At 47.0% G+C, this 127,115-nt stretch overlaps 1 protein-coding gene across 6 annotated transcripts; it reads right to left on the bottom strand.

Moving 5' to 3' along the window:
• Positions 1-7,985: 7,985 nt before the first annotated feature.
• mical2 (microtubule associated monooxygenase, calponin and LIM domain containing 2) lies at positions 7,986-118,995 on the bottom strand. Of its 6 annotated transcripts, none has more exons than XM_031900402.1 (27): positions 118,866-118,995; positions 91,793-92,140; positions 70,912-71,119; positions 65,744-65,860; positions 62,473-62,574; positions 59,366-59,521; positions 55,944-56,044; positions 55,189-55,446; positions 54,637-54,752; positions 54,067-54,193; positions 50,168-50,258; positions 49,915-50,062; positions 48,096-48,295; positions 46,059-46,162; positions 40,556-40,624; positions 34,274-34,423; positions 33,193-33,324; positions 32,681-32,899; positions 31,183-31,284; positions 29,203-29,331; positions 21,758-21,859; positions 20,865-20,912; positions 20,178-20,364; positions 19,224-19,306; positions 17,757-18,062; positions 12,569-12,626; positions 7,986-8,198 (listed from the first exon to the last, which is right to left on the bottom strand). In XM_031900402.1, the coding sequence occupies exons 2-26, from the start codon at positions 92,054-92,056 to the stop codon at positions 12,603-12,605; spliced, it is 3,543 nt and encodes a 1,180-aa protein (XP_031756262.1). In that variant the 5' UTR covers positions 92,057-92,140; positions 118,866-118,995; the 3' UTR covers positions 7,986-8,198; positions 12,569-12,602. The 6 variants fall into 6 exon arrangements, 5 of the variants coding, with proteins under 5 accessions (XP_031756262.1, XP_031756263.1, XP_031756264.1 ...); XM_031900403.1 differs by having other exon boundaries at positions 17,963-18,062; positions 118,866-118,994; XR_004222192.1 differs by having other exon boundaries at positions 12,569-18,062.
• Positions 118,996-127,115: the final 8,120 nt, after the last annotated feature.

Below are 127,115 nucleotides of genomic sequence, written 5' to 3'. Positions count from 1 at the left end.
CCACCCCCAAGGAGCCATCTCTCAGTATAACTGGGAAATATGAACTTTTGCAAACTGAACCTATTCTTATACATTAGCAGTGAATATAAGCACCGCCCCCAAGGAGCCATCTCTCAGTATAACTGGGAAATATGAACTTTTGTAAACTTTACCTATTCTTATACATTAGCAGTGAATATAAGCACCGCCCCCAAGGAGCCATCTCTCAGTATAACTGGGAAATATGAACTTTTGTAAACTTTACCTATTCTTATACATTAGCAGTGAATATAAGCACCACCCCCAAGGAGCCATCTCTCAGTATAACTGGGAAATATGAACTTTTGTAAACTTTACCTATTCTTATACATTAGCAGTGAATATAAGCACCACCCCCAAGGAGCCATCTCCCAGTATAACTAGGAAATCTATGTTACTGCTGTTAGGCTTATGGATATCTCCAACCCATACAGTATAGGCAGGTTAGCTCCTGGTCAAAATGACCCTACTGTGTATGACTGTTATAGGGCCCTTAGATTGTAAGCTCCTGGGGCTGGAAATGATGCCTGTGCAATAAAAAGCATAGTAATAATAATCATTTTGCACGGAGAGTGCTCGAGTGAGGTGGATATTAGATAAGAAATAAATCAAACGATTGTACATAGGCCAAAGCCCAGTGTCAGCAAGTCCAGCTAATATTTCCTAGAGGTTATGAGAGGACCTCAATGAGAGGAAGGTGCTAATCCTGAGGTGCCATTTACTAATCCCCTTATAGCTAAACCATTAGCGGAGGGTACAGCTCATTCCCTCCCTGTGTCTCGCGGCAGCCAAAAAACAAAAATAATTTCGGACTATCTGTTCCTCGGGGGAGGGGTGGTTTGTGGAAGTCGGTTCTTGAAATCGATTTCTATGGGGGGCCCTAATGTATATATTATATATATTGTTTTGCCCAGACCATGAACCCTGTATGGGTGACTCCTGACAAATAAGCCAGTGGGTACAGCCTACGGCTACAGCCAATAAATACAACTTCCTGTCAAGAGTGACATCACCACACACAGGAAGTGACATCATCATAAACAGGATGTGATATCATGAGAGAGGAAGAGGAAGGTGAAGAATCCTGTTGTGACTCATGAACCCATCCCCACATCTGCCTTTTATACCCACAACCAATACCCCTATTTTTTAGCCCCTTAGGGCTCTTAAATGCCCCCTAGACTGTTCCTATTTGGCTGCTAGTGAATGGGACATTGTTAAGTGCAGTTCCTAGTACTGTATCTCTCAATATATACCTATATATACACACACTTCCATGTAATGGCCATGCTTAAACTCTTCTATAAATACAGGCATCCCAAGAGCATTACCCCCCCCCCCCCGGATCTGTATAAATAAAACACAGCTGGAAGGGGCCCTGGACCATTGGGCCCACTGGGATTATAATGCTAAGAGATACAGTATTGGTAAAAAAAAACATTAAAGGGGTTGTTAACTTGAAAAGTTGTTACTATGTTACTAGTACCTGTACTTGATCCCAACTAAGATATAATTACCCCTTATTGGGGGCAGAACAGCCCTATTGGGTTTATTTAATGGTTAAATGATTCCCTTTTCTCTGTAATAATAAAACAGTACCTGTACTTGATCCCAACTAAGATATAATTACCCCTTATTGGGGCAGAACAGCCCTATTGGGTTTATTTAATGGTTAAATGATTCCCTTTTCTCTGTAATAATAAAACAGTACCTGTACTTGATCCCAACTAAGATATAATTACCCCTTATTGGGGGCAGAACAGTCCTATTGGGTTTATTTCATGGTTAAATGATTCCCTTTTCTCTGTAATAATAAAACAGTACCTGCACTTGATCCCAACACATATATATATACAGGTATAAAATAAATTGCACTTATATATTATATATAAATGTATTGGTGCAAAACCCTGTATAGCCACCAGTGTGTAGCCAGATCAGCACTATATTAAATGCAATTTGCTTTATACATTTGATTTTATTGGCCCATATTATAGGAAGGCACCCCTCTTTGTTCTATGCCACCAAGGATAGATTGTAAGCTCTGCAGGTCAGGGATGGACAGTTGCTGGGAAATTCCCACATACCCCAGTGTGTATAATTAGTAATGCTGTATAAAATAAGGATTAACTACCAGGTTTCACACTCTCCCTCCTCCCCCAGTTATATTTCCATCGCCCATAAAGCTGCTCCTCCTTGGATTAGATCCATATGTTGCACTGAGCTGTAGCCGGATCCGGTTTATGGGAGAGATCTTTCATTCTCGCACTATAAAGCCTAAAGGTCAGATGCTTATTTCAGACCTGGAAGGCTCAAGGCACGACGGTGTTTTGTGTAACCTGACATGTTGGATTCTCTAATAAATTATTTTCCATAGGGGACATGGTGGCATCCAGTCATTCTGGAGGAAAGGAGATTTCACTATCAGCATAGGAAGGAAAGCATAGGCTGTCAAGTTATGGGATTCTCTACATAGGGACACAGGCAACTCTTTGGTGGGGTTAAATAATGAATCAGTTGCCTCTCTATATATTTGTAAAATATAAAAAATGAAATTAATGACTTACACAGTAATTTATAAAGATAGAATCTCAGCCATAAAGCAGGGCAGGACTGCTGCTTACAATGGGGGGATCAGATAGGATCTGTGCCACTGTGACAGAATGCTCTGTTATACAGATAGCTAGAATCTCAGCCATAAAGCAGGGCAGGGCTGCTGCTTACAATGGGGATCAGATAGGATCTGTGCCACTGTGACAGAATGCTCTGTTATACAGATAGCTAGAATCTCAGGGGGGCCCATGTTAAAGCAGAGCAGGGCAGGACTGCTGCTTACAATGGGGGGATCAGATAGGATCTGTGCCACTGTGACAGAATGCTCTGTTATACAGATAGCTAGAATCTCAGCCATAAAGCAGGGCAGGACTGCTGCTTACAATGGGGGGGCGATAGGATCTGTGCCACGTGACAGGAATGCCTCTTATACAGATAGCTAGAATCTCAGCCATAAAGCAGGGCAGGACTGCTGCTTACAATGGGGGATCAGATAGGATCTGTGCCACTGTGACAGAATGCTCTGTTATACAGATAGCTAGAATCTCAGCCATAAAGCAGGGCAGGACTGCTGCTTACAATGGGGGGGATCAGATAGGATCTGTGCCACTGTGACAGAATGCTCTGTTATACAGATAGCTAGAATCTCAGCCATAAAGCAGGGCAGGACTGCTGCTTACAATGGGGGGATCAGATAGGATCTGTGCCACTGTGACAGAATGCTCTGTTATACAGATAGCTAGAATCTCAGCCATAAAGCAGGGCAGGACTGCTGCTTACAATGGGGGGGATCAGATAGGATCTGTGCCACTGTGACAGAATGCTCTGTTATACAGATAGCTAGAATCTCAGCCATAAAGCAGGGCAGGACTGCTGCTTACAATGGGGGGATCAGATAGGATCTGTGCCACTGTGACAGAATGCTCTGTTATACAGATAGCTAGAATCTCAGCCATAAAGCAGGGCAGGACTGCTGCTTACAATGGGGGGATCAGATAGGATCTGTGCCACTGTGACAGAATGCTCTGTTATACAGATAGCTAGAATCTCAGCCATAAAGCAGGGCAGGACTGCTGCTTACAATGGGGGGGGGATCAGATAGGATCTGTGCCACTGTGACAGAATGCTCTGTTATACAGATAGCTAGAATCTCAGCCATAAAGCAGGGCAGGACTGCTGCTTACAATGGGGGGATCAGATCGGATCTGTGCCGTTCATACTTTGGCTGTAGGTGGAGACACTGTTCACATTTCTGATAAAGTAATAAGAAATCCTGAGAAGGGAAATATTCTGTCATCAGATTTTAATTTCCTGCCCTCCCCTAATTGGCGCAATGTTTGGAGCCCGGCCACACTGGTACCGTCGGACCCGGAATCCCTCGTTTCAACAAATCTGCAATAAATGAATCATTCGGACATTCCGAGTACAAACGTTAATCTGAATCGCTACGGAACAAAGCTGCCATTCTGCGGCGTAATTATAATTTAATTGCATTCTGTTACCCAATCCGGGCAGAATATTAGAAAATAAATATATATATTACTTACCTCGTGGCCCTGGAAACGGCACAGAAATACTTACGGCAAAGGCAGACAAGGTTCAACAAGGAAAGCAAAGCAGAGAAGCTGATAGAGAAGAAGACGAAAGGGATGAGGCCCAATGGGTCAACAGACAGACAGACAGAGAACAACATTGGGTCGGACGATACGGAGCAATTTGTGTGGGTCTGGTATCAAAGGGGCTCAGTTCTATACAGACAGACATCAAAGCACAATAGCAAACACGTATAAAGAACATGGAACATTATCTCCAGAGTATCTTCAAGCTTGTAATTGGCTGAAAGCAAATACTCACCTGCGGGTGGAATGCCACACGCAATATGGCGGCCCCGGTTGATGGAAAAACCAAACAACCCCAGCAAAAGCTTGGTCACGTGGACAGATTTTGATGTTCTTCACTGTGATCTTGTCTACGGTTTCAGCCACTAGGGGGCTCTAGACTAGATTCCAAGACCGATGCTCATTGCATTCCCATTTTCGTCATTGGGTAACACAATTAGTCTTATGTAGATTGTTATATTCTGATCTGAGGCTTGACTGGGACTTGAAACCCCTTGGGACCCATCCATAATTGGGAGTCATCATTACTAAAGGTGACTAATAGTACAGTTAGTAGGAAGTTAGTAGGAAGACTGGTTCCAAGACCAGATTTTGATGTCCTTCATCGTGATCTTGTCTATGGTTTCAGCCACTAGGGGGCTCTAGACTAGATTCCAAGACCAATGCATTTTAAGCTCATTGCATTCCCATTTTCGTCATTGGGTAACACAATTAGTCTTATGTCAATTGTTATTTTCTAATCTGAGTCTTGACTGGGACTTGAAACCCCTTTGGACCCATCCATAATTGGGAGTCATCATTACTAAAGGTGACTTAATAGTACAGTTAGTAGGATGTTAGTAGGAAGACTGGTTCCAAGATTAGATTTTGATGTTCTTCATCATGATCATGTCTATGGTTTCAGCCACTAGGGGGCTCTAGACTAGAGTCCAAGACCGATGCATTTTAAGCTCAATGCATTCCCATTTTTGTCATTGGGTAACACAATTAGGCTTATGTTGATTGTTATTTTGTGATCTGAGGCTTGACTGGGACTTGAACCCCTTGGGACCCATCCATAATTGGGAGTCATCATTGCTAAAGGTGACTTATTGTGCACTAATAGTATAGTTAGTAGGAAGAGACATATTTAGGGGGGCTTATAGAGCTCAGACTTGGCTCCAGATGACATAATGAGTGTAATGCAGGCGAGGCTTGGCCCCTGTGTGTTTATTAATAGTGTAGCAACGTTTCGGGGGGCGTACCCCTTCATCAGTTTACTAATGGAGGAGGCACGGGGGGGGGGCTGATGGAACTTCTAATTTATGATTTTTGGGGCTCCTGATGACCCAAACCAGACAGGATCTCATTCTATTCTGTGATGTTTGGGTTGAAGGCTTAGTATTGTGTGGCTTAAGGCACTGCTGACATTATCACTGATCTGTTCCCCTTTACTTCAAGGTTCCTAAGGGTTCTGGGTAGTCAAGTAGTTGTAGACCACCTCCCCCACCCCAAGATGAGTAATACTATAGAGTACTGGTTGACCCAAGAGGGCACGGTTCCTCCTGTGGGTGGGGTGGGAGACAGGGCCGCGCCGGTCAAGCTAAAGGGAAAGATAAAACGAGGGGATGACTATGGAACGTTCCAGCTGCTGCACTTTAAACCCAGCGGGATCGGTGATTCATGGTGTTGTTTTAGCGCAACAAGAGCCGCCGTCTGAATCCCAAACTCCAAAGGGGCCTTTGTGCTTGGAAAGAGCTTCATAAATATCTTTTATCCCTACGTTATTTTTACTCCCTCCTGGGGTGAAAAGCAAAAAGAAAAGAGAGAGAAGTGGGCAGCGAGGAGTGGGGGATTTGCCCACTGCAGCCCCTTTGTGCGAGGAGATCTAACGTAGTGGGACGTATTGTGTTATTCAGGCCTCGGGGGTCAGTCTGATCCCTGCGGTGTAACGGCCATTAAATCAGTTCAAGTTCCCCCAGCCGCCAACTGTGTGATAGCAGGTGTGTCTAGTATTAAATGTTACAGGAGATATTGTACCCCCTACTGTAAATGATAAGGATATTAGCAGTCACTGAGGGGTTCTGTGCCCCCCATATAAAGGCACAAGGCTGCAGGCTGAGTTATACAGGGAACTCTGAGTATCACTCATGTATTATAAGGGATAATGTACCCCCTACTGTAAATGATAAGGATATTAGCAGTCACTGAGGGGTTCTGTGCCCCCCATATAAAGGCACAAGGCTGCAGGCTGAGTTATACAGGGAACTCTGAGTATCACTCATGTATTATAAGGGATAATGTACCCCCTACTGTAAATGATAAGGATATTAGCAGTCACTGAGGGGTTCTGTGCCCATATAAAGGCACAAGGCTGCAGGCTGAGTTATACAGGGAACTCTGAGTATCACTCATGTATTATAAGGGATAATGTACCCCCTACTGTAAATGATAAGGATATTAGCAGTCACTGAGGGGTTCTGTGCCCCCCATATAAAGGCACAAGGCTGCAGGCTGAGTTATACAGGGAACTCTGAGTATCACTCATGTATTATAAGGGATAATGTACCCCCTACTGTAAATGATAAGGATATTAGCAGTCACTGAGGGGTTCTGTGCCCATATAAAGGCACAAGGCTGCAGGCTGAGTTATACAGGGAACTCTGAGTATCACTCATGTATTATAAGGGATAATGTACCCCCTACTGTAAATGATAAGGATATTAGCAGTCACTGAGGGGTTCTGTGTCCCCCATATAAAGGCACAAGGCTGCAGGCTGAGTTATACAGGGAACTCTGTGTATCACTCATGTATTATAAGGGATAATGTACCCCCTACTGTAAATGATAAGGATATTAGCAGTCACTGAGGGGTTCTGTGCCCATATAAAGGCACAAGGCTGCAGGCTGAGTTATACAGGGAACTCTGAGTATCACTCATGTATTATAAGGGATAATGTACCCCCTACTGTAAATGATAAGGATATTAGCAGTCACTGAGGGGTTCTGTGCCCCCCATATAAAGGCACAAGGCTGCAGGCTGAGTTATACAGGGAACTCTGAGTATCACTCATGTATTATAAGGGATAATGACCCCCTACTGTAAATGATAAGGATATTAGCAGTCACTGAGGGGTTCTGTGCCCCCCATATAAAGGCACAAGGCTGCAGGCTGAGTTATACAGGGAACTCTGAGTATCACTCATGTATTATAAGGGATAATGTACCCCTACTGTAAATGATAAGGATATGAGCAGTCACTGAGGGGTTCTGTGCCCCCCATATAAAGGCACAAGGCTGCAGGCTGAGTTATACAGGGAACTCTGAGTATCACTCATGTATTATAAGGGATAATGTACCCCTACTGTAAATGATAAGGATATGAGCAGTCACTGAGGGGTTCTGTGCCCATATAAAGGCACAAGGCTGCAGGCTGAGTTATACAGGGAACTCTGAGTATCACTCGTGTATTATAAGGGATAATGTACCCCCTACTGTAAATGATAAGGATATTAGCAGTCACTGAGGGGTTCTGTGCCCATATAAAGGCACAAGGCTGCAGGCTGAGTTATACAGGGAACTCTGAGTATCACTCATGTATTATAAGGGATAATATACCCCCTACTGTAAATGATAAGGATATTAGAAGTATTAGAGTATCACTCATGTAGGATTAACATAAGGCAAAGTGTATATGTTGATATCGGATCATATTGAGACGTATTGGAAACGGGTTGGAAATAAGAATAACGACAGGAATATAATTATTTTAGGTACAAATTGATTCCAATGACAAAGGAAGAGAGGAAACACACAGGGGTTACAAACTAACATATTTATTTGTTTACAGATCAGTTTGTCACGGAGTTGAACAGAATCCTGCGCGCGCCGTACATTTCCCATCAGAATCACAGGATTAAAAAAAAATATTCACTTCATTTGATAAACCGTGAATTAAGATGGTAAAGAAAGGACTTTCCCCCAAATCCCAGAGAGAGAGGAAAAAACAGTCCGAACGGGGAACAGAGTCTGTGACAGAGGAGACAAAATAGACAGAGACATGTAGAGCGGTCTGAAATGAGAGCGTTTCCCTCAGTCGCGAGTAGAAATCATGCAGCCGCAAGCGAGAGTCACGGATAGGCTAGAGAATAGAACGGCTGCTCTGATTGGCAGCTTCATATACGATTCATCCAATCATAACACATAAGGATTTCTTTTTCCATTTTAATCACAGATGAAACACATTAAAGGCGTTGTTCACCTTTAATTAACTCTTAGGGGCCGATTTACTAATCCACGAACGGATCGAAAGCGGCCGAATGCGTTTTTTTCATAATGATCGGTATTTTGCGATTTTTTTTTCGGCTCCGTCGCGACTTCTTTGGAAATTGTCGCGACTTTTTCGTAGCCGTTACGACTAGTGCGAATTGTCACGACTTTTTCGTAGCCGTCGCAAAAAAAATCGGAAAGGTTTGCCCGACCGTTTACTAGCGCTCGACAACTCGCGCAAGTCGTCACGGCTACGGAAAAGTCGCGACAATTCGTGCCAGTCGTAACGGCTACGAAAAAGTCGCAACAATTCACGAAAAAGTTGCGACGGTGACGAAAAAAAACGCCAAAAATACGAAAAAGTCACAAAATGTTCGTTTCCAATCCGATTTTTTCCCATTCGTGGGTTAGTAAATCAGCCCCTTAGTATGTTGTTCTGAAACAAATTGCAATTGGTCTTCATTTTTTATTATTTGTGGTTTTTTGAATGATTTAGCTTTCTCCGGCATGGCATTTTAGCTGCTATACGGTTGCTGGGGTCCAAATGACCCTAGCAACCAGGCAGTGGTTTGAATGAGAGGGAGAATAGAAGGGTCTGAATAGAAAGATATAGTAATAAAAAGTAACAATAGCAATGAAATTGCAATAGTTTTTAGGCTGCCGGGGTCAGTGACCCCCATTTGAAAGATGGAAATAGTCAGAAGAGAAAGGCAAATTATTAAAAAAATGATTAAAAATGAAGACCAATTGAATAGTTGCTATTTTATAACATAGTAAAAGTTAACTTAAAGGTGAACCAACCCTTTAATGTAAAACGGCTCCACTCAGCACTTTTGCAATTTTCCTGACTATTTAGTTTAATGACATTAGCAGTTTTACGCCGCTAATATCATAAATGTGTATAAGGAGCGCTTCCTGCACTTCAGTCCTTGCAGTGGCCAGACAGAATGACAAACGCACAAGTTACTGAAGCTAGAAGCGCCCCCTGATGATTCTCTGCTCAGTTTTATCTCTCCTCCCCTTTACAACTTGCGATTTCCCTGTGATTTGTGGCAAATAATTCATTTTTGATCACCTTACCCCCCCCCCCCCCCACTATCTTTCTTAAACCTTGAATTTTTTAAGGACAAATATGATTTGCAAAAGTGCACCCTGAGCTGTTTTACATTACATTGTGTGAGTTGTTATAGGTTCCCCCCCCCCCCCTGGGGAATGGGTTCTTCCATGTTACTGAAATGGAGGCGGTGCTTGGGGGTGGGGGCGGGGCCTCAGCCCTGGATGTGTGTATGTTTTTGCATTAAGTATTTCTTCAAAGGATCAGCCTTTATGGGGAGTTTGTGGGTATCTCCCTGATACAGGGTGTGTCTGTAATGTTATTTCTAACCCCGGGAACAATACTGTTTGTTTAGCTTTGCTTTCTAATTCTCTGTATAAAGGTTTCTTTTACCCGCAGGGTTCGGCGCATATCTGCCAACACACCGTCAATGGGATTGGACTAAAGGATCTTTACGAGCAGGTAATGTAAACACTGCGGATAATGAGCCTCTTCTGCGCCCCCACTTGAACGCTAAGGAGATACTGACAGCCCCATAGTAACATTCCTGATGGTTCTACAATAGCTCTTAGGGGATTCTCAGCTTAGATGGGATCGGGGTAGCGAAGGATTGCATTTTGGGGAATGCTGGGTAAAAATACTCAGACTGGACTAGTGGGACACTGGGAAAAACCCAATGGGCCTTGGCCCTTATGGGCCCCGCTGACCCAATCCCAATGGGCCTTTACCCTTAAGGTGGACATACACAGGCTGATTCTAGCTGCCAATATCGGTCCCATAGACCGACTTGGCAGCTTATCGGCCCGTGCATGGATACTAACGAGGGGCCTGCCCGACCGATATCTGGCCTGAAATCGGGCAGATATCAATCGGGCAGATATCAATCGGGCAGATATCAATCGGGCAGATATCAATCGGGCAGGTTAAAAGAAAAAAGTAAATTGTGGCGACTAATCTTGGCAATTTTCTTGCCATTGGGTGCTGTGTCTGTTGCTGCATTTTGGGGAATGTTGGGTAAAAATACTCAGACTGGGCTAGTGGGACATTGGGAAAAACCCGATGGGCCTCGGCCCTTATGGGCCCCACCGACCCAATCCCAGTGGGCCTTGGACACCTAGATCAACTCTGGTGCCACAGGATAAGCAATATTCATGTGTAAGGGTGAAGACACACAGAGCTACTAGTAGCAGCTACTTGTCACGGCTACAGAAACAGACAATGTTGATCATTTACTGATAATTGTCTCTACGTGTGTTTTAGCAGAGGCAATTCTCAGTATTGTCTATGGAAGGGGATTTTCTGGGGTTTAGTAGCTGTGACAAGTAGCTGCTACTAAGTAGCTCCGTGTGTCTTCGCCCTTAAGGTGGCCATACACGGGCTGATTCTAGCTGCAAATATCGGTCCCATAGACAGACTCGGCAGCTTATCGGCCCGTATATGGATACTAACGAGGGGCCTGCCCGACCGATATCTGGCCTGAAATCGGGCAGATATCAATCGGGCAAGTTAAAAGATTTAGTCGGATCGGGGACTGCATCGGCTTGTTGACCGACTGCACCTATACCCGTTTTAATGCGATCGTTTGGTCCCAGGGCCAAACGACCGAATTGGCCTGAAATAGCCCGATATTGCCCACCCGTAGGTGGGGATATCGGGAGAAGATCCGATTGCTTGGCAACCTCCCCAAACGAGCGGATCTTTACGTGTATGGGCACCTTTATACAGGAGGAGGGAGATACCTTATGGCCTGTTCTGGAGCTATTTGGGTAGGGGCATTATCTGCTTATCCCCAACACAGGCCTAAATGACACCTATTAAGGCAAAGACACATGGGGCGAATAGTCGCCGCAACTTTTTAAAAAGTCAATTGTGGCGACTTTCTCGCCATAGGCCGCTACTAATAATCACGTGCGGTTTAGCGCTGCACATTGAATCACTGCAACTTTTAAACAAGTTGCAGCGACTAATTTCCGTGTGTGTCTTCGCCCTTAACTTTAGCACTATATACATTTAATTGTCGCTGAACTGGGCCCTTGAGGTTCTATGGTGGGCCCCGAGCCCAAGGAGGTCCGACATTGGCTAAAGGGAAATTGATATATTTATAGTTAAGGATACAGCCATTCTGCCTGTTGAGAAGATACAGAATCCATAGAGGACAGGCCAAATAGATTCCCTGTCAGTATGGCTGCACCCTAACTTGGCCAAAGAACCCCAAAACTAACCCAGTGATGATGCACTCGGAGCCTCCATTGGAGTAGACAGGTGGGAATCTAGTCAAAGGCCCTACTATGGCAGTAATAGGTCTAGATAGATGTTTGTGGATTTGCAGTCTGAAAGGGGCAGGGCTAGCAAATGAATGGGCGGGGTTTGGGCAGGCCATGGGTGTAACAGGGTGTGGCCTGGATAACTTAGCTGGTGTTACTCAGGGGCTTATACTGTTTATATAACATTTAGTAATATGGATGATGTTTTTGGATTTGCAGGCTGAAAGGGGCAGGACTTGCACATGAATAGGCGGGGCTTGGACAGAAAGTGGGTGTAACAGGGTGTGGCCTGGATAACTTAGATGGCTCTGCTCAGGGGATTATACTGTTTATATAAAACTTTAGTAATATGGATGAGGGTAATAAAGACGCCCTATCTGCTTTGTGATTGGTTTAGATTCTGCCTGCAAGGGAAGTGCTTATAGGGAGAGAGCAGAATGCTGAAAGAACCCCACATGCAATTGGAGATACTATAAGGATAATGTTACAAAGTTCTCTCTTGTATTAAATGAAATGCAAAAGTCCCTGGGGGAAACTACCGGCGTATATTGAAGTATTTCACTGGCAGCTTAATGTAAACCAAATCCGTTAGTAGCAAATGATGGTAAATACAGACAATAAACCGTTAGCTGTGTCATTAATTAGTGACAACATGCAAATGCGCAATTCCTCAAGCTTTGGTTCGTTATTGGCTCCTTACACACCAGACAGACACAAATTGCTCCAATGAGGTTAAGGTAAAACGTGTTAGCGACGCCCATTAGGGGGAGGGATTAGTTACAAATCACGAGACTGGCGAGCAATCAAATCACCTGATAGTGACAACGCTTCAGCCAATGAGAGGATCTAGTACTGGAATGTTGAAAGGAACTAAAGGCAGTGGAGGGAAATAAAGAGAGAGAGAGAGAGAGGATTTGAGAGAGATCAGAAGCTGAAGGGTTAAAAAAAAGAGATAAAATCAAGAAAATGGCAGTGGTTTAGATACAGACAGAGGGAAAATAGCAGGAAACATAGGAAATGCCCTCTTTCCCCCCAATATTCCCCATTGCGGAGATGGGACACAACAGGCACATGATACAGTACATGGATACATAGCTGGCCTATTGAGTGCAGCCAGGACTCATATTCTCATTTTGCAATAATAGTTCGTATGCCCTTGAAATGTACAGTAAATCAGTAACGTGGACGTTACAGGCAGCTGATTCTCATGTTACAGCATTGGAGATTGAGGGGGCACAGAATTCCTAAAGAAATATATTGTATCCCCAGGGCAGGTTTTGGTTATTCAGTGATATCAGTACCAGGGTCGAAGTGGTGTGTGCGGGGCCCATTGGCATTGCCACCCCAGCGGCCCCCAGCAAGCACCCACCCCCCCAAGTGTACATATCTGACACTTACTTATGCACCTTGGAGGGGGGGAGGAAGGTCAGTGAGGGACCAATGCATCCTGGGGGGGGGATTGGGTCTGGGTCAGTGAGGGACCAATGCGTCCTGGGGGGATTGGGTCTGGGTCAGTGAGGGACCAATGTGTCCTGGGGGGGGATTGGGTCTGTGAGACCAATGCGTCCTGGGGGGGGGATTGGGTCTGGGTCAGTGAGGGACCAATGCGTCCTGGGGGGGATTGGGTCTGGGTCAGTGAGGGACCAATGTGTCCTGGGGGGGGATTGGGTCTGGGTCAGTGAGGGACCAATGCATCCTGGGGGGGATTGGGTCTGGGTCAGTGAGGGACCAATGCGTCCTGGGGGGGATCGGGTCTGGGTCAGTGAGGGACCAATGCGTCCTGGGGGGAGTGGGTATGGGTCAGTGAGGGACCAATGCGTCCTGGGGGGGGCTTGGGTCTGGGTCAGTGAGGGACCAATGCGTCCTGGGGGGGATTGGGTCTGGGTCAGTGAGGGACCAATGCGTCTTGGGGGGGATTGGGTCTGGGTCAGTGAGGGACCAATGCGTCCTGGGGGGGAGTGGGTATGGGTCAGTGAGGGACCAATGCGTCCTGGGGGGATCGGGTCTGGGTCAGTGAGGGACCAATGCGTCCTGGGGGGGGCTTGGGTCAGGGTCAGTGAGGGACCAATGCGTCCTGGGGGGGCTTGGGTCTGGGTCAGTGAGGGACCAATGCGTCCTGGGGGGGATTGGGTCTGGGTCAGTGAGGGACCAATGCGTCTTGGGGGGGATTGGGTCTGGGTCAGTGAGGGACCAATGCGTCCTGGGGGGGAGTGGGTATGGGTCAGTGAGGGACCAATGCGTCCTGGGGGGATCGGGTCTGGGTCAGTGAGGGACCAATGCGTCCTGGGGGGAGTGGGTATGGGTCAGTGAGGGACCAATGCGTCCTGGGGGGGATTGGGTCTGGGTCAGTGAGGGACCAATGCGTCTTGGGGGGGATTGGGTCTGGGTCAGTGAGGGACCAATGCGTCCTGGGGGGGGATTGGGTGCCAAATGTAGGGCTGTGATTGGTCATTTGGTAGCCCACCATGAATGCCAGACTGCAGGACAGTGGCCAAACTAGCTATACAGCAGACCCTGCGGCCGTGGGGGGGCCACAGGGGGACCTGGACAGCGGGGTCTGCCATATTACAGTCCCTCCTCCCCCACCGGGCCCCTTTAGAAGATCTGTTTGCAGGGTGGCAACCAAGTTACCCCACTGCTGAAGGAGTCTGGCAGTTGGTCTTTCTGCCCCCAGAACTTAAATTAGAAATGTGCCCCTGCTTTAATGTCACTCAATGGGGGTAGTAAACAACATGTTACTGGTTGGGGGTCACTGCTATCTAACAAGTTGTTTAGACTCTCTTTCTGCCAGTCTGTGGGCAGCTATAATTATTATTATTAACATTTATTTATAAAGCACCAATATATTCCGCAGCTATTGGAAGTTCTCTCTACCAAAGGATTCTGGGAGCATTTCCCCAGCCGCCCCCCCTGACGTAAGTTTACAGTAAGGATTTGAGGCTGGGAATACAATATATCTCTTTAAGAAATAATAAAGAACATATTTATCCATTAGCCCAATGGCACTGGGAACAATTTCCAGCCCAGGACCCGTAAAATCTGCCCCCTTTATACTCGCCATTGCCTGCAAGCAGGGGGGGCAATCGCTTGTCACATGACTGTCACTTGGAAACGCAGACTGACTGCCACCTTTCCAACCGACAGTCACCTGATTATCAGCTGCAACTGCCCTTGCAGGTACAGTAACTGCCCCAGGAGTCAATGGAGGCAAGTTTGGGCAATATGCCCCCACCAATCACCAAGCTGGAAATTACCCCTTTGTACAATTCCCCCCTCTCCAAACTGCAAGAAACACATTTAAACATTCTGAATATTCTAGAAATGTCAAAATTACATAATAACATAAAAAATTACAAAATCATAGCGTGGAAATATCCGTCTGTGCAAATGAATTAGGAAGCAAGTGATTAACGGCTGTAGGTAGAAATGCAATGAAATGTATGGAGGTCTCGGGGGGGGGGGGGCGGGGGATACCCATAATAACAAGCAGGGTAGCTCCGCCCCATTTTAAAGGGCATATTTCCCCCTAAGAAGGAGCCTGCAGTCTATGAGACAAGCTCGGAGGTATCGTACGGTTCGGAAGTGAGAAATGCTGAGACCACAAAGACCATTAATTGCCCTTAACCTGTGATATGGGGCATTGGGCCTGGGGCGGCGGGGGGGGGGGGGGGTGAAGCAGGGCCTGAAGGCTCAGAACCAGACCCGTTACCTTTTACACAATATCATATAGCAGAGTCTTTGCCATTCCATTGTTCCATGTCCCTAATTTAGATTTAATTGTAATTAAAGGGCAACTTCGCCTAAATTAGACAAAGAACAATTTGCAGAAAGAAAGAAAATCTTATTCTTGGGCGAAGTTATCCTTTAGTCTCTGATTTAAAATATACAAAAACTTGATTAACTGGATAATCGTCCAATCACCCTCAAGGGCAGTGAGGGCCACTCGAGGCTCTTCTATAAACATATGGCACAAAATAGGGCCTGGGTGAAATATGAGCATGGTAGGGGGGATCAATCCAGGAGAAGACCTGAGCTTTATGAAATGTCATTGGACAGTCGGTTTCAGAAATGACCTCCTAGACAAGTGACGTCCAACTGTTTCCATAGGTTGGATCAGTATTTGCCTATACTGGACCTCCAGCTAGACAGCCCTGTCCTACATCATGACATCCAGGCCATGGATCTCCAGCTAGACAGCCCTGTCCTAGACCATCACATCCAGGCCATGGATCTCCAGCTAGACAGCCCTGTCCTAGACCATCACATCCAGGCCATGGATCTCCAGCTAGACAGCCCTGTCCTAGATCATGACATCCAGGCCATGGATCTCTAGCTAGACAGCCCTGTCCTAGACCATCACATCCAGGCCATGGACCTCCAGCTAGACAGCCCTGTCCTAGACCATCACATCCAGGCCATGGATCTCCAGCTAGACAGCCCTGTCCTAGACTATCACATCCAGGCCATGGATCTCCAGCTAGACAGCCCTGTCCTAGATCATGACATCCAGGCCATGGATCTCTAGCTAGACAGCCCTGTCCTAGACCATCACATCCAGGCCATGGACCTCCAGCTAGACAGCCCTGTCCTAGACCATCACATCCAGGCCATGGATCTCCAGCTAGACAGACCTGTTCTAGATCATGACATACAGGCCATGGATCTCCAGCTAGACAGCCCTGTCCTAGACCATCACATCCAGGCCATGGATCTCCAGCTAGACAGCCCTGTCCTAGATCATGACATCCAGGCCATGGATCTCTAGCTAGACAGCCCTGTCCTAGACCATCACATCCAGGCCATGGACCTCCAGCTAGACAGCCCTGTCCTAGACCATCGCATCCAGGCCATGGATCTCCAGCTAGACAGACCTGTTCTAGATCATGACATTCAGGCCATGGATCTCCAGCTAGACAGCCCTGTCCTAGACCATCACATCCAGGCCATGGATCTTCAGCTAGACAGACCTGTTCTAGATCATGACATCCAGGCCATGGATCTCCAGCTAGACAGCCCTGTCCTAGACCATCACATCCAGGCCATGGACCTCCAGCTAGACAGCCCTGTCCTAGATCATGACATCCAGGCCATGGACCTCCAGCTAGACAGCCCTGTCCTAGACCATCACATCCAGGCCATGGAATCTCCAGCTAGACAGACCTGTTCTAGATCATGACATACAGGCCATGGATCTTCATCTAGACAGACCTGTCCTAGATAATGACATCCAGGCCATGGACCTCTAGCTAGACAGCCTTGTCCTAGATCATGGCATCCAGGCCATGGACCTCCAGCTAGACAGCCCTGTCCTAGATCATGACATCCAGGCCACGGACCTCCAGCTAGACCATCATCTTCTCTCTAGCAATGAGTATTTATACTGCAACAATGCATCAAACCAGATATTTGAATGTTCTGGCCACCTATTTGAGGAGTTATCAGAGGACCTTTTTTACTTCCTTGGCTTCCTTGAGCCACAACATTCCTACACGGTGCTTTGGCTTCCAACTGAACTGCATTCAAAGGAGTAAAGCAGGGCTTTTGTGGTTCATTACAGTTTAGAGTCCGTTATACAGAAAGAGTGGCCTCTTAGTGATCTTGAGTCGATTCAGTGAATGTGAAAGCAAAGGTAAGAACTAGACAAAAAAAACACTGTTTTTGGTCAACCAAACTGGAAACCATTTGGTAGCAACCGGACATCCGAATGTGGCTGCTCCGTACACCAGGTTGGGGACCTCCCTGTAAACCACGACAAGATGGTGCATATGGCAAAGTGCAAACCTAGAGCTTCCTTCCCCCTTAGCATCTGGCCAATGTGTCCAGAAACCTTCCCAAGGCCACCGTCACCAGAAATGTAAAGGAAAAAGCCATAGTGCAGCGGAAAAGGCAGGAAAGGCCCCTCTAGGAAGGTTAAGTGTTTTTGGACCACAGAGCGCTCTGCACTTGTTGCACCAGATCCAGAAAGGAGGGGCCTGCCTCGTGGTACATAAGGGTTAGTACCTCTAGCAGAGCGTACATTAGCGGCACCCCCACGCTCAGCAGTTCGTACAGGTAGGCATAGCTCTGCTCGTTGTTCCTGACATGGCGGTTGGCACCTTGGAACGCACCGTGCATCCAGTTAGACAAGCGGCCCGGAATGGCAAGCAGATCCCGCGTCACCATAAGCGGCCAGCTTAGCGTTTTCCTACATAAGGAGGGAACGATACCTGGGGAGCTGTCGCCGGAACTGCTGCAGGCGCTGTAGGCGCTGTCCGTGGCCACTTCCGCAGCTTCTGCCTCGCCGCTTCTCCACGTCTTGTCCTCCTCCTGGGAAGCAGAAGAGTCTCAGTTGGGCCGTTCCCAAGGGGCGTTGGCGCAGTAACGCCATGTTCTTTGCCCACTTTGGGCACATATTGTCATTTTAGTGGTCTAAAGGTCTAAAGGTTCCCCCTACCGAGAAGCTAAGACTCCTGTCAAACTCTCTGGTCTAGCGGGTACTATACACAGGGCCCCATACTACTAAAGGTCCCCATACATGGGCCGATTCTAGCTGCCAATATGGGTCCCTTAGACCGATTCGGCAGCTTACTGGCCCATGTATGGGCACTACCAATGGGCCTGCCCAACCGATATCTGGCCTGAAATCAGGCAGATCTCGATCAGGCAGGTTAGAAAATCTAGTCGGATCGGGGACTGCATTGGCTCGTTGATGTGGTCCCCGGACCGACTTTTCCTATACCCGCCATTATAATTTGATTGTTTGGCCCCAGGGCCAAATGATTGAATTAGCCTGGATATTGGGGATATTGGGAGAAGATCTGCTCGCTTGGCGACATCGCCCCGTGTATGGGAACCTTAAGTCAAGTTGGCCAATTATTATCCCACTGGTCCCCGGTGCCCCCTGGGTAAGTAGGACAGTGCTCCAATGAAATACAATACAATCATGCCTCTGAGCCACTCCCATTATGCCCAAACCCCACCCATGATCCAACCAAACCCAGCCTACTCCTGAACAAGCCCCACCCCCTTTGTAACCTTTAAACTGCCCCTTGGGGCCTCCTCTGCCACCGGGCCCCCATTCAAAGTTCCCAGCCCGGCACAAAATAAAACTTTGCCGGCATTTAAGTAGAATAATAAATTTGGACAAAAACAACCGAAAATAGAACAAGCGGCCGTATATCCAGGGAAACAGGAGAAAGTTGCTTATCCCAAAAGGAAGAATCTGGGAGGAGGGGGCGGAGCTATAAATAAAGTGCTATTTTGGGAAAGTGCATGGAACTATAAAAAGCAAAAGATCAGCCAATCGGGTCACCGGGGCAGGATTTGATTGCGTGGGATCTTCAAGCTAAAAATAAAGAAACCATAGCCCAGTATTCTGCATTCTACCCTTCCCAGCCGTGATGAAAGGGATAAAGTAATTGGTCAATTGCTGGTGGTTGCTATGGGTTACTAGACCTACATTAAACCTAAACTCCGCTCCCGTCTCACCTGCGCCTTTGACTCCGTCCTGCGTTTCCGATGTTTATTTTTGGTGACAGAATGCATGAAGTGCGGTTGGCAATAAAAATTACCTGTAAGACATAAAAAAAAAAGCCTTTGCCATTGGTATTTGCTTTGATTTTGCTTAACTACAATACCCAGAATCCTCAGCATGTCAGACATTGATGTTATCAGTCAGGTGATACATTACTGATGGCCAGGGCTGCCATAAAATTTGCAGTTGGTCTTCATTCTTTATTACTTGTGTTTTTTAAGTAATTTTACTTTGTGTTCAGCAGCTGGAGTTTCGGCAGCTATCTGGTTGCTAGGGTCCAAATTACCTTAGCAACCGGGGAGTGGTTTGAATGAGAGGCTGCTATATGAATAGGGGAGGGGCTGAATAGAAAGATAAGGAATAAAAAGTAACAATAACAATAAAACTGGAGCCTCACAGAGCAATAGGGTTTGGCTGCCGGGGTCAGTGACCCCCATTTGAAAGCAAGAATAGTTCAAAAACTATAAGAAATAATGAAGACCAACTGAAAAGTTGCTTACAATTGCCCATAGATATAACATTTAACATAATACAGTAGAAGGTGACCCACCACAGTTATTAAACTATTGGCCACCTGGGCTCCTGAGTTTAAAAAAAATATGCCCTGTTTATACAGGTTAATGCCCCCGATACACACCAGCCAAGCACCATTACGCCAAAAACCCTGCCCATGAGTGGCCCAAACTCCTCCCACTAATGCTGCAAGCCCCACCCCCCCACTACAGGATCTGCGAGTGGTCAAATCTACAGAGTTGGAAATAGAGGCAGCAGCACAGGTGCAATCCTCTTATAGCCCTTCCAGTTGCTGCACTCCATAGGCCAGTTCTGTGCAGGTTGCCCTTGGAACATAATGGCAAGTCCCCAGTGCTGCGAGTTACCCCCGGGGTATTATACACCCACCAACCTACCATCTTCTACGTTGAAGACGTAATTCCCCAGGCGGATGCTGGTGGAACAGAAGGCGCACTTGAAACATTCCCGGTGGAAGAAGTGCCCCTCGGCGCTGAGTCGCTCCACCACGTAGACCCGCCTCTTGCAGAAATAGCAGGTGTCGCTCCCTCCGATATTGGCCGGGAACTCCTTCCGTAGCGACCCCTGCGAATACACACGATGTACATTACTCCCAGGGGCCCCCAGGGACACAAACAGGGGGGGCTCATACCTTCATGCACCAAAGCCAGACCCCCCCCCCTTTATATCTTATTACCGATCTTTTGTTTCCCATCACAATCCAGTTTCTTATTTATACCGCTGCCCGGTTGCTGGGGTAATCTGAACCCTAGCAACCAGAAAGCTGCTGAAATGCCAAACTGGAGAGTTGCTAAACAAAAAAAACTACATAATTCAAAAAGCACAAAAGTGAAGACCAATTGCAAACTGTCTCAGGATATCTAGCTCATCATACTAAAAGCTAATGAATTTAATAGGTTGAAGCCCCAATGGTGTCGCATAGGGAACATAACAAACAGTAACTCCCATCATGCCCCGTTGTGTTACGGTAGTTGTAGTTCAACTGGGTTAATTGCAAATACTGGTGTATGCAGCACTCTATTAACACTCAGGCAACGCGTGAGAGATTCTCCTTACGGCTGTACCTTGGGGGCACAGGGAGGCTCCGCAGTCGAGGTCCCGTCCTCAGGCTCCTGAATTCAACATAAAGTCACTGTGGTTATCCTGATCCTGGGGGGTATCAGCCCCTTCCTACCTACACACCCTACTCCCAGCTACCTACACGCCCTACTCCCAGCTACCTACACGCCCTACTCCCAGCTACCTACACGCCCTACTCCCAGCTACCTACACGCCCTACTCCCAGCTACCTACACGCCCTACTCCCAGCTACCTACACGCCCTACTCCCAGCTACCTACACGCCCTACTCCCAGCTACCTACACGCCCTACTCCCAGCTACCTACACGCCCTACTCCCAGCTACCTACACGCCCTACTCCCAGCTACCTACACGCCCTACTCCCAGCTACCTACACGCCCTACTCCCAGCTACCTACACGCCCTACTCCCAGCTACCTACACGCCCTACTCCCAGCTACCTACACGCCCTACTCCCAGCTACCTACACGCCCTACTCCCAGCTACCTACACGCCCTACTCCCAGCTACCTACACGCCCTACTCCCAGCTACCTACACGCCCTACTCCCAGCTACCTACACGCCCTACTCCCAGCTACCTACACGCCCTACTCCCAGCTACCTACACGCCCTACTCCCAGCTACCTACACACCCTACTCCCAGCTACCTACACGCCCTACTCCCAGCTACCTACACGCCGCTTATGAGCGGGAAGTGCACCCCAGGGGGCAGTGTTGTTTATGTGCCTGCATAGAGCTGCTATATATGTTGCAATGTAAAACAGCTTCATGCATGATTGTTAAACCACGGATAATGCGTGGGCTTCCACTATATCCTTTAATACAGACAGACTGCTGCTCGGGGGCTAGCAATCTAGCCTCCCCCGTCTGCCTCTTACCAAATGAGAAGACTTAGGTTTGGGTTTGTGATCGCACATATACAGATTGACTAGAACTTCAGCCACAGCGCCGATCCCACTGGAAACCTTTCCTACGGTCATCTACCCGGCAACGAGGAAAAGGATGGGAAGAAAAGACACAGGAAATAATGAAAAGACAGGAAGTAAAGAAATAAATAGGGGGTCAAAATGTCGGGGGGGGGGTCAGACATAGAAGTAAAGAAAAGAAAGGAAGCCGAGCAGCAAAAGATATTGGTACTTTCCCAGTGCCAGGGGCACAATTATTGGGGTGTATAGCCGATAGGCCCTGGTCTGGGGGTCTCACAGTGCTACAGTGCAAACATACCCCCCCATCCCTCTCCTACTGGGGGGCAACCAGACTTCCGGTCATTAATACTAGAGTATTTTGGACAGTGGGAAGGTACCAAACACATGTGGTTATAGGGGTGAGACTTTATCCATCGACAGGAATTCCCATATGAAATCAAGTGAGTGTTAGCAGTGTGGCTAAATAAAAACATAGAAACACTATTTACCCTTTAAATGAGCAATGGGAAACATGCAGCAAGCCTTAGCGACAGTAGCTTTCTACTGGGTTCCTGATTGTCTACGGAACATCCGTGGGGTCTAGATAAATTCTCTGCCCCATTGCTCCAGTCACAGTTTCAATATAACATTTATAGAGGTAATGTACCCCCTACTGTAAATGATAAGGATATTAGCAGTCACTGAGGGGTTCTGTGCCCATATAAAGGCACAAGGCTGCAGGCTGAGTTATACAGGGAACTCTGAGTATCACTCATGTATTATAAGGGATAATGTACCCCCTACTGTAAATGATAAGGATATTAGCAGTCACTGAGGGGTTCTGTGCCCCCCATATAAAGGCACAAGGCTGCAGGCTGAGTTATACAGGGAACTCTGAGTATCACTCATGTATTATAAGGGATAATGTACCCCCTACTGTAAATGATAAGGATATTAGCAGTCACTGAGGGGTTCTGTGCCCCCCATATAAAGGCACAAGGCTGCAGGCTGAGTTATACAGGGAACTCTGAGTATCACTCATGTATTATAAGGGATAATGTACCCCCTACTGTAAATGATAAGGATATTAGCAGTCACTGAGGGGTTCTGTGCCCCCCATATAAAGGCACAAGGCTGCAGGCTGAGTTATACAGGGAACTCTGAGTATCACTCATGTATTATAAGGGATAATGTACCCCCTACTGTAAATGATAAGGATATTAGCAGTCACTGAGGGGTTCTGTGCCCATATAAAGGCACAAGGCTGCAGGCTGAGTTATACAGGGAACTCTGAGTATCACTCATGTATTATAAGGGATAATGTACCCCCTACTGTAAATGATAAGGATATTAGCAGTCACTGAGGGGTTCTGTGCCCCCCATATAAAGGCACAAGGCTGCAGGTTGAGTTATACAGGGAACTCTGAGTATCACTCATGTATTATAAGGGATAATGTACCCCCTACTGTAAATGATAAGGATATTAGCAGTCACTGAGGGGTTCTGTGCCCATATAAAGGCACAAGGCTGCAGGCTGAGTTATACAGGGAACTCTGAGTATCACTCATGTATTATAAGGGATAATGTACCCCCTACTGTAAATGATAAGGATATTAGCAGTCACTGAGGGGTTCTGTGCCCATATAAAGGCACAAGGCTGCAGGCTGAGTATTACGCTTAAAGCTACCATGGCCACGATCTGCACAGAGTTTGTGTCAGTCAGTTTATTTGGCTTCAGATGAAATAGACCCTAATGTATTAATGTTTAAGGGACCATCAACTGTAAGTTTGACTAAGATTGGGACTGAAGTGAATAAGAAAGTACATCTGTATGGAATCTGTTATTTAAATAAAGTATTATAATAATTATATTGCAAGTGAATGACTGCTGCATTTTAATAGCCATGACCACTAGGTGGTGCTCTGTGTTTGCGACAAATACCTTTCTGTTGACTGGAGCATTCAGTATGGCAGCTCCTAATTATGTTTATAAAAACAAATATACAGAGAAGGAATGTTCTGGGCACACAATAAGCTGTACCCCCATACTGTACTGTCTAAGGGAAACACTATGGCACCCCCTACCCATATGTATAAATACAAATATACAGAGAGGGAATGTTCTGGGCACACAATAAGCTGTACCCCCATACTGTACTGTCTAAGGGAAACACTATGGCAACCCCTACCCATATGTATAAATACAAAAATACAGAGAAGGAATGTTCTGGGCACACAATAAGCTGTACCCCCATACTGTACTGTCTAAGGGAAACACTATGGCACCCCCTACCCATATGTATAAATACAAATATACAGAGAGGGAATGTTCTGGGCACACAATAAGCTGTACCCCCATACTGTACTGTCTAAGGGAAACACTATGGCAACCCCTACCCATATGTATAAATACAAATATACAGAGAAGGAATGTTCTGGGCACACAATAAGCTGTACCCCCATACTGTACTGTCTAAGGGAAACACTATGGCACCCCCTACCCATATGTATAAATACAAAAATACAGAGAAGGAATGTTCTGGGCACACAATAAGCTGTACCCCCATACTGTACTGTCTAAGGGAAACACTATGGCACCCCCTACCCATATGTATAAATACAAATATACAGAGAAGGAATGTTCTGGGCACACAATAAGCTGTACCCCCATACTGTACTGTCTAAGGGAAACACTATGGCACCTCCTACCCATATGTATAAATACATTAATCAGGATAATACTGATACTATAATATATATATATATAAGACACTGCAGTAGACATGATACTGAGTTAAGGCCCAGGCTCCCAGCTGTTATATAGCGTGTAACATGGCTTGTGTTTTAGTCGCTGGATGTTGGAATATTCCGTAATTACTGTTACCAGGATCCAAACATTCAGAGAATGTTTTGAGAAGAATGTTGATCCCTTCCAAGACATGCCGCTCATTGTAGCATATTTTGGCAAAGGAAGTAAATGAGAAGCTGAAAGTGAATCAGACGGGAAGTGAAATCAGGAAAAATTGGGATTTCAGCCTATTGTGTTATTGCAGCACATTGTTTTAAAGGGAAATATTCTCCTTATAAACCAGTTTCTCTTATATACAGTACAGTATGGGGGTACAGCTTATAGTGTGCCCAGAACATTCCTTCTCTGTATATTTGTATTTATACATATGGGTAGGGGGTGCCATAGTGTTTCCCTTAGACAGTACAGTATGGGGGTACAGATTATTGTGTGCCCAGAACATTCCTTCTCTGTATATTTGTATTTATACATATGGGTAGGGGGTGCCATAGTGTTTCCCTTAGACAGTACAGTATGGGGGTACAGCTTATTGTGTGCCCAGAACATTCCTTCTCTGTATATATGTATTTATACATATGGGTAGGGGGTGCCATAGTGTTTCCCTTAGACAGTACAGTATGGGGGTACAGCTTATTGTGTGCCCAGAACATTCCTTCTCTGTATATTTGTATTTATACATATGGGTAGGGGGTGCCATAGTGTTTCCCTTAGACAGTACAGTATGGGGTACAGCTTATTGTGTGCCCAGAACATTCCTTCTCTGTGTATTTGTATTTATACATATGGGTAGGGGGTGCCATAGTGTTTCCCTTAGACAGTACAGTATGGGGGTACAGCTTATTGTGTGCCCAGAACATTCCTTCTGTGTATATTTGTATTTATACATATGGGTAGGGGGTGCCATAGTGTTTCCCTTAGACAGTACAGTATGGGGGTACAGCTTATTGTATGCCCAGAACATTCCTTCTCTGTATATTTGTATTTATACATATGGGTAGGAGGTGCCATAGTGTTTCCCTTAGACAGTACAGTATGGGGGTACAGCTTATTGTGTGCCCAGAACATTCCTTCTCTGTATATTTGTATTTATACATATGGGAGGGAGGTGCCATAGTGTTTCCCTTAGACAGTACAGTATGGGGGTACAGCTTATTGTGTGCCCAGAACATTCCCTCTCTGTGTATTTGTATTTATACATATACTAATAAGACTGGAGTAACTATCAGTTGAGACTCCTGTTACCTGCTGAGGATTTCCCATGATCCCTAAGCCTATAGTAAATGCTTCCTATCCCTTATTGGGCAGAGACAGCCGGGGGTTAGAGGTCAGAGACTCACCTTGCCCCACAGGAATTGCTGCCTGATTTACAACAGGACAGGAATGTTCTCCCTTTGAGATAAGGTTTATTGCCTTTTGAGGGGCAACAACTCCCACAAAGATTAAAGAGACAGTGACCCTTAAAGTGGAACAGCCATGTTCATTATGGTATCCCTATAGGGGGGGGTTCCCTAGTATCTATAAAGCAGCTTTGTTTATAACAAATAGGGATTATTGTCCCAGGGAAGCAACTGCCCCAGCGCTGATCCCTGTATCAGATAAGCTCAGTGTGAGTGCACAGGAAGGGCAACGCTGGGATTGGCTGGGTGGGAGCGACCAAACTGCTTATCACAGGCTGGATGGTGTAGGAAGATCATTATTAGCAGCGGCCGCCTCCCAGGGTGCAGAACAGGTTTCCAGAGCGGCCCTGACAGACTGAATCCTGGGAATGTGGGAAGGTCTGTGCTGGGATATAAATGGGTTTAGCTGGGGTTAAAGGGGAAATATCCCTCAGCAGCCTGAGAGCAAAAATGCTGAGCCCAATGGGAATTAATAATGTTTATCTTGTGTGTCTCTTATACAATGGCCCTAAACAACTTTTCAATTGGTCGTCAGTATTTATTTTGTAGTTTTTAAATGAATTGCCTTCTTCTTCTGACTCTTTGTAGCTTTCAAATGGGGGTCACTGACCCCGGCAGCCAAAACCTATTGCTCTGTGAGGCTCCAGTTTTATTGTTATTGTTACTTTTTATTCCTTATTTTTCTATCCAGGCCCCTCTCCTATGTATAGACCAATCTCTCATTTCAACCGCTCCCTGGTTACTAAGGCAATTTGAACCCTAGCAACCAGAAAGCTGCTGAAACTCCAAACTGGAGAGCCGCTGAACAAAAGGTAAATAATTGAAAAAACTACAAATAATAAAAAATGAAGACCAATTGCAAATTGTCCCGGAATATGACTCTCTACATCATAGTAAAGGTTAACAGAAAGGTTTAACCCCGGAGGGGCCACTGGAGCTCTGGTAAGCTGCACTGAGGGGTCCACCACTCAGGGGCTGGTTTTAAGAGAAGGGCAAAAGCTTGGGGCTCCCACATTCTAAGGTGAAGGGGGGGGGGGGGGTTGATGGGAGTTGAAGCTCAATAGGAAAAGAAACCTGGGCAATAAATGGTTAAGTTTCCCTTTAATCCTCATCCTATTTATAAAAGCAAAGTGGTTCAGGGAGTTGTGCCCCTACCCCCAAGCCCCTGCCCGATGCCAACCGGCACCTGTTGGGCGCTCACACTCCCATCTAAGCTCTAACCTTACCCCCAGGCCCCATAAAGGGCAAGTAAACATGTAAGTGCATCACATAACTGTGTAATGCCAAGGGTTAAAATAGCATTGGCTTCTGTTTAACCCTTCCAGTGTTAGGTCTGGCCGCCTTTCTATTGGGTGTTGGGAAAGGATGATGGGAAATGTGGCGCTGGTATAGTCTGTGTGGGTTTGGTGCTTCTCTTATTATTAAGGTAATTACATGTGTTACTGACGATCCTACGGTTTCCTAACAAAATCCAAGTCATGTAAAGCCTATCCTCCGAGCTGTGCAGGCTACTTATAGGGGCCTATGTATTATAGCATCACCGGTGATATTGCCCATAGCAACCAATAAGCAATTTGATTTTAACGGTCACCTACAAGTTAGAAAACAAAGGCAAAGATCTGATTGGTTGCTATGGGCATCATTACTATAATAAATAGGCCCCATTCCAGGCTGCATTCATGGGTCACATCAAGGGTCAGGGTCGGCCCGGCGTTCCCCTGGCCGACCGTTCCTCCCCTGAAACGTCGGGTGGGGGACCCTGCGGGGGGTTAGGGAGACTCAGCGGGGGCCCCTGTGGGGTGTAAGGGAGACTCAGCAGGGGCCCCTGCGGGGTGTAAGGGAGACTCAGCGGGGGCCCCTGCAGGGTGTAAGGGAGGCTCAGCGGGGGCCCCTGTGGGGTGTAAGGGAGACTCAGCGGGGGCCCCTGCAGGGTGTAAGGGAGGCTCAGCGGGGGCCCCTGTGGGGTGTAAGGGAGACTCAGCGGGGGCCCCTGCGGGGTGTAAGGGAGACTCAGCGGGGGCCCCTGTGGGGTGTAAGGGAGACTCAGCGGGGGCCCCTGCAGGGTGTAAGGGAGGCTCAGCGGGGGCCCCTGTGGGGTGTAAGGGAGGCTCAGCGGGGGCTCCTGCAGGGTGTAAGGGAGGCTCAGCGGGGGCCCCTGTGGGGTGTAAGGGAGGCTCAGCGGGGGCCCCTGTGGGGTGTAAGGGAGGCTCAGCGGGGGCCCCTGTGGGGTGTAAGGGAGACTCAGCGGGGGCCCCTGCAGGGTGTAAGGGAGGCTCAGCGGGGGCCCCTGTGGGGTGTAAGGGAGGCTCAGCGGGGGCTCCTGCAGGGTGTAAGGGAGACTCAGCGGGGGCCCCTGCGGGGTGTAAGGGAGACTCAGCGGGGGCCCCTGCAGGGGGTTGTTGGGTGTGGGGGATGCGGCTGGTGGGGACACCTGCAGGGCCCCTGGGGCAGCCCCCCTAACCCCCCACAGGGTCCCCCAATCAATGTCCTCCCCTGAGCGCTTTAACACATCAGGGGAGGAGCAGTCGGGTAGGGGGAGCGCTGGCAAGGGTTGGGTCTGGGCCGCCGTGGCCCACCGGGATTTTCCCCGGTGTCCCGGCGGCCCAGTCCGACCCTGCCTGCACCCCCCAGTCCGACCCTGCCTGCACCCCCCAGTCCGACCCTGCCTGCACCCCCCAGTCCGACCCTGCCTGCACCCCCCAGTCCGACCCTGCCTGCACCCCCCAGTCTGACCCTGCCTGCACCCCCCACTCCGACCCTGCCTGCACCCCCCACTCCGACCCTGCCTGCACCCCCGAGTCTGACCCTGCCAAGGGTTGGCACCAGGGGGTATTCTATGGTTACTTCTCTTATCTGCTACCTGCCCCCACCCTAAGGTTACGTCAACCCAAAAATAATAATAATAGCAATTATATATACAAATACGTCAACGACCATTGTAAATTTGTAATGAATGTATATTGCAAAGTTGCTTAGAATTATGTTTTCTTTTATTATATTTTGGGTTTACTTGTCCTTTAATCCTCATATGCTCATGTGTGTTGCTCTTATAATTTTAATTATAAAAAAATAAGAAAGTGAGTCTGCACAGCACTGCGGATACGCTTTACAGCATTAGTCATTTAATAAAGGAAGACATGATGAATATGGGTTAGTGATGGCGTTTGGGGAAGGGAATCCATGGAAGGAAGAGAAACCCAAGGCACAGATACCTTTCTAGAGGGTGCAGAAGAGGGGGATGAGTCGGATGAAGATGAAGGAGGAGGCGGATCAGGAGTTCGGGAGCTGCTGTAAGGGATTTGGGGGGAGTGATGGGAGAAGCCGAGGGAGGGAAGTTTATTCTGTTCGGAGCAGAAGGAGAGGAAATATTAGATGACGGGGTCACAAGGATTTCCCCAGACACAAAGGAGCAAGCGACATGCGAAATACACTGAGATTATATTCCTCCTCCGACTTCCCAGTATTATATCCATTTATCCATAGACCCTCATTGCCCGCCTGTTACTGACTCGCCAACATGGCAGCTTCAAAGCCTAAATACGATCATTAGCCATTATGTAAATATCTGTAATATCAACAGACATAAATTAAAGGGTAAGTGTGACCAAGGTACATGGGCCGCGTTATGGTACTATGATGTAGCCAATCACTGGGCCCTTTAGTGCACCCCCATATTGGCGTCATCAGAGCAAAGGGCACCCCCCTGTGCTTCAGATTCATTTTTCAGTAACCCACTCAATGTTCTGTAAGTATCAAAGGGGTTGTTTACCTGTGAGTTAACTTTTAGTATGATGTAGATAATAATAATAATATTCTGAGACAACTTGCAATTGGTCTTCATTTTTTTATTTGTATTTCATTTTCAGTTCAGGAGCTCTCCAGTTTGGAGTTTCAGCAGCTCTCTGGTTGCTAGGGTCCAAGTTACCTTAGCCACCAGGGAGTGGTTTGGATGAGAGACTGGTACAGGTATAGGATCCCTTATCTGAAAACCCACGATCCAGAAAGCTCCGAATTACGGAAAGCTCGTCTCCCATAGACTCCATTTTAATCAAATAATTCAGAATTTTAAAAATGATTCCCTTTTCTCTGTAATAATAAAACAGTACCTGTACTTGATCCCAACTAAGATATAATTACCCCTTATTGGGGCAGAACAGCCCTATTGGGTTTATTTCATGGTTAAATGATTCCCTTTTCTCTGTAATAATAAAACAGTACCTGTACTTGATCTCAACTAAGATATAATTACCCCTTATTGGGGCAGAACAGCCCTATTGGGTTTATTTCATGGTTAAATGATTCCCTTTTCTCTGTAATAATAAAACAGTACCTGTACTTGATCCCAACTAAGATATAATTACCCCTTATTGGGGGCAGAACAGCCCTATTGGGTTTATTTAATGGTTAAATGATTCCCTTTTCTCTGTAATAATAAAACAGTACCTGTACTTGATCCCAACTAAGATATAATTACCCCTTATTGGGGCAGAACAGCCCTATTGGGTTTATTGATTTTTTTGTTGACTTAAGGTATTGAGATCCAGATGATGGAAAAACCTCTAATCCGGAATACCCTTGGTCCCGAGCATTCTGGATAACGGGTCCTATACCTGTATATGAATAGGGGGGGGGCTAAATAGAAAAGAAAGTTACAAAAAGTAACAATAACAATAAAACTGGAGCCTCACAGATCAATAGTTTTTTGGCTGCCGGGGTCAGTGACCCCCATAGAATAAGGCAAATAAATGAAGAACTACAACAAATAAATAATGAAGACCAATTGAAAAGTTGCTTAGAACTGGCCATTCTATAACATACTACAACTTAACTCAAAGGTAAACCTCCCGTGGTGCTGAAATGCGTTGGTGGTACAGTGAGGCTAAATAATTCTCCTGCTTCCTGGGTTCCAGCATCTGTTTCTACTGTAAACGCCCAACTTGATTGGTAGTTGCCCCCCCCCCTTTGCTGAAAATAATTGAAGAATTCAGAGACTGATCTCGGTTATCGTGACCCAACCAGCAATTTACAAAGTTCACTTGTCCAGAGATTAACACCGACCTCCTCAGGGGTCAACGCGTTTCGCATCAGTATCAGGAATTCTCCACATTCCTCACTAAAGGGTAAGTAAACCTTTCTTTTGGGATGCATTTCTGGCATAGCAAAGCGATAGGGGTTGGTTGTGGGATATTCACCTTGGGCAAATCCACGGAGCCGAACAAGGAGGCCAGGTGAGCCGCCTTCTCCTTTATGTTCTTTTTGTGAAAGTCTCTGTTTGCTAAATTCTGAGCCCGTTTCTGTAGCGACAGAGAGAAAGGAAGGAAGGAAAAGAGAAGGGGATTGGAGCACAGGAACTGGGAATAAAGATCAAAGCAACGGGAACTGTCATGGGAAGGGATGGGAGGCCGAGACTTTCCCTGGGAAACATGGAAAAACTGCCAAATACATTATAAATGTGACCATTGGGGATGCTAAACTCTCTGCCTTCTGCTGCCTGGAACTACAACTCCCAGCATCCAAAGTGAGATTTCTTTTGTAGTACTGATGCTAATGTGGGAGATCAGATTCATGTATTAGCCTGTACAGAGAGATACCATAAAACTATGGCACATAGGGATTCCCCTGTACTAAGCACAATTCAGCAGGAACAGCCCCCTAAGTTTGCTCATAGCCTGTACAGAGAGATACCATAAAACTATGGCAGCATAGGGATTCCCCTGTACTAAGCACAATTCAGCAGGAACAGCCCCCTAAGTTTGCTCATAGCCTGTACAGAGAGACACCATAAAACTATGGCACATAGGGATTCCCCTGTACTAAGCACAATTCAGCAGGAACAGCCCCCTAAGTTTGCCCATAGCCTGTACAGAGAGATACCATAAAACTATGGCACATAGGGATTCCCCTGTACTAAGCACAATTCAGCAGGAACAGCCCCCTAAGTTTGCTCATAGCCTGTACAGAGAGATACCATAAAACTATGGCACATAGGGATTCCCCTGTACTAAGCACAATTCAGCAGGAACAGCCTCCTAAGTTTGCTCATAGCCTGTACAGAGAGATACCATAAAACTATGGCACATAGGGATTTCCCTGTACTAAGCACAATTCAGCAGGAACAGTATTTTACTGATTACTGTAATAACCAATAAGGATGCTGGGAGCTGTAGTTCATTAACAGCTATATAGATATAAGCCCTAGACCTCTGCCCATCTAACCCCAACTCACCCTGATTATCTTACTGCTGAGCCCCCAGGGAATCAGATATTGGGGCTACTAATATGGGGATATACAGTGTATGTAGGTGAATAAATGACTTGTAGATTGTAAGCTCTTCTGGGCAGGGCTCTCTTCCCCTCCTGTATCGGTTACTGATTGCTTTATATGTTACTCCTTGTAGAGTGTAAGCTCTTTTGGGCAGGGCTCTCTTCCCCTCTTGTATCGGTTACTGATTGCTTTATATGTTACTCCTTGTAGAGTGTAAGCTCTTTTGGGCAGGGCTCCCTTCCCCTCTTGTATCGGTTACTGATTGCTTTATATGTTACTCTGTATGTCCAATGTATGTAACCCACTTATTGTACAGCGCTGCGGGATATGTTGGCGCTTTATAAATAAATGTTAATAATAATAATGGGGCAGAATTAGGAGACAAAGCAATGAATGAGGCCAGAGGGAGTCGGGGGGCCAATCACCTGCTGAGCTTTCTCTTCGAGATCCTGGAGGCGTTCAAGTATGTTAGAGAGCACGAGAGCAGAGGGACAGGCGGAAGAGAGAGACTCGCTCCTTCCCAGGTCGTCGGGGTGGGACTGCGCTCTCTCTACCACCCTCAGCTCGCGGGTCGGTTTGGCCGGCCCAGGCCTGGGCTGTACGGGTGGTCTGACCACCGGCTGCGTCCTACTAACCGCCTGGAACTGGGGGAGAAACTGCACGTGAATAAAAGGGACTGCGCCGGCCTTGGGGGGTCACAAACGCAGCGCCAATATCCGCATAAGTGCGTTATAGGGGGGCAACTGACCCCCCCCGGGGGCTGTAAGTCAGGGGTCAATTGTTGATTGGACGGGTTTGCTGATGCACCATTGGCCAGCGTTCATCCCCACCTTTATATATATAAGCGCTATATAGGACCCCAAAGGTTTCTACTGACACCCCAAACCATGCCAGGGTGGCCCACTTGCCCTCCATTAGAAAGTGGCCCAAGTCGTACCTGCCTTTTAGTCTCGGCCTGTGGCGGGCTGGGGGTTGGCTCCTGAGGTTTAGCAAAGCGAGGGTTAACAGGAGGAGGATCAGTAAGGGGTGCAGTCACTGCCTGATCTGCTTCGGAAAGGGTTAAAGACTCCTTCAGGGACAGTAAGGCAGAGAAACAGAAGATTAGCAAGACCAGCGATGGTTAACTGGCAAGCCTTCCAGTATTACAAGTCCCGCCAAGGATGCTGGGAGTTGTAGTCGGTAGCAGCAGCCAGTTGACCAAGAGAGAACATCAGAGATATTAGTAATCAGTCCTGTGAATACAGAAAAGCATTGGAAAGCGACAGAATAAAGGGCAAGTTCTACCGTCTGTCATGTTGCATTAGGGGTTAAACACGTACAAGTTATATAAGTCCATATACTATACATATAATTTCCTCTAATTGCAATTAGCTTGTATTGGACAAATGTTATTATAATGATGAAAAAGCCAAAACTGGTTTGGTTGCTATGAACGGCATAACAACCAATCAGCAGTTAGGTCTAGGGCACTAAAAAGAATGAAAAACAAGTCAACATCTGGTTGCTATGGGTTGCATAGTAACCAATCAGCAGTTAGTTTTTTTTTTTGTTCTAGTGCAGGCGAAAAAATGAAAGCGAATAAAAGGTTGCTATGGGTTATATTATGCATAGCAACAGGATGGTAGTTAGAATAATGGAAGCTAATGATTGGTTGCTATAGGCAAAATAACTCATTTTTATTGCGCATTAAGAAGAATAAAAGGGGGAATCTGATTCGTTGGTATAAACGGGGGTTACTCCCCATTCAAAATGGATTTTGTTCATGGGAATCGCTGAAAGGGAAAGGGTTAACTGAAACAAGTCCTAAAAACAATAACAGAAGTCCTGTTTAAGCTCCAATTAGATTGCTAGCTCTATGGAACACAGGGAAAGGGTTAACTGAAACAAGTCCGAAAAAAAGTAACAGAAGTGTTTAAGCTCCAACTAGATTGTGAGCTCTATGGAACACAGGTCAAATATACCTATAAAGAAACATAAAAGCAACACAACTGGGCTGGAGAAGATCTCCCATCGCTTACCTGTCGCCGTAGCGACGTATTTGGGGCGTTTTCCTCAAACTTTGCGAGTAGCTGCGTCGCCATGGACTTCACCTTGTTCTGATTGATGACTTCTTTGGTGTCGTTGCACTCGTTCCCCGAATTCACGTTTCTGCTCGGGACATTGGCCGGCTGCAAAACATAAAGGAGGGGTTACGCTTAATGGGCGTGTCTTTTGTCATCCTCAGCTGCTAGGATTCTGTACTGTTTTATTATTACTGAGAAAAGGGAATCATTTAACCATTAAATAAACCCAATAGGGCTGTTCTGCCCCAATAAGGGGTAATTATATCTTAGTTGGGATCAAGTACAGGTACTGTTTTATTATTACAGAGAAAAGGGAATCATTTAACCATTAAATAAACCCAATAGGACTGTTCTGCCCCAATAAGGGGTAATTATATCTTAGTTGGGATCAAGTACAGGTACTGTTTTATTATTACAGAGAAAAGGGAATCATTTAACCATTAAATAAACCCAATAGGGCTGTTCTGCCCCAATAAGGGGTAATTATATCTTAGTTGGGATCAAGTACAGGTACTGTTTTATTATTACAGAGAAAAGGGAATCATTTAACCATGAAATAAACCCAATAGGGCTGTTCTGCCCCAATAAGGGGTAATTATATCTTAGTTGGGATCAAGTACAGGTACTGTTTTATTATTACAGAGAAAAGGGAATCATTTAACCATTAAATAAACCCAATAGGGCTGTTCTGCCCCAATAAGGGGTAATTATATCTTAGTTGGGATCAAGTACAGGTACTGTTTTATTATTACAGAGAAAAGGGAATCATTTAACCATTAAATAAACCCAATAGGGCTGTTCTGCCCCAATAAGGGGTAATTATATCTTAGTTGGGATCAAGTACAGGTACTGTTTTATTATTACTGAGAAAAGGGAATCATTTTTGAAAACGTGAATTATTTGATTAATATGGAGTCTATGGGAGACGGCCTTTCTGTAATTCAGAACTTTCTGGATAATGGGTTTCCAGATAAGGGGCCCAATACCTGTACTAATCTTCAGTGGGATTGGAGGAAGCAGATCAGCGGGGGACCGCCAGGCCTGGGTCCTGTTGCCCCACTGGCCTAGTCCCACCCCGAACTGACGATATATTATATTACTTCGCCCCTGTGCTCTCAAATTAAGATTTGGATTTGTTTCGCTATTCGGCCAAATCTTGCAGGAAAGATTCAGGGTTCAGCCGATCCCCAAAGTCCAGGATTCAGTTTGGGATTCGGCCAAGATTTGGGCTTTTTCAGCAGGATTCAGGGTCAGACTGGGGGGTAAAGGGCCCGCTGGGGCTCCCGCCCCAGGGGCCCTGCAGGTGCCCCTCCAGCCACGTCCCCTAACCCGCCCCTCGCTGGGGCCCCCCTAACCCCCCTGGCAGGGCCCCCCACCAAATGTCCTCCCCCAAGCGCGTAAATTTGACGCATCAGGGGAGGAGCGGTCGGGCAGGGGGAGTGCCAGCAAGGGTCGGACCGGGCCGCCCACTAAAGCTGGGGCCCACTGGGATTTTTCCCGGTGTCCCGGCGTCCCAGTCCGACCCTGGCAGGATTCGGATTCGGCCGAATCCACGTTCCTGGCCGAACCTAATCCAAATTCTTAAAATCATGTGGGGGGTTAGGGGACGCGGCCGGCAGGAGCCCCGGTGGGCCCTTTACCCCCCCAGTCCAACCCTGAATCCTGCTGAAAAAGCCCAAATCTTGGCGGAATCCCGAACTGAATCCTGGACTTTGGGTTTCGCCTGAACCCTGAATCTTTCCTGCAAGATTTGGCCAAATAGCGAAAGTTGAACATTTTTCGCCGTTTTGGTTCTTTTTAACCCTTCAGCATAGGCAAATTATGAATCGGATTTGGTTCAGCATTCGCCTGAATTTTGTGGGCAGTGCTGGGCCAAGCTGGCCAGGCGCCCTGGGCAACCTGGTCGGCTTGGCCCGCCCACTGCCAAAACCCCACCCCCCCTTCCCTGCGCACTGGCGCATAAGCAGACAGGGCAGCGGGGGGGGGTTACAGGGACCACTGCACAGTCGGGGAAAGGGTCTGGAACCGGTCGTAGGTGAAAGAGGTACCTGCCTAGCGCCCCCCCACCAAAAAAGTGGATTTGGTACCTCCCTATTCATGGTGTTTACCAGGGGCAGGCAGCATGAGTCCTATGGTAGAACTGGGAAACTAACATTATAAGCCCAGAAGGGAGGGTCGGACCCACTGTTGAACAGGAATCGTTCCAACGTTCTATTCCCGCTCCATTACGATGTGAACGCGAGGCTTTTACGAGGGGTCTTTGATCCCAGGAATAAAGCAGGGACCTTACGGAATTCTAAATACAATCATTTCTTGGCTTCGAGCAGTGATTTCAGGATATAATTTATGAGGATCCATCCCAGGCCAGTAAATAAGCCCTTTCACAATGAGGTCCGACTCCTGCTCTGTATCAGGGACAGACAGCGTGAGTCATTGGGAGGCACTGGGGAGACTGAGGGGTTAAGGGGAGATCATTTAACACACACACATATATATATATATAAAGGCAAAGGCAAGTGTGTTAGGGAAGGAATGATCCCCACCTATTCCCACAATGCACCTAAACACTACAGGTGCTGAAAGACGGGTTTTACATTCACTGTTGTCTGGGGATTCCGACTCAGTACAGAATAGAGCAATAATGTCTGTAAATAAATAACAGGATTATTTCTCCTTCATTACAGATGAAAACGTGACTGAGATAATGACATCAACATGGCATGATAAATAGCCTGAACCCCCTGTTCTCCCACCCAAGAAAGGATATGCTTCATGCTCATGTATTCTCTTTATATATAGGGAGATCTCTGTCAATATTTTCCCTTTCATAAATAGTATATATAAGGGTACAGCTTATTGTGTGCCCAGAACATTCCTTCTCTGTATATTTGTATTTATACATATGGGTAGGAGGTGCCATAGTGTTTCCCTTAGACAGTACAGTATGGGGGTACAGCTTATTGTGTGCCCAGAACATTCATTCTCTGTATATTTGTATTTATACATATGGGTAGGAGGTGCCATAGTGTTTCCCTTAGACAGTACAGTATGGGGGTACAGCTTATTGTGTGCCCAGAACATTCCTTCTCTGTATATTTGTATTTATACATATGGGTAGGAGGTGCCATAGTGTTTCCCTTAGACAGTACAGTATGGGGGTACAGCTTATTGTGTGCCCAGAACATTCCTTCTCTGTATATCTGTATTTATACATATGGGTAGGGGGTGCCATAGTGTTTCCCTTAGACAGTACAGTATGGGGGTACAGCTTATTGTGTGCCCAGAACATTCCTTCTCTGTATATTTGTATTTATACATATGGGTAGGAGGTGCCATAGTGTTTCCCTTAGACAGTACAGTATGGGGGTACAGCTTATTGTGTGCCCAGAACATTCCTTCTCTGTATATTTGTATTTATACATATGGGTAGGAGGTGCCATAATGTTTCCCTTAGACAGTACAGTATGGGGGTACAGCTTATTGTGTGCCCAGAACATTCATTCTCTGTATATTTGTATTTATACATATGGGTAGGAGGTGCCATAGTGTTTCCCTTAGACAGTACAGTATGGGGGTACAGCTTATTGTATGCCCAGAACATTCCATCACAGAGGAGGATTTGTGATGCCCGGAACGTTCACAGGCAGCAGTGAAATTCCAAAGCTCAGCACAAAATCAAGAGGCAGCTGCCATATGGCTTTGTGCAAGGGGATACGGATAGAGCTATAAGGGCCCCGGTGTTGTCTTCCTAAATATTTTCAGTGGTTTATGATGAATGAAATCCTGTATAATGTTACAGCTCCCAAAGCAATGAGCTGGTGTAACAGAATCCAGCTGCCGCGTCTTGCTGGGCTTTGTTGTTACAGAGGAGACACAGAAGCCAGCGCAGAACATTCTGGCACACGCGGAGTTAAACTGTGGGACTTATGGTACAAAGGCAAGTTCAATTGTGAATTAATTGGTACAGTGTAACATTGTAAGCAGCAGTCCTGCCCTGCTTTATGGCTGAGATTCTAGCTATCTGTATAACAGAGCATTCTGTCACAGTGGCACAGATCCTATCTGATCCCCCCATTGTAAGCAGCAGTCCTGCCCTGCTTTATGGCTGAGATTCTAGCTATCTGTATAACAGAGCATTCTGTCACAGTGGCACAGATCCTATCTGATCCCCCCATTGTAAGCAGCAGTCCTGCCCTGCTTTATGGCTGAGATTCTAGCTATCTGTATAACAGAGCATTCTGTCACAGTGGCACAGATCCTATCTGATCCCCCCCATTGTAAGCAGCAGTCCTGCCCTGCTTTATGGCTGAGATTCTAGCTATCTGTATAACAGAGCATTCTGTCACAGTGGCACAGATCCTATCTGATCCCCCCATTGTAAGCAGCAGTCCTGCCCTGCTTTATGGCTGAGATTCTAGCTATCTGTATAACAGAGCATTCTGTCACAGTGGCACAGATCCTATCTGATCCCCCCCATTGTAAGCAGCAGTCCTGCCCTGCTTTATGGCTGAGATTCTAGCTATCTGTATAACAGAGCATTCTGTCACAGTGGCACAGATCCTATCTGATCCCCCCCATTGTAAGCAGCAGTCCTGCCCTGCTTTATGGCTGAGATTCTAGCTATCTGTATAACAGAGCATTCTGTCACAGTGGCACAGATCCTATCTGATCCCCCCATTGTAAGCAGCAGTCCTGCCCTGCTTTATGGCTGAGATTCTAGCTATCTGTATAACAGAGCATTCTGTCACAGTGGCACAGATCCTATCTGATCCCCCCCATTGTAAGCAGCAGTCCTGCCCTGCTTTATGGCTGAGATTCTAGCTATCTGTATAACAGAGCATTCTGTCACAGTGGCACAGATCCTATCTGATCCCCCCATTGTAAGCAGCAGTCCTGCCCTGCTTTATGGCTGAGATTCTAGCTATCTGTATAACAGAGCATTCTGTCACAGTGGCACAGATCCTATCTGATCCCCCCCCCATTGTAAGCAGCAGTCCTGCCCTGCTTTATGGCTGAGATTCTAGCTATCTGTATAACAGAGCATTCTGTCACAGTGGCACAGACCCTATCTGATCCCCCCCCATTGTAAGCAGCAGTCCTGCCCTGCTTTATGGCTGAGATTCTAGCTATCTGTATAACAGAGCATTCTGTCACAGTGGCACAGATCCTATCTGATCCCCCCCATTGTAAGCAGCAGTCCTGCCCTGCTTTATGGCTGAGATTCTAGCTATCTGTATAACAGAGCATTCTGTCACAGTGGCACAGATCCTATCTGATCCCCCCCCCATTGTAAGCAGCAGTCCTGCCCTGCTTTATGGCTGAGATTCTAGCTATCTGTATAACAGAGCATTCTGTCACAGTGGCACAGATCCTATCTGATCCCCCCCATTGTAAGCAGCAGTCCTGCCCTGCTTTATGGCTGAGATTCTAGCTATCTGTATAACAGAGCATTCTGTCACAGTGGCACAGATCCTATCTGATCCCCCCCATTGTAAGCAGCAGTCCTGCCCTGCTTTATGGCTGAGATTCTAGCTATCTGTATAACAGAGCATTCTGTCACAGTGGCACAGATCCTATCTGATCCCCCCCCCATTGTAAGCAGCAGTCCTGCCCTGCTTTATGGCTGAGATTCTAGCTATCTGTATAACAGAGCATTCTGTCACAGTGGCACAGATCCTATCTGATCCCCCCATTGTAAGCAGCAGTCCTGCCCTGCTTTATGGCTGAGATTCTAGCTATCTGTATAACAGAGCATTCTGTCACAGTGGCACAGACCCTATCTGATCCCCCCCCATTGTAAGCAGCAGTCCTGCCCTGCTTTATGGCTGAGATTCTAGCTATCTGTATAACAGAGCATTCTGTCACAGTGGCACAGATCCTATCTGATCCCCCCATTGTAAGCAGCAGTCCTACCCTGCTTTATGGCTGAGATTCTAGCTATCTGTATAACAGAGCATTCTGTCACAGTGGCACAGATCCTATCTGATCCCCCCATTGTAAGCAGCAGTCCTACCCTGCTTTATGGCTGAGATTCTAGCTATCTGTATAACAGAGCATTCTGTCACAGTGGCACAGATCCTATCTGATCCCCCCATTGTAAGCAGCAGCCCTGCCCTGCTTTATGGCTGAGATTCTAGCTATCTGTATAACAGAGCATTCTGGCACAGTGGCACAGATCCTATCTGATCCCCCCATTGTAAGCTGTAACTCCCAGCAGCACCAATCAATTGCACCAACCTCTTCAAAGCAACGGAAGACTGTCTTTCTCCTCTTGTTCAGATCACTGTCATCTGACGTCTTTTCATCCTGGGCAGCAAAGAGAGGACTTCCATTAGTATAAGGTATAGAGCCAAATAAATCTATATATCAATCTATCTCTTTGTTTGTCTATAGTTATGATTCACTCACCACTATTTTGGCTATTTATCATCTATATATCTATATGTATCTATCATCTATCTATTTGTCTGTCTGTCTGTCTATCTATCTATCCAACCAGAGCAATCTAGAACAGCCTGAGCAATATAGACAAATCACCAGGCTATACTAACCTGTAGCCAAGGCAATTGACCAACCTGTAACCAAACAAAGCATTACCAGCCCCAGGGAATGACCAAACTATTGCCAGGCCCGGACTGGCAATCTGTGGGTTCTGGCAAATGCCATAGGGGCTTCTGTAAGATGCCATAGACAGTCACTATTTATTGGGCTCGGGGGGCTGTTTGGGCCTCTCTGCACTTGAAATGCTAGTGCCTATTTGAATACCATTCCAGGCCTACCTATAGCCAACCAAACATTAGAATGATCAGGGCTATACTAATCAGTAGCCAATCAAAGCATTACAATTCCCAGGGAAAGACCAATCTATAGCCAACCAAAGCCTTACAATTAGAGGGGCTAAACCAACCTGTAGCCAACCAAAGCATGAGAATTAGTAGGGCTAAATTAACCAGTAGCCAACCAAAGCATAAGAATTAGTAGGGCTAGACCAACCAGTAGCCAACCAAAGCATAAGAATTAGTAGGGCTAAACCAACCAGTAGCCAATCAAAGCATAAGAATTAGTAGGGATAAACCAACCAGTAGCCAACCAAAGCATAAGAATTAGTAGGGTTAAACCAACCAGTAGCCAACCAAAGCATAAGAATTAGTAGGGTTAAACCAACCAGTAGCCAACCAAAGCATAAGAATTAGTAGGGCTAAACCAACCAGTAGCCAATCAAAGCATAAGAATTAGTAGGGCTAAACCAACCAGTAGCCAACCAAAGCATGAGAATTAGTAGGGCTAAATTAACCAGTAGCCAACCAAAGCATAAGAATTAGTAGGGCTAGACCAACCAGAAGCCAACCAAAGCATAAGAATTAGTAGGGCTAAACCAACCAGTAGCCAATCAAAGCATAAGAATTAGTAGGGATAAACCAACCAGTAGCCAACCAAAGCATAAGAATTAGTAGGGTTAAACCAACCAGTAGCCAACCAAAGCATAAGAATTAGTAGGGCTAAACCAACCAGTAGCCAATCAAAGCATAAGAATTAGTAGGGTTAAACCAACCAGTAGCCAACCAAAGCATAAGAATTAGTAGGGCTAAACCAACCAGTAGCCAACCAAAGTATAGGAATTAGTAGGGCTAGACCAATCTATAGCCAACCAAAGCCTTACAATTAGAGGGGCTAAACCAACCTGTAGCCAACCAAAGCATGAGAATTAGTAGGGCTAAATTAACCAGTAGCCAACCAAAGCATAAGAATTAGTAGGGCTAGACTAACCAGTAGCCAACCAAAGCATAAGAATTAGTAGGGCTAAACCAACCAGTAGCCAATCAAAGCATAAGAATTAGTAGGGATAAACCAACCAGTAGCCAACCAAAGCATAAGAATTAGTAGGGTTAAACCAACCAGTAGCCAACCAAAGCATAAGAATTAGTAGGGCTAAACCAACCAGTAGCCAATCAAAGCATAAGAATTAGTAGGGCTAAACCAACCAGTAGCCAATCAAAGCATAAGAATTAGTAGGGCTAAACCAACCAGTAGCCAACCAAAGCATAAGAATTAGTAGGGTTAAACCAACCAGTAGCCAACCAAAGCATAAGAATTAGTAGGGCTAAACCAACCAGTAGCCAACCAAAGCATGAGAATTAGTAGGGCTAAACCAACCAGTAGCCAACCAAAGCATAAGAATTAGTAGGGCTAAACCAACCTGTAGCCAACCAAAGCATGAGAATTAGTAGGGCTAAATTAACCAGTAGCCAACCAAAGCATAAGAATTAGTAGGGCTAGACCAACCAGAAGCCAACCAAAGCATAAGAATTAGTAGGGCTAAACCAACCAGTAGCCAATCAAAGCATAAGAATTAGTAGGGATAAACCAACCAGTAGCCAACCAAAGCATAAGAATTAGTAGGGTTAAACCAACCAGTAGCCAACCAAAGCATAAGAATTAGTAGGGTTAAACCAACCAGTAGCCAACCAAAGCATAAGAATTAGTAGGGCTAAACCAACCAGTAGCCAATCAAAGCATAAGAATTAGTAGGGCTAAACCAACCAGTAGCCAACCAAAGCATAACAATTAGTAGGGCTAAACCAACCAGTAGCCAACCAAAGCATTAGAATTAGTAGGGCTAAACCAACCAGTAGCCAACCAAAGCATAAGAATTAGTAGGGCTAAACCAACCAGTAGCCAATCAAAGCATAAGAATTAGTAGGGTTAAACCAACCAGTAGCCAACCAAAGCATAAGAATTAGTAGGGCTAAACCAACCAGTAGCCAACCAAAGCATAAGAATTAGTAGGGTTAAACCAACCAGTAGCCAACCAAAGCATAAGAATTAGTAGGGCTAAACCAACCAGTAGCCAACCAAAGCATGAGAATTAGTAGGGCTAAACCCAACCAAAGTAGGCTAACAACCAAAAGCATAAGAATTAGTAGGGCTAAACCAACCAGTAGCCAACCAAAGCATAAGAATTAGTAGGGCTAAACCAACCAGTAGCCAACCAAAGCATAAGAATTAGTAGGGCCAGACCAACCAGTAGCCACCAAGCATAAATAGTGGCCAAGTAGCCAAAGTTAGGATTAGGGCTAGACCAATCTATAGCCAACCAAAGCCTTACAATTAGAGGGGCTAAACCAACCTGTAGCCAACCAAAGCATAAGAATTAGTAGGGCTAGACTAACCAGTAGCCAACCAAAGCATAAGAATTAGTAGGGCTAAACCAACCAGTAGCCAATCAAAGCATAAGAATTAGTAGGGATAAACCAACCAGTAGCCAACCAAAGCATAAGAATTAGTAGGGTTAAACCAACCAGTAGCCAACCAAAGCATAAGAATTAGTAGGGCTAAACCAACCAGTAGCCAATCAAAGCATAAGAATTAGTAGGGCTAAACCAACCAGTAGCCAATCAAAGCATAAGAATTAGTAGGGCTAAACCAACCAGTAGCCAACCAAAGCATAAGAATTAGTAGGGTTAACCAACCAGTAGCCAACCAAGTAGCCAACCAAAGCATAAGAATTAGTAGGGCTAAACCAACCAGTAGCCAACCAAAGCATGAGAATTAGTAGGGCTAAACCAACCAGTAGCCAACCAAAGCATAAGAATTAGTAGGGCTAAACCAACCTGTAGCCAACCAAAGCATGAGAATTAGCAGGGCTAAATTAACCAGTAGCCAACCAAAGCATAAGAATTAGTAGGGCTAGACCAACCAGTAGCCAACCAAAGCATAAGAATTAGTAGGGCTAAACCAACCAGTAGCCAATCAAAGCATAAGAATTAGTAGGGATAAACCAACCAGTAGCCAACCAAAGCATAAGAATTAGTAGGGTTAAACCAACCAGTAGCCAACCAAAGCATAAGAATTAGTAGGGTTAAACCAACCAGTAGCCAACCAAAGCATAAGAATTAGTAGGGCTAAACCAACCAGTAGCCAATCAAAGCATAAGGATTAGTAGGGCTAAACCAACCAGTAGCCAACCAAAGCATAACAATTAGTAGGGCTAAACCAACCAGTAGCCAACCAAAGCATTAGAATTAGTAGGGCTAAACCAACCAGTAGCCAACCAAAGCATAAGAATTAGTAGGGCTAAACCAACCAGTAGCCAATCAAAGCATAAGAATTAGTAGGGTTAAACCAACCAGTAGCCAACCAAAGCATAAGAATTAGTAGGGCTAAACCAACCAGTAGCCAACCAAAGCATAAGAATTAGTAGGGTTAAACCAACCAGTAGCCAACCAAAGCATAAGAATTAGTAGGGCTAAACCAACCAGTAGCCAACCAAAGCATAAGAATTAGTAGGGCTAAACCAACCAGTAGCCAACCAAAGCATAAGAATTAGTAGGGCTAAACCAACCAGTAGCCAACCAAAGCATAAGAATTAGTAGGGCTAGACCAACCAGTAGCCAACCAAAGTATAGGAATTAGTAGGGCTAGACCAACCAGTAGCCAACCAAAGCATTAGAATTAGTAGGGCTAAAGCAACCAGTAGCCAACCAAAGCATTAGAATTAGTAGGGCTAAACTAACCAGTAGCCAACCAAAGCATTAGAATTAGTAGGGCTAAACCAACCAGTAGCCAACCAAAGCATTATAATTATTAGGGCTAAACCAACCTATAGCCAACCAAAGCATTAGAATTAGTAAGGCTAGACCAACCAGTATCCAACCAAAGCTTTACAATACACAGGGCAAGCCCAACTAAAAACCAGTCAGAACCTTCAGCGCTCTTGTCCAACCTATAGCCAACCATTAGAATAATGAGAGGGCTCGCCCAACCTCTAGCGAAAGACAACCCTCTAGTCAACTTGACCATTAGAACCTTAAGAACCTTTCATACAACCAATGGCCAACCGGACGAGGAGAAGCAAGATAAGGAGCATGCAAAGCACATCTCCATCTCCATGGGCCGGCATTAACTCTAAAGGGGCACTAGGAACAACCGGCCAAGATTTCTGCCTGTTTGGTCCCCTCGGGGCAAGAGGAGAAGATGAATTCCTGGAACTAGCGGGGGTGCATGACAGACGCATTGTGCCATTAGCGCATTATCTCTAGTATGAGCTAAGTGTTTGGTGACTGAGTTTACAATAAAATCTCTACAAGCCATTGGGGAAAGCACCCCCCTCTGGTTTTGGTTAAGGATATAGCCTCAGCTGAACGGCCTCAGTGGCATCTACTGTTTACGAACACGTCCCATACATTTACCATCGGCGGCTAAGAAAGCAAATTAGGCATAGCCATTAGATGAGATCACCCTTATCTGCCGCCGTTGACTTCCTTGTATGGAGTTATTGCCCAATTTGTTTTGTTGCCATGGCAATCAATTAGTCGGATCACAATGTCAGGATGTCTATAGGTCTTAAGTGGGAATTAACTCAAGATGTCAGATCAAAGGGCGTCGGAGTTCCTTCTGGCGTATCAATTCTCCTGGAGAAATTATCTTTTTTGTGTCTTAAACAAGGAGAGACGTGTGAAGGTAACGTAAGGAGACATGACATCAGAATGGAGACAAATTGGGTTACTGATGATGAATTTACACAAAGACTGGCTCTCTGCCACCGACTGCAGAAGAATATATTCAGTTACAGCTCATCCGTCCAGCACATTTCATTGTGGGATAAGCAACATGGAATGATTTAGGGCTCTGAGTCTGCATCAACCCTATACTGGCCAACGTCAACCATGATAGACACCATCATGGACATCATGGATCTTCTCCTACACCATCTCAATTAGACCATAAAACAGAGCCTCACCTTTGGAACCCGCTTCCTCGGTAACGTCAGGTTGAGGTAATTGTTCACTATTAAGTTCGATGGCTTGGCTGACCGGGCGTCTCCATTATCTTTGCTCGCTGTATCTGAGAAGACATAAAGTGATACAGACGTTACAGCTTCCACCTTGGTTCTGGTTTACTCATTTGGTTGACTGGGGAGTAAGCACCTAGGAGGTTCTGGATGTCAGCTTCTCCTTTGGACCATAGGAGGTCCAATCGGACATTGTTGCTGTATAACAATTCCCACTTGGGTGAGAGACATTTGTGTATTCTTCATCAATGGCCAGTCAGTAGATACTGAGTCTATTAAGTACTATCTCTGACCTGGCCATTGATGAAGAACGTACAAATGTCTCTCAACCAAGTGACAACTGTTGGAATTGCTATAAAGCAAGAGTGTCAGAATGGGTCTCCTAGAGTCCAAAAGAGATGTTGAGAACCACTCTATGCACCAATAGATATAAAATGGGCTAAATTGTATCTGTATCACACGGCTCTACGTTACAGCTGATGGGATTGGTTATACAGTGGAGGTGACCAGGACAATCTCTGGGGTCCTGCCAATCCAGACTGACCCTCTACAGTTGTAAAATATCGGCCTTTAGCTTTTGGAGGATGCTGGGAATAGTCTGAACCCAAAAAATAGGTTCTATGTTGCTTATTTGCACCCCTTAAGGAACATGCATTCTACACAAAGCAAAGCACACTTGGCTCTACTTTTGTGGGGACCACTCAGACCCATGTAGGTCTCTACCATGTAAACCAGATGCTGCAATCGTTTGCTGCCTTGATAGTCCAGGCTGATCAGTTAAAATAGATTTTATCCTTGTTTATTCTATAGGGCAGTCAGGTTCTGTTGGCCAATGATTGGGCTGATATTAAGTCACTTTGGTTGATCCTACTGGCCCAAAATGTTGGCTTGTACGTTTGGAAACAGTGTTACCTTGGCTTAAGGTGCCCATACACGGGCCGATTCTAGCTGGTGATATGGGTCCCTTAGACCGATTCGGCAGCTTATCGGCCCATGTATGGGAACTACCGACGGGCCTGCCCGACCCATATCTGGCCTGAAATCGGGCAGATCTCGATCGAGCAGGTTAGAAAATCTAGTCAGATCGGGGACTGTATTGGCTCGTTGATGCGGTCCCCGAACCGACTTTGCCTATACCCGTCGTTCTAATTCGATCAATTGGCCCCAGGGCCAAACGACTGAATTAGCCTGGATTCTCCCGATATCGCCCTCCCGTAGGTGGGGGATATCGGGAGAAGATCTGCTCGCTTGGGGAATTTTATGGCCCAATGGTTCCATGGGTGTCTTAAGGTCCCCATACACGGGCCGATTCTAGCTGCCGATATGGGCACTACCGACGGGAGAAGATCCACTCACTTGGCGACATTGCCAAGCGAGCAGATCTGAAGGTGTATGGGTCCTTTAGTGATCATTATGTTTAAACCACAATGTCATAGTAAAGGTCCCCATACACCTTAAGATCTGCTCGCTTAGCAATGTCGCCAAGCGAGCGGATCTTCTCCCGATATCCCCACCTAAGGGTGGGCGATATCGGGGGAATTTAGGCTAATTCGATCGTTTGGCCCCAGGGCATAGGCAAAGTTGGTCTGGGGACTGCATCAGCTCTAGTCGATCCAACTAGATTTTCTAACCTGCCCGTTCGAGATCTGCCCAATTTCAGGCCAGATATGGGTCGGGCAGGCCCGCCGGTAGTGCCCATACACGGGCCGATAAGCTGCCGAATCAGTCTAAGGGACCCATATCGGCAGCTACAATCAGCCTGTGTATGGGGGCCTTAAGACACCCATGGAACCGTTGGGCCATAAAATCCCCATGAAAGGCCACCTGTGTCCCGTGGGCTTGTAGACTCATATCCGGGGCAAAACAACGCCGGGATTATCTTGCAGCATTGATGTCTAAGCAACCTCCGCATTTATAAACCCGATTATTCAGACTAAAAAAGCCCTTTGATGTCATTTCAAAGAAGAGCCCTAATCAGTTACATACCGACCGGCCGTAGAGGTGCGCCCCTAAATAACTCATAGAATTTGGAGAGGTAGAGCACCATGCTGAGCTTATCGGGCTCCTCCGTGGCCGCCATCTCTTTGCCTGTGGTCATGGGAGAGATTCCAAACTCTCTCTCTGCAATATCGAATGCCAGCTGGTTGTTCCCCACCACGTCGTCCTCCTTCAAGGAGCCGAAGTCGCTGGAGAAGAAAGGGAAAAGTCAGACGGGGAAGGGGCCAGTGCCCCCCCAGAATAAACAAGCGACCACATGAAAGGCTGGAAGGGCTGTTACATCCCCAGCAGGCTATTAGTGTAGCTGTTAGTAGTAATAATGGGCAATTATAGGAGTGTTTGCCCCTCGGGGATAAACTGGCACAGGCACGTGCAATGGGATCATTCACTGTAGTACTGGGAGATACTGGGGGGCCACATGGGGATCTACTCAGGGGCTAAAAGTTGAAATGTCACAGGGTCGACCCCTCCGGCACTCAAGCTGCCCAAGCATTCCCCATAAAGTACTGTAACCCCTCCGGCAGGGAATCTGGTGCTGCTTTAACATGTCATACAGAGAGATACCATAAAACTATGGCAGCATAGGGATTCCCCTGTACTAAGCACAATTCAGCAGGAACAGCCCCCTAAGTTTGCTCATAGCCTGTACAGAGAGATAACATAAAACTATGGCAGCATAGGGATTCCCCTGTACTAAGCACAATTCAGCAGGAACAGCCCCCTAAGTTTGCTCATCGCCTGTACAGAGAGATACCATAAAACTATGGCACATAGGGATTCCCCTGTACTAAGCACAATTCAGCAGGAACAGCCCCCTAAGTTTGCTCATCGCCTGTACAGAGAGATACCATAAAACTATGGCACATAGGGATTCCCCTGTACTAAGCACAATTCAGCAGGAACAGCCCCCTAAGTTTGCTCATCGCCTGTACAGAGAGATACCATAAAACTATGGCACATAGGGATTCCCCTGTACTAAGCACAATTCAGCAGGAACAGCCCCCTAAGTTTGCCCATAGCCTGTACAGAGAGATACCATAAAACTATGGCACATAGGGATTCCCCTGTACTAAGCACAATTCAGCAGGAACAGCCCCCTAAGTTTGCCCATAGCCTGTACAGAGAGATACCATAAAACTATGGCACATAGGGATTCCCCTGTACTAAGCACAATTCAGCAGGTACAGCCTCCTAAGTTTGCCCCATAGCCTGTACAGAGAGATACCATAAAACTGTGGAACATAGGGATTCCCCTGTACTAAGCACAATTCAGCAGGAACAGCCCCCTAAGTTTGCCCATAGCCTGTACAGAGAGATACCATAAAACTATGGCACATAGGGATTCCCCTGTACTAAGCACAATTCAGCAGGAACAGCCCCCTAAGTTTGCCCATAACCTGTACAGAGAGATACCATAAAACTATGGCACATAGGGATTCCCCTGTACTAAGCACAATTCAGCAGGAACAGCCCCCTAAGTTTGCCCATAACCTGTACAGAGAGATACCATAAAACTATGGCACATAGGGATTCCCCTGTACTAAGCACAATTCAGCAGGAACAGCCCCCTAAGTTTGCCCATAACCTGTACAGAGAGATACCATAACACTATGGCACATAGGGATTCCCCTGTACTAAGCACAATTCAGCAGGAACAGCCCCCTAAGTTTGCCCATAGCCTGTACAGAGAGATACCATAAAACTATGGCACATAGGGATTCCCCTGTACTAAGCACAATTCAGCAGGAACAGCCCCCTAAGTTTGCTCATAGCCTGTACAGAGGGATTTGAGAATGAGAATTCTTACACAAGTTCTGGGCGGAAGCGGTGGATGAGGGCGCACAAGGCCAGGCCGCTTTTCCACGAGCTGGTAAGATTTGTGACAGTGACATTCCCATAACCCTCCGTTTGCTTTTGACACCATATCAGAAGTTTGTTGGGTCTCACATCCGACTCTGCAGAAGAAAGAAGAACACGTTGAATAGTGAAAAATCAATGAAACTCCCCCCTTTTTCACACGGACATAGTGTGGGTGAGTGTTGCAGTTACGCTAAACATACCGTGCCTGGAGACTCCCACCGACCGCCTGATGGAACTCGCCCGCTCCAGGGAACACGTCTGTAATTCATTGGTGATGAACAAATGTTTAACCTGCAGGAGAACGAGATAATGATGTCATAGTCTGGCGCAATTGTACAGTTCAACATCAGTGTTATCCACTCCGACTGTATCTCCCAGCAACATTCCCAAGCGCTGATGTCAAATGATGTGATAACCTAAGTGCATGGGATGGGATCCAGACGTTTGGGTGGCAGGTCTGTAAACCTTTGTTTATTGTGTGCCCAGAACTTTCCTTTTCTGTATATTTGTATTTATACATATGGGTAGGGGGTGCCATAGTGTTTCCCTTAGACAGTACAGTATGGGGGTACAGCTTATTATGTGCCCAGAACATTCCTTCTCTGTATATTTGTATTTATACATATGGGTAGGAGGTGCCATAGTGTTTCCCTTAGACAGTACAGTATGGGGGTACAGCTTATTGTGTGCCCAGAACATTCCTTCTCTGTATATTTGTATTTATACATATGGGTAGGGGGTGCCATAGTGTTTCCCTTAGACAGTACAGTATGGGGGTACAGTTTATTGTGTGCCCAGAACATTCCTTCTCTGTATATTTGTATTTATACATATGGGTAGGGGGTGCCATAGTGTTTCCCTTAGACAGTACAGTATGGGGGTACAGCTTATTGTGTGCCCAGAACATTCCTTCTCTGTATATTTGTATTTATACATATGGGTAGGGGGTGCCATAGTGTTTCCCTTAGACAGTACAGTATGGGGGTACAGCTTATTGTGTGCCCAGAACATTCCTTCTCTGTATATTTGTATTTATACATATGGGTAGGGGGTGCCATAGTGTTTCCCTTAGACAGTACAGTATGGGGGTACAGCTTATTGTGTGCCCAGAACATTCCTTCTCTGTATATTTGTATTTATACATATGGGTAGGGGTGCCATAGTGTTTCCCTTAGACAGTACAGTATGGGGGTACAGCTTATTGTGTGCCCAGAACATTCCCTCTCTGTATATTTGTATTTATACATATGGGTAGGGGGTGCCATAGTGTTTCCCTTAGACAGTACAGTATGGGGGTACAGCTTATTGTGTGCCCAGAGCATTCCTTCTCTGTATATTTGTATTTATACATATGGGTAGGAGGTGCCATAGTGTTTCCCTTAGACAGTACAGTATGGGGGTACAGCTTATTGTGTGCCCAGAGCATTCCTTCTCTGTATATTTGTATTTATACATATAGGTAGGGGTGCCATAGTGTTTCCCTTAGACAGTACAGTATGGGGGTTCAGCTTATTGTGTGCCCAGAACATTCCTTCTCTGTATATTTGTATTTATACATATGGGTAGGGGGTGCCATAGTGTTTCCCTTAGACAGTACAGTATGGGGGTACAGCTTATTGTTTGCCCAGAACTTTCCTTTTCTGTATATTTGTATTTATACATATGGGTAGGGGGTGCCATAGTGTTTCCCTTAGACAGTACAGTATGGGGGTACAGCTTATTGTTTGCCCAGAACATTCCTTCTCTGTATATTTGTATTTATACATATGGGTAGGGGGTGCCATAGTGTTTCCCTTAGACAGTACAGTATGGGGGTACAGCTTATTGTGTGCCCAGAACTTTCCTTCTCTGTATATTTGTATTATACATATGGGTAGGGGGTGCCATAGTGTTTCCCTTAGACAGTACAGTATGGGGGTACAGCTTATTGTGTGCCCAGAGCATTCCTTCTCTGTATATTTGTATTTATACATATGGGTAGGAGGTGCCATAGTGTTTCCCTTAGACAGTACAGTATGGGGGTACAGCTTATTGTGTGCCCAGAGCATTCCTTCTCTGTATATTTGTATTTATACATATGGGTAGGAGGTGCCATAGTGTTTCCCTTAGACAGTACAGTATGGGGGTACAGCTTATTGTGTGCCCAGAGCATTCCTTCTCTGTATATTTGTATTTATACATATGGGTAGGAGGTGCCATAGTGTTTCCCTTAGACAGTACAGTATGGGGGTACAGCTTATTGTGTGCCCAGAACATTCCTTCTCTGTATATTTGTATTTATACATATGGGTAGGAGGTGCCATAGTGTTTCCCTTAGACAGTACAGTATGGGAGTACAGCTTATGGTGTGCCCAGAACATTCCTTCTCTGTATATTTGTATTTATACATATGGGTAGGAGGTGCCATAGTGTTTCCCTTAGACACTACAGTATGGGGGTACAGCTTATTGTGTGCCCAGAACATTCCTTCTCTGTATATTTGTATGTATACATATGGGTAGGAGGTGCCATAGTGTTTTCCCTTAGACAGTACAGTATGGGGGTACAGCTTATTGTGTGCCCAGAACATTCCATCTCTGTATATTTGTATTTATGCATATGGGTAGGGGGTGCCATAGTGTTTCCCTTAGACAGTACAGTATGGGGGTACAGCATATTGTGTGCCCAGAACATTCCTTCTCTGTATATTTGTATTTATACATATGGGTAGGGGGTGCCATAGTGTTTCCCTTAGACAGTACAGTATGGGGGTACAGCATATTGTGTGCCCAGAACATTCCTTCTCTGTATATTTGTATTTATACATATGGGTAGGGGGTGCCATAGTGTTTTCCCTTAGACAGTACAGTATGGGGGTACAGCATATTGTGTGCCCAGAACATTCCTTTTCTGTATATTTGTATTTATACATATGGGTAGGGGGTGCCATAGTGTTTCCCTTAGACAGTACAGTATGGGGGTACAGCTTATTGTGTGCCCAGAACATTCCTTCTCTGTATATTTGTATTTATACATATGGGTAGGGGGTGCCATAGTGTTTCCCTTAGACAGTACAGTATGGGGGTACAGCTTATTGTGTGCCCAGAACATTCCTTCTCTGTATATTTGTATTTATACATATGGGTAGGGGGTGCCATAGTGTTTCCCTTAGACAGTACAGTATGGGGGTACAGCTTATTGTGTGCCCAGAACATTCCTTCTCTGTATATTTGTATTTATACATATGGGTAGGGGGTGCCATAGTGTTTCCCTTAGACAGTACAGTATGGGGGTACAGCTTATTGTGTGCCCAGAACATTCCTTCTCTGTATATTTGTATTTATACATATGGGTAGGGGGTGCCATAGTGTTTCCCTTAGACAGTACAGTATGGGGGTACAGCTTATTGTGTGCCCAGAACATTCCTTCTCTGTATATTTGTATTTATACATATGGGTAGGGGGTGCCATAGTGTTTCCCTTAGACAGTACAGTATGGGGGTACAGCTTATTGTGTGCCCAGAACATTCCTTCTCTGTATATTTGTATTTATACATATGGGTAGGGGGTGCCATAGTGTTTCCCTTAGACAGTACAGTATGGGGGTACAGCTTATTGTGTGCCCAGAACATTCCCTCTCTGTATATTTGTATTTATACATATGGGTAGGGGGTGCCATAGTGTTTCCCTTAGACAGTACAGTATGGGGGTGCAGCTTATTGAGTAATAAGGGATTAATAAGCGCAGTAGCTGCCGATATAAGAGGGTTTTGCCGCTGGCACCTTACCCGACACTGGGGGCAGGGAGTCGGCAGTCGGAGAGAGAGGCTTTAAATACACCCCTGGGGCAGATGGAAAATTCATTACAGACACTTGTGTTTTTGTCTCTTACAAGTGGTTAGTGAAGAAAATCCGCAGAGCTTACACTCGTCCCTAACTGGGCTGCCGGTTATATTACAGGCAGAGGAGTCAGCGCTTTATCAGTATTAACCCTATGCTATCCAGAGCCAACGCCATGCTGCCCAGTATTGGTGTTACTATGTGCAGTCACTATAGCGACGTCCCCTGTACATTTGATCTGTACGACGCTACGGAACACGTTGGCGCTTCGTCAATACCGACCTGGTGCGTCCGGACGCAGTTGGAGTTGAGGTTGGGGTAGCGGGTCCCGGGGTCGATGGTGTATTGGTCGAAATTCTTACTGATGTTTTCTGGGGTCGTTTGGGGGAGCAGGCGATACAGACCCTCACTGGGGGGGAGAAGAACATTGTTATATTCTCAGTCATATCCTTCCTCTGCCAGCACCCCCCTACCTACCCCCCCTACCTACCCCCCCAACCTACCCCCACCCCCACCCCGCCCCGGGGCCTATTCTCTCTCTCTCTCACCGCAAATTTTTTTGGATTTAGGAAACTGCCAAGTCAACCTGTGGTTGAGGAAACAGAGAGACAGACGGGGCGGCTGGAGCCGAGAGATTTATGGGGAAAGGTTAAACTGACACACGGAACATGCTATGAAGTCATCCCCCCCCCCCCACGGGAGGTTCCATTATTTCCCGGAGCCGCGGGCAGTGATGTCATTGCTCATCAGAAATTACACAATTTACATTAATAAAGAGATTCTGCTGGAATTTTATTGATGTCAGAAACCCCAGACGAGGGAGTCGGTAACGGATCCGTGTCATCTCCTTACCGTTCCGCCAAGAGCTCTAACGGAAGGGCCCCCTGAGCCCAACTTCGTACCATCCAGGCGGTGTCAAAAGCAGCGAGGAACCCTCTAGCGCAGCCCGTCCCCATTGGCCAAAACGGCTGCAATTAACAGAATAGCACTCAATAGTAAGAAATCCAAGTCCGGCTTGGGACTCCTCCAGTTACATGGGAGTAGGAGAAACAATAGGTTAGCTGAAAGCAGTTCTAATGTGTAGCACTGGCTGAAAGCTCAGACTCAGGCACACTTTACTGCTGTGCTGCAAGTTGGAGTGATATCCCCCCCTCACCCCCAGCAGCCAATCAGCAGAACAATGGGAAGGGAGCAAGATAGCAGCTCCCAGTAGGTATCAGAATAGCACTCAATAGTAAGAAATCCAAGTCCGGCTTGGGACTCCTCCAGTTACATGGGAGTAGGAGAAACAATAGGTTAGCTGAAAGCAGTTCTAATGTGTAGCGCTGGCTCCTTCTGAAAGCTCAGACTCAGGCACACTTTACTGCTGCGCTGCAAGTTGGAGTGATAACCAAATATACATACCTCCAGCAAACTATCGCCAACCAGCGCCACCAAGAGTTGATGCCCGTGCCGCTCGCGGACAAGGGCTGCGTTCTCCGAGGCGTACATGGAGGTGAAATCAAACATGGCTACATCCGGCTGCCCGTAATGGTTAATGGCAAAGTCTAACGATGGAAGCTGGTAGTTTGTGGCAAAGTCCGCCGCCTCCCGGGCATAGGATTGTAGGTTGTCCTGGTCAACGTTCTCTGCGCAGAGAAGCATTTCTGCATCCGCGTAGTCCTACGTGCGCACAGGGAAAGTGAATTGAGGTTAAGAGCTGACACTCTAGCATGGGATTTGCACCCTTTCTGCACATTAAGCGGAAGAGCTGACGCTCTAGCATGGGATTGGCAGCCTTTCTGCACATTAAGCGGAAGAGCTGACACTCTAGCATGGGATTTGCAGCCTTTCTGCACATTAAGCGAAGAGCTGACACTCTAGCATGGGATTTGCAGCCTTTCTGCACATTAAGCGAAGAGCTGACACTCTAGCATGGGATTTGCAGCCTTTCTGCACATTAAGCGAAGAGCTGACACTCTAGCATGGGATTTGCAGACTTTCTGCACATTAAGCGAAGAGCTGACGCTCTAGCATGGGATTTGCAGCCTTTCTGCACATTAAGCGAAGAGCTGACACTCTAGCATGGGATTTGCAGACTTTCTGCACATTAAGCGAAGAGCTGACGCTCTAGCATGGGATTAGACCCCATTTAAAACAGAAGCTGCCGCTTTACCTACATTTATAATGACTCCTTTGTCCAAGAGACTTTGTTTCTTCGCAGTCATGACAAAGTAGTGGGTGCTGTCCTTGTAATACACAATATTTTCCAGATCAATTCCTGGAAAGAGAAGAAAGGCACCTGATTATCAGCTGGAATTATTTATCCACTAAGAAGCTGCCAGTGGAAGACGTGGGGACACGGTAGGGCTGATTTATGGTCTGGCCGGTGATTACAGGGAGCTTATGGGTTAATAGCCGTATGCACAAATAATACAGTCACTTGCTTCAGCTCCTCGGCATTCTGCAGTGTAATTATTATTATTAACATTTATTTATAAAGCACCAACATACCCCGCAGCGCTGTACAATAAGTGGGTTTCATACATTGGGCATACAGAGTAACATATAAAGCAATCAGTAACCGATACAGGAGGGGAAGAGAGCCCTGCCCAAAAGAGCTTACACTCTACAAGGAGTAACATATAAAGCAATCAGTAACCGATACAGGAGGGGAAGGGAGCCCTGCCCAAAAGAGCTTACACTCTACAAGGAGTAACATATAAAGCAATCAGTAACCGATACAGGAGGGGAAGAGAGCCCTGCCCAAAAGAGCTTACACTCTACAAGGAGTAACATATAAAGCAATCAGTAACCGATACAAGAGGGGAAGAGAGCCCTGCCCAAAAGAGCTTACACTCTTCAAGGAGTAACATATAAAGCAACCAATAACCGATACAGGAGGGGAAGGGAGCCCTGCCCAAAAGAGCTTACACTCTACAAGGAGTAACATATAAAGCAACCAATAACCGATACAGGAGGGGAAGGGAGCCCTGCCCCAAAGGAGCTTACACTCTACAAGGAGTAACATATAAAGCAATCAATAACCGATACAGGAGGGGAAGGGAGCCCTGCCCCAAAGGAGCTTACAATCAATTATGTACAAAGATGTGTTTGTGGGGCACTTACTAAGAGCCATTGGTTATTATCCCATTATTATTAAATTGTTACTGTGGGAGAGGGTGTGTTGTAATGTAAGGTGTGTTAAGGCAAGGGGGTGATATATAAGTGTGTATAGTAAGGCAAGATGGTGCCAGTGAATGGGACTGTAGCTGCAGGATATTGTGTATATTGTGTATAGTAAGGGAAGGGCAATGTCAGGGTAGTGGCTGTAGTCAGGGCCATCAATGGGGTACTGGGGGGCTACAGTGAGTAGAAGTGGCCCCAAAGGACACACAAGTATAATCTGTGGGTTACAAAGGGACAAGGCTGAAGTGGGAAGTGTGGGGGGGTTTAGGTAGATTGTGGGTGGGGTGTTGGGATAATGGGGCATGACTGGGTGGGTCTATATGTGGGGCTACTTATTGGCAGGGCCCTCAACCCAGAGGCTCTATATAACCAATGCACAAAAAAATGTAGCCCCCTGGGAGGGGACGGGGGGGGGGGGGGGGGGCTGCAACCTTAGTAGTATTGTGCCCCGTAAGGGTGAAGACACACTGAGCTACTAGTAGCAGCTACTTGTCACGGCTACTAAACTCCAGAAAATCCCCTGCCATAGCCAATACTGAGAATTGCCTCTGTTAAACACACGTAGAGACAATTATCAGTAAATGATCAGCATTGTCTGTTTTAGAAGCCGCAACAAGTAGCTGCAACTAGTAGCCCCGTGTGTCTTCACCCTTATTCTGCTGGCGCCCAGGCTGTAGTAGGGATAACAAGTACCACCGAGTAAGATATGGGGGAAAGGCTGTCAGTAACACTTTATATCAGGAGGGGTGCTGGGAGATACGGGGGTCTCCACTTTCAATTTTAGCCCAGAAGCTGCCACTCCGACTACTCTGAGATCTCGGGGAATGTGTTTAACCCTGGCATCGGCCCCACAGGGCACAGGGCACAGAGCTGCAACGGGGACTATGAACAATCTCACCAGTGTGAAGCGGGCGTGGGCGGCCGGCTAATGCCCACACAGGGCTCGGCCCTACAGCCTCTTTATTCCTATTCCTAACATGGCAGCATCAGGCTCTGGTGTCTCCATCTAAACCGAGTGCTACTCTTAAAGGGACAGCGCACTGAGCAACAATATGGATTCAAAGGAAAATATACGGTTATGGGGTTTTTTTTATGAGAAATACAAGCGGGGGGGGGGCAGTTTCATTACTGACAATGTAACATTTCATTGGATCAAAGATGAAGCAGTATGTTCTCCTTGTAGATTGTAAGCTCTTTTGGGCAGGGCTCCCTTCCCCTCTTGTATCGGTTACTGATTGCTTTATATGTTACTCCTTGTAGAGTGTAAGCTCTTTTGGGCAGGGCTCCCTTCCCCTCCTGTATCGGTTACTGATTGCTTTATATGTTACTCCTTGTAGAGTGTAAGCTCTTTTGGGCAGGGCTCCCTTCCCCTCTTGTATCGGTTACTGATTGCTTTATATGTTACTCCTTGTAGAGTGTAAGCTCTTTGGGGCAGGGCTCTCTTCCCCTCCTGTATCGGTTACTGATTGCTTTATATGTTACTCCTTGTAGATTGTAAGCTCTTTTGGGCAGGGCTCCCTTCCCCTCCTGTATCGGTTACTGATTGCTTTATATGTTTCTCCTTGTAGATTGTAAGCTCTTTTGGGCAGGGCTCCCTTCCCCTCCTGTATCGGTTACTGATTGCTTTATATGTTACTCCTTGTAGAGTGTAAGCTCTTTTGGGCAGGGCTCCCTTCCCCTCCTGTATCAGTTACTGATTGCTTTATATGTTACTCCTTGTAGAGTGTAAGCTCTTTTGGGCAGGGCTCCCTTCCCCTCCTGTATCGGTTACTGATTGCTTTATATGTTACTCCTTGTAGAGTGTAAGCTCTTTTGGGCAGGGCTCTCTTCCCCTCCTGTATCGGTTACTGATTGCTTTATATGTTACTCTGTATGCCCAATGTATGAAACCCACTTATTGTACAGCGCTGCGGGATATGTTGGCGCTTTATAAATAAATGGTAATAATAATAATTTCCACTTATATTTATAAATACAAATCTGCAGACATGACTGCCATCCTGGGGGTACAGGGGGCGCTGCAGTCGGGGTCCCAAGATGGATAGACACCAAAGGGGCAGTTGGTTTTGCAGATTTTGCTGTTGGAGCAACCTGATGAGGTCTTGAGGGGGCAGGGCTTGAAATGGAGTGGGCGGAGCTTTTACTCAATGGGAGGTGTTAAGGGCGAATCAGGGTTGACCATTTTTTTTATTGGGCCCTATTCTACTGTATGTGTTGGCAGAGCTTCCCATGGGCCCAGGTGACTAGTGGGCTAATAGTTGCCCCCCCCCCCAGAGTAGAGGCTAACTATGGGTATATAGTAAAGTAAGCACAATTAAAGCCAATAGGACTGCAGGCCTATTACACATGTAGGGATAGGGAGCGCGGGTAAATAGTTCCATATTTGCTGTACAAGTGCAGGAAGGGGACACACCTGTCTCCTCTTTCAGGTCCTGGAAGAATTTCTGGTTGAAGATGAAGGCCACGCCGCTGATCTCCTCCACCTTCGCTTCCGCCGTCGTGTTCCTGTTGATGAAATTGGCCGTGATGGCGATGGCCAGCTTCCCCCGGAATTCTTTTCTACGGAATCCTGAGAAGGGAACAGCGGCTTACTCAGTGCCCACAATCATTATGTTATTAAAAAGCTCTATATTAAAGGGGAAGTAAACCACATATACAATTTTTCTAATGAAAAAACGCATTCTAAACACTTTCCAAAATACATTCATTCCTCCAGATTGGGGAGGTTTAAAATTATAGCAGATGAGGAATGCATTGGCATGTTAAGGTGGTCCCCCTCCTTCTCCTCAGTGTTAAGGTGGTCCTCCCTGGTCCTAAGGCCAGGGTTGGACTGGGTCGGGGAGGCACTGGGAAAAACCCAGTGGGCCCTGGGCCCAAACCTGATCCCCACTGGAGCTTCCCGGGCTGCAGATCTCCCTCCCCTGAAAGTAAGTTCAGGGGAGGGGGCCGGGCAGGTGTTGGGGGCCCCTGTGGTAGGGGGTGTGGGGGCTCCTTGGGGGGTGCCTAAGGCCCTGTATGTGCACGGCCAATTTGCACCCAGATATTCTTGTTTGCCAACCTCACCAATGAGCGGATCTCGTAGTACATGGACATCTTAAGGGTGAAGACACACGGAGCTACTAGTAGCAGCTACTTGTTGTGGCTACTAAAACAGATTATGATCATTTACTGATAATTGTGTCTATGTGTGTTTTAGCAGACGCAATTCTCAGTATTGTCTATGGCAGGGGATTTTCTGGTGTTCAGTAGCCATGACAAGTAGTTGCTACTAGTAGCTCTGTGTGTCTTCCCCCTAAGGGTGAAGACACACAGAGCTACTAGTAGCAGCTACTTGTCACAACTACAGAATAGACAATGCTGATCATTTACTGATGCAATTCTCAGTATTGTCTATGGCAGGGGATTTTATGGAATTTAGTAGCCACGACATGTAGCTGCTACTAAGTAGATCCGTGTGTCTTCACCCTAAGCCCTGCTGCTCTCTGACCCCCTCTGATGAATGACTTAAGGTCCCCATACACGGGCTGATTGTAGCTGCTGATATGGGTCCCTTGGACAGATTCGGCAGCTTATCAGCCCGTGTAGGGACACAAACGATGGGCCTGCCTGACCGATATCTGGCCTGAAATCGGGCAGATCTTGATCGGGCAGGTTAGAAGATTTAGTCGGATTGGGGACCCCATCGGCTCATTGATGCGGCCCCCAAACCGACTGCGCCCATTGCCGTCGTTATAATTCGATTGTTTGGCCCCAGGGCCAAACGATCGAATTAGCCTAAATTTGCCCGATATCACCCACCCGTAGGTGGGGATATTGGGAGAACATACACGTTAATCAGATTAGTATCTTTACTTATTACCCGCAGAACAGGTAAGAGCACAGCAGGGCAGGTAGGGACAGATACAGCCGCAGCTGCAGGTCTGATCCACAAAACCCAACAGAACCCAACGGAACCCAACGGAACCCAACAGAACCCAACGGAACCCAACAGAACGCCAAATTGCACGGGTGTAACCTAAAACCCATGACAATTACCGGGTCTGTTTCATTTCAAGAAGAATAAGAACGGCAATTTTAGTCTGGGGAAGGGAAGAGAATCCTTTTAATCATCAGTAATATGGGCTGATTATAGGCAATTTGGGAGAAAGCCGAATGGAAAAACCTAATCCGGGATTCAGAATGGGGATTCGGAAGATTGTCTGAGACTCAAATGTTTAAGTTCTGGTCTAACCTTATCCAGGCTGTGAGTCTCCCTCTTGCCCTGTATCTGGGCAAAGTAGCAGGGCGAGGTTGAGTTGTTGACTACAACTCCCAGAATCCCCTGACAGCCTGGGGGATCCCAGTAGTAGCTACACAGCACGGTTACACAAACTGCATTCAGCCTAAATATCTATGAAGGAATGAGAGTCAATGGGACAGAGGAGGGGTTCTGGCAGGTAAATGACGTAATTTCAGGAGTAAGAAATGCCAAGGTGTGCGGCGGGTCAGGGCCGGGGTATTTGCACTCAGAGCAAAAATAGCTCCGTATATTCACTGAATTGTAAGGCAAACATCTGCCCCATCAATCACTCGCTGTGTAACCTGCAGGGAATCTCTGTATGTCTCCAAATGGCAATGAATATAATCTGCCCCCAGCAAATCACTACTAACCTACTGAGACTATTATATTCCCCTGTACTAAGCTCAATTCAGCAGGAACAGCCCCCTAAGTTTGCTCATAGCCTGTACAGAGAGATACCATAAAACTATGGCACATAGGGATTCCCCTGTACTAAGCACAATTCAGCAGGAACAGCCCCCTAAGTTTGCCCATAGCCTGTACAGAGAGATACCATAAAACTATGGCACATAGGGATTCCCCTGTACTAAGCACAATTCAGCAGGAACAGCCCCCTAAGTTTTGCTCATAGCCTGTACAGAGAGATACCATAAAACTATGGCACATAGGGATTCCCCTGTACTAAGCACAATTCAGCAGGAACAGCCCCCTAAGTTTGCTCATAGCCTGTACAGAGAGATACCATAAAACTATGGCACATAGGGATTCCCCTGTACTAAGCACAATTCAGCAGGAACAGCCCCCTAAGTTTGCCCATAGCCTGTACAGAGAGATACCATAAAACTATGGCACATAGGGATTCCCCTGTACTAAGCACAATTCAGCAGGAACAGCCCCCTAAGTTTGCTCATAGCCTGTACAGAGAGATACCATAAAACTATGGCACATAGGGATTCCCCTGTACTAAGCACAATTCAGCAGGAACAGCCCCCTAAGTTTGCCCATAGCCTGTACAGAGAGATACCATAAAACTATGGCACATAGGGATTCCCCTGTACTAAGCACAATTCAGCAGGAACAGCCCCCTAAGTTTGCCCATAGCCTGTACAGAGAGATACCATAAAACTATGGCACATAGGGATTCCCCTGTACTAAGCACAATTCAGCAGGAACAGTCAACCTTTTAAACTGTTACACAAGGCAAAGTACAGGGAGTACCAGCCAGGAATAGATATTCTCACCTTCCAGCGTGTTTCTGCGCCCATCAGCTCCAATGATAACATCAAATTCATAATCAGATAAAGGATGATCCTGAGGAAGGAACTCTGCTCTCCAACCAGTTTCTGAGGATAAAGGGAGGCACAGAATGAGTTAATTAATCAGTTTTACAGAGAACATAAGCAACAAGCAGAGGCAGTCAAATTGTTAAATAAAATGTATAAGTGATTCTAAATATGACCCTTAGGCCCTTAGCTCATATAACAAGGTTACAGATATATAGAAACATTGGGGTAACAGTCACCCCGCTATAGTTCCAGGGGTACCCAGGGCACAAATAAGCACTCACCCCAAATCCCCCCCTAACTGGCCTTCAGGCTGGGCCCCCTTAGCCCATAACAAGGTTACAGATATATAGAAACATTGGGGTAACAGTCACCCCGCTATAGTTCCAGGGGTACCCAGGGCACAAATAAGCACTCACCCCAAATCCCCCCCTAACTGGCCTTCAGGCTGGGCCCCCTTAGCCCATAACAAGGTTACAGATATATAGAAACATTGGGGTAACAGTCACCCTGCTATAGTTCCAGGGGTACCCAGGGCACAAATAAGCCCTCACCCCAAATCCCCCCCTAACTGGCCTTCAGGCTGGGCCCCCTTAGCCCATAACAAGGTTACAGATATATAGAAACATTGGGGTAACAGTCACCCCGCTATAGTTCCAGGGGTACCCAGGGCACAAATAAGCACTCACCCCAAATCCCCCCCTAACTGGCCTTCAGGCTGAGCCCCCTTAGCCCATAACAAGGCTAGAGATTTATGGGGTGCCAGGGTGCCTGACCATTAGAATCACAGGCGGCTTTGGAGGTTCCAGTGCAATTTCACGCTTGCCACGTGGGCCACTAAACACCCAGGTATCACAGTGAGTTTATATCAATGCTGTGCCAGGGATGTGACCCACCGGCCATGCCTGATGCCCATTTTCGCTCATAAGTCACGGGTGAAAAACATCATTAAAAATTCCTCATTGTCAACACTTTTTGATCCCCCTATGAAACATTAGATTTACTTTCCATGGGCAGCGCTAAAATTATCCCTTCCAAGCGGTTTGCGTGGGACGCGGCTCCATTACAGGGCATACCCGGGCACCGGCCGGCAGCCATGGGCACATACAGAGGGGAACGGCCTGTGCCAAGTGTATCGGGTGGGTGACACAACCATGTTGCTTCATCACTGGCACCCACCAACCATGCGAAGTATCCGCCGTGTCCCCTCTGCCCGCTGTGTGGGGCTATAGTTATACTGCTGGGGGGGCCCCGGGGCCCTGCAATGGGAGGGCTGTGCCTGATATTAGTACAGAGGCTCAAACCAACCTACTGCTGCACTTACCTCTCTGCTTCTTGTGTCATTATTTTATTCTCTTTTCTCTTCTACTGTTCCCTTCTCTCTCCCACTTTTATCTTAAATTTGTTTTTTTTTCTTCTTCCTCTACTTCTCCCCCCATTTGTCTCTCTACTCCCCGAACCCCCTTTCCCTTCCCCTCTCTCCTTCTGTCTCTCATCCCCTCTCCTTTCCTTTTCTATTCCCCCCCCCAACTGTTTGGCCTTACTCCCCCCCATCCTCCCTCTTCTCCCCCCTTCTATATTTCCCCTCTCCCCCCATTTGTCTCTCTACTCCCCGAACCCCCTTTCCCTTCCCCTCTCTCCTTCTGTCTCTTATCCCCTCTCCTTTTCTATTCCCCCCCCCAACTGTTTGGCCTTACTCCCCCCATCCTCCCTCTTCTCCCCTTTCTATATTTCCCCTCTCCCCCCATTTGTCTCTCTACTCCCCGAACCCCTTCCCCTCTCTCCTTCTGTCTCTCATCCCCTCTCCTTTCCTTTTCTATTCCCCCCCCCCCCCCAACTGTTTGGCCTTACTCCCCCCATCCTCCCTCTTCTCCCCTTTCTATATTTCCCCTCTCCCCCCATTTGTCTCTCTACTCCCCGAACCCCCTTTCCTTCCCCTCTCTCCTTCTGTCTCTCATCCCCTCTCCTTTCCTTTTCTATTCCCCCCCCCAACTGTTTGGCCTTACTCCCCCCCATCCTCCCTCTTCTCCCCTTTCTATATTTCCCCTCTCCCCCCATTTGTCTCTCTACTCCCCGAACCCCCTTTCCCTTCCCCTCTCTCCTTCTGTCTCTCATCCCCTCTCCTTTCCTTTTCTATTCCCCCCCCCCCAACTGTTTGGCCTTACTCCCCCCCATCCTCCCTCTTCTCCCCCTTCTATATTTCCCCTCTCCCCCCCATTTGTCTCTCTACTCCCCGAACCCCCTTTCCCTTTCCCTCTCTCCTTCTGTCTCTCATCCCCTCTCCTTTCCTTTTCTATTCCCCCCCCCCAACTGTTTGGCCTTACTCCCCCCCATCCTCCCTCTTCTCCCCTTTCTATATTTCCCCTCTCCCCCCATTTGTCTCTCTACTCCCCGAACCCCCTTTCCCTTCCCCTCTCTCCTTCTGTCTCTCATCCCCTCTCCTTTCCTTTTCTATTCCCCCCCCCAACTGTTTGGCCTTACTCCCCCCCATCCTCCCTCTTCTCCCCTTTCTATATTTCCCTCTCCCCCCATTTGTCTCTCTACTCCCCGAACCCCCTTTCCCTCCCCTCTCTCCTTCTGTCTCTCATCCCCTCTCCTTTCCTTTTCTATTCCCCCCCCCCAACTGTTTGGCCTTACTCCCCCCCATCCTCCCTCTTCTCCCCCTTCTATATTCCCCTCTCCCCCCATTTGTCTCTCAACTCCCCGAACCCCCTTTCCCTTTCCCTCTCTCCTTCTGTCTCTCATCCCCTCTCCTTTCCTTTTCTATTCCCCCCCCCAACTGTTTGGCCTTACTCCCCCCATCCTCCCTCTTCTCCCCCCTTCTATATTTCCCCTCTCCCCCCATTTGTCTCTCAACTCCCCGAACCCCCTTTCCCTTTCCCTCTCTCCTTCTGTCTCTCATCCCCTCTCCTTTCCTTTTCTATTCCCCCCCCAACTGTTTGGCCTTACTCCCCCCCCCCATCCTCCCTCTATATTTCCCCTCTCCCCCCCAAGTGTCATGGGTTCATTTAAAGCCTGAGATCTGCTGATATCTATGTAGTCTCTAGGCCTAAGCAGGGGTATTCCCAATACAAATGGGTCTGACAAGGAATTAGACTGTCAGCTCTGCAGGCCAGTAATGCACTTAATTAAAGGAAGAATACATGTAGATTTTGGGCGTGTGTACCAGTAGTTAGTAGGTTGCTATGGAAACCCAGTTGCCCGTTGGTGCTGGGAATTCTCTACTCACTCTGGTTCTCTTGATCCTCCAGAGGTTCCAGCAGCTTCATAAATTCCACATTGACGTGAATCTCGATGCCGTGCAACAGGGCGATCTTAAAGAGCATCAGCTGGAGCTGCCATATGCCTGCAAGGAACGAGGGGGTTTAACGGGTGCCCAGAGGGACAACTGCCCCGAGCTCTGTATGGGGGGGGGAGCAGGGTAATACGATTAGAAGAAAACAAAAGGAAAGGCCAATAGGGAATCAATAAGGTTTGCAAATGAGACCATAAACCCCTGTCTGTTCCTCTGTAACCCCTGCTGCCCTAGTCTGTTCCTCTGTAACCCCTGCTGCCCTAGTCTGTTCCTCTGTAACCCCTGCTGCCCTTGTCTGTTCCTTCTGTCAACCCCTGCTGCCCCTAATTTCCAAAAACCCTGCTGCCTTGCTGTTCCTCTGTAACCCCTGCTGCCCTTGTCTGTTCCTCCTGTAACCCCCCTTCTGTCCTTACCTGCCCCCTAGTCTGGTTCCTCTGTAACCCCTGCTGCCCTTGTCTGTTCCTCTGTAACCCCTGCTTGCCCCTACCTGTTCCTCTGTAACCCCTGCTGCCCTTGGTCTGTTCCTCTGTAACCCCTGCTGCCCTTGCCTGTTCCTCTGTAACCCCCTGGCCTGCCCTAGTTCATGTTCCTTCTGTAACCGCCTGGCTGGCCCTTGTCCTGTTCCTCTGTACGCGCTGCTGCCCTTGGTCTGTTCCTTCTGTATACCCCTGCTGCCCTAGTCCTGTTCGGCTCTGTAACCCCTGCTGCCCTAGTCTGTTGCGCTCCTGTAACCCTGCTGCCCTAGTCTTGTTCCTCTGTAAACCGCCTGCTGCCCTAGTCCTGTTGCTCTGTAACCCCTGCTGCCCTAGTCTGTTCCTCTGTAACCCCTGCTGCCCTTGTCTGTTCCTCTGTAACCCCTGCTGCCCTTGTCTGTTCCTCTGTAACCCCTGCTTGCCCTAGTCTGTTCCTCTGTAACCCCTGCTGCCCTAGTCTGGTCCTCTGTATTACCCCTGCTGCCCTAGTCTGTTCCTCTGTAACCCCTGCTGCCCTAGTCTGTTCCTCTGTAACCCCTGCTGCCCTTGTCTGTTCCTCTGTAACCCCTGCTGCCCTAGTCTGTTCCTCTGTAACCCTGCTGCCCTAGTCTGTTCCTCTGTAACCCCTGCTGCCCTAGCTGCTTCCTCCTGTAACCCCTGCTGCCCTAGTCTGTTCCTCCTGTAACCCCTGCTGCCCTTGTCTGTTCCTCTGTAACCCCTGCTGCCCTAGTCTGTTCCTCTGTAACCCCTGCTGCCCTAAGTCTGTTCCTCTGTAACCCCTGCTGCCCTTGTCTGTTCCTCTGTAACCCCTGCTGCCCTAGTCTGTTCCTCTGTAACCCCTGCTGCCCCTGTCTGTTCCTCTGTTAACCCCTGCTGCCCTAGGTCTGTTCCTCTGTAACCCCTGCTGCCCTGTCTGTTCCTCTGTAACCCCTGCTGCCCTTGTCTGTTCCTCTGTAACCCCTGCTGCCCTAGTCTGTTCCTCTGTAACCCCTGCTGCCCTAGTCTGTTCCCTCTGTAACCCCTGCTGCCCTAGTCTGTTCCTCTGTAACCCCTGCTGCCCTTGTCTGTTCCTCTGTAACCCCTGCTGCCCTAGTCTGTTCCTCTGTAACCCCTGCTGCCCCTGCTGTTCCTCTGTAACCCCTGCTGCCCTAGTCTGTTCCTCTGTAACCCCTGCTGCCCTAGTCTGTTCCTCTGTAACCCCTGCTGCCCTTGTCTGTTCCTCTGTAACCCTGCTGCCCTAGTCTGTTCCTCTGTAACCCCTGCTGCCCTGTCTGTTCCTCTGTAACCCCTGCTGCCCCTGTCTGTTCCTCTGTAACCCCTGCTGCCCTGTCTGTTCCTCTGTAACCCCTGCTGCCCTCTGTCTGTTCCTCTGTAACCCCTGCTGCCCTTGTCTGTTCCTCTGTAACCCCTGCTGCCCCTGCTGTTCCTCTGTAACCCCTGCTGCCCTTGTCTGTTCCTCTGTAACCCCTGCTGCCCTTGTCTGTTCCTCTGTAACCCCTGCCTGCCCTTGTCTGTTCCTCTGTAACCCCTGCTGCCCCTGCCTGTTCCTCTGTAACCCCTGCTGCCTTGTCTGTTCCTCTGTAACCCCTGCTGCCCTTGTCTGTTCCTCTGTAACCCCTGCTGCCCCTTCCTGTAACCCTGCTGCTGCTGTCCCTGCTGCCCTTGTCTGTTCTCTGTAACCCCCTGCTGCCGCCTTACCCTGCTCCTGTCTTCCTCTGTAAACCCCTGCTGCCGCTAGTCTGTTCCTCCTTGTAACCCCTGCTGCCCTTCGTCTGTTCCTCTGTAACCCCTGCTGCCCTTGTCTGTTCCTCTGTAACCCTGCTGCCCTTGTCTGTTCCTCTGTACCCCCCTCTGCCCCTCCTGTTCCTCTGTAACCCCTGCCTGCCCCTGTCCTGTTCCTCTGTAACCCCCTTGCTGCCCTGTCTGTTCCTCTGTACCCCTGCTTGCCCTGCCTGTTCCTCTGTAACCACCTGCTGCCCTAGTCTGTCCCTCTGTAACCCCTGCTGCCCTAGTCTGTTCCTCTGGTAACCCCTAGCGCCCCTGCCTGTTCCTCCTGTAACCCCTGCTGCCCTAGTCCTGTTACCTCTGTACCCCTGCTGCCACTAGTCCTGTTCCTCTGTAACCCCTGCTGCCCTACGGTCTGTTCCTCTGTAACCCTGCCTGCCCCTGCCTGTTCTCTGTAACCCCTGCTGCCCTAGTCTGTTCCTCTGTAACCCCTGCTGCCCTAGTCTGTTCCTCTGTAACCCCTGCTGCCCTAGTCTGTTCCTCTGTAACCCCTGCTGCCCTTGTCTGTTCCTCTGTAACCCCTGCTGCCCTAGTCTGTTCCTCTGTAACCCCTGCTGCCCTAGTCTGTTCCTCTGTAACCCCTGCTGCCCTAGTCTGTTCCTCTGTAACCCCTGCTGCCCTTGTCTGTTCCTCTGTAACCCCTGCTGCCCTTGTCTGTTCCTCTGTAACCCCTGCTGCCCTTGTCTGTTCCTCTGTAACCCCTGCTGCCCCTGTCTGTTCCTCTGTAACCCCTGCTGCCCCTGTCTGTTCCTCTGTAACCCCTGCTGCCCCTGCCTGTTCCTCTGTAACCCCTGCTGCCCTAGTCTGTCCCTCTGTAACCCCTGCTGCCCTAGTCTGTTCCTCTGTAACCCCTGCTGCCCTAGTCTGTTCCTCTGTAACCCCTGCTGCCCTAGTCTGTTCCTCTGTAACCCCTGCTGCCCTAGTCTGTTCCTCTGTAACCCCTGCTGCCCTAGTCTGTTCCTCTGTAACCCCTGCTGCCCTAGTCTGTTCCTCTGTAACCCCTGCTGCCCTTGTCTGTTCCTCTGTAACCCCTGCTGCCCTAGTCTGTTCCTCTGTAACCCCTGCTGCCCTTGTCTGTTCCTCTGTAACCCCTGCTGCCCTAGTCTGTTCCTCTGTAACCCCTGCTGCCCTTGTCTGTTCCTCTGTAACCCCTGCTGCCCTAGTCTGTTCCTCTGTAACCCCTGCTGCCCTAGTCTGTTCCTCTGTAACCCCTGCTGCCCTAGTCTGTTCCTCTGTAACCCCTGCTGCCCTAGTCTGTTCCTCTGTAACCCCTGCTGCCCTAGTCTATTGCCTGGTGAATGTGAGGTGGGCCCTGAATACACAGGTTTGGTGGGCCGTAGTGGGCCCTGGTACTGTATCCTAATACAAACTAATTGCAGCTCCCAGAATTCCCCTGTCAGTGGCACAGGGCTCCTGTATATGGGAACCAGTACGCCAGCTCCGTGCCCGGGTTATTGGGCTGAAAAGGCTCCCAGTGGGCAGTAAAACCTGCACATTTACAGAAGTCTCTCCGGAACCAGTAGAACAGGTCGGGCTGATCCGCATCTCGGTGTCGTCACCATAAGTTGTATTTCAAAAATGTGGTTTGTGGTTGGACGGCCAATTACTGAGCAAAGGGGATTTGTGCTGCTAAACTGGGAGATTAAAGGCAACACTGACACTTTCCCAGTCATCAGAACCTTAATGACTTTATCTACAGGCTGCGCTGCAGTAACTCAGTGTTATACTCTCGGCTGTTTATGGGCCGTACCCGGGGTACCACTGGGTCTTACACTCACCCCCAAGTGTTGCCCCAGAGCAGCCTGGGATCTGTCAGCAGTCGGACCTTACAGGGGTCTCTGGGAGGAACTTTTTGTCCAACTGGTAAGTACCCAAACCTTCCCAACTGGGCCCAGTCTCAGAGATATAGGGGCTGAGTGTTCTGTCTCCTATAGTAATTGGTCTACTGAGCTCTAGAACTGCTGGTAGAGACAGACAGACAGATAAATAGACAGACGACATAGACAGGCAGAAAAACAAACAAACAAACAAAATATAAATAAATATAGGCAATAATATAGGATAGATAGATAGATAGATAGACATACATAGAGAAAGATAGTTAGATGATAGATTGACAGAATAATAGACATATAGAATCACAGATATATATCAGATCCATAGTTGATAGAGAGATTTCTAGAACAATATATAGAACAATAGAATGATAGAACGATAGATAGATAGATAGATAGATAGATAGATAGATAGATAGACAGACAGATAGCAGAACCAAATATGATAGATAGATAGATAGATAGATAGATAGCAGATCCATAGATGATGATGATGATAGATAGATAGATAGATAGATAGATGAATAGATAGATAGATAGATAGATGATAGAAAGACAGATAGTAGACCCATAGATGATAGATAGATAGATAGATAGATAGATAGATAGATAGATAGCAGATCCATAGATGATAGATTAATAGAATAGATAGATAGATAGATAAATAGATAGATCAATAGATAGATAGATATATAAATAGATAGATAGATCAATAGATAGATAGATATAGATAGATAGATAGATAGATAGATGATAGGTAGATAGCAGATCCATGATGATAAATAGATAGATAGATCAATAGACAGACAGACAGACAGACAGACAGACAGATAGATAGATAGATAGATAGATAGATAGATAGATAGATAGATGATAGATAGATAGATAGAGGTATAGATAGGTAGATAGATAGATAGATAGATATAACCAGATAGACAATAAATAATTGAAATCCGAGGAATACCTGCCAATACCCATGGCTAAAGTAGGGGCTCAGTTTGCCACTTACTAATGTGGTCGATGGCTCCTGCGCAGAACTTTCCGTAGAACTTCTTAGCTCCGAGGCAGCGGAGATCATGGATGGTGTAAGGCCAGAGATGAAGGACATTATTCCGGGAGAAGGTGTCTCTCTTTTCCACCACCACCACTTTGGCTCCTAAGCAGGAAAGTTCTATGGCAGTCCGTAGGCCGCAGGGACCCCCTCCAATTATTAAACACTGCGGGAAGGAACGTCCATAGGGTTATATACAGGTTTATAGCAAATATCTATTTATATAGAGATAGATGTGAACAATTCGCAATATAATATATAATATACAATGAAACTAATTATTGCCCACACTTGGATTTTGGGTTTAGTTGCCCTTAAATACAATTTTTCCATACAGACCCCCCAGCTCTATACTGATCTCTCCCCGTATCGTGAGAGCCGCGGCCGCACATTCCAGCCACATTAGAACAGAAAATCATTTTTACATGGTTTCTGCGTGTTCTACTCTGGGCGCCATGAGCTAATGGGTGACAGTGAAATTTCTGAAGGATTAAATCACTTATGAATTAATGCAGGGGCCCCACGAAGAGCAAGGGAACCACTAACAGCTTCAGTACAGACCCATTGTACATCTGATCCCCCCATTGTAAGCAGCAGTCCTGCCCTGCTTTATGGCTGAGATTCTAGCTATCTGTATAACAGAGCATTCTGTCACAGTGGCACAGATCCTATCTGATCCCCCCCATTGTAAGCAGCAGTCCTGCCCTGCTTTATGGCTGAGATTCTAGCTATCTGTATAACAGAGCATTCTGTCACAGTGGCACAGATCCTATCTGATCCCCCCATTGTAAGCAGCAGTCCTGCCCTGCTTTATGGCTGAGATTCTAGCTATCTGTATAACAGAGCATTCTGTCACAGTGGCACAGATCCTATCTGATCCCCCATTGTAAGCAGCAGTCCTGCCCTGCTTTATGGCTGAGATTCTAGCTATCTGTATAACAGAGCATTCTGTCACAGTGGCACAGATCCTATCTGATCACCCCATTGTAAGCAGCAGTCCTGCCCTGCTTTATGGCTGAGATTCTAGCTATCTGTATAACAGAGCATTCTGTCACAGTGGCACAGATCCTATCTGATCCCCCCATTGTAAGCAGCAGTCCTGCCCTGCTTTATGGCTGAGATTCTAGCTATCTGTATAACAGAGCATTCTGTCACAGTGGCACAGATCCTATCTGATCCCCCCATTGTAAGCAGCAGTCCTGCCCTGCTTTATGGCTGAGATTCTAGCTATCTGTATAACAGAGCATTCTGTCACAGTGGCACAGATCCTATCTGATCCCCCCATTGTAAGCAGCAGTCCTGCCCTGCTTTATGGCTGAGATTCTAGCTATCTGTATAACAGAGCATTCTGTCACAGTGGCACAGATCCTATCTGATCCCCCCATTGTAAGCAGCAGTCCTGCCCTGCTTTATGGCTGAGATTCTAGCTATCTGTATAACAGAGCATTCTGTCACAGTGGAACAGATCCTATCTGATCCCCCCATTGTAAGCAGCAGTCCTGCCCTGCTTTATGGCTGAGATTCTAGCTATCTGTATAACAGAGCACTTGGAGAAAGAATTATGGGAAGGTAACATTGTATGACTAATGGGCCATATTAAATTCATTTATTGCTTTAAATTTTTGGGCTTTTTTTGGGGGGGGGGGGTCTCTAGGGGGGTGACTAAGATCCCTGCAAAGTTACAACATAAACATCTCAGAAGGAGAAGTCAGTGAAAACAAATGTTTGTCATACATTCGTCACGTTCCATGGACTTCCTTTTCCCTAATAATAGTAACATTCACCGAAAATCAAACATATTGGGTCATTTCTTTTAGAAAGTCACAAAGAACTAACTATAAAAATCAAATATAGACCAGATGTTATCAGAATAGGGGGAAATTGGCAGAGAAGGGTCACTGTCACCTCTTTGATCTGATTGATATGGGAACGGGGCGTTCTGACAAGTGAAAGCGCTGAGTGTCTTAGTCAGAGCGTATAAATGGCTCCCAACAAAACCCACAGCTAATGCCCTGACAGGTCAACTAGGACATTGCCGCCGAGCCAAAAGAACATGGTCTTCTTTGTTCTCCTCTTACATCCAGGTAGATAGATGTTGGGGTTCTGTTAAGTTCTAAACCCCCCACTGCTACTATAGGCACCATCTCTCCCTACTATACCTGCTATCCCACAGCCCCAGTCCCTTCCCAGAGGCTATTATCCCACTGCTACTATAGGCACCATCTCTCCCTACTATACCTGCTATCCCACAGCCCCAGTCCCTTCCCAGAGGCTATTATCCCCCCACTGTTACTATAGGCACCATCTCTCCCTACTATACCTGCTATCCCACAGCCCCAGTCCCTTCCCAGAGGCTATTATCCCCCCACTGCTACTATAGGCACCATCTCTCCTACTATACCTGCTATCCCACAGCCCCAGTCCCTTCCCAGAGGCTATTATCCCCCCACTGCTACTATAGGCACCATCTCTCCCTACTATACCTGCTATCCCACAGCCCCAGTCCCTTCCCAGAGGCTATTATCCCCCCACTGCTACTATAGGCACCATCTCTCCCTACTATACCTGCTATCCCACAGCCCCAGTCCCTTCCCAGAGGCTATTATCCCCCCACTGCTACTATAGGCACCATCTCTCCCTACTATACCTGCTATCCCACAGCCCCAGTCCCTTCCCAGAGGCTATTATCCCCCCACTGCTACTATAGGCACCATCTCTCCCTACTATACCTGCTATCCCACAGCCCCAGTCCCTTCCCAGAGGCTATTATCCCCCCACTGCTACTATAGGCACCATCTCTCCCTACTATACCTGCTATCCCACAGCCCCAGTCCCTTCCCAGAGGCTATTATCCCACTGCTACTATAGGCACCATCTCTCCCCACTATACCTGCTATCCCACAGCCCCAGTCCCTTCCCAGAGGCTATTATCCCCCCACTGCTACTATAGGCACCATCTCTCCCTACTATACCTGCTATCCCACAGCCCCAGTCCCTTCCCAGAGGCTATTATTCCCCCACTGCTACTATAGGCACCATCTCTCCCTACTATACCTGCTATCCCACAGCCCCAGTCCCTTCCCAGAGGCTATTATCCCCCACTGCTACTATAGGCACCATCTCTCCCTACTATACCTGCTATCCACAGCCCCAGTCCCTTCCCAGAGGCTATTATTCCCCACTGCTACTATAGGCACCATCTCTCCCTACTATACCTGCTATCCCACAGCCCCAGTCCCTTCCAGAGGCTATTATCCCCCCACTGCTACTATAGGCACCATCTCTCCCTACTATACCTGCTATCCCACAGCCCCAGTCCCTTCCCAGAGGCTATTATCCCACTGCTACTATAGGCACCATCTCTCCCTACTATACCTGCTATCCCACAGCCCCAGTCCTTCCCAGAGGCTATTATCCCCCCACTGCTACTATAGGCACCATCTCTCCCTACTATACCTGCTATCCCACAGCCCCAGTCCCTTCCCAGAGGCTATTATCCCCCACTGCTACTATAGGCACCATCTCTCCCTACTATACCTGCTATCCCACAGCCCCAGTCCCTTCCCAGAGGCTATTATCCCCCCACTGCTACTATAGGCACCATCTCTCCCTACTATACCTGCTATCCCACAGCCCCAGTCCCTTCCCAGAGGCTATTATCCCCCCACTACTACTATAGGCACCATCTCTCCCTACTATACCTGCTATCCCACAGCCCCAGTCCCTTCCCAGAGGCTATTATCCCCCACTGCTACTATAGGCACCATCTCTCCCCACTATACCTGCTATCCCACAGCCCCAGTCCCTTCCCAGAGGCTATTATCCCCCACTGCTACTATAGGCACCATCTCTCCCTACTATACCTGCTATCCCACAGCCCCAGTCCCTTCCCAGAGGCTATTATCCCCCCACTGCTACTATAGGCACCATCTCTCCCTACTATACCTGCTATCCCACAGCCCCAGTCCCTTCCCAGAGGCTATTATCCCCCCACTGCTACTATAGGCACCATCTCTCCCTACTATACCTGCTATCCCACAGCCCCAGTCCCTTCCCAGAGGCTATTATCCCCCACTGCTACTATAGGCACCATCTCTCCCCACTATACCTGCTATCCCACAGCCCCAGTCCCTTCCCAGAGGCTATTATCCCCCCACTGCTACTATAGGCACCATCTCTCCCTACTATACCTGCTATCCCACAGCCCCAGTCCCTTCCCAGAGGCTATTATCCCCCCACTGCTACTATAGGCACCATCTCTCCCTACTATACCTGCTATCCCACAGCCCCAGTCCCTTCCCAGAGGCTATTATCCCCCACTGCTACGATAGGCACCATCTCTCCCTACTATACCTGCTATCCCACAGCCCCAGTCCCTTCCCAGAGGCTATTATCCCCCCACTGCTACTATAGGCACCATCTCTCCCTACTATACCTGCTATCCCACAGCCCCAGTCCCTTCCCAGAGGCTATTATCCCACTGCTACTATAGGCACCATCTCTCCCTACTATACCTGCTATCCCACAGCCCCAGTCCCTTCCCAGAGGCTATTATCCCCCCACTGCTACTATAGGCACCATCTCTCCCTACTATACCTGCTATCCCACAGCCCCAGTCCCTTCCCAGAGGCTATTATCCCACTGCTACTATAGGCACCATCTCTCCCTACTATACCTGCTATCCCACAGCCCCAGTCCCTTCCCAGAGGCTATTATCCCCCCACTGCTACTATAGGCACCATCTCTCCCTACTATACCTGCTATCCCACAGCCCCAGTCCCTTCCCAGAGGCTATTATCCCCCCACTGCTACTATAGGCACCATCTCTCCCTACTATACCTGCTATCCCACAGCCCCAGTCCCTTCCCAGAGGCTATTATCCCCCCACTGCTACTATAGGCACCATCTCTCCCTACTATACCTGCTATCCCACAGCCCCAGTCCCTTCCCAGAGGCTATTATCCCACTGCTACTATAGGCACCATCTCTCCCTACTATACCTGCTATCCCACAGCCCCAGTCCCTTCCCAGAGGCTATTATCCCCCCACTGCTACTATAGGCACCATCTCTCCCTACTATACCTGCTATCCCACAGCCCCAGTCCCTTCCCAGAGGCTATTATCCCCCCCACTACTACTATAGGCACCATCTCTCCCTACTATACCTGCTATCCCACAGCCCCAGTCCCTTCCCAGAGGCTATTATCCCCCCACTGCTACTATAGGCACCATCTCTCCCTACTATATAAGTTACACAGAATGATCTGTATCTGTATGTAATTAATTTCACACCATTACACTGATGCGCTGCCAGAGTGGAATTCTTGGTTTCGATGACTCTGCTGATCCGCACAAAACCCTACAGAATGTTCCGCACACTATGGAGTGAAGCCTCCCCTCCTACACTATAAAGCACCGCTCAGTCTACAGATTAATGACTTGAATCTCTTTGCAGTAGGAGCTGCCTTACTGACAGTACAGTATGAAGGTATAGCTGGTGTAACGAGTCGGGTTTGGGTCTGACCCGTACGGGAGGTACCAGGCTATGAGCCCGAGTGGAAACTGTGACCCGTAATTGTCACATTTCCCAGACCCCCCCGTGGGACCTGCCGGTGAAGCAAACACTGAGCAGAATATTAAGAACAAGATGTTCTGGACACTGGTTTTATAGAGGCTGGAAAAAAATAGAAAGAGATGGAACAGAGGGAAAGTCTGAAAGTACTGAGAAACATGAATGTAACAGCGTCAATAATATGGAAAATATTTCACATCACTGCCCCATTCAGTCTGGGCCCTCACATAACAGCCGCCATACATTTATATATTTACTCACAGCCTGTACAGAGAGATACCATAAAACTATAGCACATAGGGATTCCCCTGTACTAAGCACAATTCAGCAGGAACAGCCCCCTAAGTTTGCCCATAGCCTGTACAGAGAGATACCATAAAACTATGGCACATAGGGATTCCCCTGTACTAAGCACAATTCAGCAGGAACAGCCCCCTAAGTTTGCCCTTAGCCTGTACAGAGAGATACCATAAAACTATAGCACATAGGGATTCCCCTGTACTAAGCACAATTCAGCAGGAACAGCCCCCTGAGTTTGCCCATAGCCTGTACAGAGAGATACCATAAAACTATGGCACATAGGGATTCCCCTGTACTAAGCACAATTCAGCAGGAACAGCCCCCTAAGTTTGCCCATAGCCTGTACAGAGAGATACCATAAAACTATGGCACATAGGGATTCCCCCGTACTACGCACAATTCAGCAGGAACAGCCCCCTAAGTTTGCCCATAGCCTGTACAGAGAGATACCATAAAACTATGGCACATAGGGATTCCCCTGTACTAAGCACAATTCAGCAGGAACAGCCCCCTAAATTTGCCCATAGCCTGTACAGAGAGATACCATAAAACTATGGCACATAGGGATTCCCCTGTACTAAGCACAATTCAGCAGGAACAGCCCCCTAAGTTTGCCCATAGCCTGTACAGAGAGATACCATAAAACTATAGCAGCATAGGGATTCCCCTGTACTAAGCACAATTCAGCAGGAACAGCCCCCTAAGTTTGCTCATAGCCTGTACAGAGAGATACCATAAAACTATGGCACATAGGGATTCCCCTGTACTAAGCACAATTCAGCAGGAACAGCCCCCTAAGTTTGCCCATAGCCTGTACAGAGAGATACCATAAAACTATGGCACATAGGGATTCCCCTGTACTAATCACAATTCAGCAGGAACAGCCCCCTAAGTTTGCCCATAGCCTGTACAGAGAGATACCATAAAACTATGGCACATAGGGATTCCCCTGTACTAAGCACAATTCAGCAGGAACAGCCCCCTAAGTTTGCCCATAGCCTGTACAGAGAGATACCATAAAACGATTGGTCCCATACTCGGGACAATAAGTTGCTGACTCAGCAGTGTCCAATACAACAGCCAAGGTCTCTGTTTGGTTACTGTCCGGTTGCCTGAGGTATTTATCCCCCCCCATGGAAGCAAATTGGTCTGGATATAAAAATAACATATATTTTTAAACCTCTGTAAAAATGCTATATTCCTTATAGTGTGTGTATGGGGCACACAAACAGCGCTATCAGCTCGTACAGGGACAGACCATTTCATCTGACAGCAGAATTCTGTGAGGTTTTTTCGGGATTAGTGGCGCTGACTCTCTGGATCCAGTCCAACCCGGGATCCTGGATGAGCTGCAGCTGCTGCAATAACTAAAGATGAAAAGCAAACAGGAGTCTAATCGGGGATGTTCTCTGTTCCATCCTAATAGCACTTTCATTTATCCAACATAGAAGCACCGACACCTCCCAGCGTTCAACTTCTTAGGCGGTCCGGGGTGTGTCAGAACCGCATCCCTTCCTTATAACCAGACCCAAACAACTCAGCCTGCAGCCTTGTGCCTTTATATGGGCACAGAACCCCTCAGTGACTGCTAATATCCTTATCATTTACAGTAGGGGGTACATTATCCCTTATAATACATGAGTGATACTCAGAGTTCCCTGTATAACTCAGCCTGCAGCCTTGTGCCTTTATATGGGCACAGAACCCCTCAGTGACTGCTAATATCCTTATCATTTACAGTAGGGGGTACATTATCCCTTATAATACATGAGTGATACTCAGAGTTCCCTGTATAACTCAGCCTGCAGCCTTGTGCCTTTATATGGGCACAGAACCCCTCAGTGACTACTAATATCCTTATCATTTACAGTAGGGGGTACAGTATCCCTTATAATACATGAGTGATACTCAGAGTTCCCTGTATAACTCAGCCTGCAGCCTTGTGCCTTTATATGGGCACAGAACCCCTCAGTGACTGCTAATATCCTTATCATTTACAGTAGGGGGTACATTATCCCTTATAATACATGAGTGATACTCAGAGTTCCCTGTATAACTCAGCCTGCAGCCTTGTGCCTTTATATGGGGGGCACAGAACCCCTCAGTGACTGCTAATATCCTTATCATTTACAGTAGGGGGTACATTATCCCTTATAATACATGAGTGATACTCAGAGTTCCCTGTATAACGAGGGGATACATTATTCCCAATACGCACCCATATATATATATATATACAAACAGGAGGTGAGTGTAATTAACACACAGCCGGCAGGAAGCTGCATTCCGCCAGATATATAAGCTGTGAATAGACAGATCCTCTCTGAGCGACAAACGCTGCCAATTCCCTTACTTATCGGAAGGAAAATACAAATGGTTTCCAACTCCCAATCAGCACAATGTCCTGAGCAGTGAGAGCCGGAGCTGCCTATACGTGTATGTACTGTATGAGCTCATTGGGGCGATAAGGATTAACCCCCTCAGGAAGCACTTCAGGATTTCAGTAGATATATTCATATTGTAAGAGAAGCAAATAAGCAGATCCAGCCTATATGGTATAGAGCAGGTTTTCTTAAAGAATATATAGAAAGGCCTATCCTAAGCAACTTTTCAATTGGTCTTCATTATTTGTTTATCATTGTTTTTGCATTATTTGCTTTCTTCTTCCAACTCTTTGCAGCTTTTAAAATGGGGGTCACTGACCCCGGCAGCCAAACCGATTGCTCTGTGAGGCTCCAGTTTTATTGTTATTGTTACTTTATATTTCTTATTTTTCTATTCAGGTCCCTCTCCTATTCATTCAAACCACACTCTGGTTGCTAAGGTAATCTGGATCCTAGCAACCAAATAGCTGCTGAAACGCCAAGCTGCCGAACAAAAACTAAACTAATTAAAAAATGAAGACCAATTGCAAAAGACCTATTGCTCTGTGAGGCTCCAGTTTTATTGTTATTGTTACTTTATATTTCTTATTTTTCTATTCAGATCACTCTCCTATTCATTTAAACCACACCCTGGTTGCTAAGGTAATCTGGATCCTAGCAACCAAATAGCTGCTGCCGAACAAAAACTGAAATAATTAAAAAATGAAGACCAATTGCAAATTGTTGCAGAATACTACTCTAAAGGGGTTGTCCACCTTTCATCTGATAGACCCAGATTGAACGAACCCCAAAGAACTGGTTAATAATAATTTATGAGACTTATTTAATTAGTATTAACTGCTGCAACAGAACAGGGTTTCCTTTATTGGGGACCCTATAGTCTGTGGAAGGGAAGGGGGGGGGCCCAAGGGACTTGGCAGTCAGCAAAGGGGTGGGGCTTGAAGGGAGTGGGAGGTGTTTGGGTTGAGCAAGGGTGGGGTTTGGGTATAAAGGGGAGGGGCTGGGGCAGAATGGGGGATGTGCAGGTCAGACTGAATCCCATGGGTGGGTGAGTCTGATCATTACTTCTGATCAAACATCATCAACGAACCCCCTACCCCCCACCTCTGCTGACTTAATAGGGATGGGCAAACAATATGGCAGCTCCCACGCATATAGAGAAGGAATGTTCTGGGCACACACTGTACTTCCACTAATACGACTGGGATATCTGGACTCTATTGCTCGGGGGGGCAGCAGACTTCCATGGGCCCCCAAACCAGCCAATGACACCGCTCATTGCGTCTGGGAAAACATATGATGTCAGTCCGGCTCCGGGGACGAGAGATAAGAACTTGGGCCCATTACGGCTGCTGATAAACGTTAGGGGACGTGTTTGGGTTCTGCTTGCGTTGCTATGGGCTCCGCCACCCAAGGAGTTTGGGCTGAGACCGAGGTGTTTGTGTTGGCGGAACTGAAGCACTTAATATCTTATTACCGACCCTTGTGTTCTCACTTTGTCACCGCGTAACTATGCAGCCGGCGCTGGCAACCGCCATTGTGTAATGAGCTTCACTTGATACATTCGGAACATGTTTTCTTTCTTACGTTTCCTTTCAATTCCGTTTTCTGTTTCCTTTTTTTGAACTCGTGGAGGAAATGAAAGGAAGGTTCAAAGGTGAAGCAGAAGTAGGCCTATAGCATAAACGCCTGATTCCCCTACGTGCGGCCTATCACTTATAGCAACGGAAACCACCTGTCGCCTCCATGTACAATACCCCAGAACCCACAGCAGGATAAATACAGTGCCAATTCCATGTATAATACCCCAGAACCCACAGCAGGATAAATACAGTGCCAATTCCATGTATAATACCCCAGAACCCACAGCAGATAAATACAGTGCCAATTCCATGTATAATACCCCAGAACCCACAGCAGGATAAATACAGTGCCAATTCCATGTATAATACCCCAGAACCCACAGCAGATAAATACAGTGCCAATTCCATGTATAATACCCCAGAACCCACAGCAGGATAAATACAGTGCCAATTCCATGTATAATACCCCAGAACCCACAGCAGATAAATACAGTGCCAATTCCATGTATAATACCCCAGAACCCACAGCAGATAAATACAGTGCCAATTCCATGTATAATACCCCAGAACCCACAGCAGATAAATACAGTGCCAATTCCATGTATAATACCCCAGAACCCACAGCAGGATAAATACAGTGCCCAATTCCATGTATAATACCCCAGAACCCACAGCAGGATAAATACAGTGCCAATTCCATATATAATACCCCAGAACCCACAGCAGGATAAATACAGTGCCAATTCCATGTATAATACCCTAGAACCCACAGCAGATAAATACAGTGCCAATTCCATATATAATACCCCAGAACCCACAGCGGGATAAATACAGTGCCAATTCCATGTATAATACCCCAGAACCCACAGCAGGATAAATACAGTGCCAATTCCATGTATAATACCCCAGAACCCACAGCAGGATAAATACAGTGCCAATTCCATGTATAATACCCCAGAACCCACAGCAGATAAATACAGTGCTAATTCCATGTATAATACCCCAGAACCCACAGCAGGATAAATACAGTGCCAATTCCATGTATAATACCCCAGAACCCACAGCAGGATAAATACAGTGCCAATTCCATGTATAATACCCCAGAACCACAGCAGGATAAATACAGTGCCAATTCCATGTATAATACCCCAGAACCCACAGCAGGATAAATACAGTGCCAATTCCATGTATAATACCCCAGAACCCACAGCAGGATAAATACAGTGCCAATTCCATGTATAATACCCCAGAACCCACAGCGGGATAAATACAGTGCCAATTCCATGTATAATACCCCAGAACCCACAGCAGGATAAATACAGTGCCAATTCCATGTATAATACCCCAGAACCCACAGCAGGATAAATACAGTGCCAATTCCATGTATAATACCCCAGAACCACAGCAGGATAATACAGTGCCAATTCCATGTATAATACCCCAGAACCCACAGCAGATAAATACAGTGCTAATTCCATGTATAATACCCCAGAACCCACAGCAGGATAAATACAGTGCCAATTCCATGTATAATACCCCAGAACCCACAGCAGGATAAATACAGTGCCAAATCCATGTATAATACCCCAGAACCCACAGCAGGATAAATACAGCGCCAATTCCATGTATAATACCCCAGAACCCACAGCAGATAAATACAGTGCCAATTCCATGTATAATACCCCAGAACCCACAGCAGGATAAATACAGCGCCAATTCCATGTATAATACCCAGAACCCACAGCAGGATAAATACAGTGCCAATTCCATGTATAATACCCCAGAACCCACAGCAGGATAAATACAGTGCCAATTCCATGTATAATACCCCAGAACCCACAGCAGATAAATACAGTGCCAATTCCATGTATAATACCCCAGAACCCACAGCAGGATAAATACAGTGCCAATTCCATGTATAATACCCCAGAACCCACAGCGGGATAAATACAGTGCCAATTCCATGTATAATACCCCAGAACCCACAGCGGGGTAAATATAGTGACAATTCCATGTATAATACCCCAGAACCCACAGCAGGATAAATACAGTGCCAATTCCATGTATAATACCCCAGAACCCACAGCAGATAAATACAGTGCCAATTCCATGTATAATACCCCAGAACCCACAGCAGATAAATACAGTGCCAATTCCATGTATAATACCCCAGAACCCACAGCAGATAAATACAGTGCCAATTCCATGTATAATACCCCAGAACCCACAGCAGGATAAATACAGTGCCAATTCCATGTATAATACCCCAGAACCCACAGCGGGATAAATACAGTGCCAATTCCATGTATAATACCCCAGAACCCACAGCAGATAAATACAGTGCCAATTCCATGTATAATACCCCAGAACCCACAGCAGATAAATACAGTGCCAATTCCATGTATAATACCCCAGAACACACAGCAGGATAAATACAGTGCCAATTCCATGTATAATACCCCAGAACCCACAGCAGATAAATACAGTGCCAATTCCATGTATAATACCCCAGAACCCACAGTAGGATAAATACAGCGCCAATTCCATGTATAATACCCCAGAACCCACAGCAGGATAAATACAGTGCCAATTCCATGTATAATACCCCAGAACCCACAGCGGGATAAATACAGTGCCAATTCCATGTATAATACCCCAGAACCCACAGCGGGATAAATACAGTGCCAATTCCATGTATAATACCCCAGAACCCACAGCGGGATAAATACAGTGCCAATTCCATGTATAATACCCCAGAACCCATTGTACTATAGATACAGTGTCAGTTCTATGTAGAATAACCACAGAACACACGGCAGGATACATAAAGCAGAAATTCCATATATGAAATATGCCAGAAAGAGAAATGTTACTAATTGGCCACACCTTTTAATAGAATAATCCTCGGCCAATTCAGGGCCAGTTCTTTTTGTCTTTTAATGCAGGGCTCTGCCAGGAGTCAAGGGGCGTGGCCAGAATGTTGATACTGAGTGCTTGTGTTTATGGGGGACCCATAGAAATAGATTGTTGGGGGCCCCAATAGGGTATAGGCCACCCATTATTATGAGTAGAAAGAGTGAGTTATCCATAGCCCGGGGCTGTCAGTCTATACATGACACAGACCGGCCCAAGCAGGCAGCTATGATGTGATCCCAGAAGTATGTCCTGCAGATCCCTGGCACAGGAGAAACATGGCCGCCCAGCCTCAGCCGCACTTACTCAATTATTCTTTGGCTCGGGCGCTGAAATGTTTGTTGGTCGTTGGAGTTGAAACATTTGGCTCGGAGTAAAGCGGTTTCTTTGTTGGAACGAGGAGCCGGGGATGGATGTGATGTAACTCGGTTCATCTCCAGTGCAGAATAATGTTTGAGAGACGGGGAACACAATGAAACAATGGAAAAAATAAACTGCAGCACAATTACAAGTCAGAACCAGCGCCAGGCAGAACTGGAACCGAAATGGTTGAACCGCTCCAATGTGTAAGCGCTGGTGGGTGAGTCTTGCTCTGGACTCAGTCGGATGTGGGAAGGTTTCATGTGTCGGTGCTGGAGTCGCCTCGGGCAGGTATGGGCCGGCGCCCAACTGTATGGGCCTCAGATCCAGTTCTTAATGGGCCCTCAGATCTGATCTCACACAAACCATATAACTCATGTATTGGGCCTCAGGGCCCTGCCCTCTCCATAGTACAAACCTGTCTTCATTTTGCCCTACTCTCGTCACCAATTACTACTGTTAGATTTTTCCCTACTGTCTCCATATTGTCTGGCCGGCCTCACCTTGCTTGTTCCTCCATTTTTTCCTAATGACTCCATCTTACTCTACTGTTATCATCTTTCCCTACTGTCTCCATTGTACCCAACTGTCTTTGTTCTTCTAACTGCAGTTTCCTTGTCCCACTGCTTCTATCTTGTCCTACTGTCTCCATCTTGCTCTACTGTCTCCATCTTGTCCTACTGTCTCCATCTTGCCCTACTGTCTCCATCTTGCCCTACTGTCCCCATCTTGTCCTACTGTCCCCATCTTGTCCTACTGTCTCCATCTTGCCCTACTGTCTCCATCTTGCCCTACTGTCCCCATCTTGTCCTACTGTCTCCATCTTGTCCTACTGTCTCCATCTTGCCCTACTGTCTCCATCTTGCCCTACTGTCTCCATCTTGTCCTACTGTCTCCATCTTGCCCTACTGTCCCCATCTTGCCCTACTGTCTCCATCTTGTCCTACTGTCTCCATCTTGCCCTACTGTCTCCATCTTGTCCCACTTTCTCCATCTTGCCCTACTGTCTCCATCTTGTCCTACTGTCTCCATCTTGTCCCACTTTCTCCATCTTGCCCTACTGTCTCCATCTTGTCCTACTGTCTCCATCTTGCCCTACTGTCTCCATCTTGCCCTACTGTCTCCATCTTGTCCTACTGTCTCCATCTTGTCCCACTTTCTCCATCTTGCCCTACTGTCTCCATCTTGTCCTACTGTCTCCATCTTGCCCTACTGTCTCCATCTTGCCCTACTGTCCCCATCTTGCCCTACTGTCCCCATCTTGCCCTACTTTCTCCATCATGCCCTACTGTCCCCATCTTGTCCTACTGTCCCCATCTTGTCCTACTGTCTCCATCTTGCCCTACTGTCCCCATCTTGTCCTACTGTCTTCATCTTGCCCTACTGTCCCCATCTTGCCCTACTTTCTCCATCTTGCCCTACTGTCTCCATCTTGCCCTACTGTCTCCATCTTGTCCTACTGTCTCCATCTTGCCCTACTGTCCCCATCTTGCCCTACTGTCTCCATCTTGTCCTACTGTCTCCATCTTGCCCTACTGTCTCCATCTTGCCCTACTGTCTCCATCTTGTCCTACTGTCTCCATCTTGTCCCACTTTCTCCATCTTGCCCTACTGTCTCCATCTTGTCCTACTGTCTCCATCTTGCCCTACTGTCTCCATCTTGCCCTACTGTCCCCATCTTGCCCTACTGTCCCCATCTTGCCCTACTTTCTCCATCTTGCCCTACTGTCTCCATCTTGCCCTACTGTCTCCATCTTGTCCTACTGTCTCCATCTTGCCCTACTGTCCCCATCTTGCCCTACTGTCTCCATCTTGTCCTACTGTCTCCATCTTGCCCTACTGTCTCCATCTTGTCCTACTGTCTCCATCTTGCCCTACTGTCTCCATCTTGTCCTACTGTCTCCATCTTGCCCTACTGTCCCCATCTTGCCCTACTGTCTCCATCTTGTCCTACTGTCTCCATCTTGCCCTACTGTCTCCGTTTAACTCAACTTTCACTTTCTTTTCATTTGTTGCTATTTTGTTCTGCTGTTTCCTTTTTGCCCTACTGACTCCACTTTGTTCTACGTTCACTATCCTTCCTACTGCTGCTGTTTAATCCCTACTGTTACCATTATGCCCTAGTGTCTCCATCTTGCCCTACTGTCTCCATCTTGCCCTAGTGTCTCCATCTTGCCCTACTGTCTCCATCTTACCCTACTGTCTCCATCTTCTCCTTCTGTCTCCATCTTGCCTACTGTCTCCATCTTGCCCTACTGTCTCCATCTTGCCCTACTGTCTCCATCTTGCCCTACTGTCTCCATCTTGCCCTACTGTCCCCATCTTGCCCTACTGTCTCCATCTTGCCCTACTGTCCCCATCTTGCCCTACTGTCTCCATCTTGTCCTACTGTCTCCATCTTGTCCTGTTATCTTAATTTTGCCCTACACTTTTCATCTTGCCCTACTGTCCGTATGTTGCTCTACTGTCACTATTTTGCCCTACTCCTTCTATCTTTTCCTACTATCTCCATCTTGCCTATACCAGCTATTTCTCGCTCTATGCACCTAGAAATTCTGACTATTAGGGCCCCTAAAGATACCCAAAGTGTAACCTATACACATCTGTATAACACTATTCACCCTGACAGCTCCTGTAACAACCAACATCGAGACATGAAACTGATCCAAGTAACTGATACCGGACACCAGATTTGGTTTCATGTTCTGCTCCAATTGAGGATGAGTCTTAGAAATCTGCTGACGTCACAAAAAGATATAGTTCTTCTGATAAGCAAAGTGCTGAAGAGAGTTTTTCTAATTTAAGAAGCAATTAAAAGACAACTTACTTACTGCTCCTAACTACCAAAATAAAGGAAATGAATAATGGACGAGAAGAAGAGAAGAACAAGCCTTCACATTGGTTTAGATGCAAATAACATCCCATAATAGGGAGGGTCACATATAAAAATATTAAGCCTGGACAAAGAGACCTCAGGTGGGAGGAGCTACATGGAAGGTGTGGCTAAAGGATGAGACCACAGAGACTGTGAGGGAGGGGAGGGTTGATGGGGGATATTTGGTAAAATGAGGAAGATGCCCAACTGATTTATGTTTGGCAAGATGGCGGCAAATGAGGTGGCTGCATGGGAGGGGCAACTGTTGCAGGAAAGAGCTGCTTCTCGCCTCTACATTGAAGCTACAGGAAGGCACAGCAGCTGCACACATACAGTTGTATAGATATTGTAGGTAATGAGCAGATAGTAACATCAGGAATAGTCCACTGTGAACATTTCAGGGTGACAGCAGAGCCCTAGGCACTAATACTTGGCTTGGTGCCCTGGAAATACCCCCCGTCCCCCAGATTGCTCCACAAGCCAACTCCATCACACAACCACCCACCATTCAGTCCTTACACACCCAACCCCATTGCTCAACCTGCAGACCCCACCCCATGGCTCAGCCCATTCCCCACTCAGTGACTTGTCCTCAGGCCAAGCCCCCCCAGTGAAGCTCCCATTGCACCCCCTCTATCTGTGTCTTTTGTATTTAAGTCGTTTTATGTGTAACCAACCAGCACCCCATAAATCAAGACTGACCCAAAATCCACCGGACCTTCTTGGGCCAATTTTGTTGGGAGGGCAGTAGGGTTGTCTTGCTTGCCCCATGCAGTGGAGTGCAATAATAATAATAATAATAATAATAATATGTAATAAATGTCATTGCAAGAGGTCTATGAAACCCCTAGGGGGCCATAAAATTCCATAAAGGGCAACAACCAGTCCCTTTGTTATTCAGATTATACTAACTGTAATGGAGAGCTAAAGGGAAAGCAAAGAAAAGATTTCATATATCATTGTCTGTGCAGAACAGTATCATTGAGAAGATTCTCAGGAACCAATAAGCTGTTTAATCAGTTTTAGGGGTGAAACTTTGCTCTACTGTCCCCCGAATGTAATGAATGATTATTTGCAGTAGGCCCAAAGCATAATTGTAATTAAATCAGAATATCTGAAGGGACAGAGTTATTACTGTCCTGTGCCGGGTACATTAATATTAATTGGAGATTCTGAATGACGTTGACACTATTGACTCATTGACTCAAAAGCTTGTTTTTTTCTGAAATGTGAACAAATCAGCCCGGGGCAAATACCGAACCCTGTGAGATTTCTCCGAAATTTGCAGTTTCTCTCGTTGCATTACGACATGACTGTAGGAAGTGGGAGAGGAACGAAACACTGGAGGTTAATGCTGAGAGACTAGTGACTGGTGCACACTACAAGTCTCATGAGTCGCAATGAGTTGGGCCTTCTGTGCGGAATAGCAATGAAACTGAATGCCAAGCTGTCTGTGCCCCATACAGGTGGGTACAGTGCCCAGCTTAAGTATGGGGAAGAGTATATATATATATATATATATATATATATATACATAGCAGTTAATCTCTTTCAGACAGGCTTCACCTCCATAAATGCTCACTAAGTTCCAGCTCACAACCTCCCCTACCCAGGCCCACTATCAGTAATTCTAAAGCCCCTTCTTAACTTTGGGCCTAGGTTTTTAAGGACTGGTAAACATGGTCGGCCAGGGGGGTGCAGGGCCCACTTGGGCTGCTGCCTCAGGGGCCCCTGCACCCCCCAAGGGCCCCCCCGCCGCTGCCTTCACATGCCCCCCACCATCCCCCGAGCATGTGTACCTTCAGAACGTTGGGGGAGCGCCTGGTGGGGATCTGGGCCAGTCCGACCCTGATGGCAAATTTCTAACCCGTCCATCAATATAAATTGACCATTAGAACATTCTCAGGGTTAGACCAAGCTGTGACCAATCAGAGAATTAAACCATTCGGGTTAGACCAACCTGGGGCCAATCAAAGCATTAGAACTTTCTCAGAGTTAGAATAACCTGCAACCAATCAAAGCATTAGAAAATTCACATGGTCAGACCAACCTGCAGCCAATCAAAGCATTAGAAAATTCTCAGGGTTAGACTAACTGCAACCAATCAACGAATTAGAACATTCTCAGGGTTAGACTGAACTGCAGCCAATCAAAGCATTAGAACATTCTCAGGGTTAGACTGAACTGCAACCAATCAACGAATTAGAACATTCTCAGGGTTAGACAGAACTGCAACCAATCAAAGCATTAGGACATTCCCAGGGTTAGACTAACCTGCAGCCAATCAGAACATTAGAACATTCCCAGGGTTAAACCAGCCTGCAACCAATCAAAGCATTAGAACATTCTCAGGGTTAGACCAAACTGCAGCCAATCAGAACATTAGAACATTCCCAGGGTTAAACCAGCCTGCAACCAATCAAAGCATTATAACATTCCCAGGGTTAGACTAACCTGCAACCAATCAAAGCATTTAAACATGTCCAGGGTTAGACCAACCTGTAGCCAATCAGAACATTAGAATATTCTCGGGGTTAAACCAACCTGCAGCCAATCCAGGCATTATAACATTCCCAGGGTAAGACCAACCTGCAGCCAATCAGAGCACTAGAACATTCTCAGGGTTAGACCAACCTGCAGCCAATCAGAGCCGCTGCTGGCTGCCAACCCCAATAAGAGCAGCAGCACAAAGTATTAAAGCTCCATTCATCCTCCCAACTTGTTTCCCCCCGAAGCCAAGAAGCGCTTAACGGATTATTCTGTTTTGCTCCTTCTCTCTCGGAGCCGGACGCCGCTTATCCCCCCGCCAGGGGGTCCGACCGAGAGAGCTCAGCAGAGAATCGACTCAACCGGCCCATGAAAGGCAATTACTTGTGTCTGAGTGAATGGAGATGGTGCCCCCCCCCCCCCCAGTGCTTTATTCTGGGGCTGAAGGAAATATATCAATATAATAATAATATAAGTCGGATAATTCTGAAAGTTCTGCTCCAAAGACAAACAGGCTGAGCCCTGCGAGCCAAACTGGCAGCGGAACAAACAGAGCGCTAGCTCCCGAGCTTCTCCTATAAACACACCGGCCTCTGGGAACAGATGACACAGCTGATAAATTAACTTACTGACAGAGGGGTCCCCCCCCCCCCCCCCGACTCAAGTGCCCTTCCTGGATTCTGATTGGCTAAATTCCCCGTCACCCAATCAAAATGCCGGCATAGAATTTCCATTATTGGAAGCAAAATCAGGTTCCAAAATGAAAAAGTCTTTATGATGAAAATATTATGTAAGAGCCGCGTCTGTGCAGTGTTTCCTTCTACACGTCTGTGTTTGTGTATAAAAACTTTACTTCAATAGTATAAATTGGGTCACTGGCAGGGTCAGACTGGGCCACCGGAACACCGGGAAAAATCCTGGTGGGCCCCAGCCCTAATGGGCCCCGGTGGCCCAGTCCGACCCTTGCCAGCGCTCCCCCCAACACATTATATTTACACGCGCTCAGGGGAGGAAGTTGGGCGGGGGGGCGGGGGTTTGGGGACGAGGCCACCAGGGGCACCTGCAGGGCTCCTGCACCCCCCAGTCCGACCCTGGTTACTGGGGCTCCATTGGCAGTGGCCAAGAAGCAGACCCATCTTACATACCCCTATTACATACCCCTATTACATACCCCTATTACATGCCCCTATTACATGCCCCTATTACATACCCCTATTACATGCCCCTATTACATGCCCCTATTACATGCCCCTATTACATACCCCTATTACATGCCCCTATTACATGCCCCTATTACATACCCCTATTACATGCCCCTATTACATGCCCCTATTACATACCCCTAAACATACCCCTATACATACCCCTATACATACCCCTATACATACCCCTATTACATACCCCTATTACATACCCCTATACATACCCCTATTACATACCCCTATTACATACCCCTATACATACCCCTATTACATACCCCTATACATGCCCCTATACATACCCCTATTACATACCCCTATACATACCCCTATTACATACCCCTATTACATACCCCTATACATACCCCTATTACATACCCCTATTACATACCCCTATACATACCCCTATTACACCCTTTTACACAGGGGACATATTGTATGAAAAGCAATATTGTACCAATAAATTGTATTCATCTAAACATAGAAGGAACGGGCTTTAAAAAGCAGAATTGGGGCTGATTTATTGACAATTCCTCCAAAAAGCCCACTAGCCCCGCCCATCTTTTCCACTTCCTGCTGCCTCCTTTCCCAGGCCGTGCAGGGGGGCCGCCGGTGGCACTGTAGGATAGGAACCAATCAGCAACTAGGCTGACCTGATTATCCCCCTCCTACTGTGCTTCTGGCAGGGACTGTTAGGACACGCCCATCCCTCATTTAAAACACGGACAGGGACCTGAGAGGACCTATAGGGAGCTCCAATAAAGGGGTCATTGTTCATTTATCCTATATGTCTCTATACTACATGCTACAACCCACCAATACCTCATCCATAAACCACAGTTCCCATCCACTTCACAACCTTTACGTCTTTTGGGGTCCCAGGACTAGTGTACCCCCCCGTACCCCCCAACAGATACATTTACATTACAAGCAACTGAAAAGCCTATCCACCTAGTTGTGCAGGTTCACTTTCCGTATGCGAGAGATAGTTCCAGGCTACATTCATTGGTCACATTAATAAAGGTTTTTCCTTCAGAAGCTTGGGAGATGCTATCAAATAAGTTTTGACCAAGAAAGACCAAAGAAAGACTTTATAGAATAGAAAAAGGCGGAGGAACCTTAACACAACGGGCGGGGAAGATACAATACAGAGTAATGGGTATTACCTTGGTGCCTATGCACGCTTTGCCTTTCTTGTACTCCTTCTGCCCATGTTTCTTATCCAGCTTGTTCCACAAGGCTTTGGCTTTCCAACTGGTGACTTTGGACTTCAGCTTGGCGTAGAAGTGCCGGTGGTCCTGAGGGTCTAGCTCCAGCTGGCGAGTGAGAATGTTGAAGGCTTGAAGGGTTCCTTTACACGTGGTGGCCTGGATGAAGTTCTCAAACAGTTGGCCGGATCGGCCGTGCTTGTCGTCGCCATTTTCTCCCATGTTGCTTGAGAAGATCCTCGAGCTGAGCTTGGACGCCGACTACCTGGCTTTGCGGGTCACTCGCTTCTCATTTCTATGTGACGGCTGGAAAGAAAGAGAGAGAGATCATGAAGAGACATCTCCGGAGTGCCAAGGGTTTGCTCCAAGCTCCAAGCTTTGCTCAGATGCCACCAAACTTACTTCAAGACCAGGAGAAGACTGAGGTGGCCACACCAACTACTCCCTCTCACACCAACTACTCCCTCTCTATTATCCCTCAAATGTCACATATGAAGAGACATCTCCTGAGTGCCAAGTGTTTGCTCCAAGCCCTAAACGTTGCTCAGATGCCACCAAACTTCCGTCCAGACCAGAAGACTGAGGTGGCCACACCAACTGCTCCCTCTCACATCAACTACTCCCTCTCTATTATTCCTCAAATGTCACATATGAAGAGACATCTCCTGAGTGCCAAGTGTTTGCTCCAAGCCCCAAGCTTTGCTCAGATGCCACCAAACTTCCGTCCAGACGAGGAGAAGACTGAGGTGGTCTCACCAACTACTTCCTCTCTATTATCCCTCAAATGTCACATATTTATCACCCAATATTCTCTACAGGCAGCAACACATTTTATCCATGAACACTAGGGGTGCTGTTGCTTTGCCCTCTGTAGAGACTACCTTTGCCCATATATCTACTTATCTAATTTCCAATTTTCCATACTTCTATTATTGGCCCATAGGCTTATGACCACTTCCTGCCACACTTTAATATAGTGTTTAGTTAGGGGCAGATTTTCCAATTTGGCCAGTTGCTGACCCAGCCCGATGTGCTCCAGGGAGCCTGGGGTCAAAAGGCCCAGTATGTGTTCTGCCCTAGAGGGACAGCACCCCAGTGAAGTTGGGGAGCAGGGACCCTGAGAATAAGGCTTTAGGGCAAAGACAGGTGGGGCGATTAGTCGCTGTGACTTTTAAGAAACTTCCAATCAGTCACAATGCCTATCGTGCCAGCTAGCCTCCATGTAAAATGGAGGATTATTTGTTAGGCGATTGGTCGCCACGACTAATTGCCTTGTCTGTCTTTGCCCATAATCAGAGAGAGGTTATTATTTGCTATAGCAGTTTCTAGGAAAGTGAGATTAATAGTTCTAGTTAATAAGAGCAGCCTGAGCTCCAACCAGGATTGATAGCAGGGAGTATCTCTCCCTTAGGCTCTGCTTGGCTAAGCAGGGTCGGACTGGGGGGTGCAGGGCCCACCGGGGCTTCCACCCTGTGGCTAAGTGAGGGGGCCGCAGTACTGACAAGGGATTCAGGCTTAGTCTTCTCCTTGATCTATGTCTGTTATTATATTATATATTGCCTCTGTGGCTCTAAGAGTATCTGCTATACCTGTTGTCTTGGACAATAAACCAGTTCTGTTTGAGTTGCACACAGCATGAGTAAGTTGTAGTTGCACTACACCTCCCCTTCAATCCTTCCACATAGTGAAGGCCCATCCTTGGGTGACCAACGGTCTATTTCAACCTAGCTGGACAGGTCTTTACTAGCCAAGATGGGGGTTACACTGAAATCTGTATTTTCTTTCACTGTGCAAACAGCAGTTTTGGGGGTGAAGTTCCCCTTTAAACTGGAAGTTGCACTGGACTGTGGGAAAGAGAAGCTGCTCCGCACCTGTCCGACCCCGAGGGATGTGGGGCAGTCGCTCTGTTATTAGAGCTGTTCCCGGTAACTTCGTGTTCATCCAAAAAGGAACAAAAATAACACATTTTGCTTCCTCCCGGCGCTCCTGCTCCAAACCACAGTCGGACCCTCCTAGCGACTCCCACCCTGCTCGCTTTCCCTGCCCTGTTATTTGCCTGGGACCGGCATTTTTGGGTGATTACAGTCGCAGCCGTCCTCAGGGGGACCCCGCAATCTGCGGCTTTCCGTCCCATGGAAACACTTTCCCTCTCGGAACAGAACTGGGAGTTTCTCTCTCCTATAATCACTGGGATACATTGTAGCAAACACTTCCCATGTAGAAATATCCAGAAAGATTCTTTTATCCCAAAACTTCTTTTAATTGATATTTCTGACTAGTTATTATTATTAACATTTATTTATAAAGCGCCAACATATCCCGCAGCGCTGTACAATAAGTGGGTTTCATACATTGGGCATACAGAGTAACATATACAGCAATCAGTAACCGATACAGGAGGGGAAGGGAGCCCTGCCCAAAAGAGCTTACACTCTACAAGGAGTAACATATAAAGCAATCAGTAACCGATACAGGAGGGGAAGGGAGCCCTGCCCAAAAGAGCTTACACTCTACAAGGAGTAGCATATAAAGCAATCAATAACCGATACAAGAGGGGAAGAGAGCCCTGCCCAAAAGAGCTTACACTCTACAAGGAGTAACATATAAAGCAATCAGTAACCGATACAAGAGGGGAAGAGAGCCCTGCCCAAAAGAGCTTACACTCTACAAGGAGTAACATATAAAGCAATCAGTAACCGATACAAGAGGTGAAGAGAGCCCTGCCCAAAAGAGCTTACACTCTACAAGGAGAAAGGGTTGAGACACAAGGTGTGGGAATGGGCATGAGCAGAGTTGTGAGAGGTGTCAGACTAGTGTTGGGCAACTCTGTCACAATCAGCAGACTCTGCAACTGGAGGGGGGCCCCAAACAGGGTCGGAGTGGGGGGTAAAGGGCCCACTGGGACCCTGCAGGTACCCCCGCCGGCCACGTCCCCTAACCCCGCACCCCCCACAGGGGCCCCCCTAACCGCCCTCGCAGGGCCCCCCACCCAATGTCCTCACCTGAGCACGTACGTTTAACGGCAAGGGTCGGGTCTGGGCCGCCGGGGCCCACTAGAGCCGGAGCCCACCAGGATTTTTCCCGGCGACCCAGTCCGACCCTGGCCCCAAATAGGGCCCACTAGTACCCTCTCCTGCCTGCACCCATGTTGTTGGATCCAGGCCCAACATTATTAAACATGGGGCCCTATACTAAGTGAGCAGATTATTGGCCCACCCATCACACTGGGGCCCCTGGGTGGTGGCCACCATTAAAAAAAAGCCACCCTAACCCACCTAGGCCCCAATTATGCCCAAACACCACCCATGACCCAACAACCCTTGCCAACTAACCCGTCAGCCAGAGTCGGACTGGGGGGTGCAGGGCCCACCGGGGCTCCTGCCGGCTGCGTCCCCCCCCCCCGCAGGGTCCCCCACCCTACTTTTCTCCCCTAAGCGTGCGTAAATTTAATGCGTATGGGGAAGAATGGTCAGGCAGAGGGAGGGCCGGCAAGGGTCGGGTCTGGGATTTTTCCATCCGCCAGGGCCCAGTCTGACCCGGCCCTCAGCCCCCCCACTTCTGTGACCCATAATCACTCCTTTCGACCTTGGCCCACAGAGACCCTGACTTCAGTACCCCCTGTACCCTCCTACTGATCTAATCATCATCATTTTTGGTGCGGGACAGTCCACAGTAAATGGTGTGGATGGGGGGGGTCACAATGGACAAAAAAAGTTGCGGCAAAAAACGTCCATATGGGGGTGATGTAATAAGTTTGCCCAGGTGCAGTAACCCATAGCAACCAATCAGCAGGCAGCATTTACTGGTCACCTGTTTAAAAGCCTTCACCTACCCACATTAGGAAAAAACTGCTTCTGGCTCCCCCTTTCCTTCCCATGTGTCAAACAGAACCAAGTTTTTTCCATTAAATGGACTGAATAACACGAGTGAATCCGACCATTAAAGGCAATTAAATAAAACAAACACATTCAGGATTAGTGCAAAAGCTCTTATTAAAGGAATTCAACTCCGAGCTGAACCCTCACAAGCACGGGGCCCCCACCCAGCACCCAAGCGCCGGCACAGACAGGCATTATACAGGCAGCATTAGGTACCTACCTAGTGCTACCAACCCCTATTTCTGTAGGGAAATGAGAGTAGAGCAGGCAGTAACCCTTCCAACACTTTCCCCTGTCTCTGCCCCTATATATTAGGTACCTACCTAGTGCTACCAACCCCTATTTCTGTAGGGAAATGAGAGTAGAGCAGGCAGTAACCCTTCCAACACTTTCCCCTGTCTCTGCCCCTATATATTAGGTACCTACCTAGTGCTACCAACCCCTATTTCTGTAGGGAAATGAGAGCAGGGCAGGCAGTAACCCTTCCAACACTTTCCCCTGTCTCTGCCCCTATATATTAGGTACCTACCTAGTGCTACCAACCCCTATTTCTGTAGGGAAATGAGAGCAGGGCAGGCAGTAACCCTTCCAACACTTTCCCCTGTCTCTGCCCCTATATATTAGGTACCTACCTAGTGCTACCAACCCCTATTTCTGTAGGGAAATGAGAGCAAGGCAGGCAGTAACCCTTCCAACACTGGGCTGAGTGCAGATCTATCACATATATTTACAGTCGGTGACGTGTGTGTAACAGACAAACAAAGCCCTGCCTAAGTTGAAGTGAAAGTCACAATACAGTGAGTGAGTAAATGCAGAGGCAGCTGAGTGTAAGCCTCAGTACATGCATGAATTGATGTGTATACAGTAGGCGCATGAATGGACCCACAGGGCGTAAATGAGTCGCTAATTAAGCGCAACTGAATTCCCTGGCACAGTAATAATTGTCTCAAAACACAGGGCTGCTGTAAAGCTTGTGACAGAAAGCAGCTCTATACACTGGGTGACTCCGGTGCAGCCTGCGGCCCACCTTTGGCAGGGAGAGATATGGTATTATACCCCAGTTTGTGGTTTTAATACTTGGGGCAGCTGGGGGGTTGCAACGAGACATTCCCTTACTCACTAACTACAGCTGAGAATGCTGGGAATTGTAGTCACACCGCCACTAAGGACTAAGGACGCCCAATTTGCGATTGGTCTTCATTTTTTATTATTTGTAGTTTTTTAAGTTATTTCATTTTCAGTTCAGAAGCTCTGCAGTTTGGAGTTTCAGCAGCTATCTGGTTGCTAGGGTCCAAGTTACCTTAGCAACCAGGGTGAGGTTTAGATGAGAGACTGGAATATGAATAGGAGTGGGGGTTAAATAGTAAAGAAAGTTACAAAAAGTAACAATAACAATAAAACTGGAGCCTCACAGAGCAATAGGGTTTGGCTGCCGGGGTCAGTGACCCCCATTTGAAAGCTGCAAAGAGTTGGAAGAATTAAAAAACTATAAGAAATAAATAATGAAGACCAATTGAAAAACTGCTTAGAATTGGCCATTCTATAACATACTAACAGTTAATGTAGGTGAACCCAACAAAGAATGAGAATTTTGCCCAGGGTGTGGGTTCCCCTGGCATTGCCAAGGCAAGGGCCTGGCACAATTCCCTGGCACAATCCCAGTAGATACGGTTAATCGGTGCCAATGAATCTCCCGGCCCTGGGGTGTCAGAGTGTTCCCCGCGCTGCTCTCGTTCCGTAGGAATAATCCCACAACCTGCAGGGAACATTCTGTGCTCAAGGTAAGGGCCCCCCTTATAGGAACCCTCCAGCCTCCTCCTAATTCCACTCATTCTGCCCGGCCGGAACCGCTGCTTTTATTTCTTGTTGAGTCAGATACAGTTTCTCATAATATTGCTCTGCGCCGAGGTCACGTCCTCACTGTGCTCCCCTTATCTTTATTATCATGCCCTGAGCCAATCAGCACGGCCGAGCCGTTCCCCCGCAGTTACCCCTATGCAGGGCTCCGTATCTACATCCCCTTAGTATATCTGCTCTGAGCCAAACAACATTAGTTTATCATCAGAGATAAAATCGCAAAAGGAAACAGTTACGGCAGAAAAGGGGGCTGTTCCTGCTGAATTGTGCTTAGTACAGGGGAATCCCTATGTGCCATAGTTTTATGGTATCTCTCTGTACAGGCTATGGGCAAACTTAGGGGGCTGTTCCTGCTGAATTGTGCTTAGTACAGGGGAATCCCTATGTGCCATAGTTTTATGGTATCTCTCTGTACAGGCTATGGGCAAACTTAGGGGGCTGTTCCTGCTGAATTGTGCTTAATACAGGGGAATCCCTATGTGCCATAGTTTTATGGTATCTCTCTGTACAGGCTATGAGCAAACTTAGGGGGCTGTTCCTGCTGAATTGTGCTTAGTACAGGGGAATCCCTATGTGCCATAGTTTTATGGTATCTCTCTGTACAGGCTATGGGCAAACTTAGGGGGCTGTTCCTGCTGAATTGTGCTTAGTACAGGGGAATCCCTTGTAGATTGTAAGCTCTTTTGGGCAGGGCCCTCTTCACCTCTTGTATCGGTTACTGATTGCTTTATATGTTACTCTGTATGTCCAATGTATGTAACCCACTTATTGTACAGCGCTGCGGAATATGTTGGCGCTTTATAAATAAATGTTAATGTAATGTAATGTGCCATAGTTTTATGGTATCTCTCTGTACAGGCTATGAGCAAACTTAGGGGGCTGTTCCTGCTGAATTGTGCTTAGTACAGGGGAATCCCTATGTGCCATAGTTTTATGGTATCTCTCTGTACAGGCTATGAGCAAACTTAGGGGGCTGTTCCTGCTGAATTGTGCTTAGTACAGGGGAATACTTATACTTTAAAACTAACAATAGCCCTTTGCAGGCCAAGCCTTGGGTGGTTATCAGCTTATTAACCCTTCCCATTACTGAAGGGTGAACTGGGTGTCTCCACCCTGACGTGTAACACTGCCTCTGTGACTGCTGAGTGAGATTAAAGGCAAAGCTATGGGATGGTTACCTGGTGGACTTGGACCTACCACTCCCTCTTTCTCAGTATTATTTCTCAGTATTATTTCTCAGTATTATTCTCAGTATTATTTCTCAGTATTATTCTCAGTATTATTCTCAGTATTATTCTCAGTATTATTCTCAGTAATGACACTATTTCAAACTGAAAGTGAACATGTATCCCCCAATGGACCCCAGTGAGGTTGATAAAAGTCCCACAAGCACCCAGAGCAATCCAACTGGGGGGGGGGGGGGGGGGGGCTGTAAATTAGGCTGCTGGCTGTTGCAAGTAATACAGCAGCCCCTGCCATACCACAACAAAAAAGCAAATCATTAGTTGGATTCTCACTTGCCCTTTAACTCTGACTCCTCTGCTTTATGGCCCTACACTAGCTGCCATACTCTCTAATGCAGGGGCCGTACCATTATATAGTATAGGGAGGGGCCATACTCTCTAATGCAGGGGCCGTACCATTATATAGTATAGGGAGGGGCCATACTCTCTAATGCAGGGGCCGTACCATTATATAGTATAGGGAGGGGCCATACTCTCTAATGCAGGGGCCGTACCATTATATACTATAGGGAGGGGCCATACTCTCTAATGCAGGGGCCGTACCATTATATAGTATAGGGAGGGGCCATACTCTCTAATGCAGGGGCTGTACCATTATATACTATAGGGAGGGGCCATACTCTCTAATGCAGGGGCCGTACCAATAGGGAGGGGCCATACTCTCTAATGCAGGGGCCGTACCATTACATAGTATAGGGAGGGGCCATACTCTCTAATGCAGAGGCCGTACCATTATATAGTATAGGGAGGGGCCATACTCTCTAATGCAGGGGCCGTACCATTATATAGTATAGGGAGGGGCCAAACTCTCTAATGCAGGGGCCGTATCATTATATAGTATAGGGAGGGGCCATACTCTCTAATGCAGGGGCCGTACCATTATATAGTATAGGGAGGGGTGATGGCAGGAACATAGCAGGGCAGAGAATGAATCTATGGGTGGTGGCACAGACTATACATCAACACACAGTAAGGAAAATTATAATTATTTCCATGATAACAGGTTTCTGTGCATTAAAGGGGTGGGTTAACCTTTAGTATGTTCTAGAATGGCCAGTTCTAAGCAACTTTTAAATTGGTCTTCATTATTTATATTTTATAGTTTTTGAATAATTTACCTTCTTCTTCCAACTCTTTGCAGCTTTCAAATGGGGGTCACTGACCCCGGCAGCCAAACCCTATTGCTCTGTGAGGCTCCAGTTTTTTATTATTGTTACTTTTTATAACTTCTTTTCTATTCAGGCCCCTCTCCTATAAATATACCAGCCTCTCATTCAAACTACTCCCTGGTTGCTAAGGTAATTTGAACCCTAGTAACCTGATACCCCCACAACCCTGCTGAACAAAAATGTAATTCAAAAAAACTACAAATAATAAAAAATGACGACAAATTGGAAATTGTCTCAGAATATTATTCTCTACATTACACTAAAACTTAACCCAAAGGTGACCAACCCCTTTAGCAATATGGTAGCTCCTCCCCCTATATATAAATACACACATACAGAGTAGGAATGTGCCTTATACCCTTATAATATACAGTTGGGTCATTTCCCTATTGAGTGCTTTATATGTTACTCTGTATGCCCAATGTATGTAACCCACTTATTGTACAGCGCTGCGGGATATGTTGGCGCTTTATAAATAAATGGTAATAATAATAATTTCCCTATGGGACCAAACTATAAATTATATCCTTAGGCGCTTTTTGATGTCATTTATATAACTGGAGCTTAGTGATGTCATTTCTGTCACATGACTCGGAGTTCCATGACCTCTATAATATCCTTATATTCTACAATGGGGGGTACTTTATTCACCATATATCTGATTCACCCCCAGTGTCAATCAATTGTTTCCTGGTTTCTCGATACAATGTATCACACATCTAAACACAAAGGTTCCATGATCACCTCGCGCCCCCCCCCCCCCCCCCGGAATCCTCCATTTTGGTACCAACCGGCGGGCTCCAAACTACAAGCCTCTTTTTCTTTCTTTATACAATAATTTATCATCAGGCAAGTATTTGGCACTGCACCTTATTAAAAACAGACTATTTTTCTGTCTCTGCCTCAGAAAATTGTACTTTTCCAGGAAACTGCCCAGACTGATCGAATTTGGCCATGTATGGGTCTCCCAAGCAGGCGCGGCCCATCGGGCACCTAGGCGGTTGCAGCTATCAGACTGTTGGAATGCCAGACATCTGAAGCATCTGAAACTTTTTTTGGACAAGTGCAACTCTGCCCCCCCCCCCCCAACACAGTCATTAAAGCTCCTAAACATAGTAAGTGGGGGGGGGGGCAGGCTGAGTGCTTTGCCCTCTTAATGTATCATTGCACAATCAGCACATTGCACAATTCTGCCTTTTGGGTTAATGACTGGAGGAGCGCAATACATAAACTGTAATTGGATGTTAATTAAAGGGTAAATGTACCAAACAATGGATGATACAATAGCATAGGCTAATCTCACAATATATACCGCAGGGTCGGACTGGGGGGTCGGACCCAGGTGCCCCCACACCCCACAAAGAGGCCCCCGTCATGGCCCCCACATCTCCCAAGGGACCCCCACCTACCAACCCAACCCTCTCCCCCAAGAGCTTGTATAATATAGTTACTTTTGGGTACGCCAGGGGAAAGAAACAGCAGCCATTGGGAGTTCCAGGGTCGGGTCCCAACCAGGTTGTTTCCCCGTGCCCTGTCAGCCCGGTCCGACCCTGATATACAGGTATGGGATCCCTTATCCGGAAACCCGTTATCCAGAAAGCTCCGAATTATGGAAAGCCTGTCTCCCATAGACTCTATTTTAATCAATTCAGAATTTTAAAACTGATTTCCCTTTTCTCTGTAATAATAAAACAGTGCCTGTACTTGATCCCAACTAAGATATAATTACCCCTTATTGGGGCAGAACAGCCCTATTGGGTTTATTTCATGGTTAAATGATTCCCTTTTCTCTGTAATAATAAAACAGTACCTGTACTTGATCCCAACTAAGATATAATTACCCCTTATTGGGGCAGAACAGCCCTATTGGGTTTATTTCATGGTTAAATGATTCCCTTTTCTCTGTAATAATAAAACAGTACCTGTACTTGATCCCAACTAAGATATAATTACCCCTTATTGGGGCAGAACAGCCCTATTGGGTTTATTTAATGGTTAAATGATTCCCTTTTCTCTGTAATAATAAAACAGTACCTGTACTTGATCCCAACTAAGATATAATTACCCCTTATTGGGGCAGAACAGCCCTATTGGGTTTATTTAATGGTTAAATGATTCCCTTTTCTCTGTAATAATAAAACAGTACCTGTACTTGATCCCAACTAAGATATAATTACCCCTTATTGGGGCAGAACAGCCCTATTGGGTTTATTTAATGGTTAAATGATTCCCTTTTCTCTGTAATAATAAAACAGTACCTGTACTTGATCCCAACTAAGATATAATTACCCCTTATTGGGGGCAGAACAGCCCTATTGGGTTTATTTAATGGTTAAATGATTCCCTTTTCTCTGTAATAATAAAACAGTACCTGTACTTGATCCCAACTAAGATATAATTACCCCTTATTGGGGGCAGAACAATCCTATTGGGTTAAATTAATGTTTTATGTATTTTTTAGTAGACTTAAGGTATGGAGATCTAAATTACGGAAAAACCCCTTATCCGGAATACCCTTGGTCCCGAGCATTCTGGATAACGGGTCCTATACCTGTACCATCAATTCAGTAGTTTCAGGGAGCGCACAGGACTCGCTCTTATTCCATGAGAGGAAGCAGCAGCCGTATCATTTTATATTGGAGCACATCGCTCTGAGTCTCCCAAGGCTGCCATTCATCCTCATTAGTCTCCCACAGACTGTCTCTCAGCACAAGAATCCAAAGGAACCACGAGGGCCCCTGGGGATAATCTCTGGCCAAGGTGAGACCCATAATGAGAACAAAAGGTGAACTGGTCAGGGGCTCCAAGAATTTACTGCTACTTAATAGAGATGCATGTTCCCTGCATTATGATAGCTAGAATCTCAGCCATAAAGCAGGGCAGGACTGCTGCTTACAATGGGGGGATCAGATAGGATCTGTGCCACTGTGACAGAATGCTCTGTTATACAGATAGCTAGAATCTCAGCCATAAAGCAGGGCAGGACTGCTGCTTACAATGGGGGGATCAGATAGGATCTGTGCCACTGTGACAGAATGCTCTGTTATACAGATAGCTAGAATCTCAGCCATAAAGCAGGGCAGGACTGCTGCTTACAATGGGGGGATCAGATAGGATCTGTGCCACTGTGACAGAATGCTCTGTTATACAGATAGCTAGAATCTCAGCCATAAAGCAGGGCAGGACTGCTGCTTACAATGGGGGGATCAGATAGGATCTGTGTCACTGTGACAGAATGCTCTGTTATACAGATAGCTAGAATCTCAGCCATAAAGCAGGGCAGGACTGCTGCTTACAATGGGGGGATCAGATAGGATCTGTGCCACTGTGACAGAATGCTCTGTTATACAGATAGCTAGAATCTCAGCCATAAAGCAGGGCAGGACTGCTGCTTACAATGGGGGGATCAGATAGGATCTGTGCCACTGTGACAGAATGCTCTGTTATACAGCTAGCTAGAATCTCAGCCATAAAGCAGGGCAGGACTGCTGCTTACAATGGGGGGATCAGATAGGATCTGTGCCACTGTGACAGAATGCTCTGTTATACAGATAGCTAGAATCTCAGCCATAAAGCAGGGCAGGACTGCTGCTTACAATGGGGGGATCAGATAGGATCTGTGCCACTGTGACAGAATGCTCTGTTATACAGATAGCTAGAATCTCAGCCATAAAGCAGGGCAGGACTGCTGCTTACAATGGGGGGATCAGATAGGATCTGTGCCACTGTGACAGAATGCTCTGTTATACAGATAGCTAGAATCTCAGCCATAAAGCAGGGCAGGACTGCTGCTTACAATGGGGGGGATCAGATAGGATCTGTGCCACTGTGACAGAATGCTCTGTTATACAGATAGCTAGAATCTCAGCCATAAAGCAGGGCAGGACTGCTGCTTACAATGGGGGGGATCAGATAGGATCTGTGCCCCTGTGACAGAATGCTCTGTTATACAGATAGCTAGAATCTCAGCCATAAAGCAGGGCAGGACTGCTGCTTACAATGGGGGGATCAGATAGGATCTGTGCCACTGTGACAGAATGCTCTGTTATACAGATAGCTAGAATCTCAGCCATAAAGCAGGGCAGGACTGCTGCTTACAATGGGGGGATCAGATAGGATCTGTACCACTGTGACAGAATGCTCTGTTATACAGATAGCTAGAATCTCAGCCATAAAGCAGGGCAGGACTGCTGCTTACAATGGGGGGATCAGATAGGATCTGTGCCACTGTGACAGAATGCTCTGTTATACAGATAGCTAGAATCTCAGCCATAAAGCAGGGCAGGACTGCTGCTTACAATGGGGGATCATATAGGATCTGTGCCACTGTGACAGAATGCTCTGTTATACAGATAGCTAGAATCTCAGCCATAAAGCAGGGCAGGACTGCTGCTTACAATGGGGGGATCAGATAGGATCTGTGCCACTGTGCCAGCCCATCTCAGTTACACTAGTGCAGTACATATAGGGAGGGATTTGTTGCTGGATTCAGGCTCTGGACACTGTCCTTGGGAATCCTGAGAATATTCACACAGACGAGATTTATTTTGGCAATAACGTTCCCTTTACAATGTGTCCAAACTATTAAATTGAGCAAAATATTCTCACACTGTATAATCTCACGGCCATGTTAAAGAGCAGAGATGCCGTCTCCAGGACTGAACTACAATTCCCAGGATCCTCACTGCCAAACAACTGAAATGCACAACTGTACAGCACTGAGTGGGGCAGCCTAGGGGCAGAAGGATCAACCTGAGGGCAAATCCACTTGATCCCACCAACTGTGGGAGGAGAAGGTGTTTAACCAGATTGTCCTTCCCAGGTAAATCCCCTTGTATAATGATCTTGTCCTAGAGAAACTGGCAGCAAAGGGACAGGGTGGGATTCACTATCCTATTATCTCTCTATAAGCCAACTAAGCTGCTCCCAGGATGAGGGTGGGGTCATGTGATTAGTCTCGCAAACGCCATTGTTGTGTTTGGAGCTAATTTATTTGCGATGCCAAGAAAGGCAGTATAAAGGCCAAGCTGATGTAGGTATTTGTGTTATATAAAATCCCAATAGAGTAATTAGGGCTGCTGGGAGTTTTGGAGAGGCAGGGGGATGGGGAATTTAGGGGGTTGTGAGGGTCAAGACTCCCCCCACCCTTTTATTTTTAAATTTAACCTCTTTATTGTTTCTGGATTAAAGGGGTAGTTCACCTTTAAATTAACTTTTATGATGTAGAGCTATTCTGAGATAACTTGCAATTGGATTTAATTTTCTATTACTTTTGCATTATTTAGATTTTTGTTCCGTATCTGGTTGCTAGGGTCTACTTTTACCTAGCAACCAGGTAGCCGTTTCTGTGAAAGAAAAGAATATGAATAGATGGCCTACATAGAAAGATAAGTAGTAAAAAGTAACAATAACAATAACATTTTAGCCTCAGAGAGCAGTTTTTTTTTTTACTGCCGGGGTCAGTGACCCCCATTTAAAAACTGGAAAGAGAAAGGCAAATAATGAAAAAGCTATAACTTAAAGAAAGACTAGTTGAAAAGTTGCCATTCTATAACTACTAAAACTACTAAAAATGAACCTAAAGGTGAACCACCCTGTTCTGTGGCTTTCCGACGTGGTTGCTAGGGTCTTGCCCTAGCAACCCAGCAGTAGTTGGAACATGACTAGTAAAGAGTCGCTGACCCCAGGGGGCAACAAGGGACTAAATGTCACCTTAGAGAGTAGAGAGATCAAAAGAAAAATAAATCATTATTGACCACATCCCGCTAACAGTTAATTTCCACAGGTCCCGCCCATTTAGGTACAAGACTTAATTAACCCAAAGCTGGCAGGTCTCCAGCCTCAGAATATACCGTATAATTATTACTATAACTCACAGCAGTGCATGCTGGGACTGTCTGCAAAGGGTGTTTTCCCTCTAGAAAACTGCCTTTTGGGTTGCCACGGTGACCCACGGTGTGTCATAACCCTAAAATATGCAATAACCCTTGGTTGCCAATAGCAACGCTTTCGGCCAATCAGACTTGGATTTAAGCAGCCAACATGCCAAGTCTGCCCGACCCAAATCACCAAGTGGGTCTCCTTGTGAATCCGTCCTATTAAAAACCACTAACAGCAAGCCTTTCACTTCGACCAATCAGGGGCATTGTTACTGTGCCCAAGTCGGCCAGAGAAGACGTCACTTTTTTCCATTTTTAATCTTTCTTGTAAAACCCGAATATAGAAACTTCCTAAGAATAAAATCCGCATTCCCACAAGGCGCCGTGACCTCCTTTCTGCGCTGCTCTGCGGTATAGATTTTTGAACAAATTGGCCGGCCGATTGCACTGTATGCTGGAGGGGGGGGTTAACAGTCTGGATTCGGATCAGAACATTTACAGAAACTTTAAAGATGAATAAGAGAGATAAAGAGACACTGAGACCTGGAACTCCCAGTCCAACTGCTTCTATTGGGGCCCAAGGCTGCCAAACCCATCCCCAAAACCTTTTAGGGCGGTCAAAATCATGGTGACTCCTCCTCCCCAATATCTCATTCCCACACCAAGGGGGTAAATATGACGTTGCCCCTCCCATTGCTGCTATAACTGCCCCTACCCTTCTGGGAAGGTTCCCACTAGATGTTGGGACAGTGTTGCTGGGAGTTGCTCCCATTCAGCCACAAGGGCATTAGTGAGGTTGGGCAGTGATGTTGGGGATCAGGCTCACAGTCGGGGTTCCATCCCACAGGGGGTCAGTTGGGTTGCCCAACCCTACCTGCTATAACTGCCCCTACCCTTCTGGGAAGGTTCCCACTAGATGTTGGGACAGTGTTGCTGGGAGTTGCTCCCATTCAGCCACAAGGGCATTAGTGAGGTTGGGCAGTGATGTTGGGGATCAGGCTCACAGTCGGGGTTCCATCCCACAGGGGTTCAGTTGGGTTGCCCAACCCTACCTGCTATAACTGCCCCTACCCTTCTGGGAAGGTTCCCACTAGATGTTGGGACAGTGTTGCTGGGAGTTGCTCCCATTCAGCCACAAGGGCATTAGTGAGGTTGGGCAGTGATGTTGGGGATCAGGCTCACAGTCGGGGTTCCATCCCACAGGGGGTCAGTTGGGTTGCCCCTCCCCTTGCTGCTATAACTGCCCCTACCCTTCTGGGAAGGTTCCCACTAGATGTTGGGACAGTGTTGCTGGGAGTTGCTCCCATTCAGCCACAAGGGCATTAGTGAGGTTGGGCAGTGATGTTGGGGATCAGGCTTGGGGGGGGGGGGGGTAAATAAAATAAATTCAGGGTCCAATGCTGAAATAATGCGATTGTATAAACAGGATGAGACCCTGTGTATTGTGTTAGATTAAGGCCCAGACACGCTAAGAAGGCAATAATCTCTCGGGGTAAGGACTTTATCTCTCTCCAAGGAATCCATAACATTCATTTATTGAGAAAGGCTCCATTGTTTGTTCCCGGGTTCCCGGCAGCATTAGCGCCGCAGATTTGCCGCCCCCCCCCCGGAATACGCTCCGTACGGCTCGGCACAACGGAGATTTCCAAATCTCAAAGGAAACATAAATGTAGGAAAAGTCATTGGGAGCCCTTTCTGTGCTCTGGTTCCGACTCATGAATCAATGTAGCAAAAGCCTTTTATTTTCTCCAGGTCTATTAACCAGCTGGAATCTCTCTGGACTCAGAACCAGCAGGCAGACACTACTTTCAATAGCAATTACATTTACTATGAACGATGAAACCACAGAACAAGTTATATTTTCTATCAAAGGCAAAAGCTGTTTGGGCTAAGTTCCCCTTTAATTCTCTTCCCCAGCTGGGTGGCACACACACCGCACTGCACATTATTCCCACCACAGAGCTTATTTGATACAGTCTATAAAATTTTATATTCAGAAACTCAAAACACGTGGGAGAGCCTATCCGGGGCAACTCTGTCAGCGCTCGCCCCACCCTTGTCTTTTGGAACCGTTTTGGTTGCCGACTCCCTCGGTGACAATGTTTCTCGATTTTAGTGTTTGAAGTGCTAAAAAGTTCCAGATTTTTGGTTTCCAGCGTCGTTCCATGAATCTCACTCTTCTCATAAAGAGAATTTTAGACAAGAAGGGATGTTCTGTTTGCAATATGGCACCTCCTACCCATATGTATAAATACAAATATACAGAGAAGGAATGTTCTGGGCACACAATAAGCTGTACCCCCATACTGTATTGTCTAAGGGAAACACTATGGCACCCCCTACCCATATGTATAAATACAAATATACAGAGAAGGAATGTTCTGGGCACACAATTAGCTGTACCCCCATACTGTACTGTCTAAGGGAAACACTATGGCACCCCCTACCCTTATGTATAAATACAAATATACAGAGAAGGAATGTTCTGGGCACACAATAAGCTGTACCCCCATACTGTACTGTCTAAGGGAAACACTATGGCACCTCCTACCCATATGTATAAATACAAATATACAGAGAAGGAATGTTCTGGGCACACAATAAGCTGTACCCCCATACTGTACTGTCTAAGGGAAACACTATGGCACCCCCTACCCTTATGTATAAATACAAATATACAGAGAAGGAATGTTCTGGGCACACAATAAGCTGTACCCCATACTGTACTGTCTAAGGGAAACACTATGGCACCCCCTACCCATATGTATAAATACAAATATACAGAGAAGGAATGTTCTGGGCACACAATAAGCTGTACCCCCATACTGTACTGTCTAAGGGAAACACTATGGCACCTCCTACCCATATGTATAAATACAAATATACAGAGAAGGAATGTTCTGGGCACACAATAAGCTGTACCCCCATACTGTACTGTCTAAGGGAAACACTATGGCACCCCCTACCCATATGTATAAATACAAATATACAGAGAAGGAATGTTCTGGGCACACAATAAGCTGTACCCCCATACTGTACTGTCTAAGGGAAACACTATGGCACCTCCTACCCATATGTATAAATACAAATATACAGAGAAGGAATGTTCTGGGCACACAATAAGCTGTACCCCCATACTGTACTGTCTAAGGGAAACACTATGGCACCTCCTACCCATATGTATAAATACAAATATACAGAGAAGGAATGTTCTGGGCACACAATAAGCTGTACCCCCATACTGTACTGTCTAAGGGAAACACTATGGCACCTCCTACCCATATGTATAAATACAAATATACAGAGAAGGAATGTTCTGGGCACACAATAAGCTGTACCCCCATACTGTACTGTCTAAGGGAAACACTATGGCACCCCCTACCCATATGTATAAATACAAATATACAGAGAAGGAATGTTCTGGGCACACAATAAGCTGTACCCCCATACTGTACTGACTACTGTAAGTAGAACAAAGGGCCAGTACCCTGGGCAGATGAGCCAGGGAATGGATTAATTTTACATGAGTATTTGCTCAATGATGCAGAACTGGCCGATCTCAGATTACGCGCCGGTTGCTCATATGGAGTCACGTACATCTCTCCGCTCCCCGATTATCCCCATAGTCCCCCCTAGGGTCACAGCAGTACAACAGAGACCCTGCCATAATCAATGGGGAAATCTATAGTGACGCACAGCACAAGTCGGGGGTATGTCAGGGCGACTTTGGCCCCGCTCCCTGTACAGCGCTAATAATTAGGCCCTAATGATGAATCCAGCTAGGCCCCTCCCAACTCAGCCGGGGGTGGGGGTATGGGTGCTGGCAGATAGAATGGGAGTGCCCGCTGGGTGCAGGGCGTAGCTGATGAAACCACTTAGAGCGATTACACCTTAGTTAATTGTATACACGTGGGCGGGACATGTTGCCGGGCGCTTTATGGATGATGTTTTTATCACTTACTATTGTAGTACATTATTATTCTAATGCCTTACTATTGTAGTGCCTTACTATACACACTGCCCTACTATTGTAGTGCCTTACTATACACACTGCCTTACTATACACACTGCCCTACTATTGTAGTGCCTTACTATACACACTGCCTTACTATACACACTGCCTTACTATACACACTGCCTTACTATACACACTGCCCTACTATTGTAGTGCCTTACTATACACACTGCCTTACTATACACACTGCCTTACTATACACACTGCCTTACTATACACACTGCCTTACTATACACACTGCCCTACTATTGTAGTGCCTTACTATACACACTGCCTTACTATACACACTGCCCTACTATTGTAGTGCCTTACTATACACACTGCCTTACTATACAAACTGCCTTACTCTACACACCGCCTTACTATACACACTGCCTTACTATACACACTGCCTTACTATACACACCGCCTTACTATACACACCGCCTTACTATACACACTGCCTTACTATACACACTGCCTTACTATTGTAGTGCCTTACTATACACACATTGCCTTACTATTGTAGTGCCTTACTATACACACTGCCTTACTATACACACTGCCCTACTATTGTAGTGCCTTACTATACACACTGCCTCACATCTACCTTTTCCTGACCCCCCCCCCCCACCCAAACATGCAGTGTTTAGGGAAAAGAGTAAGTAGTGCCACTAAACTGCCCACTAACTCTCATCAGCCAATTAGGAGTCAGCTTTCATGGGTTTATACAATATATTCCAACAGGAGGCATTATCTTATTGGTCAGCCCCCAATTATGAGCTGATCCAGATCAATTGTCTGGCTACTACTGTGCTTCTTCGTTCTGCCCCTGCCCCCTCGGGGGCATTTCCCCAGCAAGTGGCATCTACATGGGTTAACTCTGTAAGTGCCAGGGAAGGGGCCGCTTAGTATTAAGCACAGGTGCATGCCGCAAACGGTACAGATTTCTATGCTGCCAGTCTGAGAGAGAGAGATGCCTCCGTACATTTCCCTGGCTGGTACGGTAACCGCCCGTAGCAACCAGGCACTGAGTGGCAGGACGCCGCCTGTACAGACATGCCATAAATAATAATAACAGCTACATTTAGCCCAATTACAGTGGCCATTTTTGCCGAAGGTATTCATTCTCCTGCTGTAGCTGCCAAGCCTCTTAAAAGGATAGCAACTTTTCAATTGGTCTTCATTTTTTATAGTTTTTGAAGTATTTGCCTAAGGGAAACACTCTTTCCAGCTTTCAAATGGGGGTCACTGACCCCGGCAGCCAAAACCTATTGCTCTGTGAGGCTCCAGTTTTATTGTTATTGTTACTTTTTATTCCTTATCTTTCTATTTGCCTTCTCTCCTGTTCATATTCCAGTCTCTCTTTCAAACCACTGCCTGGTTGCTAGGTTAAACTCAACCCTAGCAACAAGATAACTGCTGAAATTCCAAACTGGAGAGCTGCTGCTCAAAAAACGGCAAACAATAAAAAAAAAACAAAGACCAATTGCAAATTGTCTCAGAATAGCACCAATCCCAGGGGTAAAGAGGGGTACTAGGGCCAACATGGGCCCCCCCCCTGGGAGTTTTGTATGTTGATCTCTGCTTCTCCAGGTCCGAGGGTGGGTGTGGCCCTAAATTGGCCCCGTAGGCGGGAGTGACCGGGCTGTGATTGGGGAGGGTGGAGTGTGGGAACAAGAGAAAAATATGACTGAGAGGGTAATGACAGCATTTTATAGGCCTAAACCACAAGTTGCTGTTGCTATAACTAAATTAGCCGGCAACTGCTTCATTCTTTTAATGGTACAGGTAGTCAGAACCAGCAGTGCAGGGAAATAGCCAATAGACAGACACCTACCAGCTGCAATAGCAAATACAACTACAGATTAAAGAAATTAAAAATCTAATCATAGATTATACATATTAATGGAAAAATGTTATATTTGTGTTTACTTCCCCTTTAACCACCTATCAGCCATACATGGGAACTTATGAAGTCAGGTCATTGCTCTAGACCCCTATGGGCAGCCGTGAGTTGATGGACGATGACACCCAGCGTGCTTTTGCCCTAAGGATTCTGGGAGTTGTAGTCCATCTGGGGGCACAAAGAGAAGTAACTGGGCCTTAGACTTATCGTTATATTTGTGTTTACTTCCCCTTTAACCACCTATCAGCCATACATGAGAACTTATGAAGTCAGGTCATTGCTCTAGATCCCTATGGGCAGTCATGAGTTGAACACCCAACGTGCTTTTGCCCTAAGGATTCTGGGAGTTGTAGTTCATCTGGGGGCACAAAGAGAAGTAACTGGGCCTTTGACTTATCGTTATATTTGTGTTTACTTCCCCTTTAACCTTCTATCAGCCATACATGAGAACTTATGAAGTCAGGTCATTGCTCTAGATCCCTATGGGCAGTCATGAGTTGAACACCCAACGTGCTTTTGCCCTAAGGATTCTGGGAGTTGTAGTTCATCTGGGGGCACAAAGAGAAGTAACTGGGCCTTTGACTTATCGTTATATTTGTGTTTACTTCCCCTTTAACCTTCTATCAGCCATACATGAGAACTTATGAAGTCAGGTCATTGCTCTAGATCCCTATGGGCAGTCGTGAGTTGATGGACCACAACACCCAGCGTGCTTTTGCCCTAAGGATTCTGGGAGTTGTAGTCCATCTGGGGGCACAACGAGAAGTAACTGGGCCTTAGACTTATAGTTAACTTGTGTAACGTCCCTTTAAAAAAGCACAGCTTGAACCCTGACCAAACAACACCCCCCCACGAGGATTTAAAAGGCCAGTGCTCTATTAAATGTGCCCTTATATGTCGCTCAGTAGCAACCTGTACCCGCTTGACTCCTCTCCAGGCCGCTGTTTATAGTTGGCAGCCGCCGTTTCCGTATGCCCCACCTCATCCAATGTGGGCAGATTTCGCAATCTGAAGTCAAATGGGAAGGATAAATAAAGCGAAGCTTATGGGATGTGCCATTGCAGCCAGGCTGCTACATTGTTTCAGCAGTCAGGCAAAGCAGTGAATGGAAAGGCAGAAAGTGCTGACCGTGGAAGGCTGCATTGTGTTCGGCTGCGGTAACAATGTGCCCATCGGCCTATGGCCAAGGGGGGTTCTGGGAGTTGTAGGTTAGCAACCCGTTAGTAAATAATATCGGTGTTTACACTCAGAGAGCAAACAGAAGTGCAGAGTTGGCAGTTTGGCCCCGGAGAGATGATTTAATCAAACTCCCTGTTTGCTGTTAAGGTGCAAGGTCTAAAGTTCCTTCCTTGTTCCTCAGCTGCCAACCTGGTATTTACAGGGCGGCCGGGAGTTATCGCTGCGTTTCCTTTCACTTCTGGCGCCCGAAGGCCTTGTGATACCTTAGTATATAACTCCCTGCAGCTTGGGGTCCCTCAGGGGGGCAGACGAATGCAATGCCCCCCAGTACTGCCCGCTGCTGGGCCTATGGGCAGCAACACCGCACTGGGGCACATAGTCACCTGCATAGGGTAAACCAGGCACAACTGCCCCCCGTGGGATAGGGACCAATTAGTATATAACTCCCTGCAGCTTTGGGTCCCTCAGGGTGGCAGCCGAATGCAATGCCCCCCAGTACTGCCCATGGGCCTATTGGCAACACTGTGGTGGGGCACATAGTGACCTGCATGGGTTAAACCGGGCACAACTGCCCCCCGTGGGATAGGGACCAATTAGTATATAACTCCCTGCAGCTTTGGGTCCCTCAGGGGGGCAGCCGAATGCAATGCCCCCCAGTACTGCCCATGGGCCTATTGGCAACACTGTGGTGGGGCACATAGTGACCTGCATGGGTTAAACCGGGCACAACTGCCCCCCGTGGGATAGGGACCAATTAGTACGTATGGCTCACTCCCAGCATGCTCTGGGTCACACCTGCTTCTTGGTAAATAAGAACCTGCCGAGGCCGAAGGGAATTTGCATGAAGCAAATAAAATAAATATTTGGTTCCCGGAGAAAACGGTGAGAATGAGCCAAACTGATTAAAGGGAAAATAAACCCTATTGGCCTCTGACCTGGGCATCATGTTGCACCAGGGAACCTCCCAGCATTGGAGCAAAATACACATTGGGGTCCTGCACCCCCCCCCCCCCCCCCGGCATATTGTTTCCACCTATAAACCCAATGCAGAACCGTGATCCTGTAGAACTTTCCATCGCCGCCTCCTTGGCTCTTAATGTTTGTTTTGTGTCCGTGATTTTTCCAAAGAGAAGTCTTAGCGATGCCCTAATGCAACACTCGCCCCATGATAGGAGCATGGGGGGGGGCTCTGTAAGACCCTCTCAGCCTCATATACTAATGGAACAGGCACAAGTGCTCAAACACTAAAGGTCCCCATACACCTTAAGATCTGCTCACTTGGTGTTGGCGGTATCGGGAGAATCCCAATTCGATAGTTTGGCCCTGGGGCAAAACGGGTACAGGCAAAGCCAGTCTGGGGGCCTTACCAACGAGCCGATGTGGTACCCAATCCGACTAGATTTTTAAACCAGGCCCGTCGGTAGTGCCCATACACAGGCCGATTAGCTGCCGAGTTGGTCTAAGAGACCCATATCGGCAGCTAGAATCAGCCCGTGTATGGCCACCTTAAGGGTTGAAACTTGTGCCCCTGGCACCCAGGGGCGTGGGGGCTTGGGGGGAAATTTGTTGAAGTTGCCGCTCCCTGTGCGCCATTGCCCTTAGGGCCTATATACAATTAATTTGCCCCTTGTGGGCTGGGAAGGGGGGCTGTTTGTGCCTCTGGGTACTGGGAATGCCAGGGGGGCTGTAAGGTGCCACAGACAGTCACTATTTATTGGGCTGGGGGGGGGCTGTTTGTGCCTCTGGGTACTGGGAATGCCAGGGGGGCTGTAAGGTGCCACAGACAGTCACTATTTATTGGGCTGGGGGGGCTGTTTGTGCCTCTGGGTACTGGGAATGCCAGGGGGGGCTGTAAGGTGCCACAGACAGTCACTATTTATTGGGCTGGGGGGGCTGTTTGTGCCTCTGGGTACTGGGAATGTCGGGGGGGCTGTAAGGTGCCACAGACAGTCACTATTTATTGGGCTGGGGGGGGCTGTTTGGGCCTATGGGTACTGGGAATGCCAGGGGGGCTGTAAGGTGCCACAGACAGTCACTATTTATTGGGCTGGGGGGCTGTTTGTGCCTCTGGGTACTGGGAATGCCAGGGGGGCTGTAAGGTGCCACAGACAGTCACTATTTATTGGGCTGGGGGGGGCTGTTTGTGCCTCTGGGTACTGGGAATGCCAGGGGGGCTGTAAGGTGCCACAGACAGTCACTATTTATTGGGCTGGGGGGGCTGTTTGTGCCTCTGGGTACTGGGAATGCCAGGGGGGCTGTAAGGTGCCACAGACAGTCACTATTTATTGGGCTGGGGGGCTGTTTGTGCCTCTGGGTACTGGGAATGCCAGGGGGGCTGTAAGGTGCCACAGACAGTCACTATTTATTGGGCTGGGGGGGCTGTTTGTGCCTCTGGGTACTGGGAATGCCAGGGGGGCTGTAAGGGGCCACAGACAGTCACTGTTTATTGGGCTGGGGGTCTGTTTGTGCCTCTGTGTACTGGGAATGCCAGGGGGGCTGTAAGGGGCCACAGACAGTCACTGTTTATTGGGCTGGGGGTCTGTTTGTGCCTCTGGGTACTGGGAATGCCAGGGGGGCTGTAAGGGGCCACAGACAGTCACTGTTTATTGGGCTGGGGGGGGGCTGTTTGTGCCTCTGGGTACTGGGAATGCCAGGGGGGCTGTAAGGGGCCACAGACAGTCACTGTTTATTGGGCTGGGGGGGCTGTTAGGGTCCCTGTGTCCTGAAAATGCCAGGGCCTATTCTGAATACCAGGCCTGGTAAAATCATCTCCGTGACCCAATCAGAGGTCATGCAATCACTTTTCTCTGTTCTCCCTGTGCCGGATTGGGAGCCACAAGGAAGAGGTGTGAGGGTCCGATGCTCAGTTTGGAGGGAACAACACAATAACGATCTCTGCTGCTTAGGGGTAAAGACACACAGAGCTACTTAGTAGCAGCTTCTAAACGCCAGAAAATCCCCTGCTATAGACAATACTGAGAATTGCCTCTGCTAAACACACGTAGAGCTAATTATCAGTAAATGATCAGCATTGTCTGTTTTAGTAGCCGCGACAAGTAGCTGCTACTAGTAGCTCTGTGTGTCTTCATCTGTATTCTGTCCTTACTAAGGCTCTGGGCTGCTGTACAGACTGCCATGTAGATCAGCCCTATGGGGCAAGTAATAGCCCTGAACTCCAACTGTGCATGTTCCAATAGGCGAATGACATCACTGGCAGAGGGGAAAATCGACCAATGAAGATGCGGTTTTGTTATTGCATCATTCCATGTACTGGACATTAAGGGGGTCCCAGTTCTTAAACCAATGATTATCTCAGTCCCTGAAAATGGGCTGTAATCTCCCCCGTCTCTCTGACTTTCCCTGACTCGCTGGCTCGTAGCCACAAGGCCGATCTACACAACATAAATATATCATGAGTGATAGGGGAGAATTAGGTAAGGGGCGAGAAACAGCAGATAATGATTAAGTGTTGAATCACAAGGGAGAACAGAGTCATAAACCCACTCACTGACTTATGGACATTCTGTACTGTCTGGGGGAAACACTATGGCACCTCCTACCCATATGTATAAATACAAATATACAGAGAGGGAATGTTCTGGGCACACAATAAGCTGTACCCCCATACTGTACTGTCTAAGGGAAACACTATGGCACCTCCTACCCATATGTATAAATACAAATATACAGAGAAGGAATGTTCTGGGCACACAATAAGCTGTACCCCCATACTGTACTGTCTAAGGGAAACACTATGGCACCTCCTACCCATATGTATAAATACAAATATACAGAGAAGGAATGTTCTGGGCACACAATAAGCTGTACCCCCATACTGTACTGTCTAAGGGAAACACTATGGCACCCCCTACCCATATGTATAAATACAAATATACAGAGAGGGAATGTTCTGGGCACACAATAAGCTCTACCCCCATACTGTACTGTCTAAGGGAAACACTATGGCACCTCCTACCCATATGTATAAATACAAATATACAGAGAAGGAATGTTCTGGGCACACAATAAGCTGTACCCCCATACTGTACTGTCTAAGGGAAACACTATGGCACCCCCTACCCATATGTATAAATACAAATATACAGAGAGGGAATGTTCTGGGCACACAATAAGCTCTACCCCCATACTGTACTGTCTAAGGGAAACACTATGGCACCTCCTACCCATATGTATAAATACAAATATACAGAGAAGGAATGTTCTGGGCACACAATAAACTGTACCCCCATACTGTACTGTCTGAGGGAAACACTATGGCACCTCCTACCCATATGTATAAATACAAATATACAGAGAAGGAATGTTCTGGGCACACAATAAGCTGTACCCCCATACTGTACTGTCTAAGGGAAACACTATGGCACCCCCTACCCATATGTATAAATACAAATATACAGAGAAGGAATGTTCTGGGCACACAATAAGCTGTACCCCCATACTGTACTGTCTAAGGGAAACACTATGGCACCCCCTACCCATATGTATAAATACAAATATACAGAGAAGGCATGTTCTGGGCACACAATAAGCTGTACCCCCATACTGTACTGTCTAAGGGAATCACTATGGCACCCCCTACCCATATGTATAAATACAAATATACAGAGAAGGAATGTTCTGGGCACACAATAAGCTGTACCCCCATACTGTACTGTCTAAGGGAAACACTATGGCACCCCCTACCCATATGTATAAATACAAATATACAGAGAAGGAATGTTCTAGGCACACAATAAGCTGTACCCCCATACTGTACTGTCTAAGGGAAACACTATGGCACCTCCTACCCATATGTATAAATACAAATATACAGAGAAGGAATGTTCTGGGCACACAATAAGCTGTACCCCCCATACTGTACTGACTAAGGGAAACACTATGGCACCCCCTACCCATATGTATAAATACAAATATACAGAGAAGGAATGTTCTGGGCACACAATAAATAGAAAACAATAATTTATAGCAAGTGTTTTTCCCCTTTAATACAAGACGCTGTAACAAGTCTGGCAGACGCGCGGCTTTACATAATAGAGAAATGAAGCCTTTATAGCCCGGCGCTGAGGAGCCATAACATCTGCATTTATATAACATCCTCATGTTCTGCAGAGCATTAGCCCCCAATAAACAGATGATTACAACTCCCGCATTTTCCCACGTATCTGGCCCTTTAACAGCCTGCGGGGACCCAGGGGAAGCTGAATACAGAATAATAATAATAATAATAGTGAGCGACGATATATAGATATATAGGGCTTGGCTCACTGAGGTGTGTACAGTAAAGGGCCACGGGTGGTTAAAATGCGCCCTTTGCCCAGATTAAACAGGAAACAGTGGGGGGTCATTAACAGGGTTCATTAATTCTCCAAAGCTGCACTTACAACTACAACTCCCAGCATCCTCTGGCAGCCCTTTCATTAATATTACTAACATTTATTTATAAAGCGCCAACACATGGGAGTTGTAGTTCAGCCAGTTGCAAGCTGCAGCCCAAACTTAACAAAACCAGGGTCCCTGAATGCACCCCATTTAAATACCCCCGGGGGGGGGGGGCACCTAGCAGTGCCCGCCCCCCTCCCTTCCGCAGAGGGTCTATTTCGGTCCCTGGGCTCAGGGGAAGTGGTAATTACTCATTACCGACTCAGCAAGACCCATAGGGAAGAGGAAGAGACCGGTGTGGGCACATTGCTGGCATCTATAGGGGCACCCATTGGGGCTAGTACGTTCCTGGCAGTAGGAGCCGCCTAATGCCACCCCCACCCATAGGGGCACAAAGTGCTACATTATTCATTGGGCACCTGTGGAACCCGATCTGGGCTATAAATACGCAGGGACAGCAGGTACCCAGGCTCCTGTTACAGCAGGGCACACAGTGGGCACCCAGGCTGGCACAGTACTTACCATGGCAGGCTTCTTCCCAGGGGCCCCCGGGGCACTTAGCAGCTGCCCCCCATAGCGCTGCTCCCAGTAGCACTGAGAGTCCCAGTCTGACAGCCGGGGATCACATTGCGCTGTGCGCTCTGCTGGGAGTGGAACAGCTGGGAGTGTCGGGGGGGGGGAGGGGGCGGGGATCCGGCTGATTGGCAGGAGGTGAGGGCCCCGCCCCCCTAAGACTGTCACAGCCAGTTGTCCTTGGGCTGCTTGTGTGACACCTTTTTGCGAGTGACATAATGGCCCGCAGGGGGTGGTGGGAAATGTAGGCGGGGAAGGGATACTGTAAGGATTTATGGAATCAAAAGCCTCAGCACAAACAACACCCCCCCCCCACACACACACAGTACAGGTGCGCTGCCCCAAAAGCTTACACCTTCCCGACATTCCTCCTATATTTGCTGTCTGTGTTGCTCCTTGTTTATCTGTTTAGATACCATTTAGATTGTAAGCTCTTCTGTTATAGCTGGTAACTACTGTATATCCTTGGTGCATACCATTTAGATTGTAAGCTCTTCTGTTATAGCTGGTAACTACTGTATATCCTTGGTGCATGCCATTTAGATTGTAAGCTCTTCCGTTATAGCCAATGACTATATCGCTAGTGTGTACCATTTAGATTGTAAGCTCTTCTGTTATAGCTGGTAACTACTGTATATCCTTGGTGCATGCCATTTAGATTGTAAGCTCTTCTGTTATAGCCAATGACTATATCGCTAGTGTGTACCATTTAGATTGTAAGCTCTTTTGTTATAGCCAATGACTATATCGCTAGTGTGTACCATTTAGATTGTAAGCTCTTCTGTTATAGCCAATAACTATATCCCTGGTGGGTATCATTTAGAGTGTAAGCTCTTCTATCATAGCCGGTAACTATAGTGTGTGCCATTTAGATTGTAAGCTCTTCTGTTATAGCTGATAACTATATCCCTGGTGTGTACCATTTAGATTGTAAGCTCTTCTATCATAGCCGGTAACTATAGTGTGTGCCATTTAGATTGTAAGCTCTTCTGTTATAGCTGATAACTATATCCCTGGTGTGTACCATTTAGATTGTAAGCTCTTCTATCATAGCCGGTAACTATAGTGTGTGCCATTTAGATTGTAAGCTCTTCTGTTATAGTGATAACTATATCCCTGGTGTGTACCATTTAGATTGTAAGCTCTTCTATCATAGCCGGTAACTATAGTGTGCCATTTAGATTGTAAGCTCTTCTGTTATAGCTGATAACTATATCCCTGGTGTGTACCACTTAGATTGTTAGCTCTTCTGTTACAGCTGATAATATATCCCTGATGCGTACTATTTAGATTGTAAGCTCTTCTGTTATGGCCAATAACTATATCCCTGGTGCATACCATTTAGATTGTAAGCTCTTCTGTTATGGCCAATAACTATATCCCTGGTGCGTACCATTTAGATTGTAAGCTCTTCTGTTATGGCCAATAACTATATCCCTGGTGCATACCATTTAGATTGTAAGCTCTTCTTTTATAGTCAATAACTAAACCCCTGGTGGGTACCATTTAGATTGTAAGCTCTTCTGCACAGAAATAGTGCACTTAATACTTAGCCTTCCTGCCCAATTCGTCCCTAGGGGGCGCCACTACTGTCTCATAAATGGCTGATGGGGGGACTGGGAAAAACGTGTGAAACATTCCATTTCCAATGAAGACTCGATGCTTCACACGGAAAGAGCACATCTTGGCACCGGCCGGCGGGTCTGGGTTGGGCTGGGGCGTTGGGCCGGGGCGCAGAACAGAATAATACCAGGTGCCAGAGTTACGTAAATAACCGAAGGGAACATTTATTTTAACAACAGGCTACAAAGCTTGGGACCAGATGTTTCAATGGAGCACAAAGCAAGTTGGAAATAAACTGCCTCCCCCTGGGGCTGCTTATTGGTACGGCCCGGGCAGGTGCTTGTCCTCCCTCTCTGCCCCAGAACCTCAGGTCCCCAAGCTGAATGGGTCCAGTTTCACTGCAACTTTGTTGCTCTACTGATTAAGGTTGGACCTGATTATTACTGAGTCCGTGTGTTCTTATTGCCTGGATGGGTCCGAGCAGGGTGGGACCTCTGAACAGCATGATGCAGGTCTGGACAGATATATAGAAACATTGGGGTAACAGTCACCCCGCTATAGTTCCAGGGGTACCCAGGGCACAAATAAGCACTCACCCCAAATCCCCCCCTAACTGGCCTTCAGGCTGGGCCCCCTTAGCCCATAACAAGGTTACAGATATATAGAAACATTGGGGTAACAGTCACCCCGCTATAGTTCCAGGGGTACCCAGGGCACAAATAAGCACTCACCCCAAATCCCCCCCTAACTGGCCTTCAGGCTGGGCCCCCTTAGCCCATAACAAGGTTACAGATATATAGAAACATTGGGGTAACAGTCACCCCGCTATAGTTCCAGGGGTACCCAGGGCACAAATAAGCACTCACCCCAAATCCCCCCCTAACTGGCCTTCAGGCTGGGCCCCCTTAGCCCATAACAAGGTTACAGATATATAGAAACATTGGGGTAACAGTCACCCCGCTATAGTTCCAGGGGTACCCAGGGCACAAATAAGCACTCACCCCAAATCCCCCCCTAACTGGCCTTCAGGCTGGGCCCCCTTAGCCCATAACAAGGTTACAGATATATAGAAACATTGGGGTAACAGTCACCCCGCTATAGTTCCAGGGGTACCCAGGGCACAAATAAGCACTCACCCCAAATCCCCCCCTAACTGGCCTTCAGGCTGGGCCCCCTTAGCCCATAAAATCATTAAAACAAAATGTTACTTTTCATAAATAGGACAAAACGCCGTTTTAACTCAAATTCCCACAGGAAAATCAAACGTGAGTGTTAGTAAATAAAATACTTGTAGCGCAACTTTGTCTCATCATTGAGTTGAGAGAATGTTACAGAGACAACAAAGAGCTGTAAGTCTGTGTTATTGTTACACAAATCTTGTATTTTCTCACTTTAAACACACAAACTTTCCCTTTGAGTGATATTTATAGAGCAAGTTATAACAGTGTCACCGCATTCCTTGCCCCAAAGGCAAAACCCAGAGATCTCTCCCAGCCAGTCCCCCCCTCATTGGCTCAGCTGAACTTCACTGTGTCCTTCAGCCAATCACATGCAGTGAAAGGGAGATCATTCTGATTGGTTGTTTCCCTTGCATCTAATTATTTGATTTGTCTGTGTGCCAGTGGGGTGAGTGTTACCCCAATGTTTCTATATATCTGTAACCTTGTTATGGGCTAAGGGGGCCCAGCCTGAAGGCCAGTTAGGGGGGGATTTGGGGTGAGTGCTTATTTGTGCCCTGGGTACCCCTGGAACTATAGCGGGGTGACTGTTACCCCAATGTTTCTATATATCTGTAACCTTGTTATGGGCTAAGGGGGCCCAGCCTGAAGGCCAGTTAGGGGGGATTTGGGGTGAGTGCTTATTTGTGCCCTGGGTACCCCTGGAACTATAGCAGGGTGACTGTTACCCCAATGTTTCTATATATCTGTAACCTTGTTATGGGCTAAGGGGGCCCAGCCTGAAGGCCAGTTAGGGGGGGATTTGGGGTGAGTGCTTATTTGTGCCCTGGGTACCCCTGGAACTATAGTGGGGTGACTGTTACCCCAATGTTTCTATATATCTGTAACCTTGTTATGGGCTAAGGGGGCCCAGCCTGAAGGCCAGTTAGGGGGGGATTTGGGGTGAGTGCTTATTTGTGCCCTGGGTACCCCTGGAACTATAGCGGGGTGACTGTTACCCCAATGTTTCTATATATCTGTAACCTTGTTATGGGCTAAGGGGGCCCAGCCTGAAGGCCAGTTAGGGGGGATTTGGGGTGAGTGCTTATTTGTGCCCTGGGTACCCCTGGAACTATAGCGGGGTGACTGTTACCCCAACGTTTCTATATATCTGTAACCTTGTTATGTCCCCTTTAATATTAGGGATGGGGGAACGGATCCAGAATGAAACATGAGCGGCTCAATAGCAGAACACACACGGGCACAGTTTATTTGTGCTTCCAGCCAGAGTAATTAGATGTAGAGAAATTAAGGCCGGCGCAGATATTTGGGTTGGATAAATTCATTAGAGTAAGGCGGAACATGTGTTCCATATAATTCTGATTAGATTTAGGGAAAAGAGATATTTCTGGCAAAACAATTAGACTCCCACAATCCCGAGCGAAGCCCAAACACTACTAATATAAGCATGAAAATTGCTTCCAGCGATTCCCCCTCCACAGTCAGATTGGTACGGTCCTCGGCTGGATACCTGCTGCTTATTGGTGTCAAATTGGCCACAGGGTCAGACTGGGCCAGTGGGGCCCCAGGAAAATACCCGGGGTTGGGGGGGTCCCAGAAACCCCAAATCTTTATAATAAAGGTCAGAACCCACCAAGTCCCAACTTACTCCGGGGGACACTGGGCACCCCTGCCAACATTTTGGTACAATCCCCATTTATTGAGTAATAAAGGTTACTATGGCAACACTGATATATTTCTATAGATCCATTTATGGAGATTTCCAAGAAACTGAATTCATAAATGAGCGAGTGATTTACACCCCGGGGCCGGGGCAGGGGCCGGGGCAGGGGCAGGGGGAGGGGCAGGGGCAGGGGCCGGGGCAGGGGCAGGGGCAGATGTCGTTGCCATAGAAGGACATGGGGCCCAAAGCCATCGAGCAGTTACGGCCTCACATGACCATCTATGGGCCGGGGCTGCACCGTGGGATTAAAGGTCAACTTGTGTTTTTTATTGTCCTTTCTGTAGGCAGAATCATTATATCATTATACAGTTATTCCTTCTTGCATCATTCAACCAACAGCACAATTCAGCAGGAACAGCCCCCTAAGTTTGCTCATAGCCTGTACAGAGAGATACCATAAAACTATGGCACATAGGGATTCCCCTGTACTAAGCACAATTCAGCAGGAACAGTCCCCTAAGTTTGCCCATAGCCTGTACAGAGAGATACCATAAAACTATGGCACATAGGGATTCCCCTGTACTAAGCACAATTCAGCAGGAACAGCCCCCTAAGTTTGCTCATAGCCTGTACAGAGAGATACCATAAAACTATGGCATATAGGGATTCCCCTGTACTAAGCACAATTCAGCAGGAACAGCCCCCTAAGTTTGCCCATAGCCTGTACAGAGAGATACCATAAAACTATGGCACATAGGGATTCCCCTGTACTAAGCACAATTCAGCAGGAACAGCCCCCTAAGTTTGCTCATAGTCTGTACAGAGAGATACCATAAAACTATGGCACATAGGGATTCCCCTGTACTAAGCACAATTCAGCAGGAACAGCCCCCTAAGTTTGCCCATAGCCTGTACAGAGAGATACCATAAAACTATGGCACATAGGGATTCCCCTGTACTAAGCACAATTCAGCAGGAACAGCCCCCTAAGTTTGCCCATAGCCTGTACAGAGAGATACCATAAAACTATGGCACATAGGGATTCCCCTGTACTAAGCACAATTCAGCAGGAACAGCCCCCTAAGTTTGCTCATAGCCTGTACAGAGAGATACCATAAAACTATGGCACATAGGGATTCCCCTGTACTAAGCACAATTCAGCAGGAACAGCCCCCTAAGTTTGCCCATAGCCTGTACAGAGATATACCATAAAACTATGGCACATAGGGATTCCCCTGTACTAAGCACAATTCAGCAGGAACAGCCCCCTAAGTTTGCCCATAGCCTGTACAGAGATATACCATAAAACTATGGCACATAGGGATTCCCCTGTACTAAGCACAATTCAGCAGGAACAGCCCCCTAAGTTTGCCCATAGCCTGTACAGAGATATACCATAAAACTATGGCACATAGGGATTCCCCTGTACTAAGCACAATTCAGCAGGAACAGCCCCCTAAGTTTGCCCATAGCCTGTACAGAGATATACCATAAAACTATGGCACATAGGGATTCCCCTGTACTAAGCACAATTCAGCAGGAACAGCCCCCTAAGTTTGCCCATAACCTGTACAGAGATATACCATAAAACTATGGCACATAGGGATTCCCCTGTACTAAGCACAATAATAGATAATTAGCTGAGTTTCCTGAGAACAATGGAGACCTGGGCAAGGCTGAAACTGCAAGTTGATTCCCTAATATAGAAGTTTGGTTGAATGATGCAAGAAGGAATAACTGTATAATGATATAATGATTCTGCCTACAGAAAGGACAATAAAAAACACAAGTTGACCTTTAATCCCGCGGTGCAGCCCCGGCCCATAGATGGTCATGTGAGGCCGTAACTGCTCGATGGCTTTGGGCCCCATGTCCTTCTATGGCAACGACATCTGCCCCTGCCCCTGCCCCTGCCCCTGCCCCGGCCCCTGCCCCTGCCCCTCCCCCTCCCCCTGCCCCGGGGTGTAAATCACTCGCTCATTTATGAAATAATTTTCTTGGAAATCTCCATAAATGGATCTATAAAAATATATCAGTGTTGCCATAGTAACCTTTATTACTCAATAAATGGGGATTGTACCAAAGTGTTGGCAGGGGTGCCCAGTGTCCCCCGGAGTAAGATGGGACTTGTTGGGTTCTGACCTTTATTATAAAGATTTGGGGTTTCTGGAATCCCCCCAACCCAGTCATATCAACAACATAGCCTGTACAGAGAGATACCATAAAACTATGGCACATAGGGATTCCCCTGTACTAAGCACAATTCAGCAGGAACAGCCCCCTAAGTTTGCTCATAGCCTGTACAGAGAGATCCCATAAAACTATGGCACATAGGGATTCCCCTGTACTAAGCACAATTCAGCAGGAACAGCCCCCTAAGGTTGCCCATAGCCTGTACAGAGAGATCCCATAAAACTATGGCACATAGGGATTCCCCTGTACAAAGCGCAATTCAGCAGGAACAGCCCCCTAAGTTTGCCCATAGCCTGTACAGAGAGATACCATAAAACTATGGCACATAGGGATTCCCCTGTACTAAGCACAATTCAGCAGGAACAGCCCCCTAAGTTTGCCCATAGCCTGTACAGAGAGATACCATAAAACTATGGCACATAGGGATTCCCCTGTACTAAGCACAATTCAGCAGGAACAGCCCCCTAAGTTTGCCCATAGCCTGTACAGAGAGATACCATAAAACTATGGCACATAGGGATTCCCCTGTACTAAGCACAATTCAGCAGGAACAGCCCCCTAAGTTTGCCCATAGCCTGTACAGAGAGATACCATAAAACTATGGCACATAGGGATTCCCCTGTACTAAGCACAATTCAGCAGGAACAGCCCCCTAAGTTTGCCCATAGCCTGTACAGAGAGATACCATAAAACTACGGCCCATAGGGATTCCCCTGTACTAAGCACAATTCAGCAGGAACAGCCCCCTAAGTTTGCCCATAGCCTGTACAGAGACATACCATACACCTTGCTGGGTATTTTCCTTTCATGTATCAATAGAAGGAAAAGGTGAATCCCTGATCACTATAAAGTACTATTCTGTTTCCACTGAGGGAATCATTTTTGTTCCGTTCCATGACGCTGTGCCCAGAAGCTGATATGTTGAATGTTAGTGAGACGGCCCAATCTACATAAGAACCAGAACCTTCTCCCTAATGATTTACTGAGTGAGAGGGTTTTGTATCTGTGCAGCACTGACAGTATGTCAAATATTTTTATCCCCGAGATCATCCCCAGATCTGAAACAGCCTCATAAATAGCCGATTCTATCTGAGTGAGCTCATATTAATAAATAGCAAATGTCGCAGCTTGAGAACCTTTATTACTGCAATTCCAGATACATATAATAATGCCGGGGCCCCGGGCAATACACTAGCTAGAATCTCAGCCATAAAGCAGGGCAGGACTGCTGCTTTCAATGGGGGGGATCAGATAGGATCTGTGCCACTGTGACAGAATGCTCTGTTATACAGATAGCTAGAATCTCAGCCATAAAGCAGGGCAGGACTGCTGCTTACAATGGGGGGATCAGATAGGATCTGTGCCACTGTGACAGAATGCTCTGTTATACAGATAGCTAGAATCTCAGCCATAAAGCAGGGCAGGACTGCTGCTTACAATGGGGGGATCAGATAGGATCTGTGCCACTGTGACAGAATGCTCTGTTATACAGATAGCTAGAATCTCAATCTTGCCCCAAACTGGGTATTTATGGTTACAGAGAAGCGATTGGTGCAGTTCAGGTTACTCTGAGACACAAATCCCACAACAGAGAAAGTTCCT

Source organism: Xenopus tropicalis, chromosome 4 (genome assembly GCF_000004195.4).
Source record: "Xenopus tropicalis strain Nigerian chromosome 4, UCB_Xtro_10.0, whole genome shotgun sequence".
NCBI lineage: Eukaryota > Metazoa > Chordata > Amphibia > Anura > Pipidae > Xenopus > Xenopus tropicalis.
This window is presented reverse-complemented; position numbering and strand designations above follow the sequence as displayed.

Excerpts from the sequence above, each read along its gene's own strand:
- mical2 (XM_031900401.1), bottom strand. The coding sequence starts at position 92,056 with ATGGGAGAAAATGGCGACGACAAGCACGGCCGATCCGGCCAACTGTTT. Across the intron at positions 62,575-65,743 it reads GGAGGATCAAGAGAACCAGA|AAACTGGTTGGAGAGCAGAG; the intron begins GTGAGTAGAGAA and ends CTTTATCCTCAG. Across the intron at positions 21,860-29,202 it reads CTTCTGCACCCTCTAGAAAG|ATGACCGTAGGAAAGGTTTC; the intron begins GTATCTGTGCCT and ends GTTGCCGGGTAG.